The sequence below is a fragment of the Prunus mume genome, linkage group LG1, assembly GCF_029339155.1.
Source record: "Prunus mume cultivar Tortuosa linkage group LG1, ASM2933915v1, whole genome shotgun sequence".
Taxonomy (NCBI): domain Eukaryota; kingdom Viridiplantae; phylum Streptophyta; class Magnoliopsida; order Rosales; family Rosaceae; genus Prunus; species Prunus mume.
Window position 1 is genome coordinate 5,593,291 of NC_142698.1, and position 115,449 is coordinate 5,708,739.

Here is a 115,449-nt window from a genome sequence, read left to right on the forward strand (position 1 = left end):
GATTTGAGAAATCGCGATCTTCAGATGAGCTCAAGTTCTAGCTCAAACAAAACCCAATTTCTCCGATTCAATCACAGATTCACTCCCAGCTCAAGCAATCGAACCTGGCTCGCGATACCATGTTAGAATTCGCCGTTAGTATATGTATTTTCCGATTAGGAAGAGATGTATTTTCTGGAGATTTTAGCTAGAGAGAATGAAGAGAAAAATGAGGAAGGCACTGTTCTACTGAATTCTTACAATCTGCCGCTTACATAGTGTGACTGACGTAGAGAGAAATGTGATTCTCTTCTAACAGAATTACAACTATCACCCTATTAGGTGCTTACACGTGTCATACCAAATCTAAGCTAGAGAATCCACCTAGACTATGATCTAATGGTTCTCATTACATCATTTAAAATAGACAGAACAGAAAATAGAAAATTACTTCTGCTCTAAGAAATCAGGCAGAACAAAACAAATCAGTGAATCGAGAAATCAGTGAATCGAGAAATCAAAGAACAGATTATATTTCAACATGCTGAACCTGAATACCCAAAAAATAGTGTAATGGACCTAGATTCTTCATTGAGAATTTGGCACTGAGCTGGGAGATGAGAGCTTGGTAGGAGATAGAAGATGTGCCAGTGATGATTATGTCATCCACATAAACCAAAATAAACGTCAAATAATGGTCAGCCTTAACAAAGAGAGATGGGTCTGCCTTAGAAGAAATAAAGCCAATAGATAAAAGAGAGTGATACAATTCCTCATACCAGGCACGAGGGGCCTGTTTTAAGCCATATAGGGATTTGTTTAACTTATACACATATGAGGGGTTGAACAAAACCTGGAGGTTGTTGCATATAGACGTCCTCATGAAGGGTGCCATGAAGGAATGCATTGGACACGTCAAAACTGAGTTATGGGCCAATCATGTTGCATAACAAGGGATAGTATGAGTCGAATGGTTGTTGGTTTTGCCACAGGACTGAAGGTTTCAGTGAAATTCAAGCCCGGCTATTAGTGGAAACCTTTGGCAACAAGTCTAGTTTTAAATCTGTCAAGAGTGCCATCAACCTTGTATTTTACTCGAAATACCCATTTGCAACCAATAGCATTGTGAGTAGGACTTGGTGGGACAAGAGTCCACGTGTTTGTTGTGTGGAGAGCTGAGATTTCTTCTTGCATAGTTTGCAACCATTTGGAATTTTTGAGGCTTGAGCAAATGTGGTGGGGGTAAGAATTGTGGGAATGGAGGCAAGAGTAGTGGGAAATGGGTGGTTTGTGGTGAAAATCCGAGGCTTTGTAATGCCAGATTTTGAACGTGTTTGCATAGGATGAAGATTATGAGTGATAGAAGGTAATGAGGGAGGAGGGGAACGTACTGGGGTTGGGGGGGAAATGTTGAGTGGGATGGATAAAGAAAGATTAATGGGGAGAGTGATATTTGTGGAGGAGGAAGGGAAAAAGGGTGAAGGTAGGGAATTTGTGGTTGGGGATAAAGTTGGGGATGATATTGGAGGCATAAGGGGATTAGGTAGATGGGAGGTAGGAGGCGTGGGGTCTGTTTGTAAAGTAGGTTGGGGTAAAGGTAAAGTAGGGGTATAAAGAGGATATGAGGGAGTCAAAGATGGGGCAGCTGTGGGTGGTGATTGATGAAATGGAAATGAGTGTTTATCAAAAGTCACATGGCGAGAAGTATAAATTCATCTAGTCTTAACATCAAGACATCTATATCCCTTGTGTTGAGTGCCATGCCCAATGAAGCCACAAGGATGGCTGCGGAAAGCCAATTTGTGCTTTGAGTAAGGTCTTAACCAGGGATAACATATGCACCCATACGCTTTTAAAAATGTATAATCTGGGGGTACAATGAAATAATTGCTGTAGGGAAGAAATAAAGTGAAGAGCTCTATTCGGCATTCTATTAATTAGATAGACCGAGGTTTGAGCAATCTCAACCCAATAGTTTAATGGAAGATTAGATTGAGCAAACAAAGTTCTTGTGAGCTCAATGATGTGGCGATGTTTTCTCTCAGCTAAGCCATTTTTCTCAGGAGTGTGAGGGCAGCAAAACTGTTGGTTTATACCATTAGCAATGAGAAATTGTTGAAAGGCAATGTTGGTGAATTCACCACCATTGTCACATCTTAAAGTGCGAATTTTGTGGTCAAGTAACTTTTCAGCGTGTATTTTGAACTGTATAAAAGCAATGAGAGCAGCAGACTTGGTGAGTAAAGGATAAAGCCAGCAATATTTAGAATAGTCATCAATAAAAATGATGTAATAATGAAAACCACAAAAAAAAAAAATGGAGTAGGAGATGGTCTCCAAAGGTTTGTATGAATTAATTCCAGAGGAGAACGTGAAATACATGAGGTAGAGAGAAAGGAAGCTTAGTTTGCTTGCCCAACGGACAAGAATTACAAAAAGATAGATCCTTAAATTTGCCTAAAACTAGAAGATTGTTTTTGGAGATGATTTGTTGCAATATTTGAGTAGAAGGATGGCCAGTCCTTTGATGCCGAAGAGATGGAGAAGCAGTGATCATGAGACAGGAAGGTGATGTCTTGTGAGAAGAGAGGTGAATAGGATATAAGCCACCTTCAATATGGCCCCGAAAAGGATTTTGCCTGTGAGATTGTCTTTTACAAAACATGCAGAGGGAGTGAATATGAGATGACAGTTATTGTCATTAACAAACTTGTGAACAGAGAGAAGATTATGAGTGGCATGTGGTGTGTGCAGAATGTTTTTGTGAGAAAACTTAGAGGAAGGAGAATAGAGAATGGACTTACCAGAGTGGTGTATGTCAATAGTCTGCCCATTAGCCACTATTACCTTTTCAGAACCAGTATAATCAGATGGCATTGAGATTGTAGATAAGTCATGAGTGATGTGGTTTGTAGCTCTTGTATCAGCATACCATGTGGATGTATGGAAGGGATGACTTGAGGGATATGAGGTGTAAGAGGCAATAGGATTATGGGTTGTGGGAGAATAAGAGGTGGGACGAGGGGAAGGTGCATGACCTTGATATGAGTGGTTGTGACGATTGCGGCAAGTAATAGCGGTATGACCGGGTTTGTTGCAAATTTGGCATTTGATGCGAGAGTTGACATAATTGGAGGGGTGATATGGAGGGCGAAAAGAAGATGAGGATGAGGAGTTGTTGGAGGATTGGAAAGGTTTGTTGGAGTTTCTGTTGGTGGAGGAAGATGGGTGAGAGTTTGTGGTAAAGGAGAAAGCTTTGTTGTTGGTTTGGGAGGAGTTGTGAAATGCATGAGCTGAGGAGTCATTGTTGAGAGAGGCACGTTGGTCAAGAGCCATTTCCTCACTAAGTTAGGAGGCCATGGAGTTCTTCTGGGTCTACAGGGTCAGAAAAAACCCTAATGGGGGTAGCGAAGGCATCATACTCAGCAGGGAGGCCATTGAGAACATAAGCAATGAAATTTGTAGGGTTAAGAGGAGCACCAGCAGTGTGTTTGATAAGCTGAAGATAGTCTAGCATGGGTAGAGACCCTTTTTTGAGATTTTGAATACAAGCTTTGAGCTGTAAAAGGTGGGATCTTGTGATGGCAGCAAACCTCTATTCAAGAGTGAGCCAGAGGTCTCGAGAGGTAGATGAGTAGACTATATAGGGAAGGATGCTTTCAGAGAGTGAAGAGTGGATCCAGATCTTACAAGTCTGATCCTTTTTAAACCAGTGATGAAAATCGGGATTAACAATGGTGCGAATAGGGTTTTCAGGATTAGGGATGTATTGGGTTGGGCACGAGTCAGTACCATTGATGAGGCCAAGCAAATTAGAGGTCTGAAGAATAGGGAGGAAGAATTCTTTCCACAAAAGATAGTTGTCACGGGTTAGTTTAATAGGAAGAAGGCTGGAAACAGGGTGGTTAGAGATGGGTGGAGTGTAGGTGTGGAGGGCAAGGTCAGAAGTGGGATGATGAGAATCAGAGAAAGGGTTATTGAAGGGTGGGATTGCCATGGCAGTAGAGTAGAGAGGGCAACAGAAAAAAGGTACCGTGTGGTGTTAATGGCTCATGATACCATGATAGAATTCATACTGAGAAGGAAAAAGGTCTATAGGTATTGAGAAAAGCAATGTCTATATTTCTATTAATATTGATAATGGGTTACAATCAACGTATCTGACAATGAAAGGCTGCGGCTCTTGTCATTTACAATTGAGGTGAAAGGTGTATATATATACACAAGAGATATACAGAAAACCCTAGGGCAAGGACCCCTGAAGATGACTCAGCAGATAAGAACAAGGAATATGCTTGTCGTTGTGTTGCTTATACCTTTGTGACTATTGGAGCATAGCAGCTGTCATAGCATGGGTGTATTGACCATTTTCTGGTTTTTGCTCGGTGTGATGATCATTTTGATCAACCACAGAGTTATGGCTAATACCACACACATCAGAGCCATCCAACGGAAAATTACAAAACCATATACATTAGTTGATATAACTATGTCCTCTTTTTGCCAATTGATTAGCTACCATCTCTATAAGTAGGGGTCATTATTCAGTCCACGGATAGCGGATCGAAGTGGTTAGGCTCACTCTAAGGTTGGGCAGGGCTTGGGCTTAGGATTTGAAACCCTCGGCCGGCTCATATATGTCCTTCTTTGTTTAAGATTTAATTGTACACTCCATAACCTCATTTTATACTTAATCAAAATAATGTAATATGTATGATAAAGTAATAAACTTCTTATTTTGTTTAAACATTTTTACAAATTAAGTTAATTTTTTCAATGTTGTCTAAAATTTTGTAACAAACAAGCAATATATACTCTATATCTTTTAGTGCCCCTTTTCTGTCAAGTTCAAATTTAATGGTTCAATAAAGAATTGGAAAGCTTATGTTGGTTTTATTAATTCTAATGACACAAATTACTTCAATTTTCATGATAACAATCCTTGTTTGGGATAGAAGTAACACATTTTCTAAGATTCATTTTTAGGTATAGTATTTTTTTAAATATATTGGCTATTGATCTAAGTTTAGTAAAAGAGTTTGACAAATATTTTTGTTTTCTTATGTAATAGTCTATACTATTGTTTAAAATAAGACTCTTTATCTATTACTTTTGACAAAAAAATGTGTAACAAAAAGATTTAAAAGATTTGGTGCCCGTTTGGTATTGCTTATTTTCAGCAATAAGTGATTATTTTGAAATTTTTGAAAGCTCAACCTGTTTGGTAAAAGATAATAAAATCACTAATTTTGAATAATTGTTGTGAGAGAAAGCAATTAGGGAAAGTAGGTGATGAGTTGCTTTCATTTCTTGATTATGCCAGAATCAGTTTTGAAGAGGCGCTGTGTTTAATGAAACTTTCAAAATTGCAAATATAACCCCGTATTTTTTTTTACCAACCGCACTTCTAACAAAAAGTTAACCAAACACTGAACTACTTCATTTCATAGTTGATTTATCTCATAGCAAATCTGACAGTGATTATTTTTACAACACAATAATATCAAACTGGCCCTTAGAAAAAAAATATTTTCCTGTCCGTTTAGGCCCACCTCCATTAAGCCCGTCTAGACCCATTCATTTTTGAAACCTTGACCTTGTCCAAAAAATTTAAAAAGCCTATAAAATCCAGTTTGAACACAAAAATTTTGAGCCAGGCCACGAACCCTGTCTAAAGTATGATTAATGTGAACAATATGTTTGTCTTAAAAGAATACTAGGGGTGTTTTTGGCCGAAACGGATTGGAAACCATTGTTTCGAATTCCGTTTCGAAACTTTTCTGAATTACCTTTCAGTTCGGATTTCGATTCCAAAATTTCAGAATGTGCTAACTCTATTCCGATGTGAAATTTTCGCCATTATCGGAATTTTTGGAAGTTAATATTTTCATAATTTTCGGATAATAATTTCGGAAATCAATTTTTGAAATTTGTGAATCATGATTAAGCCAACCAAAAAGAAAAACAATTCCAAAAAAATTCCAATGTTTACATTCAAATGACATAATGTTCAAATTTGAACTAGTACACAATAAAAACAGAAAAATAAAAACTACAACATTTAATATAGATCCATAATACATTCAAATTCAACTCATCACTGGAAGTAAGCTAATCAATACATCCTAGTTCACAATACCATTGCTGAAATCACGAATATGCCAACCTGCAATTCCAAGGTTACAACTAATTACTCACTCAGTTTGAGGATATATATAATCTGAATTGTTATGCAAAAGAGTAATGAACAGTCATATGCTATGAACTGTTATGCATACTTCGGTAGGAAACATGGGCACACTAAGAGAAAAGTGGAAGGAACCCAAGAGTGCTAGTTTTGTTAGAAAATGCCTATCCTGAAACCTTTGACTGTACAAGAGTGATACAAGCTATATCTGCTACAGGTTATGAAAAATATATATAGAATGGAAGGAATACAAGTCAGGAACAAAGCAATCAACTGCAAGTCCTGACCTAACATGATGAATCTCATAGCATATAGATCTCTTGGTGTAATTATTAACTAGAAGTATCATACACTTGTGTGTGATGGGAAGTTCTATGATATTAGTTAGAGAGGGGTAATGTTACTGTAATAGTATTTAGGCTTATTTATTTCGTACCCCCTAAAACTTTGGTCAAATTTCACTTTACAACCCAATGTTAAATGGCCCACTTAACCCCCTTGACCATGGTTTCGTGTTCCCCTTTATCCCCCACTGTTATCTCCATTAATAACTCTATTAGTTTTGATGACGTGGCATGGCTATTTTAGTCTTTTTGCAACACGTGTTGATGTGTCATGTGAAGAGCCCACCTTTTTTTTTTCCCTTAAGTGGAATAAAAAAAAAATTTGTTTGAAAAAGTAGAATAAAATAATGTAATTCATTTTTTTTTCCTTTCTTTCTCTCTCTCCATATGGATCTATCTGGTTCTCTTTCATTTTCCCTCTCCCCTTTAGCGATTTCTCTAGCTCTCTTTCCTTTAATATCTGTCCTACACAATCTCTCATTCTGGTTCCACTCGTTGATGGTGATAATGGTGGTTCGACTATATTATGGTGGTGATGTGGATTGGGTTCGACTTGGTCTACGGTGGATGTTATGGTCCAAGTGATTGGGGTGGCAATGGGTTCGATTGGGTAGCAATTGTGGTGGTGACAATGGGGTTTGGCAAGGTCAGAGTTTATGGTGACAACAATGGTGTGATGGCAGAGGATTTGGCGCGGCTGGGGTTTTAATTGATGGTAAAGATATGTTTTATGAAAAAAAAAAAAATGGATATGTGAATTTCAATATTGAATATGAAACAGTGTTTTCAAAGGCATGAGCATTCGGCTGTTTCGCGAGTTGTGGGAAGGCGTAAGAAGGCGTTGCAAGGCATGTTGAAGCGTAGCGAAGCAAGGCGTGCAGATTTGGAAACCTCCAACCGAAGAATTTTGCTCATCGCAAACTTAGGAAGAACTCGCGAGGAAGACGACCTTTTTGTTTTTGTTTTTTAGGTTATTGAAACGACGTCGTTTTGATTGTAGCATTTAAAAACAATTTAAAATCGAAACGGCGTCACTTGGAGTGTGTTGGAAAAAAAAAACCAGAAGTTTCTACTTCCCCCCCTTACCTTTATTGTAATAAATTGAAGGCATATTCTTCTTGCCATTTCCAACTCCAGCCGGCGCTTTTCTACTTACCTCTTTTTTTTTTCCTTTTCTAAATTAATATATATATATTGTATAGTACATACTAAATATATTCTACCCTTATCAGATAATCTCCATCAATTTCAAGAATTCTCTTCATCTTTTGACTGCAAGTAAGTCATTTTATTTTTCTCTCTAATTCTTCGCAACAATTTCAAGTTCCGTATATTTTTTTTTCAATTTTTTTAAAAATATACTAGTTGTATTATTCCTACATTTTTCTTATTAAAATAAATTAATGTTCAAAAGGCTTACGCATCAACGCTAATGCTTACAATACGCCTCGCCTTTGAAAACATTGATATGAAATCACAGAATTATGTTTTCAAAGTTGGAGGCTTATCTTTGGGTGTCCAAAGACTCCCCTTCTCTCACACAAGCACCCTATAACAACCGACTCAAATCACCCAAAAACTCATCAAATTCAATTCCCATACTCAACAATAACAAAATCTTTCAGTTCTCCACACCCAAACCCAAAAACCCATAAACTCAATTCACCATAAACAACTCCCAAAAATAATGAAAAATATGATTTTGGCCCTTTTGATCTGCCTCTTGTTTGCTTTGTCAAATGGGTATGGAGGAACCAAGGTCGGAGGCAAGCGACAAATCGAAGATGTGAAGAACGAACAAGGAGGTTCAGGAGTCGGAGAGGTTTTCGATGGCCCAAGACAACTGGAGCCAGCGAAAGAGCCACCAGAGCAGCGTCAGTGAAGTGATTCAATTGTTGGAGGTGGTGGAGGTGCATAGGTGGATAGTTTTTGGGATCAAGTACTATCTCAAGGTCTCTGCCATGAAGGTGGTGAAGCTCGGAACAGAGAAAGAAAAAGGGCGAGATAAAGAGAGATAGGGAGGAGTTGTTGGGGGGTCGGGTATAGAGAAAGAACAAGGGAGAGAAGAGAGAAGGGGAGGGGAGAGAAGTAATAATTTTCTAAACTTTTTTTCTTCCTATTTGTTATATTTATTAAAATAAAATACTTTATTATTTGTTACACATGGCATACAAGAATGGGTCCTATTTGTGCCACATCAGCATTTTAACAGAACTTTTTAACAGAGTTAACAGTGGGGGGTAATGTGGAACACGAAACCACGATCAAGGGAGTTAAGTGGGTCATTTTAACTTTGGGGAGGTAAAGTGATATTTGATCGAAGTTTCAGGGGGTACTACAGTAAATAAGCCTAGTATTTATTTGAACAAAAATCAACACTCACACTCCAAATTAAAAAGCACACCATCTTCAATTCCTTGAAATAATTTGTCACTAGAAGAAGCTGCAAAAAAAAAAAAATGTATACAATGTTCCATCATCAAACGTGATAAAAGAAAGAAAACTATACTAATTTTATAGAATGTGAATGTTCCATCATCAAGCTCAACGAGATTTAGTTAGCCTTGATAAACAAAATGCTCTATCAACAAGAACAACGATACATCATTAGAGCCACGACACTATTCTAGAACAATCAAGCAAGAGCACATTAGACCAAATAAGAACTGCACAGTACTAATACCTCAATATCATTCCAGAGGAATCCAAGAAAACGCTAAGTTCATCTCATCCTTACACTTGTTACACTCTCATGATTCTTTGTAACAATTTTTATTCTAGATATTTCCTAACACTTTGTATATAAACATTATTGTACTGATCACACTCTTCATTCAATGAGAGAATCAATTCTTACAATGACAGCTTTTATTCTTCTATTTTGTCTTTGTCATTAAAAAATTTCAAGCCTTTCAAGAAAAATAAACAACAAAAATATGAATTAACAAGGGCACATGAAGAGAAAAGTGGCAGGAAATGCACCAGTGATTTTCCTTTAAAGATAATGGAAAACATAAAAAATACAAAAAAAAATTTACATATTTATACAAAACTAAACTAAAGAAATCCATGCCTTCATATTTAGTTCCGTTCATTCAAGTGATAGATTTTCCAACTCTTGGCTTACAACTGCAACAAGCATAAAATCAATACTATAATTAAAAAAAGCAATTTAAGAGCTGTATATAATTTGAAGTCAAATGTTACATACAAATTTCAATTTCCTTAAGCTCTTAAAGTTGTTCTTCAACACTCCCACACTCTTGTTTTGAATATCTTAACCCATCTTGGGTACACACCAAAGCCTCCACGCTCTTTGGTGTCAAGGAACTTCGAAATGGGTCAAGAACTATTCCAGTAGTACTAAAAGCAGATTTTGAAGCAACAAATGTCACAAGAATTGATAAAACATCTCGTACCATTATCGCAAGTGCATGGTAGGTTGCATACTTCCCTTTCCACCGAGCCAATACATCAAAGTTTGGAGATTCATCCTCAATTCTATCACTCAAGTATCTGTCTAGATCATTATTAGCATCTGCATGCTCCTTTCTTTTCAATTTACTTCAAAACATCCTTCTTGGATTGATTCCCACCTTGATTAGTCACAACACTCCCTGAATTTGTAAATTGATCATCTAAAGATGTGGCTTCCGACTTATAATGAAGATAAAGACGTGACATCATCTTTTGAATAGCATCTGCATGCTCCTTTCTTTTCAATTTACTCCTAAAGATCTCCTTCTTGGATCGATTCCCATCTTGATTAGCCACAACACTCTCTGAATTTGAAATTGATCATCTAAAGATGTGGCTTCCGACTTATAATGAAGAAAAGACGTGACATCATACTTTTGAATCTTTCAACCCAATCCTTGACTTTTTTATATTTTCCTCCTCACTTAGAAGAATATCACTATCCAAGTAACTTATATACCAAAATGTCACACAATCGAATTTATATCTAGGGTCTAGCACAATAGAAGCAATCAAAACTAGATTCAAAGCATCAATGTTACAATATTTTTCAAAATTTTCATTCCTTTTCTTAGCCATGTCACTAAGAAAAACATCATTGCTGCCCATTTGTTACAAGAGCATTGTTTCCCTCTTTTCGGCCGGGGCGACCAACGGAAGGAACTTTTGGTCCTTCTTCTTTTGAGTGCGGGGCATGCCACCACCAAGCCCCGACTTTGGGCTTGAATGGAATGTGAGTAGATGGATATGTTGCGTCCGAGATCTAACTTTAATCAAACGATTGTTCAGCCGAGTAAGGAACCTCCTCACGGCCTGGGTTCTTTCACTACCTCAGGGTCAAGGCTTTCTGTGAGGGACCAAATGATGTGGAGTGTGTAGAGATGAAGATTGAAGGTGAAACGTAATGAAAAGAACAACAAGTGCAAAAAGTAAAGGTACTTAAACTTAAATATAATTTAAAGACAAATGCGTAAAGTAAAGTGCAAAAAGATAAATAACGTAAAGATGAGAAATAAAGTGCGATAAAATGAATCAAAGCAATAAATAGAGCAAGAACGAAATAAAAACAATAAGAACGATATAGTAAAATGAACTTGAAATTAAACTTAATTGAAGTGCGATAACAATGAAAAGTAAAGCAATTGAAATAAACTTGAATTTAAATGACAAGAAAATATAAATTGAACGAGAATTTAAACTTACACTAAGAAAAGGAAGAACTCGCTACACTAGGTGCATGAAAAGTAAAATCCTAAGTCTAGGAAAAGAAAAGTGCGAGACGAAAAATAGGTTTGTTTGTCTGATGTTGTGTGTCGTCTGCCTTCATTTGGTGAAGTTTATATAGGGCATCCATCAGCCCATGGGCTGGCCATTGAATGGCCAAATGTCAACTCTTTTAAAAATCTTTCCTTTCAAAGCCCCCCTAAATCCGTGGGATTGCATTGAGTGAAATATTCTGACATGCTTGATTCTTCCTTGCTTTGGAACATTTGAAGTTATTATCGAACTCCTTGATTTGTTTCCTCGTAAGGCCTCCATCACATGCATATTGACCTCCGGAAATCTTGGGCTTGAATCCGTGGCTTGGGTCTTGACCTCCGAGATTTCATCTTGACATTTGGTGGAACCTTGTGCCCCTTGAGTTTTTAGAATTCTAGAGTTGGCTTACCATCCGTTGACCATCCGCAAAGATGGGTGGTATGGGAACTCCAAATATTTGGATGTTGGGCTTGACCCTATTTGGACTATATTTGAGTTCTCAAATATTTGAATATTGGGAATTCGGCGGACATACTCCTGCCAAACTTCAACTCCCTTGGCCCAACTTTCCTTGCCCAAGTGTTGAGAGGAGGACGCCAAGGTGAGTAAGGAGAAAATTTGCCTTAGCCCAGCTTTTTGTAAGAGGAGTGGCCTACCAAGGTATTCAAGGAGTGCCCGACCCAACTTTTTGAGAATGAAGCATTCGGCTACTTTTGTAAGGATATGCCTGGCTACTTTTGCAAGGATATGCCCGACCACTTTTGTAAAGAGAAGCGACCAGCCATATTTTTGAGAAGGCACCATGGCCTTTGAAGAAAACACCTCAGCCGTATTTTTGAGAAGGCACCATGGCCTTTGAAGAAAAGACCTCGACCACCTTTTTGAGTAAGCACTTCGGCTGCTAGGAATTCTTCGACCACTAGGAATTCTTGGCCGCTAGTAATTCTTTCGCAGCTAATAATTCTTCCTCCGCTAGGAAATCTCGTTCGCTAGGAATTCTTCGCCGGCTAGGAATTCTTCCTTGGCAAACTGGGTGAATTTTGACCACCCCCAAACAAACATATCTTTGGTTTGTGTCACCTCATCAAAGTAAGTGTTAAAGGTGATGTAATGAGAACCATATATACTCTTTGTTAGAAGATAAAAATCTTCCAAAAACGTATGCAAACTTCGAAATTTACTCTAATAAACTTCATTTATGGGACTCTCTCATCACACTCACTTCCACCCTTTTTTTTCAAACCCAGCTCACTCCCATCTTCTTTATTTTTATTTTTTCAGTTCACATTCACTTCTATAGAATGGATCATGCTCCAAAAGCCTATCAAATATTTTCTCAAACTCCATTGCTGCATTTATCATCAAATATGTTGAATTCCATCTTGTTTTAACATCTAAACACACAACCTTCTTGCAAGTTACACTCTCCTTCAAAGCACATTTTTTAAAATTTTGCAAACATGATGAACTACTCCTCACATACTTAACACTTCGACGAAGAGGCTTGATGGTTGTCTTCACCTCTTCGATTCCATCCCTCACAACCAAATTGATGACATGTGCAAAACACCTTACATGAAAGAACTCTCCACCTAATAACATCATATTTCTCTTGTTAAATCGTTTCTTTAAATTTGTAACACATGTATCATCATTCTTCGCATTATCAAGGGTGATCGTCATAACCTTTTCTATTCCCCACGCTAAGAGGCAATTTTCTATAGCCTTTGCAATAACCTCTCCTTTGTGTGGATGTGGAAGAACTTGAAAATTTATGATTTTCTTTCTAAGAACCCAATCTTTTTCCATAAAGTGAGCTGTCAAGGCCATATACCCAATATTTTGAACTGAAGTCCACAAATCTGTTATGATGCATATTCGTGCAGAAATCTCTTTGAAATAATCTTTTAACTTGCTTTTTCCCTCATGATGTATTTGTAAACAATTCTTTGTGATCTTGGTTCTGGAAACCATATGAAATTTTGGCTGTATAACTTCAAAAATATTCTAAAGCCTTCCTTTTCTATAAAGCTAAATGGGAGTTCACAAAGAATAATCATTTTTTGCAAGAAATCTCCTACATAGCTCCTGGTCAAACTTCGAGTTGCAAGTTTAACCTCCTATTATAGAAATTAATGTCTGTGCATTATCTTGTTTATCACGAGGAAACTTTTTACAAGTCATAGTATGAGACCATAGATTATTGGTGCCAATCTTAGAAGATGCAGTAATTCTAGCTTCACAAAACATACAAATTGCAATTCCTTTGTATTTCCCAATTTCCTCCTCCAAACTTTCTTAAAAAAATTCCATACCTCAGATTTTCCATGGTTTCTAGCTAAACCAGACTTCTTGGTAATTTTTTGCTTTTTTGGATTGCCACGAATGGTAGCTTGCTCAAGAATCTGGTCAGGAACTTGATTAGGAACCTAAGGGCTATGATCCACGTCCTGTGCCATTTTTAGATCTACAATAAACATATAAAATAATCAGGCAATCTATTCGGTGTAATAGAAAAAGATAGATGATAACAAAAAGCTTCCACTTAAAGGAAAACGCATGACATGTGTATTATTGTGGTTACAATGGTATAAGAATATGTATTGTTCATCTTTAATACCACAAATTATGCAATAAACACCGATAATGGCACACAAGCACTAAAGAATGACACATAAAATTAGAAGACCAAACCCTGTAAGACTTAAAATAAAATAATTTAAAACCCTATGTTAACACCCTTAAAACGAAAAAGAAATTGAACTAGCAAAGTAATGAAAGCACTTTTTTTTTCTTTTCAATATTCCTTTCTAATTGGGTAGACAAGTTAACAAATTCAATTACTCAATAATACATAAACAAGATCTTGAGAAAATAAAAAAGAAAACTTACGATAGAGATTTTGGTGTAGACTTGCAGTGGTAATGGTATTGCAAAGGGAAGGAGGTTAATAGAATTGACGAAAATGTTTGAAGTTCCATCTTGTTTTCTACTCTAGTGAAGAGAGAAGAGTCATTTGGTTTTCCAAGAAATGGAGTGAAATCTTTTTGCTACTTGTTGGGAAAGAATAGGAGAGGGCTTTGATATGGATGTAAAGTAAAAGACTCTCTCACCTTTTCTCAACAAAAAAAAAAAAAACTCTCTCCTTATAAGTAATATGCATGTAATGATATTAAACATTATAGCCGAAGAGGACTTAGTCATTACCAAACTGTAAGTTATTTATTTTCCTAGCTTTTGAAATTTTTTTGCAAATGGCTTGGATGGAATCATGACAACTTCGTTTTTGTATTGAATTATACTAGTTTTCAGTTAGGTGGGATACTTTTGGGTTTAAAGATCATAATTGGACAACTTCTTGTATATAAAAAATACCGTAAGTTCAAATAGGTAAATTTTTTGAATTTTGTTACATAAATTAGAAAGAATTTTGATTGCAAAATAGGTAAAAAGTAGAAAAGTATCATATTTCACGGAAAATTGATAATTCATTATATTTTAATGTTCTATTATAATTACTATTGCTTTCTTATAGGTATTTCATGCTTAACTTTCCTCATTATTACAACTTTCAGGGATTTTTCTTCTGGCATTCTTAGGTCCCAAATGGTTTATGGGAAAGGAGACTTGGGGATGAGAAATCAATTGTTTTCCCATGTTTGGCAAGTCCAGGCATGGGAAATCGTTGTCTAGCCCATGAGAAAGTAGGGGGGAAAGTGAAATCATCCTCCCAACTTGGGTTTTGTTTTCCCTTCTCATGGGAAAGTTTGGGAAAATAAGCCAATATTAAATAAACATTTTTCATGACCATTTTGTCCCCATTAATAATTTAGAATTACAATATATCATTAAATGCATTTTTTTTATTTGATTTAATATAAGTATTTCATATGGGTATAATTGAAAATTTATACGAACTTTGTTTTCCATTCCTACTTAAAACAAACATGGGAAAGAAAATAAAGTGATATCTCCCGGTTACTTTCCTAGCATTACCAAACATGGAAAATGAATCTTCCATTTCCCATCCCTTGAAAAATGACATGGGAAATGATTTCCCCTCAAATTCGTTCCGTGAACCAAGCGGGGCCTTAGAGGGTCTGATCAAAATAGCATTCTTAAAGGGCTAGCTCCTTCAAGTATCACTAAGCTGACCCACCTAATAGGCCTGCTTGGTTAAAGAGCCATTCCTTTTGGTTTTTTAGTGTTGGATTCTATTGATTTACTATAACTCTAATTTCAATGCATTGCTGTCTTTTGCTTGTGAAATGTAGGAACCTCAGCCACAATGGCTTTACTGGCGATATTCCAGCATTTCTTCCTACCTCCTTGTTGATCTCAGTGTAATTTTCTCTTTCAAATTCTGCGTTGATGGAAATTTCTGTTTGCGATTTAATAAATAGCTATCCAACTGCACTAATGAAATACTAACACACGCAATATTTGTTAACCGAAAAGATTATTATGAAATTTGCAAATAGCTTGCATTTCTTAGGTAGGCTCCTTTAAGGTCATTATATGATGCATTAGGAAGGCCTCCTGATGCAGACGCGAATGACCTAAATTTATTAGTTTCCTAATGTATTTGTTAGCTTCCTAGATTCTCTACTTTTCCCAATTCTAGTAAGATTTCTACTTTTCCAGATTTCCAGATTTCTAGTTTTTAAGTTTCCCATTTTATTTGGGTTAGGATTTCTTGCTCCACTACTGCTACTCTGCTTCATTGCCTCTACTTGTTGTCATGGCTCCCAACATCATCGTTGTCAAATTAGCTTAACAACATCAGGAATTCAAGGCGAAAATTTTGCGGATGTCACCAAATGGAAAATCAGGTCGCTAAATTGATGGCTGATCAAAAGACTGAATTTTTGTCCATGTCAACAGATATTGCCAAGTTACAAGCTTTTGTGATGCTACTCGTCAACCACATCTCAACCGCAACTCCTGAGCCATCCCCCATATCCCCTATTCTCTCTGGTTGTTCTCCACAGGCTAGTCTCCTTCCCAATCCGTCTATGGATTCCAAGTTCCAAGGCCACCTGGGCCTTCCATTATCTTCCGTGGGATTTGCGCCTAAACCCCATTATACCCAACATACGATGTGTTCTCCTTTGGTGGACTCTACTATCCCTCCCCTGCCGGCCCGACCACATGAACATAATTTTGTCCACCTAAACTTGGATTTTGAGATTGCCCATCATGCCAAGCCTACTGCTCCCAACATCGATGGTCGCTGAGATCCTACTCTCTTTGTTGATTGGATATTGGCTATGGAACATTATTGTGAATCGTATGATATGTACGATGTACAACGAATCCGATTTGCCAAACTCAAACTGGTAGGAGCCAGAAAGCAATCTGGAGGGCTACTGAGCATCATCTTCAACAACTCGGACAAACCCTTGTGATTTTATGAGACGAGATGAAATTGAAACTTCGAAAACAATGCCTTCCATCTTTTTATTGTCACCAATTATTAGATCAATTATGGACTCTTTCCCAGGGTACTTCAACAGTCCATGACTATTATTTCTTCTTTGTGGAGCACAAATTGCGTTCTACCATATAGGAAGAGCTCTCAGTTATAGTTTCTTAATTTCTTCATGGCCTCAGGGATGATCTCAAACACGAGGTAAGTAGGTCATGTCCGGATATGTTGGAGGACGCCTATCGCCAAGCCTTGGAAGTTGAGACATATTTGTCCCCACAACATTCAAAATATTCTGGTCAACTTGCAACTGCCAACCTAACTCATGCCACGACGAGTATGGAGATGGGGTTTTCAGGACCATCTAACCCTACAACACAGCCACCTAACAAAGGACTAGTTGTTTTCACTAATGCTCGCTTTGAATGTGTTGGCTGCGCAAATCTCATGGCCTGGTGCTCGGGCCGAGGATGTGTGTTAACACGTGACGCCCTTCTTTTGGATGCGGTGTGGTTGTGCATGGGCGTGCCAGCACAGTCTATCGTGCGTCGAGATGGTGATGAGGTTTGGGTCAAAGATGGTTTAAATGATGCGCTGTTTCGAGTTCGACCCCTGATCAAACGATTGTGGCCGAGAGAGGAACTGATCTCGGCCGTCAGGTTCACGGCCTAAGCTACAAGGCCGTTTAATAGTGGTGTTGGTGGCGGGTTTTAGGCGGTGCTCGGCGCGTTGCTCAGAGAGCGACGGTCGTATGATATATGGGGTGAATGAGATGACAACATAGGTGGTGCTCCGGTGCCTTGAAAATCAAGGGTCGTATGATATATTGATGAATGAATTTTCCTTACAATCTACCACTACTCATAGGAAAGCAAATAAATGTATTGAAAGTGCATTATAGGAAAATATAATTTGCTCAGTGGGAGGCTTTTGGTTTGGTGTTTGAACCCTTTGAATGTAGTCTTAAGCTTAGTATTTATAGGGGGAGTCCTGGAGGGACAATCGAGGCTGAAAAGATCTGCGGTGGAGCCTGATCCGGGTAAATTTCGCCACCGCCTGATCGTGGGTTCTGCCCCCTTGGCCGTGGGAATGCATTTAATGCCCTGGTCTGGTGGTTGGTGATCTAACCTCAAGTTGTAAGCATACTTGTGAGAGTACTTGTGCCTAACCACTCTGGTCTCTATTACTAAATCCTGACTTCAGTCACTTCCCCTCGTGCATTAAATGCTTCTTGCGACTAGTGGGCTTGCTGCGATAGTCAGAGGCATTACTTCATTAAATGGGGCGTGGGACCCTGAGGCCACGTGGCGATTTGATCGTAGTTCCTTCGGCCATGTCTTTTACGGCCCTTGATTTTGGCCCATAACACCGCGATCGCGAGGCCGAGAAGATTCTGACTTCGCAGCTTTTCTCTTGTTTTCAGGAGGGCGAAATGCCTAATGAAACGTGGCCGTTTCGGTTCATGAGTGGGTGCTAGGGCTGAGAGGAGGTCCCTTCGGTTAGTTTATGACCGTGATTTATTAGGCACAAACAGAATGTTTCCATTGCCATGCCAAAGGACGTATTGCCTCTCGTTGTTCGCAACGAATTTTAGCTATCAACACTCATGCTTGTGAGAATGTGGAGCCTCTCGACAATGTCTATGATCCAGACATTGACGATTGCTGACACTAGTCCCTTGTTATTCATACTAGCAGTCGGCGCCGTCGTTGTTAATTTACATTTTGTGGTTGTTTGCTCATCAAAGTTGAGTTCTTTTCGCATGGAGAGAATGATGCAGGACGCCTAGGACCTAAATTTATTAGTTTCCTAATGTATTTTTTAGTTTTTCCTAGATTCTCTAGTTTTCCTAATTCTAGTAGGATTTTTACTTTTCCAGATTTCTAGTTTTAAGTTTGCTATCTAATTTGGTTAGGATTTCTGCTTAAGTAAGGGATTTTTATCCTATTATGTCTTGGTTTTAGTTTGCTATAAATACCCCCATGTAATTCTTTAAAATTCATATTTGAATGTTGAGTAAACCTTTTACGAGAACTCTCTAATTTAGTCCTTTTGATCTATATTTCTTTTGCTCGATCTTCGATATTCATCGTTGTTCTACTATTTCTACCCTTTATCTTGTCTTTTCTATCTATATTTCTTCTCCTCGGTCTCTTATATTCTTCTATGTTCTATTGTTTAAGTGCTTAATTTAACATCTACACGTTGTACTACATCACCTCCACACGCCGTGGTGAATCCACATAAGGGCATGGGGGGTCAATTAACCCTTGCAAACATTGAATTGCCCATAGGAGGCCAAGAACTGGACCCCTGAAAATTTCCCATAAGGTGTTTGATAAAATGCCCCCAAGTGGAAGTAGCCACATCACACACATGCAGCAAGCAGACTTGCTGCGGATGTGCAAGATTGCAGCGTCCATTGCCTTTTCTTCTTCTTTTTTTCTTTCCCTACGTCAAAACGACGTCGTTCCACTTAATGGTTTTTTATTTTTTAAAAAAACCTGGCCAACGACACCATTTTGGCTTAGGTATTAAAAAATAAAAATAAAAAAATTAGGTAGTAGCTTTGCTGCCCGATAAAACATATTTGGGAGATGGGTTTTTAATGTTGAAGAATATGAGTCCCACATCGGAAACTTGACTAAATAAGCTCTACTACTAATAATACCAAGGCCTTTTGTGATAAAACTCCACCTACTGAGCTTTGTAGGTGGTAAGTTGGGACAATATCTGTGTTGTTAGTAGTGGGCTACTGGCCCGTCTCTCTGAATTTAACATGGTATCAGAGCGGGTTGATTGACTGGGTTTGAATTGGGCCTCTACACTTACCTAATATGTGGTGTTGACATGTTTGGCTTGAATGTTTACCCCTACCCTTTACCCAATTCGTGATGCTCACGTGTTGGGCTTGAATGATTGACTCCGATGTGGACTTGGCTCCACGTGTGAACCACTATGTGGTGGTCCCACGTGAAGGGGCGTGTCGAAGAATATGAGTCCCACATCTGAAACTTGACTAAATAAAATACAAAATATAATGAATAGTTCTACTACTTATAATACCGAGGCCTTTTGTGACAAAACCTCACACCTACTCGACTTTGTAGGTAGTTAAGTTGGGGACAATATCGGTGTTGTTAGTAGTGGGCCGTTGGCCCATCCCTCTAAATTTAACATTTAACACAATGCTCTCATTCAAACCCTAAATCCCCAACCCCAAGCTCTAGAGATAGAGAACTTAGTATGGTTCTATGAAAGAACACACCATCAAGTTTAAACTATCTGTTGTGTTCTACATCCAGTATTTTACAACTGTAGAGCTTACCTATGAAGTTGAGTTTTCCATTTTAGGAGCACATTACAAGTTGTTAGTCCAAAATCTTCATCAAATACTTTAAAATGAGTTTACGCTAGGACTCTGCAGATTTACAACTTATGATTTGGTGACCTTGTTCATGGTTTGAATATCATGAAGTTATGATGAGTTCTGAGTTTGATTAGAGACAAGTTCTATGTAGTATAGGTTTGATATATGAAAGAAAAAGTACCTTACTTATTTTCTAATATATGTATATTAATTATATGTTGCTACTTCAGGCGACTTGGTGGAAAAAGCTTATATCTGAAAGAAAAAGTACCATCAAATACTGGTTGCTTTGAAATAGCTTCCCTTTTGATCAAATATGTAAAGTTTGTGACCATATATAAAGCTTTTGATCGAATATATGGAGCGGAAATCATGGGTGTGTAGCTCAAGGTGGAAATCCAAAAAATAAAGAGCGAAAATCACGAAGACGAAAAGCCAGAAATTACGGGTGTGGATCTCGAAGAATGCGCGAAAAATCATAAACGAGTGTCATAATGGACTTCTATAAAAGGAAACAATGGGGGAAAAATCACAACTCAGAAACCCAAAATCCTAGCTCCGCTAATTTTCTTCCTTCCCATTTGCTCGAGGGCTAGGAAAAAATTGACCCCCGGAATAAAAATTCATGGATCCGCCATTGTCCACACATGGCTTACTGTATAAAATCTCTAGCATTACGTTGCATGAGCCATTGGCATTCAGCTTTGTAAACTGGCTTAATTCTTTCATCCAGCCGAGAGCTGGAGGAAAGTGTCATTCTCTTGCATAAAAATGTACCACGCTCAAATTGTGAAATATATACTAGGATTATACAAGTCGATATGTCAAGTTGTAGTTTTTATTGGCATTTCTCGTCTTTATACTTGCATGGGAACGCATACGCAATTTCTAAATATCCTATATTTAAGGCATATAGATTGAATTCTCAAGTCAGTCAGATTTGGAACTACCCATTGGAGTTAGTCTGATTTACTGGATATAGAATGATTGTAGGGTTATCTCTGTAGACGTCCCTGAACTTGGCCCCTTGGGTCTGTAAACTCTTTTTTAGGCAATTACATCCGTTAACTCGATAAATAGTTCCAATTGGGTCCTACCGTCCAACTCTGTCAATTTATCTAGCAAAGTGAGAGGGTAAAAGCGTCCTTTCGGGTTCTTCACCCATCATTGACCCCAACTCCACCTTCTTCATCCATCATCAACCCTAACAACCTCACCTCCATCTTCACAAGTTTACAATACAAATCCATATCAAACAGATTGTGATTGGTAGAAACCACATAGGATTTACTTGGCTCTATTTACAGATGCACAATAGGGGATTAATAATCAAATCTTAGAGCCAACCCGTTGTATAGGGTTCCAAACAAAGCAAAATTCCCTTTTGGGGTATTTCGAAGGTGTAACCTAGGCAACGAAAAAGGGGCTCGATACTTCAACTCGAATCACTTAGATACAAGCCTGGAACCTTAGTGAGTTTGAACGAATCACTTAGATACAATTCTCTCATATTCCACATTTACAAAAGGCTTATTTACTGTAGTGTCCCCTGAAACTTTGGTCAAATCTCACTTTACCCCTTGAAAGTTAAAATGACACAGAGTACCCCTCTGACCAAGGTTTGGTGGTTCACTTTGCCCCCCATTGTTATCTCCGTTAAAAATTCTGTTAAAAACGTTGATGTGGCACATATAGGACCCGGTATTTTGTTGAAATATATGTCATGTAAGTGCCATATGTGAAAAAAGGAAAAAAGAAAATTACATTACTTCTCTCCCCCTTTTCTCTTCTCTCCCCCTCTTTCTTTCTCTATACCCAACTCCTCCCCCCACCAACCCACTTTGGTAGCCATCACTGCCCCACCAGCTCCTCCCTTCCATCTAACCAGCTTCGCAGCCCAAAAATCCTCAAAACCACTCCTTCCCCAACCAAACCCACCACCAAAATCTTAACTTCCTGTTGAAATTTTCTTGCCTACTAAACAGAACCCAAAAACTCCAAATATTTTCTAAACCATAAAACAAAAACAAAATTTTATTTATAAACAAAAGGAGCACCCCAGCCTCTTGGTTTTGATTTCTTGAATGGTTGTGGGTATTATCCCTCCTGATTTGTATGATGTTTGAATGAGTTTGACTTTCGATTTGGGGCTGTGCTTTGCTGCTTAAAATTCAAGCTTAGAATTTATGTAATTAAAATTGTTGACGCAGAAAAATAGTTCGACACTTTTTTGCGCAACTTAGTGATGTTGGGCCTTCGATATGCTCTAGGCCTCGGTAGGGTGTGCAATCTGCAAGATAGCAAACGCTCGGTAAGACCTAGGGCACCGGTGTGGTACCGGCGGAAGGATCTCCGATGCTTAAGTAAGTACGGATTTAGTAAGGTTGAACTACAGATCAATAGGCGTATGCCGTAAGTTCCGATTACCTCCATTCTAAGGAATTGTGCTTCCTTTATAGACTTGGGGAGGTGTGCATGTTGTGTAGATTTTCGATGTGGGACTGTGGACATCAATTGTGAGCTTGCCACGTGTCTTAGAGAAGGAGGTTGCCTTAATTGTTGGATCGATAAACTGGGTGCCGAAGGCTACCATGACCAATTTCGTCTACGTGTCAAGTTCTCATTGGCTGTTTATTTTGGTACAAATAGGAGTCCCCCAAGTTCTCTTGTGAGAGTTCTTGGAAGGGGACTTGTAATTATCTTCGGCAGGTGAAATGCTATCCTACCGCTTCGGTAGTGGAGCCGATGGAAGGGCTCAATCTTAGTGCTTCGTGCTTTCCATCCGGAAGCCGATGCGTCGAGGGAGTCGAAGGTCGCGCCAAGTGACGCTTTGATGGGACTAGAGGGCGCTGCCTTCGTGCCTTGAGTGCCGCACCCCCATAAGACGAGCTACATGTGGCGAGAGCAATTATTAGGCGCGGCGACATCGAGCCATTTGGTTTTTCGAGGTGTACCGCTATGAACCCTCGCCTATAAATAAGGGTGACTCGAGAGGAATTCACTTTGCGTTTGTGAGAAGCGAGAGCTCTGTTGAGGCGATTTTCACGAGAGCTTCCAGCATTCAAAGCTATTTCCGACGAGGGTTAACGGTAATCCAGGTGATTTCCGACACAATGAAAGAAGAAAGGCGAATTCCATCAAGGCAATCGGTATCATAGTTCGTGGTCTTCCTTCCAGAGCTTGATTTAAGGTACCGTTTGGCACCCTCAATTTACTCTCTCCCTTAACTATTGTTAGTCCTTCCTTGGCTTGAACTACACAGACCATAGGGTTTCGTTTGGTAGTCTAGTCTCCATAGGTAGTGATGTGGTAGGCCAGCCTTTGGCATGAACCTTAGTTTCCTTTTCTTTGTTTCTGAGATGTCTGATAGCGAGTCAATTCCGAGCGTGAGCCCAATGAGTTCGATAGGGAGTCATCGGACGGTCTTTTTGACTCGATAACGAGGCGGTAGGCCTCGGTGCCGAGGATGGAAGTGACACCGATGTTGAGATACTCGGTGAAGGCCCCACCTGCTCGCACATGGCATCGGTAAGGGCTAATGACTGCACCGTACCGTTGTCCATTGTTTATAGCGACGGTTGTTATATTGATCTAGCCATGCCCGAGGAGACGAGCGCTGGCCGCTCTAAGACCTCCACTTCCGGCCGTGGAGAGTCAGCTGCGGAACCATCCTCTCGATCGAGGGTACGGTAGTCTTTCCCAACAATCCTAGGGTGCCGATGGGAGTCCGAAGAAGCACCTATTTGGCGTAGACTACCTGGAGCCCAACAAGATTACTAAGCAGGAGATCGATATCGCGCCGAGTATTTCATACCCGATTTGGTAAGGATGAGGATCCCAACGGCCATCGAATCTCTGAGTAAGCCGAAGGAGGGGGAAGTCGCTTTTTCACGGATGTACTTTGCAGGGGTCGCTACCACCGTAGCCTGCAGCTCAGAGGATCTTGGCACAAATCGGCTATGCTCCGTGCCAATTCAACCCCAACTTCTAGGTGGCGTTGATGGGAGTGGACACGCTTTCAGCATGGCCGGCGAAGGAGTGCCTTCGCATAAACAGCTTCTCCCATCTGCATAACGCCACCAAGTTGAAGTCCGCCGACCACCGGGCTGGGTCCAAGCTAATCGCTCACGAGGCTACCGAGCGCGGCCATTTTGTTAGTGCCGTGCCGACTTCGCAGAAGACGTGGAGGAATTGGCGGGTACTTTTGTCCGGCGATTGGGAGTCGCCACTGGGACACCCCGTCCGTTTCCACATTCCAACCACCTTCCAAATAGCCGGCAGGCTAACATACCATTCGGTTGCTCATTAGTGCATGGAAGTTTCTTAAGAAGTCTAATTCCGTTTCATTTTTGTGCAGGCAAGTTGAAGCAGCCGAGCGCCACCCAATCGAGATCCGACAAATCGATGATCATTTTTTGTGCAGATCAAAGTCCTCGCCAGTGGAGAGAGTGTACCCGTTCCTCTTCACCGCCAACCTTATCAAGGCCTAGCTCGTCAACCCGCCTAGAGTAAGTGTACTTCGTTTAGTTCATGGTAATATAACCTGTCGACGTCCTTACTGATCATCTCTTTTTGTGCAGTGAAAGAGGCGAGAATAGCTGCCGAGGCCAAGAGGATGAATGAGTCGTCCCAAGAGGCGACTCATGCTTGGCCTCCAAGGGAAGAAGAAGAAGAGCCGGTAGATGGAAGCGTACGGCATCCTCGGCAGGATGCCGACCCCGATGACCAAACCCGCCGACCGTCTTCGCTACCAACACCGCTCGGCGCAGTTGAGCGGCAAGAGCCATCCGACTTCGGCCGAGGTGTGCTGCCGAGGGCACCTCCTCAAGGCAGCGGCAAGCGCCCGATCACCGTCGATCCGGATGCCGAGCTTGCCCCAAACTGCGAGTGCAGATTGAGCCTTCTCGAGCCATCTTTGCTGCCGAGGACGACGATGTCCTGCCGACCGTCACCTTGGCTCGCCCATCGAAGACGGTTCAATTTGTGAACCATATGATCCTTGGTTCGCAAATGGAGCTGTCCGAGATTGAAGACTGCCAAGAAGCTCCTTCAGAAGTTTGAAACATTCCCTCTCTTTTATCGTTTGTCTTATGCTTGATATATTTGACGTCTTCCTTTATTTCAAGGCTTCAATGGGCATGTGGCTGTGCATCAAACAACCCATCAATGCCGCTGAAAAGGAGAAGAAGGGCTATGAAAACGGCAGCGGCTGAGGTGGGCAAGGCCATCCAAGCTCATGCAAATTTGGCAAAGGACATGCAGGCTGCCGAACGGCAGATCAAGCTTTATGAAGCCAAGTTCACTGAGATATCGGCAGCCCTAGAGTTGGCGCAACTAACGGCAAATGAGGCTCTGGAGGCGAAGGAGGCGGTCCAGTGTGGCTTTGGAAGAGTCGGAGCGGCAAAGGCTTCGAATCTTGAAGCTGCGCAGTCAGGAGGCGATCCATACCGTTATTCTACCGAGTTCTCTACCTTGCCGGACAAGGAGGTGGGCAGAGATGGTGGATCTAGTTTACCGATTCAAACGGTACAACCCCGGTGAACTTGAACTTTATTGCCGATCCTCCTCCTCTTCCTAAAGGTATGATCTGAAGAGATGATCGAGGACTACGAGGGGGAGGATGCCCCAGTAAGAGGCTCTGCCGTCGAGGATGCTACCAAGAAGCTCTGCGAAGCCGCTAGCGACAAGGAAGGCTTTGCTTAGTTAGCTTTGTAATTTATAGTATTTTTGTTTTTGTACCTGCAATAAGGCAGTGGTTCAGAACTCCTTGATGCCGAGGGCATCTTTTAATTTAAGTTCTTTCAATTTTCTAATTTGATTTCAAGTAGTTTTGCTTTGGTACACTACTTTTTAACTGTCTTTGTAGCCGAGGTTAGGAACGAGCAATCGGTAAGACGCTTAGGCACCCTGTTTTAAATGCCGAGGGCTAAATAATAGGTTTTAAGCAGTTTAAATGCCTAAGGCCAATAAAAGGCTAACTTCAAAGTGCAGTTTTAATAGGAAGGAAGCTGAAAAACTAATCAACTTAATTGCCGAAGGCTAAATGATTGATTTAACTGCCGAAGGCTAGTAAAAGCTCAAATTTTGAGTGAACCTTGAATCGGTAAGCTACTTAGGGCTTTATCATTTTACTGCCGAATGCTAGTAACAGAATAATTCTGAAGTTAACCTTTGATCAGTAGGAAAGCAGACCGTGGTACCTTAATTGCCGAAGGCTAATAAAAGGAATTTAGAATGTGGTATAATGCGACTGATGGTCTTTACCGTATCCTTTAAGCGAAAAGAAATTAATGAACACACCGAAGGTTGTAAATATAAAAGCCGAAGGCTTTTTCATTAACTGGTGCCAAGGGCGTGAGTATAATTTCTTTGAAATACATTTTCATCCTGCCGTAGGCTAGGTGACTTCATTTAAAATAATATTTCAAATGCTCTACGTTCCAAGGATGACCGAGGGTCTTTCCGTTGGAGTCTCTGAGATGATAAGTCACCGATCGTTGGATGCCAATGATCTCGTAAGGTCCTTCCCAGGAAGGTCCGAGGGTTCCTTCCATGGGGTTCTTAGTTGCCAAAGAGACTTTTCGCATGACCCAATTGTCGCCGATTCAGAAAGAGCGGGGTCGACCCTTGAGTCATAGTATCGAGAGATACGCTGTTTGTAGGATTCATTCCGAAGGTTGGCTTGCGCCGGCGTTCTTCGACCAGATCGAGGCTTAATGCAAGTGCCTCCATTTGCTTTCGGTGCAAAGGTTTCGCGTTTGGTAGGAGGACTCTCCGATCTCCACAGAACCACCGCTTCGAAGAAGGCAAGAGAGAAGGGGTTATCGATTGCCGTTCGGTTGTCGGATGGCCCTTACGAAGCTTCTCCGCCAGGCTCCTTTGGCCTTCTCAAGTTGCTATTCCAAAAGCTTATTGACTATTTTATTCATTGCTTCAACTTGGCCAGATTCGATTAGGGGTGAGTGGCAAAGCGAAGAACAGGTTGATCATGAGGCGAGTGCAAAACTACCTAAAGGCTTCCGAGTCGAATTGCCTACCATTATCGGTGATGATGGCATAGGAGATACTGAATCGGCAACAAATGTTCGTCCATATGAAATCTTCCATTCTGGCTGCCGTTATCGTTGCTAAGGGTTCGACTTCTACCCATTTGGTGAAGTAGTCCACGGCAACAACAACATATTTGACCTGACCCTTGCCTTGCGGCATCGGACCAATTAAGTCTAGTCCCCACTGGGCGAAAGGTCATGGGCTTACGATTGGTGAGAGAGGCTCGGCAGGGATGTGAGGGACACTACCGAACCGTTGGCATTTGTCGCCCTTCTTAACTAACACATTCGCATCTTGGTGTAAAGTCGGCCAAAATACCCCTGCAGGAAGACTTTGCGTGCCCGTGATCGGGACTGAATGGTCACCGCAGACTCTGTGTGGACTTCCCGGGACGTAGTCCCTTGTTCTTCGGTGAGGCATTTGATATGACGTGGTGTAGCCTCGCTGTACAGAACATTATTGATGACTGTGTATCTTATCGATCGTCTGTAGCTTCCGGGCTTGGGACTTATCGGTGCGTAGGAATGTACCAAAAAGAACTGCTTTGACGGGTTCCGTTCGTTAAGAAAGCATAAATTGAAGACATCCACGTGTCCTCATACCGTACGGCACATACTTCAGAAGTTGTCGTGCTTGGCTGGGACAATATCTCCACCGACACCTTCCTTCCGCTCTTGTCATTTATTGCCGAAGCCAAATATGAGAGTGCATCAGCGTGGCTGTTTTCTAACCTGGGGATCTGCCGAATCTAAATAGCTGGAACTTTTGTAGGAGTTGGTGAGCTGCCGATAGGTAGGCTGACATAGAGGCATCCTTGGCTGCGAAGTCTGCCATTATCACAGTTTACTATGAGCTGGGAATCACTATGAATGCTGATTTGTTTTGCGCTCATGCTCTTGGCTAGCCAAAGGCCGGCCAAGAGAGCCTCATACTCTGCCTCGTTGTTAGAGGTTCTGAAGTTGAATCGGAGGGCATATTTGACTTTGCCTCCGTCTGAGTAGTCAACACTAAGCCGCTCCACGGCCTTGTTGGTTTGCCGAGCCATCGACGTGCAGGATCCATACAGGAATGGAGGGATCAAAGCGTTCGACATTGAACTTTTGGTTCCAAAATGGCAGCGTTGGATCGATGGTTCGATGGTGCTTTGAAGGTGTGAGCTCGGAAATGAAGTCGACGATAGCTGACCCTTCTCGTGAGTCTTGGCTTGAATCTGTATGTTGAATTTTCGAGCTCGATCGCCCATTTGATCAATTGGCGGATGTTTCGGCTTTGTAGTACTATAGAAGGGGTTAATTAGTCGAACGGTGATCTCGTAAGCGCTTGGAAATATGGGCGGAGCCTTCGGGTTGAGACCACGAGGGCTAGTGCTAGCTGCTCCAAGGGAGGGTATCGAAGCTTTGCGCTCTGAAGTGCCTTGCTGACATAGAAGATCGGTAGCTCTGCCTTCTCTGGCTTCCGTATCAATACCGAGCTAACGGCAGTGATGGATACCAAAAGGTAGAGGAGGAGAACTTCTCCGGGGACTAGTTTCGATAATAGTGGTGCCTTGCTCATGTAGTTCTTCAAGTCTTGAAATGCTCGGTCGCATTCGGAAGTCCATGCGATATGATGTTTGCCCCCTTTCAAGGCTTTGAAGAATGGTCCACACCTATCGGTAGCCTTGGAAATGAAGCGCGTTAGGGTGGCGTCACGTCCGGTAAGGCTCTGAATATCCTTTTGTGTCTTCGGCTTTTCCATATCGATGATGGCTTTGATTTTCTCGGGATTGGCTTTGATTCCCTTTTGGCTGATCATGAATCCGAGAAATTTCTCAAGATACATCAAGGCGCACTTCGTTGGGTTAAGCCTCATTCGTAGTCTTTCAAAGATAATCTGTGAACATGAGGGCTAAGTTTTCAAGATGCCCTTTGCCGCTCAAATTTTCACCAACATGTCGCCGACATACACCTCCATAATACCGCCGATGTGTTTAGCAAAAACTGATTGACAAGCCGCTGATACGCTGCCCTGCGTTTTCAAGCCGAAAGGCATGACATTGTAATAAGATACAACCGCGGTCGGTGATGAATGCCATGTGCTTGCTATCGCGTGGTCCATGAAAATCTGGTTGTACCCTAAATAGGCGCCCATGAAGCTAAGCTCCGTGTCCAGCGGTTGTGTCAACGAGTTGGTCAATCCTCGCAATGAGAAGCTATCCTTCCAACAGGCCTTGTTCGGGTAGGTATAGTCTTGACACATTCGCTATCCGCCCTTGGCCTTCGAACCATAACCGAAGTTGGCAAGCCGCACAGGTACGAGCCTCCTGATAAAGCCGATGGATTTAAGCTTGTCAACTTCGCACGCATAGCCTCATACCGTTCGGTATCATACGAACGGGCGCTCGTCTAATCGGTTTGTAGACGGGAGATGCCGAGCTTGTGGCTGATGACGTCGGGTGATATGCCGGCATATCATGTAAGACCAGGCGAAAACCTCCTCATGATGCCGCATGAAGTCAATGAACTGCGTTCATGGTCGGGATTTAGTATGGTGCCAATCTTTACCCACCGATCGGGATGTTCCTCATTCAAGATCACCATTTCCAACTCCTCGACAGGTTGTGCTAACGGTGTCGGCGTTTCCTCCTCAGGTCGTCTATAGTCCCGCTACCATTTGGTACCTCTCTCACAGACATTGCTTCCATTGAAGGTTGGGGCTACCGATTTGAGGGTCGTCGTGATAGCAACTGCGGCGCCGAAATGATCCTGATAGCGCCAGATCTGTTCTTGGTTAGGGAATTTCATTAGCAACATGTGGGGAACAAGTGTGCTTTGACTATGGTGAGTGTCGTCCGTCCCACGATGACGTTGTATGCCGTTAGGCGTCGGGGCGATAAGGAATTAGTTGTAGGTCATCATTTTTCGAGGCAACGCCAAAAGCGATGGGCGATCGACATCGCTGACCGGGCCGGACTGCATCCCAAGAAAAACTAAGTATAGGTGTTATCTGCCGATTGACCATGATGTCGGCAATGCCCAATCCTCTGAAGGCATTGGCAAAAATTACATTTACCGAACTTCCAGGTGTCGATAGTACAGACCTACATCGTAATCGGCAATTTCGGCCCCGAATGATCATCGAGTCATCGTGGGGTAAATAATCCCTTCCTCCTCTTCTTCGCAAAAGGTGATGGGCTCCCAACCCACCTTCGAGACCTTGCGGTGCCGATCGGCCTCTATGCCGAAGACTTGAGGGTAGTGAGTGGCATGCACATATTATTTCACCGATCGGTTAGAGGGTCCTGCCAGTGGGGCCTCACGCTGATGGTGCCGATCATGTTGATCCGCCAATTTGCATTTGGGGCTGGTGCCTGCGGTGGTCCGGTGATGTATTTGTTCAGCTTTCCTTCCCGAATCGGGCATTCATCGATCTTCCTCGACTAATGCGCTTGGTGTTATGGCTGTTATCTTTGGTGGTATCGGCGAATTTGCCGGTATCCCAATTGTCCTGTCGATTAGGCTTCTTTAGCTTCGTGGATGGTCGATTCGCTCATCAAGACGGCCTCATATGTAGTATTCAACAGGTGAAGACCTCCGAGCACTGTGATTCGATAGTGGCGCTCAAAGGTCATTGGGACCGTATTTCCCTCGCCCCTTGTTTGAGCTTCCCGCCGATTATCACAGCTTGTCCTTTGCTTGTGACTGCCGAAGAGTCATCACCGCTGCGAGGGTATGATGATTCTTGCCTGTGATAGCCTTTGGTGCCGATTCCTCCCACCTTGCCAAAGGCCCGGACTTAGAGTTAAAATATTCGGCCTTGACGTGACCGCCGCTTCATCGATTCGTCATATGTGCGCCATTGCTATTGTACGAGATATTAAAAGTGAGAGGACCGAAGGCCACTCTTGAAGGTGCCGTAAGCTGCCCTATCGTCCGCTTCAGACACCTCGAGTATTCATGACTGAGCGCATGTGCCGTATTCCCAGAGGTTCGCCTTCTTTCTCTTGAATCGTGTACGATCGTCGGTGGAGTACAAACGGTCTGCGGATCATGAAGTGATTGAGAAAAATCTGCTTGATTCGTCAAACGAGTCTATCGTTCTGGTTCAAGATGGTAGAACCAGTTCAAAGCGACCGGTAAGGGAGGATGGGAACTACAGGCATTGCCCTCGTCGCTGAGGCCCTTGCATCCGATTGCCGATCGAAAAGAGTGAAGGTGCGTCAATGGGTCCTCCATGCCGGTGTACCTCCCTATCCTCGCCTGCATACTTCTTGATGCGCTCAGAAGGGTCCCGGCCGAAGTTTCTCCCAATCAAGTTCCTGGGACCGAGTTGATCGTTTTCATCTTCTGAATTCTTTGGAAGAGCAGACGGATAACGGGGTCTCGGCTTGGAACCTCCTTGGAACTATAGTCTTCGAAAGTTCTCCGCGGACTCGATGGTCTTGCCTTTGAATACTCCGTGGGAGTTTCCCAACGGTAGTTCAATTCGGTGCCTCTGGATAGGACATATTCGTTGTGGAGCCAGGACGTGCGGCTGTTTGGAAGGCGCAGGCATTGCCTTTGCCCCCTTCTTCCCTTCTTACGCCTCTTACCGAGTCTGCGGACTGCAGGAAGGTTCCGTAGCTTGGATATTCTGCATTTCCTGCTGATTAAGCAGCCGCTGGGTTTCGTCTACTTTGGACGAGATGAGGTTGTTATGCTCTTGGAGCTTAGCCATTTCCTTCCGAAGGGAAGTCATTTGAGCCGGAGGATTACCGAAGTCTGAATCGCCGGAGGATTACCAAAGGGAGTGCTAGGGGCAGCGCAGGGCTTGCTCCACGGCTGCAGCGGTAGCCCATCCTCCGATAAGAACATTGGTACTGAAGTGGTTGCCATGTGTTTTTTAGGAATGGTTCGGCACTTTCCCGCACAACTTAGTGATGTTGGGCCTTCGGTATGCTCTAGGCCTCGGTAGGGTGTGCAATCTGCAAGATATGGCAAACGCTTGGTAAGACCTAGGGCACCGGTGTGGTACCGGCCGAAGACTCTCCGATGCTTAAGTAAGTACGGATTTAGTAAGGTTGAACTACAGATCAATAGGCAGTATGCCGTAAGTTCTGATTACCTCCATTCTCGGGAATTGTGCTTCCTTTATAGACCTAGGGAGGTGTGCATGTTGTGTAAATTTTCGATGTGGGATTGTGGACATCAATTGTGAGCTTGCCACGTGTTCTAGAGAAGGAGGTTGCCTTAATTGTTGGATCGGTAAACTGGGTGCCGAAGGCTACCATGACCAATTTCGTCTACGTGTCAGGTTCTCATTGGCTGTTCATTTTGGTATAAACAAAATTTGAGGACAAGAATTTCTTTAATGGCATGTGCTTTGCTGCTTATCTTAACCATTGATGTTTTCCAAACAAAAGAAATCTTTACAACTAAACTATCAAATGAACATTTACTTGCTAAGCAATATTACAAATCCCTTTCGCCATCAACTCCTCCACCAACTTCTCCATCATCGCCTTCCCCAAACCCATTTGACCCGAGCTGCTGAAGCGAGGGGTTGACCACCACGTCCAATACGATCAGGTTGAAAACGCTGTCCCTTGTCGCCCTCGTAAACACCACATGCCTCTTCATCTTCTTGTACTCTATCCACAGTAGCGAGTTGGTGTGCTCCAGCGCCATTTGGAAGGAGTGATTTTGAGGGTTTTGGGGCAGCCAAGTTGGTTAGAGCGAGAGGAGGAGCTGGTGGGACAGTGATGGCTACCCTAAGTGGGTTGGTGGGGGAGGAGGTCGGGACTCAAGTGGAGATAGGAAGAGGGAGAGAGAATAGAGAAGTAATGTAATCTTTTTTTTCTATTTGTTAAAATTTTTAAATAAAATATTTTATTGTTTTTTTACATGTGGCACTTAGGTGACATATATTTCAACAACAAAAATGGGTCCTATTTGTGTCACATCAGCATTTTTAGCAGAATTTTGAACAGAGTCAACAGGTGGGGGCAAAGCGAACCACCAAACCTTAGTCAAGGGGGTACTGGGTCATTTTAACTTTCAGGGGGTAAAGTGAGATTTGACCAAAGTTTCAGGGAGCACTACAGTAAATAAGTCTTTTGTTGAGACCCAAACAAATACATGGTTGGGCTCGAATAAATTATCAGCCCAAAACGACGATCCATTAGGAAAAAGCGTAAAGCAGAGTGCACCGAAACCCACCACATGTGAATTACAGTTCACGTGCCACGCTAAATTAATAAATTCGCTCGGGATTGAGATAAAATATACCGGGTTTACAAGCCCATGCAAAAAATAAGCATCGCAGGACAATAAATTAAAACATGCCAAGCAATGTGCCATGCCAAGCACGAAATCATTATCGCACACCCAACCACGCTATGAGCCTAAGTAGGCCCAAGCCACTCAAAAAACCGGGGCTTGCTAGAGTGGGTTGTGGCATAGATGGTAATAAATCAACACGATGCCTATTGATGGGCCGAGAAATAGAAAGTCTCGGGTTGCTTGGGAGTCTCGGGTTGCTTGGGAACCTCGAGACTCAAGCTCATCTCTTAGGTCCAAATATGTGGGTAAGCATAAGAGAGAAAAGTAGCCTAATAGCCCAAGCAAAATAACCTAACCAAAAAATAACCCAACCAAAAAATAAGCCTAATCAAGAGGCCCAATGTTTAACAAAAAAGACCATTTGCTTAGGAAACCACCTTGGCCCATATAAAAATCCCAAAATAATCCACAAAAGCCTCAACTCTTTTGAAAAAAATTAAAGACACGTGAAGGAGGTTAGCAGACTCATTAAGCAAAGTTGCTGGAAGCAAGTTCCAAGCCAGAGACGCTCAAAGAACCAAGGAATCTTGGCTGCATCTTTCGAAGCACCCTTGGACCAGCATATATTTTCACTTCCTTTCCTTCATCAGTTTAGCCAAAGCAGGGGAAAGGAAAGAAGAAAAAACAATAGCCAAGAATGGAAGTGCCCACTACACAGATTGCGGGAAAGGGGATGTTGAGCTCCCAAATCTCACGAATTCGTGCAAATAGACAGAGGCAATTTTTGCCAAGATAGGGAAGTCAGAGAAGAGGAGGATAAATAAGGAAAAAGCTTAGCCAAAATGAATAGAAGCTATTAAGGTTTCTTGAAAAATGGTGATTTCCAGCAGCTATAAATTGAGGCTTCCCCTACCCAACAGAGGCAACTCAAATTCAGAGAGCAAGCTTTCTCCTAACTTGCAAAAAAACCTAACAACCTCGTGCACTGTTCACCTTCTTCTCCAATTTGTTTTTTGGCAGCTGCCAGAAGAACTCTGCCTTTCTTTTTCCTCTTTCCCCAGTCAAATTCCTCACAAAACATCTCATTCCTTACCTTAACACTTTCTTTTCTCATAAACCAAGCCTAATCTCTCTCTTAGTGCTAAACTTCTATTGGTTTTGCTCCCATGCCACATGCCACTCATGCTGAGCTAAAAAGACTATCTGTAAGCATGCCAAAACCATCTGTAAGTCACCATTATTCTGGTTCATGAAGATAGCCAAAATATTTCCTAAGGTTTTGCTGCCCTTTCGAGGTATTTTTGGGGCTTAATTTTCGAACCTAAACAAAGGGGACAGTCTCCTCGGTTTGCCATTTTACAATGGCCCATTAGCATGCGGGAAGAAAAGTCCCCTACATAAATTGGCGACTCTGCTGGGGATTAAGCCATTATCTTCATCAATGCTTCCAAGAAAGAAGACTGGAAGCAACAACATGACTTCCCAGGATGGGCCAAGCCATGCTGACTCAGAATCAAGGCAACATGCCTATTCTAGAAAAGAAGAACGTGCAAGTGAGGGAACTTTTACCCTCACAGACCTTGTTGCAGCCATTCATGCTATGGGAGAGACCCAGAGGGAGATGGCAGAGATGATAAAAGAACTAAAAAATTAGGCACCAAAGCCAAATGAAGAGAATGAGAAACACCCATAAGAGGAATCTGCTGCTGCCGGAAAGGAGTCTGAGCAAAAAAGACCATCTTTTGTCACTCAAGAGGACGTTGTTGCCATCTTTGGAAAAGGAGCTGAGTCGAAGTCAGGAAGATTGGAAGTATCTTCCTCAGCCACCGTACCCATCAAGCTTGCTCCAACAGCCATATCTTAAAGGCTATGAAGCACCAACCTTTGTCCTCTTTGACGGAAGGAAGGGGAGCCCGAATGAGCATGTTAATTGCTTCATTGATGCCTTGGGACCATATGCTGGTGATCATAATCTCCAACTTAGAGAATTTTCAAAGAGTCTCACCGATCGTGCTTACACATGGTATATGAGCGTTAGCACTGGGCTCTATTCACTCTTGGAAAAGCTTGGCAAGCAGGTATACTTATATATATATATATATAAGGGGAAACAAAAGAGAGCAAACAAATCGCAAGACTTCTTGTGAGGAGATGAAGCCCTTGGTGCTGCTTGCTTTGCTGCGGAGCTACTGAGCTGCATGAAAGGCTCAGCAAGGCAACTTCTCTTGAGATAGGAGGACCACTTGCTGCTATCTTGGGATGAACTTTTTGGTCCTTTTACAGCTTGCCTTTTCTCGACGCTGCAGCTTTCCTCGCTTCCGTTTCCCATGTGCAGGCACTTTTCCCGGTGCTATGAGAACCCGATTTCTCTAACTTCCTCTTTAGCTTCGAAAAATCACCAACAATCTCTCCGCTTTTGGAAGTAAAAGGCAGATTTCGTTTCTCACTCGAGGAAATTGCTTTCTCTTCCGACACTAAGTGAGCATGATGGACCATGGTGGGAAGTAATCGATCGCAATGGGCAGCGTGGAATCGGCTAAATGCAGCAAAGCAGCGATTCCAGTAGCTTTGGTAAGCTTTTGAGAGACCGCTAGCATGTCCTCTGTTGGCCAAAGCAAAGGAAAAAAGTCTGCCATCTCCCAGTACATGGTCCTCAATCCAAAAGATTCTATGCAGTGAAGAGGGCTCTCCGTGGATAGGACTGAGAGGCACACCTTGATTAAATCCAAACTGCCGTTTGACTCGGTACGGTGAATAATGCACGGAAATTTCAAGGTGATTGTCACTCAGTGTAGGCAAAGGAAGGCACATAGCGCTTAGCAACGCTTCCCTTCGTAATTGACGGCCTTGTACTATCATTATTGGGGCCCAACTAGATCATTGGAGTCAGCATAGAAGGGCATACATTTAAATCCCTCTAGTAGAACACAGTAAGGGCGGAAAATAAATCTTTCAACATCATCCAGCAGCTCTAAGAAATTATGGCCCTTCCTTTGCATCTGTCGTGACCATCTGCAAATCAAAGGGAGACCCTCCGGTACGTAGGAACCCTCATCAGAACCAACAAGTGACTTAGCCTTCAAATAGGGAAGTGGTGATAACTCTATCCCTTGAAGGCGCTCCCATAAAAAGACTTGCAGGAAACTAGAATTCATGAAAGTCTCCGCCATAGTTACAGCCACCCTTTCTCAAGAGTCGAACTGATCAAGCAGACGGTATAGGTGTCCCAGGAACATGGGGCTAGAGGAAGCACGCTGCCATGTGCTATCGCCAAAGCCAAAGGAAATACCTGCTCGTGCAAACAGTCTTGAGAAAAATCACAGAAAATGAATCTTCCAAGCCATAATGATATAAACGCTGCAAGGCAACACGACTCATTCCTATTAACATCTCCGAAGAATTGTACCCAATTGCTAAATCGCAGGGAAGTGCTAGGAGAAGTTGGAGCACCCTTCCGTAAAGTCTCAAGCTTTAGCTTATCTTCTGGGGTAACGCAATGTGGAAGGGGTCTTGACCGCCGCAAAGTAGGAGTAGGAAAATATTGGCTACATCATAAAACGTGGGAGCAAACTCTCCCCAAGAGCAGATGAAGGTGTGTGTCTCAGTACTCCATCGCCTAACCACGTGCCGGAGCATCTTGGCTTCAACGTGAATGTCGAAAGCTTTAGAAATAAAAATAGCATCCAACACCCCTGCCCGGCTCAGAATGTCACAAGTGGAAGGGTCCCTTAGTTCACGGTCAACCCACTCGGACCAACCTTTGCTGATGCCACACGGATATTGGAATAATAAAGGGACTGCTGGAAATAGGCCCCTCTCTATGCAGCATCTTGATATCGACGCAGGATCAATCACTTTGGAGTGTTTCCTGGCTCCCCATCAATGATTATATCGTCGTCAGTACTCTTAAGCAAAGGAGGAGGTCTCCCACTTTTCAATCTGTCATCTGTGGAATAGAGATGGTCCCTGAGGATGGATGATAGATTAATGGAGGTCATAATAACTCTTTTTGAAGCGATAAGTACCTGCACATAGAAATATGAAAATAGGCAAAATAGAATTAGCACACGTAAGATACATGTCAAGCATGGTTAGTTGAACTCATCCAAGCGAACATGCAATTTAAAATTCAAGCTCATGACAAGTGAAAGTCCCACTCCGTGATCAACAAGCATGACAAGCAAGTCTAGTCTCAAAATGAAGAAATAAATATTCTACCAGGCAGTACCAAACATGCACTCTGTCAGTTATTGTTTTCCACAAGCAACACATGCAAAAATCCACAATTGATCAGGCATGCGTTCTCAAGGAAAGAAAGCCTAGGCCAAGCACCAGTCTACACCTATTCTAAAGATACCCAAAGTTGGTAGAGTTATTTACCAAAAGGTTAAGACAAAAGTACCAAAAATCCAAATTAGAAGATTGAGAAATTCGAAGGTTCCAGCAGCAGAAGCGTCAAGAGTTTCAGCGCCTACCCCCACCTATGCCTGAAACATATGTACCTGCACAAAGATAGATAAAAGAAAAAGCACATCATGCTAAAATTAGCCTTTTTACATACAAAAGAGGAAGCCCGTGCAAGATAAAAGTGAAGAAAAGGGGGAAAAGGGAGAAAACCGAGCCAACAAAAAGCAGGGTACCTTTCCAGCAGCTTTGCAAAATTAACGAAGGAAGAAACTCAAACAATGGCACGGGCCCTTCCTTGCTAGTACCTAGTCCGTGCGCACTCTTGTTGCAGCGGTAACAAGATGGGTAAATATATATATATATATATAAATATAAATATATAATATATTTATATATAAAAAGGGGGATTTGGTATTTGGCTGCCAAAACGAAAAACAACATCCATGGGTATGAAGAACCCATCGAATTCTCCAATGCATCCAAGGGAAAACTAAGAAAAGGGCATACCTTGTCAAATCTTCCAAGGGATGACCTTGAGTGCACCAAGAAGAAAAGAAAATGGGAGATTTGAAAGAGAAATTGTTTGTCCGTCGCAAATCTCGCGGCCTGGTGCTCCGGGCCGAGGGGATGCGCGTCAACACGTGGCGTCCTTCTTTTGGATGCAGTGCGGTTGTGCGCGGGCGTGCCAGCATAGTCTACCGTGCGTCAAGATGATGATGAGGTTCTGGTAGAAGATGGTTTAAATGTTGCGCCTGTTTTGCATTCGACTCCTAATCAAACGATTGTGGCTGAGTGAGGAACGAATCTTGGCCATCAGGTTCACGGCCTGAGCTACAAGGCCATTTAGTGGTGGTGTTGGTGACGGGTTTTAGGTGGTGCTCGCACGTTGCTCGAGAGCGACGGTCGTATGATATATGGGGTGAGTGAGGCGATAATAGAGGTGGTGCTCCGGCGCCTTGAAAATCAAGGGTCGTATGATATATTGATGGATGGATTTTCCTTACAGTCTACCACTGCTCCTAAGAAAGCAAATAAAGGTATTGAAAGTGCATTACAAGAAAATATAATTTGCTCCGTGGGAGGCTTTTGGTTTTGGTGTTTGAACCCTTTGAACGTAGTCCTGAGCTTAGTATTTATAGGAGTCCTGGAGGGACATTCAAGGCTGACAAGACCTGCGTGGTGGAGCTGACGGGGCAAGTGGGTAGTTAAATCGGCATTTGGGATTGTGAAGTATGGTGGTCTGGGGTTGAGAAGCATGGTGGTGTGACCCCCACAAATCTCGGCAAATCTCACCATCGCCTTGATCGTGGGTTACGCCCTTAGCCTTGGGAACGCATTTAATGCCACTGGACTGGTGGTTGATGATCTGACCCTAAGTCGTAAGATTACTTGTGAGAATGTTTGCGCCTAACCACCCTGATTCCCATCACCAAATCCTAACTTCAGTCACTCCTCGTGCATTGAATGCTTCTTGTGACTAGTGGGTTTTGCTGCGAAGTCGAGGCATTACTTCATTAAATGGAGCGTGGGGCCATGAGGCCACGTGGCGATTCAACCACTTTTAGACCGTGTCTTTGCGGCCTTCGGCCTCGGTCTTCAAAGCTGCGGTCGCGAGGCGAGGATTCTCCCTTTGCAGCTTTCTTTTGCTCTTAGGAGGCGAAATGCTTGGCGGCAAACGCTAGGCGCCCGAAGGAAGTCCCTTCAATCGATTCATGACCGTGTTTTATTAGGCACAAACAGAAATCCATGACCCTTCCAAAGAACGATTTAACGGGCTCCTTTGGACAAAGGCGGGATGACGGGGTTGATTCGACTGGGTTTTCTTCTTGGCGGCTGGAGGAGGATGATTTTGGCTCGATTTTGCCCTCTCACTTGGTCTAAGTTTGTGGAGGAGCAAGGGAGAACGAAGGGAGGAAGACTGAAAAGATTTTGGTCTGCAGTGAGTGGAAAAAGAAGAAAATTCTAGGAGGTTTGTGTCTGCAGTGCGAGAAAAGAGAAACAAAGGAAGAAAAATAATAATAAAAGAAGAGGAAGGCAGTTGGCGTTGGGAAAGCGCAAATAACTGGGACCAATCATGACACGCCGTCATTTTGCACGCGGGAAAAGGAAGAGTTCTCCATAAACCCTTCTCCATAAATACCAATTTGATTTTTTGGGTTGTGTTTAATTATTCGGCCCATTCCAGCACCTGTTCATGGCCCTTATAATTAAGGAGGCTAATGTTGAGACCTAAAAAAATACATGGTTGGGCCCGAATAAATTCTCAGCCCAAAATGATGATCCATTAGGAAAAAGCGTAAAGCAGAGTGCACCGAAACCCACCACATGCGAATTAAAGTTCACGTGCCACGCTAAATAAATAAATTCGCTCGGGGTTGAGATAAAATACACCGGGTTTACAGGCCCATGCAAAAAATAAGCATCGCAGGACAATAAATTAAAACATGCCAAGCAATGTGCCATGCCAAGCACGAAATCATTATCGCACACTACGCTACAAGCCTAAGTGGGCCCAAGCCACTCAAAAAACCGAGGCTTGCTTGAGTGGGTTGTGGCATGGATGGTAATAAATCAACATGAGGCCCATTGATGGGCCGAGAAATGGAAAGTCTCGGGTTGCTTGGGAGCCTCGAGACTCAAGCCCATTTCTTAGGCCCAAACATGCGGGTAAGCACAAGAGAGAAAAGTAGCCCGATAGTCCAAGCAAAATAACCTAACCAAAAAATAACCCAACCAAAAAATAAGCCCAATCAAGAGGCCCAATGTTTAACAAAAAAAGCCCATTTGCTTAGGAAACCACCTTGGCCTATATAAAAATCCCAAAATAATCTACAAAAGCCTCAGCTCTTTTGAAAAAAATAGAAGACACGTGAAGGAAGTTAGCAGACTCATTAAGCAAAGCTGCTGGAAGCAAGTTCCAAGCCAGAGACGCTCAAAGAACCAAGGAATACTAGCTGCATCTGTCGAGGCACCCCTTCGACCAGTATATATTTTCACTTCTGTCCTTCATCAGATTTAGCCAAAGCAAGGGGAAGGAAAGAAGAAAAAACAGTAGCCAAGAATGGAAGTGCCTTGCACAGCTTTGGAAAAGGGGATGTTGAGCTCCCAAATCTCCTGAATTCGTGCAAATAGACAGAGGCAATTTTTGCCAAGATAGGGAAGTCAAAGAAGAGGAGGAGAAAGGAGGAAAAGGCTTATCCAAAATGAGTAGAAGCTATAAGGTTTCTTGAAAAATGGTGATTTCCAGTAGCTATAAATTGAGGCTTCCCCTACCCAACAGAGGCAACTCAAATTCAGAGAGCAAGCTTTCTCTCTAACTTGCAAAAAAACCTAACAACCTCGTGCACTATTCACCTTCTTCTCCAACTTGTTTTTCTGGCAACTGCCAGAAGAACTCTGCCTTTCTTTTTCCTCTTTCTCCAGTCAAATTCCTCACAAAACATCTCATTCCTTACCTTAACACTTTCTTTTCTCATAAACCAAGCCTAATCTCTCTCTTAGTGCTAAAATTCTGTTGGTTTTGCTCTCATGCCACATGCCACTCATGCTGAGCTAAAAAGACTATATGTAAGCATGCCAAAACCATCTGTAAGTCACCATTATTCTGGTTCATGAAGATAGCCAAAATATTTCCTAAGGTTTTGCTGTCCTTTCGAGGTATTTTTGGGGCTTAATTTTTGAACCTAAACAAAGGGGACAGTCTCCTCATGCCCTTTTACAGGCCTTGACCCATTAGCTGCAGGGAAAAAAGTCCCCTGCATAAATTGGCGACTCTGCTAGGGATTAAGCCATTATCTTCATCAATGCTTCCAAGAAAGCATTGAGTGTTTCTGGGTTGTGGCATGTTTGGCCTACATCTGGAGACGTGTCGATGAGAGTAGCCCGTTTGGCTTATGTCCGAAGACGTGTTGATGAGTGTGGCCCGTCTGGCCTACATCCGGAGACATATCAATGAGTGTGGCTTGTTTGGCCTACATCCAGAGACATGTCGATGAGAGTGGCCAGTTTAGCCTACGTCCAAAGACATGTCGATGGTGTGGCTGTTTGGCCTACGTGAGACGTGTCGATGAGAGTGGCTCGTTTGGCCTACGTTCTGAGACATGTCGATGAGTGTGGCTAGTTTGGCCTATATTCAGAGATGTGTCAATAAGAGTGGCCCGTTTGGCCTACGTCCGTATATGTGTCGATGAGAGTGGCCCGTTTGGCCTATGTCTGGAGACGTGTCCATGAGAATGGCTCGTTTGGCCTATGTCTGGAGACATGTCAATGAGTGTGGCCCATTTGGCATACGTCCGGAGATATGTCGATGAGAGTGCCCTTTTTGGCCGACGTTCAGAGACATGTCAATTACTCTTGTGAAGACTTCATTGGAAAGAAAAGCTTGAATCTGTATTGATGTTTGTGTGACTATATTGGTTTATTGAACAAAATATATTAGTTGCATGGGTACCATTAAAAGTAACTTATCTCCAATGGAGGTGAAGAAGGCTTGGCCGCCTACTTGGAGCTGAGCTGATAGGTGAGGAGCTTCATGGATAGTATGCCAGGATCTCTTTCCATGATTAGGTAGCTTATGATGGCTTAGGAGACGAAAGTCGCTTGCTTGATCTTTCTCTTCTGTTCCCTAGTGGTCAACTCGGGCTCTTAGAGTCGGCTAAGATAGCGTTGATCAGTATGACTTTTTCATGGAGGCTCATTGGCAGCTGCGTCACGATTGATTTCTTTGGATAGCCCCTTGCAATGTATTACAGGCAATGACTATCTCTGACCAGTTCTTCAAGGTGCTTTTTCCAACTGAAGCAGTCGTTTATGTAATGACCATGCTCTTCATGGAATGTGTAGTATCTATTGGTATCCTTCTTAGCTAGGTTTCCCTTTAAAGGTAATGGTTTCTTCAACCAAGGCATGCCCTTTACTTGGGCTAGGATCTGGTGTATCGAGATAGTGAACTTGGTGTAGCTCTCAGCTGCTGGAGCACCTCCCTAAGGCTGTGATCTGCACTTGCCTTCATTCGTGTCGTTCATCTTGCCGTTCCTTTGGCTTGCCTACTCAGCCTGTTGATCGGCTTGCTTAGCAGCCTTCTTCGCGGCGATCAATCATTGTCCCAATGTGGGTAGCCTATCTGTCGCAAAGACTTCTACTAGTGTTTGGAAGGGAAAGATGGTCAGCTCTCTATACAGCTCACACTCAATTGGCAAGCCCCTTTTAAAGGCCGATGATGCGATTCGATCATCACATCCAATGATGTTTGCCCTTTCTTCTTTGAACCTCTTGACGTAATCTCGAAGGGATTCATCGGACTTCTTGTGCAAGTTGGACAGGAGGTCAGGGTTCTTCTTGATCCTCCTGTAAGAAATGTATTCTTTGGTACATATGTAAGCTAGTTCCTTGAAGCTGCTGATCGATCTGGACAGTAGAGTGTGGAACTAATCATGGGCTGCTCCTCACAAGGTCATTGCAAACACCTTGCACATTAGCCCGCCATCAGCTTTGTAAAGGATCATGACACTTTTGAAGTGTTTTAGATGGCTTTCAGGATCTGAATCCCCTTTGAAATGCGTGAACAAAGGCGTTGAGAATCGTTTTAGCTGAGCAGCCTGCTTGATTTCGACGGTGAAAGGTGTAGAGTTTGCTTGGTTCACCTCCTTGCATAGAGCATCTTTGAAATTTCCACCAATCTTTAAGCTCGAAGTCTGTCATTTACGAGCTTCTCGACGTCTTCTACGCATATGGCTTGCCGATCACGTTGGTAACCTTCGTGATTATGGCAAGAAAGCTTGTCTTCCTCGTTGACTCGCAGAGGTCGACCTCCTTGGTTGCCCTACCTGTGAGGTAGATGAGTGGATTAAGCTTGTGAAGATTCCTCCACTAGTTGTCATCTCGAGTTGGTTCTCGAGTGAGTTGGTGAGTGTCGGTAGTTGTGTTCGTCACCCAATCACTCACGAACTCGTGCCCCCTGTGAGCCCAGTCTTGAATGAATACTTCTTTACAGGCCAAGCGATTGTGGATGTTGGGTCGTGTGCCCAACCTCTCATGCACATTGGTCCTTGGACCTAGTCTCGAACGAATCGTCAACCGGCTCAGAGTACGGCTTGCAGATGTCTACGTTTCGTCAACACGATCTTGTTCTCTCCCTACCGACTTGTCTCTGACTGACTACTCTGGGATCTCTCAAAATGCTCGCTGGTATGTTCTCGGATCCTTCTCTCCTCGTCATGGGCTCCAAGGTCAGGGCCTTGATTCAAGTTGATATGCCTGAATAGTTGGCCAATTAGATTATTTTGGTCGTCAACCCTCTGCGCGAGTTGATCAACCCGAGAATTAAGGCCCACCTAGCTGCGTAGGTCAGGTGGAGAGTTATGGATCGGGCCCAATGGCATATGGGCTAGGGCTCCATTAGATGCGCATACGGGTGCATATGCCAAGTACGGTTGCAAAGGAGGGAACGTACAGATTTGTTCCAAAATGGCTCCATCGTTTGGTCCTTGTGGTGGCAAGGTGGAGGAGGCCACGAGGCCATGGCTTGGTGCAGCCTCAAGTGGTGCGGCAATTCCAGTCGATGTATGTATGGTGTGAACCAGGCGACCAGAGCCGTGTGTAGTGGCCAGAGCCTTGTGTAAGAGAGAGAGAGAGAGAGAGAGAGAGAGAGAGAGAGAGCAGCTAGGAGGGAGTTTCTATCGTATTTTTTCAGCTTAGAATGGCTTACCTCATGCCTTGCAGCCTCGTATTTATAAAGCCTTGTAGGGTTAGGGTTTGGAGAAAAATAATCCTTGTTGGGAAAGGAATTATTTTTCTGATTTTAGGAGATTTAAATCAATTAGGGATTTAATGAGAATCAAATCCCTAATTCAAGGCAAGAATCTCCAGACAGAAGGAAATATTTGACCTATAGTTTTGCTAAAATTCGGTTCCCACAATTATATTCCCGAGTACCCTTATATCCTAATCTACTTTATTTTGGGTTGCTTTGAATGGTGGTGGTAGCCATGGTCATTGCCCCATGGGCAGGCGCCCACCCCCTCTCCTCTTCTAAAATTTGGTTTCAAATAAAAATACTAGAAAATCAAATTCTCACCAAATAAAAATATGAAAAATCGGTTTTAGTGCAAAATACGATTTAGGCTAAAAATGATGGCTCATTAAGTCAATATATACTTCATACTAAAATCCCATAAAATAAGGAATAAAATCCGACACAAATTATCTTGAGAAAATTATTATTCCGAAAAACTATTTTTCATACTTAGTCAATATTGCACTTCCGCTAAAAAAATTATGGGTCTGCCAGTGCTAGTGGGTGAACTATTATGTTTTGACCTACCTTAAAAGCGAAATAACGATTCTTTTAATGTACTTTACAGCTAAATCTTCTTTCAGCTATTCGCCATGACAACCTCGTGCCTCTTCTTGGTTATTGCTGCGAAAATGACCAAGAAATTCTAGTTTATCCATTTATGTCCAATGGCTCTCTACAAGATTGCCTCTATGGTGCTGGTCACCTCACTCTTTCTCTGGACTCGTACCTTTTGATATTCATTGTTACTACAAGCAAATAAATTAACAGGGGAAGCAGCAAAAAGAAAAATTCTGGACTGGCCAACTAGACTGTCAATTGCTCTTGGTGCTGCTGGAGGCAAGTTATATAGTATAGGGGAGCAAACTAATATTATATAATATGTATTTTTCATCTGTCTAACTGAGGTGGGTACATACATCCTTTATGATTTTTTGTTGTTGGTGTGATTGGAGTAAGTTGATTTTTCTTTTTCTTTTTCTATAGAATGGGAGCAAATTGATTTTTAATGCTTTTGTATGATGGTGGTGTGAAGATGGCAGGTTTCCTTCCTTTATTTCTTCCTATGTTTGTTGTTTTATTTATTTATTTGGTAGTTTGTAAAAAATGAGTGGAAGGGTTTGAAGTTTGAGGTGAGGTGGGTTGCTTCTTGCTATATCAACTTTCACATCATAGATAGATTGGTACTGGATTGCTTATGACCTTTTTGTCTTATGATTTGTGAGTCTTACCTTCCAAGGCAAACCCTCCATTATTTTGTTCTCTTTTTATTTAGTTTTTTTTTATTCTTTCATAATGTGCTCAATTTTTTATAGGACCTTTGCCTAGCATTTTCGTTTTATAGACAAAAAGGTGAATAGCACAATGTTTAGCTAATAAATAGCCTAATATCTATCTTTTCTGTTTTAACAATAAATATACTAATGATAGTGTTATTTTCCTTCTCAATATGTAATCTTTCACTATGTTCACCATTTGTTATTTTCCTTCTCAATATGTAATCGAGTTGGAAGTGTAAGATGACACTGCTTACATTAAGTTTTGAAGCGTGGCAATCTAGGAGTTTGAATAATAATTGCCTTAGTGGGCTAGGTGCAAAAAGCAAAAGTATTAACTGAATACATTGATTGCAACTAATTTTTTTCGTTAATTGTAGTTATTTTTTTAATTCTCACCATGGTAAATTCTTTGGAAGGAATGTATGTAAGGAGGAAACAAACGAAAAATACCATAAAATGACTTGAGCCAAAATATAAAATGAAATTGCAAGATGACGACCCTCATTCCACTGTTGCAATTATTATTTTTTATTATTTTTTATTTTTTTGTTGTGTTATTTTCAAGTTCTTGGACAAGCAATCTTATTGAGATGAATGACGCTTACAACATCATTTAGTCATTGACGCAAAAGACCACTTACAATGGGTTTGGGACAATTGATACATTTGAACTCATTTCTTTTTCTGGCCACATGATGCCTTTCAACTCCAAGCAGAGCCAAAAATAAATCAAAGGCCAAGTAAACATTATAATTCATCGTAATTCATCTTAGTTCATGCAGAAGCCGTGGCTAATAGTCCATTGTGCCTGAGCAGTGCCTCTGGTGAAGGTTCACGACCCCGGAATTCCACGAAAACCTGGAAACAAACAATCAAAACATTCAGAAAGAAACTTAGGAGGGTATTGAATATAAGATTAAAGAAATCTAAATCAGTATGCTCTTTAGGAGCACTTATAATTATTGACAGAAAAGAACGACAATGAATGGATCCAAAGCTTGGTTAAGCACTAGAACAATTATGGACAAAGCCATATATATATTATTTCATTACAAAGCAGAGATGGTGGAAACCAAAAAAAGCTTTTCCCACAAACAAATTGTGGGGAAAAAAATATAAGGAAATCATGAAAAGGTATGCATGCCGTAACGAATATAGTTTGTCTAACCTCTAGTGGTGCTTTCCCGCCTCCAAGAGCAAGGATGGTTTCTCTGAACTTGTGTCCAGTTTCTTTAACAGCCTGTTGCAAGATTAAACATCATGCGAATAGATCAAACTTGTAAAGAAGGCAGATGGCTTGACATGTTTGATGAGCCAAGTCCAATGTCATAGTATGTTCAAGCATGTAAAAAACCCATGAGGTGAGCAAAGCCGCACGACTTTGACGGGATATGATAAATATAAAAAATCAACAAGGAGCTACGGGAGATGATGCATAATCTATTCATGAATTATTACTCCCTGTTACACAATGTAAGTTGCAAAACTTGTCCAGTTCTTATGCACAGCTGTTTCCAGCTTACCTTGCTGTTATCCAATCCAGCATCCTCAAATGCAGAGAAAGCATCAGCAGACAACACCTCAGCCCACTGAAAAATAGAGTAATTTCCACTCAAAATAAAATTCCATAGGAAATGGACAACTAAAAATACAAAGCAAGGTCACAAATCACAGGGATATGATAAAATATTACAAATACTTTGATCAGTCAACAAACTCAAGCCAGGGACTGACTTGAAGACATCATTATAAGGTACTAGAGTATTTTCTCCTTTGTTTTTTAGGTTCAGAAAGTTGAACACAGGTTATCTTAAAAGAAAGAACAAGAAATACCTTGTAACTGTAGTACCCAGCTGCATATCCACCTAATATTCACAGAAAAAGCAATATACAGATAAACATTTAAAGTCAGATGGATTTAAAAATTAGAACACTGCTGAGAAGTTGAAAGTCAGAAAGTAGAAGCAAACCTGCAAATATATGTCTGAAACCACAAAGGAACCTGTCTTCTGGAAGTGGAGGGATCACTTGTGTTCGTTCACTAACCCTGCGATCAACATCGAAGATGGATTCTGATCCACCAGGTATGTAATCAGTGTGCAACTTCAGATCTACACTTGCAAATCTTATCTGAAATATGCAAATCAAAGACAAAATCTGTCATGTATATGAATACAGATGACTTCCTGAAACTATGGATAATACAAGCAAATTACTACAATAAAAAAACAAATATATGTAGTGAAAATCATTCAAAAATTAATATACAATGCAGTGCATAAATGCTATGAATCTTATCTACAAAAAAGAACTTCTAGTTGGCATTTTCTTATTTCACTTTAGAATTTGTATTCCCTTTATTAGGTTTTTCTCTGTATTTAAGTGTTCAGCTTTTATTTTATTTTTCTTACTTTTGCATGTAAATTGTTTATCAATAAATGCAATTCTTCATCTCTTCGATTGTCTCTTGACTATCTTAGTTTGGTTTTACCGAAATTTACAGGTACATTTTACTAAAAGTTGGAACATTCTATAGTAATAATAAAGTTGCACAAGAATGTCGGATTCAAACTTTTGACAAGATGTTTGTCATAAAGTCTTCAAGATGCCAGAATGCACAAAGTTGACATAACCTCAGTATAACACCACAAGAAAGACATTCTTCACGGAGAACAAACAATACTTCAGTATAGCACAATGATAAGCAAGACAAAACCCAGCAAAGAATCCAGATTTACATCCTCAATAAAAGTAAAACCAAGTAATATTTAAATCAATAGTTCAAGAATAGAACAATATAAAAAGCCAACACGATGTCTGGAAAAAGTAACACCCAGATACTGAACTGACCTGCCGAAGGCTTAGGGAGCCTGCACGGAAAGTCCTAGCCGCGAGAAGCTTTTTATATGTTTCTTCTGGAAGAGTCTCCCCAGTTTCATAATGTTTTGCAATGCTCATTAAAGTGTCTCTACAGCAATTCAAGAAATAAAACATTAATACTGTGACAAAGAACATAGGATCCTACTGTCACTTGATACAGCATGGAAGGGAAATCGGCTCCAGGTTTTAGGACAGAATTCCCACATATATAAAGTTAAAGGTAGGTAATTTGAGAAACAAGGGGCAAGTGCGTGATGAGATGATAGAGCAACTATACATTTCATACATGTATCCCTTTCCCATCTCCTTCTTTGACACAATCAGTATAAAGGTCTGTCATTTGAGAGGTAAATCTAGAAGATTAGAAGCATAATAGTTCAAAGGATTTTAGCAGACAAGATTACCTATGGTAACACCAGTTTTCCATGAACTGAGAGGGTAATTCAACAGCATCCCATTCTATTCCTCGAATACCAGCAACTAGACCCTCATCTTGTTTAGTCAGCATATGCTGAAGTGCATGACCAAATTCATGGAAGACAGTCTCTAACTACAAAAATAATCACTATTTTATAACTGTGTAAGACAAAAATATACAAAATTGTTGCATTCAGTGCCCCACCCAAAATTTCCCAGATTTTCTTTCTATAAAGAAATTCAGAGCCTTCTTAATAGTTGCTTATATCAACTTAAAAAAAAATACTCATTGACATTCTACAAGTAGAAGAATAGGACTTGTTACCAGCAATAGCACAAGCCTAGGCTTGGCAATACTTGAATGCATAGGCTTGGCAATACTTGCATGCATTCCTCAGACCAAGCCAGTCACAACATCAATAGGAAAAGTGTTTCTGAAAATATTATTTAAATTTGGGCATGTGTTGATTGGATACCAAGGCCTTCACATAAACCAATCAACACTTACTCATGCTGAACCAGAATTAATGAAGTCACTCCAACCACTAGATGGATGGACTCTGATCAGTGCATCTCAATCTGAAAGAGGGATCCATAATACATCCTTGGATCTATGAAACACACTTTCTGTAATCTATATCATCAAACTTTCATATAGCTCCAATACAGGAGGAAGTGAAATGATGGGCTTGATCTCCTCATCAAAAAATATGATGGGTCTCAGAAGTAGGCACATCCCTTTTCCATTCCCACTTAACCATCTCTGAACCCCTTAACTTTCGCTCCCCTTCTAATTACTCTAGCTTTTGGTCATGGCAAGTTAGCTAAAAATGAATGTGATTCAATTTACCTCACGGAAGGTCATAAGGCTGGGCTTGTTTCCCACTGGTGGTGTTTGATTGCACACCATGTGTGCCACAGGCAACCTCGCAGAGGCACCATCACGTGACAATACATGACTCCTAGCAAGAACTTCATGCATCCATGCACCTCCCTTTTTCTCTGATGGACGAGTATATGGATCGAAATAAAAGTATGCAATGGGACTCCCAGAAGAATCTTTGATGCGATAGAATCTAACATCATTGTTCCAAACCTGAGAGATGTGTGTATATATATGTATATGAGTACAGGATGAAAATTCATATCTTCATTAAATGAACCAAAATATAGCAATTCCAAAAAAGCATACATACCGGAGCTAGACCATCAGCCGGTTCAATATTAATTCCAAAAAGCATATTTGCTAGGTTAAACAGGCCATCCATGACCTTGGGCAAGGAGAAATATGGACGCAATTCTTCCTATAGAATACAAAGGCAGGAATATAAGTCTTGCGAACAAAAACGGCGGCCTTAAATTAATGGGAAAATGATAGCACACAAAAATTTAAAACAAGAAAGAAAGAGTTTGACAATCTCCAGTTATGTTTCATTAATATATGTTGTCACACAAAAGTGACACAAGATTTAATTAAGTGAATGAGAGTAGTAGGTACTAATTACACCATTTGATGTTACACATGTAATTCCAAACAGATGAAGATTAGAAGTTGCACACAACACACATACAAGCAGAGAGAGAGAGAGAGAGAGAGAGAGAGAGAAAAACCTCATTGATGTCAAATTTAGACTCACGAAGCCTCTCACTCCAAAAGCTGGTGTCCCAGTTATTCAAATCATCAGCTTCTGGAGCATCTTTACTTTTGGAGAAATTCTTAAGGTCTTCCATATCTACAAGGATATAAATAAATAAAAACGTCAGTATATTTTCTAACATAAAAGACTTTTTGCTGAATATAGTTTCATTAAAAATTATCTTCATTTTCCTCCTTTTTTTTTTTTTTTTTTTTTGAAAGCTAACATAGAATGATAAACTCTATTTAAAAATCATACAAATAACTTTCCACAAAGTAGGAGCTGTCAATAACCTACCTTGAACTGCAGCATTCCAGGAAGCACTTCGAAGCTTTTCTAGGAGCTCTTTTGCTTTTTCAACAGTAGCCATTTTGGTTGCCATGCTTACCTAATACATTATATCTCAGCAAGCCTATCATAAGAAAGTATGTTTAAAATGAATAGACGCACCTCAGCATAGTTATTGTAATTCAGAAGCTTGGCCTTTTCCAACCTAAGCTTCAAAATTGAGTCAATGATAGCAGTATTATCCAAATCTCCACTGGATGCACGAGTTACATAAGCACGGTATATTTCCTCACGCAAAGACCGGTTTCGAGCATGTTGCATAACAGAGAGAAAACTTGGGCCATCCAATGTAATTATCCAAGGCCCATTCTCAGCAATTGCATTTTCATGCCCCTGATTAGATACACAGATGCAACAGATGATACTAAGTAAGATAAATAACAAGTCTAAAGAAACCTCGTCAGGGTACAATTGGAATACCTTTGACAGCGCTGTTTGTGCTGCCATTCCCAGAGCAGTGGCTGGCAATCCTTCAATTTCATTCTTTTCAGTAACTAGCTTTTCAAAGTTCTTTGTGGCATCCAAAACATTCTCTTCAAATTTGTGAGACAGTCTTTTTAGTTCCTGCAAATAGAAAAGCCAAAATCAAGTAATGGTAACACCAAACTAAAATGAGAATATCATCATCGATACCTATTTGTTAGTCTTACTCGAATTAAATAGATATTAACTCATATCCAATATTTCCAAATTGAAGGGAAAGGCCCAAAAAAATTAAATAAATAAATAAACTACAAATAAAAAATACGAAGAAAAGGCAGCACAGAAGTTTTCTAATATAGATTAAGTCAAACTATTGCCTCCAACCCCCTCCTCCCCCTCCAAATATATAAGAAAGGGGTAATATCAATAAGCAAAGCTCATACAAGCCTACTTGAAACTATGTATCCAGGGAATAACATGGCATAAGTTAGCATGCGGCTGTAGTGCCGGTAGCAACTCATATAGTGATGCCAAAACCTGAGTTACCATAAGTGGATAACAACCTTCTTCCAAGATTAAAAAAAAAAAAAGGATCAAAGACACAACAGAGGATGACGTTCAAAAAGACTCCTACAGTACTAGCTTAATAAACTTATTAAAGCACACCTGTTCAATTTTGTTAAAATTGGCTCTTTTATCATCCTCTAGAGAAACACCACTCAAAACTGCCTCCTTTATTTGGCCTGCACAAGCACAATAAGAGAAATGTCAGATCAGACAAGCATAGACAAAAACGTAAAGGTAAAAGGAAAACCACACTTTGCATGGATAATGTTTAAGCAGATGATGTTAATTTTGTTAGCTTGTAAAATTGTAACTAAGCCTTCTACAAAACATGCATTGAGGAAATAACAAGTTTTGCACACGGCTCCCAGTCCTGTGTCCAGTTCAAGCACCAATTGCAAGCCATCCTTTTTCTAGTGTAAAATATAGCAAGGCTTGGTGGTACAGGTATAGTTCATCAAACATCACAATTACTTTAGAATAGAAAAACCAATGAAAAGGTCGTGAAACCCCGTATGCCTTGTAGATTCAACTTCTACATGGTACAATATGTAAGAATACTCACTTTCAACTACACGTTTGCGGGCCTCAGTCAGCGTCTGCCAATCAGGAGATTCTAGAATAGCTTTAAATGCACTGTAAATTGGTTTACTTTGCCCCAACCTAAGCTGAAACTTAACTTTCTCTGGCTGCAGAGCACCACCGAACAAGAACCCAAAGCAAAATCAAAACAAAGAAGCCAATTCATGGACCAAAAATGTAGTAATACTGAGAAGTTAGTTAGAGAGAGTTAAAAGGACAGCTTTCAGAGTCAAGCTAAGAAGCACGGACACGGATACGGATACGGTGATACGATACGACACGACACGGGGATACGGTAAATTTTTAAAAACTAGGATACGATACGTCATGGATACGGTTATTAAAAATATATATTAATAAATATATATAACCTAAAATATATTTTAAATAGATTATAAATTACAAATTATAAATGTAGTGTAGCATTTTGGGCTTTCTTTTCTGATTCTTTATTTTTTTAGGCATCTATAGCTTTTTTCACTCAAATATATCATTACCCAAAGCCCATTTTAATACTATTGTTTAAGACCCAAACCCATAAACAGATCTATGAAAAATATATATATATATTACAAATCCTGTTTTAGCAAACGACGTCGTCACTTGAGATCAGTCTGACATCTTCTTCTTCTCTCCCTCTCTGTCTCTCTGTCTATCTCCCCCTGCAGTCTGACATCTTCTTCTTCTCTCTCTCCCTCCCTCTCTACCTCCCTCCAGTCTGACCTCTTCTTCTTCTTCTTCCCCCTCCCTCCCTCCCTCCCTCCCTCTTCACACGCAGCACCCAGGGGCTCCTCAACGGCAAACTTCGCCGGGAGGTTCGTATCTGAAAAGTCAGATACTCGTGTCTGGAATGTCGGATACTCGTATCCATTAGTCAACTGACGTATCCATTGACTGCGATACGTATCCAATGCGTATCGGACCGTATCCGAAGCGTATCGTATCCAAACGAGTATCCGATACGGGATACGCCACTAAATTGGCGTATCCATGCTTCTTAGGAGTCAAGTCAATTCATCTCATATGGCCCTCTTTGAAATAAGGGGAATGCTAGCAACCTTCTCTCTAACTTTCTCTTTTGGATCTTCTTACTTTTCCTCATAACATGTGTCATTCTCCTTACATTTAAAACTATGTCATTAATGCATCATACAAAATCCATACCTGGACTTCTTCAATAGCAGAACGAAGCTCCGAGGAGTCCTTAACAGACTTGAGGTGGTTGACTAACCCCCAAACCACAGTTAATCGGTCAACGATCTTCTCCAGCGGCACGACCAGCTTCGGCCAGGTGGGCTCCACCGTACGCTCTAATTCCTCCAAATCACCCTTCTTTAAACCACACCATGGAAACCATCAAATACAAACCCAGAAAAAAACCAGAACCCAATTAGAAAAAACACAAAGAACCTAGAAACCAATACAAAACAAAACAAATAGCCAAAATACAGAAAAACTAAGAAAATCATAAAATCCCAGAAACTCAAATACGATAAAAATAAAAATAAATAGATGAATTTTTTTGAAACTGGAATGAAAATCGTACCAGTTTCTTCAAGAGAGCGCGAATCCCAGGTCGCACGTGCTTGGCATCGACAACATCGAAGGGAGGGAAGTCAAAGTCTTGGAGAAGAGGATTGGCTCCGAGAGCTTCGTCTAGAGAAGTAGAGGAGGCCATTGCAGTTGCAGATAGGAAAGAACAAGGGCGAGAAGAGAGTTAAGGATTGGTAGTGGAGGATTTGTGGAGACTGAGGCAGAAGGAGAAGGAAGAAGACCAGAGGGGACAATGCTAGAATATGGGTAGATGTTTAGGGGCAAAATGGAGGAAAGGAGTGCGCTTTAGGAGGAGAGGGCGGACTGAACGAGAGAGAATGACGCGAGTAGCCATGCATGTTGAATATAAGAAGAGAAGCCAACAGGGCTCTCTTTCGTACGTGGAGCTTTAAGATTTGCCTCATTACGGTTTTTAAATAAACCCAAAAGGACAAAATTAAAGTTTTGGACAATAATGCCCCTATTCATTTTTGGATTTCCTGGAATCCTTCTGCTTTTGCTAGCTGGATGAAACCAAAATGTTTTTTCTTTTCATACGTTGCTTCATACTGGCCGTATGGAGCCAAATGGTTTGGCTACTATTCTGTTGGATGATCTCTTCACGTGAAAATGGGGTTGATGATGCTTAGCTTCACATGGTCTTCATGCTTCCATCATGTTGTCTATATTGTGTAGTTCTTCTTCTCCTAAGCTATTCTAGTATATATTGTTGTTGTCTTCTGCTGAAATTTGTTCTGCTATTTGATTATAGATTTCATCAAAAACTTTTGCTCCTGTTGTGCTTATCCTGAATTCATATGTGTCATCTAGTCTCCTTGAAGTAGATTCTGAATAAATCTTGATAAATTTGGACTGGTGAAGGAGGGTCAGACGATCATCATTGAATAGTTGTTGTTCAGCTATAATCGCTCCTCTATATTTCTAAACGTCTTGCTTGGTAAGAATTCCTATTTTTGCTGATTTTGCCAGACTAAGTAGTTCATTAAAAGAAATAATAATTCTGTGTTGTGCTCTATCTGGTAAATGTTATCCTCAAATCATTCTGGGGGTATGCTGGTGAAATCTAATTTTACATTTTTCCAAAGAGGAAGATAAAAACTTATGACTTCTTTAAATTTTGAGGAGAATGAATCTAAATGATCACTACTTTCAACATAAAGTTGACATAAATAACCATATTATGCTAAAAATGTTGGAGTGATTGTGATTGTTTTTTGTTTATGCTCTAAATGCAGTTCTCTATATTCAACCATGTTAATACTAGCTAAGTGAATAATATAATGAGAACAGTTTTTGGTAATAATTTTGATGCCAGGTTGTGGATTATTTTTTAAATTGGAAAGAAAAGCTTGGATATATATTTGGAGAGATGTATTTTGCTCATACTCTAATCTAATTATATGACTCTTGACATCTTGTGGTAAAAATCTGTACCTTTCTCTAGCTAGAATTTGAAGAAAATAGGGATTCTTAGATTTGTGCTCAAGGGAAAATTCTCTATTATGTCAAGTAAGTTGGGCTCATTAGCCTCTTGTAGATTTTGACATCTTAAATTAATGATTCTAAATTTTTTTACTATTGTATCATATTCATTCTTTTGCTCTAGATGCTTTTCCTGCAAAAAAGAAAGTTGTTGTTTTGCTCTTTTATAATCATAATTATATGCTTAAGACTCTTGCTTAAGGGCTCTAATAAGTTTTTCATGCCCTCTTCTCATGCTTTCAGTATTAGTTCTAATATTCCAAAAATTGTCTAAAAGAACTTTTTGTTTATCTGCTAATGATGCTTGAGTACAATATTTTAAAGCAGGATTTCTAACTTCTTGTACTGAAATTCCATTATAAAAATAAGTATTTACTACTGATCGTGCTTGACTATTTATGCTTAATGGATTACCACCTTGTGATGGTATACCAATATTTTTGCTGCCAGATGATGACGGTCCAAAATACTGCATACTTGTTAATGAATAATATGGGATAAGATATCTGCTAAAGTATTATCCATACCTTTAATATGCTTAAATATCGGTCTAAATCCATTTCCTGTAATAGAATCAACAAAATTGACCCATCTCTCGGACTGCTTGTTTATTAGTAGTAATTTTATTATAATGAGAAACAATATTCTGACAATCTGTTCTAATAGTAAATATTTAATTATGTAAAAATAATGAAAATGCTTCAAGGGAATTAATTACTCCTAATATTTCTAAGTCAGTAGCCGGAAGTCTAGCCTATATATCATTAAATTTTCCTGATGCATATCTACAAACTTTTTCTTCATATTTTGGTTCTTCTTTGTATTTCTTCTAATACAATATTCCTGCCCATCCTATTGATGATGTGTCTATCTCAACTATTTTGTAATTATTGTCTAATGGTAATGATAAAGGTTTAAGTTGAGTTATATCTTGTTTGATGCTTTGAACTAATTTAATATCTTCACTATTAAAATATTTTTGACCCGTTTTACTGGTTTTACTATGCAATGCTGCAATTTTTCTTCCTAAATCAGAGATAAAACTTATAGAATAATTTAATAAGCCTAAAAATGCTTGTAATTGTTTTTTATCCTCTAATTTATTTGGAAATTCTAACACTTTTTTAGCTATCTGCTCCTGTAATTGTATAGTTCCTGACTTAATATACATACCTAAGAATTCTATATCTTGTTTTTCAAGTTCTACTTTATTCCTACTTGTGACTATACCATTGTCGATAAATTCTTTTAAAATAATTTCTAAGTGTTTTCTATGTTCATTTTTATTTTTACTAGGAACTAGTATATCATCTACATATACACTACAAAAATTATCATACTTCTTAAAGATTTGGTCCATCTTTCTTTGGAAGATCGATGGTGCATTTTTTAATCCAAATGGCATTACAAGCCATTCAAAATGTCCTTCTGGACAAGTAAATGTTGTCCATTGGATTGATTCTTCTGCTAATCTAATTTGCCAAAATCCTTATTTACAATCGAACTTACTAAAATATTTACTTTCTTGAATTTTATTCATAAGTTCATCCTTATTTGGTAGTTTATAACTATCTTCATAAGTATTATCATTTAATCTCCTATAATTATACACTATTCTAGCTTTACCTCTCTTAAGTTCTGAATGTTTTCTAACTACAAAGGCTGCTAATCTATGCCTAGATTTTGAAGGTCTAATTACTTTTAAGTTTAAAAGTTCTTTTATCTGCTGTTCAAATTCTTGCTTATCTAACAAGTTACAAGGCATATCTGCTGTTTTAATTGTTAGGTCTAGATTAATAATGTCTAATTTTGCTAATATATTATTCTTATTCCAATTTCCAATGTAATTGGGGATCTCCTATAATTCTAGTTTGTTCAGCTAATTGTAACAATTCTTCTAAATTTTTTGGTCTATCTATTTGCATAATTTCTAAAGGTTCTACTTTTCCTATAATTGGATACTCATGATCAAATATTATATCATCATATTCTAGATCATTTTGTTCATCTATTTTTTCTTTACTTATTTCTTCTAATTCTTCCATGTTATATCTAAAATTTTGTTCTTCTATGTTAATACTATTATAAGATTCTAATATATTACTTTGATCTATTGTGGTTATTCCTTTCTTAAAAAATGTAATGTCTAGAGGTGTATATAAAAATACTACTTGTAAACTTTTTAAGAAATTTAATCCTAAGATAAAGGGATATGATCCTACTGGGGATATAAAGGTTAAGGGTAAATTAAATTGTTGTCTTTCTATCATAATTGGTATATTGTTAATATAGTGTGTTAAGTATACAGGTCTTGTATCAAATTGTATAATTCTTACTGGTCTAGCTAATTTTTGCCTAAATTGTTTTGGCACTAACTCTTCTTTTATTACATTTTATATGCTTCCTATATCTATCATGGCTGTTGTTTGAATTTTATTTTCTTTTCATAATTCTAACTCACAATTAATTGTTATTAATGAACTAGTCTTTTGTTTTTCTATACTAGGGCGGTTATTCTTTTGATTATTGTTATCTATTTCAACTATATTTATTTCTATTGGTCTATTATCGAAACAAGGTTTACAATAAACTATTGTCTTAGTCTAATATTTTTCTACCACTATTTTCTTACATTGATTACATTCTTGACGCCATCTTAAATTAACATATTTTAAATTCTTCATGCTCCGCTTGTTCTTCAAACATACACATATATTCATCTAATTCACTATCGGAATTACTAGAGTAATCTGATTCTGATTCTAAGTCTAAGGCATTAACACTATAAATGCTTTCATTATCGCTTAGGTTATCATCTAGACTATAAATTGATTCTAAGTCCTCATCATCTTCTAATTGAAATTGCTCAATTAATTGTATTTTTTCTCTAGGTTGTTTTCCTAATTTGGGACACTTAGGTCTAATATGTCCTACTTCACCACAAAGATAACATTTACATGTACTTTTATTAGGTATTTTATACTTTCTAATCCATGGTTTATTTGTTCTTTTTCTAAATTGTTTAAGCATATATTTTCTTCTTCTAAAATTTTTTGAAGGTTGAATTCTAACATTTTTATGTTGTTGTTTATAAGGTCTATATTTTCTATAAGTTTTTCTATATGGCTTTTTCTGCTTAAATTTTCTATAACATCCATATTGTTTAGGTATATCTATATTTTTACAACTCATGTAAAATTGTTTTCTAATTTGTCTTTTTGCTTTTATTTGACTACATTTTGATCGTAATATATCATATACATGTTGTATTCTTGCTCCTATGGATACATCTAGTTTCCTAGGGTGTTTCTACCATTCATTCCAAATTCTTTTTCCTATTGGTCCTTTAATTTTTGTCATGTAAGTATCTAACAGATTAAGACAATCAATTCTACATGTTCTTCCTAAATACTTGAAAAAGTCTTAAGTATATTCACTAATATATTGTAAATCACAAATTTGTAGTTGTCCTAAATTTCTTATGGCTCTAATTTGTTCTTGTTCATTTCTACCATCTAATCTGTTATGATCTAAAAATTCATATTTAGTTAATTTAACAAAAGCATCTATATTAAACATTTCTTTTGCTGCTTGATATTCTCTTGGATTTTTAGTTTTCCATGCTTGAAAATAATCAAAAACCATTCCATCTAAAGTATGCTCAAAGTAATCTAACATGTGTTTATTATTACTAAAATCTAACATTAATGTTGCATGTACACAACCTTTTTCCCATCTTTCTATAGTTTTTTCCCAATCCTGTGGGTCTACGTGATCTAAATTTAATATATTTCTTGCTAAACTAATTTGTTCAATTCCTTTATAAGGGATTCTATTTTTTCTTATTTCAAATGCTTCTTGTTGGAAAGCATTTCTACCGGTTTCTTCATTATTTTCTCTATATGGTTCATTAGTTTGCCTAAGATTTTGTTGATGTGTTCTACTTGCAGGGGCTACAAATGGTCTAGGTGAACTATACTTATCTTTTATTGGCATGCATTCTTTCTACTTCAATTAACATATTTTGATATTCTTTTTCTCCTAAAATATGTTCTAATCCTATATTCTTTCATTTCTTTATATGATAATCTATGTAATCCTAAATCATAAGTTTTGTGTTTTTCTATATATTCTTCTTCATCTAAATTATCTATGTCATCTATGAGTTTATCGACCATATTATCAAAATTAGACTCAATCATGTTTATTTCTAAATTATCAAATGCCATATGTATTTCTTCTTCTAAATCTTCTATGTCATTTATTTGTTTATAATTAGTAAATCTTACTACTGCTTCACCTATACAATTTTCAAAAATTTGTGCTTTATCAGGTTGTTTATTTTTTGTTACTTGTAGGTTGGGTAAAATCCATTCTGTTCCTTCTAAAAAACTATTATCTACCGGTTTTGCCTCTATCATATTAACATGTTTACTACCAAAAGTTTGTACTAAATTTTGAAATTCTACATTAAATTTGTAATTATAACTATTTGAAAATTTTCCTACATACATAAGACTGATTTTTAAATTTTTGTACTCACATTTCATATTATAATTTTTTGTTCTTATGCTAATTTTTATATGCTTACTAAATTCTCTAATATTCATGACATAATTGGGAATACATCCTATGACTGCTAAGTTTGTGCTCAGATCTACTTCTACTATGGTTATAGCTGCTTGCTGATGGTTATTCCATCTGTCATCATATATGTATACTAGTGCTTTAGTTCCTACTTGTGCTCTAGTGAGTCTAGCTATTCCTATCATAATTGTTCCTATATGAATTTGTTGATAGTGTGATTTTTTAAGGTGTTCTATTGTTGTGTTACTAAGTAAATTAAGAGTTACTTCTTTATCTATACAGCTTACTTAATATTGACTGATGCTACTTACAATACTATGCCTATTTTCAAATCTTCCTAATTGATATAAATTATATTTATTTTTCTGAGATTTTTCAAAGCCTTTTCTAAGAAATTCTTGTGCTTCTTGTTCATTAGGGTATCTATCTTCTGTTATAACTATTTCTTTTCCTTTTCTTCTAAAGAGTTCCATTTAGTATTATCAAATGGATTTATTCTATCTTTTCTTCTATGAGGATTATTTCCTAAGGTTAAATTTTCTAATTTGTCAACTAAGTCTTTGGGTAGTGTAGAAGTCGTATTGTGTACTACTTGATTAATTTATGTCATTTGTTCTTCTAATTAATCTACTTTTTTAGCTAAATTTAAAATTAATTGGATAATTAAATTATTTTGTCTAATAGGAATATTAGTACTTACTACAGATGTTGTAAAGTCTATAAGACCTACTGGTTCCTTATCTAGTTGACCAACTTCTTCTAATGCTTTGATATATTTATTATTAATTTTAGAATATGTCATGAAACTAAAAGTCTATCTAACTATGTAACTTCTCTACTTGTTCAGTTAATGTTTTTTTGCACTAATTTTATTTTTTGCACTTCTAATTTTAATTGCTCAATAATTTTTTTTATTTTTTTATTTTTGAGAAATTCTAGGATTGCATTCATAATTCAGCCAAAAAAGTCATTAGCCAAAAGGGGCCAAAACAAACTAACCACAAAGGGTGATTACAATAACGGAGCGGTCGAACAACAAAATTAAGACAATCTAGTGCGCCTCCACTAACGATCATGCAGGATCGAATAAACTCTAGCATAGGCATCCCAACCAAGATTGCAAACTCAGAATAATAAAAAATAGACAAAGCTTAAAAAACCAAGCCATAACAATACAAATAAAACTCTCACAAAGGAGAGATAAAAAGCTCTCCCAAAGGAGAGGTGAAAAGCTCTCACAAAAGGAGAGATGAAAACTCACAGAGAACCTACAGAGTCTCTGTGACTTATTCCGAACATAAAGAAACATCAAAAAAGATGGTGGTAGAGATCCGACGTCAAAACGCAGGTAGAGATCCAACGCTGAGACGCAATCGCCTATGATGGTTGGAGGAAAATCAGAACAAATCACAATCGCCTATGAGAGAAAACCATTTGTCTCTGGAGAAGAGAGGGAGGAAGAGAAAGAGGGGAGAGGAGAGGAAGAACAAGGGCCTCCTCCCCCCTCAAAGTGAAAACGGCTCAATAATTTCTAATGACTGGAGTTTTATTTGTTTTGGTTTACTATCTATAAGATCTATGAGTTCTTTTATTTCTTTCTTACTAAGAAATCTTTGGATATTCCTGTTTACACCATAATTAACCAAGCGTGATTGAACACCAAGGTAGACATGTCTTCCTCCCTGCCAAAGGGAGATGCTCTTCCGAAGGGACAACCACCTGCCGAAGCTCAACTGCCAAACCTAAAACACAGGAGACACGTGTCATCATCACAGCAACTTGCACAAAGTCCCACATCGGAACTTTGTGCAAACCTCCTACTTTTACTTCCCTATAAATGGGAACAGTAACCAAGAAAAAGGGTAACTTCTCTCTCTTACTATTACTGCTACTTTGCAATAGTCACTCACCCTAGCTGACTCAGGCATCGGAGAGCCTTCGGCCGGCACCACACCGGTGTCCGAAGCTTAACGATTGCTTCTCCTATGTTTGTCTTTGCAGGCTAGCCCTCTACCGAAGGCCCAGGCCCTTCTCTTGCTAAGGACAACCCCCTATCTCTAAGTTGACCCTCTCGAAAAAGAGCATCAACAGTTTGGCGCCGTCTGTGGGAAACCAATACTTAAAACCCATTTTTCTCTACCAGCCCAGCTGGCTCCTTCACCTATCCGGCCCCGTCGCCTCTTCTTCACTCCACACTCAGCCATGCCTAACGAGGATAGCCGCGATGCCCAGCGCAGTATCCCTCAGGAAGGTACCTCTCGAGAGGGACCATCGCAGAGGTCAACCTCCGGGCCGAGGTGGAACTCCTCCGCGCCAAGATATCGTCAAGATGTCCGAGAAATGTGACCATCTTCACTCCGGGAATGTTGAACTGGAACACGACTACTGCATCCTGAAGCAAAACTGGGAACGGAACCAGGCCTGGGCTCCCAGTACAGCCTTACCGAGGCACAGCGCACACAGCCAAACCAGTGAGCATTCCCACCATGGCCCCCAATCCAGCCTAGGCCCAGCAAGGGTAAGGACCCCCTCCATCCGGAGACGACCAAGTCGCGCCTTCTCCGTATCTCCCCGCCGAGGAACCGGCCTCATGAACCAACGAAGGTCTACAGGATTGCAGAGACCGTATCCTGGACCGTCAGACGGGACCCCTTCTTATCCCCGTCAATCTCCAAGACCCAAAGGTCACACACCTAGGCCCACCACCAAAACCAATCCATGTGCCTACTGGAGAGGGTATGGGGGACTCGGATGATTGGGAGCATGATTACTCAGAAGAGCGCGAGCCTTATCACACCGAGGAGTTCGATGGACTGACCCTTATCTAGCTCCTGGCCACACACACACGGACCTCCAGCAACCGAGACTCTCCCTCATGCCGACTGACAATGAGACTTCTCTTTGAGAAGGTCCGACGCTGGAGAATGAGCAGCAGCGCAACCACCTACCCCTCTGGGCAAAGCCACGACTGGGCCCTTTACCGAAGCGCATCCTTAATTTCCACCAGGAGAAGGAAATCCAGCCCCTCCGCCGCCTTCTACACTGCACGGAGGATCCCTCACCCACATACATTCTTTCCACCGCCATGGGATGCAAGGGCTTAACGGACGAGGGCATGTGCCTCCTCTTCCCATCTACCCTCGGTGGTGCGGCCACGAATTGGTTCTCTGAGCTAAGCCCCGCACCATCAATACGTTTGTGATGAAGCGGGCTTTCTGGACCATTTCATGATCGGTGATCGCCTCTACTCTGCGGACGACACTGTACATGCTTAGCGGTGAGGATGAGCCTCTTCGAGGAGTATCGCGAGTTCACCACGAAACGCCCGCTGCCCGAGACCGATGATCGTGCCGTCTTGGTGCTTTCAAGAGTGGCCTCCGAGAGTCTAACTTTCGATACCTTGTCCACAAGCAACCCTTGGAACACGTGTCTTGAATTAATGAAGCAGGCCGCGGTGCACGCCAAGGTGAGTATTTCAACTCAAAGCGTGGCCCGGCCACCCGGCACATCATCCTTTCACGATCCCCAACCCGCTTCAAGACCCACCTCAGCCCGCCTCAACATTCTACTCCCGCCCCAAGTACCGTGGTACCCGGCACTAAGCGGAAGGATAACTACCAGATACCTTCAACAATAGCAGGCAGGCGGACATAACAACCACCACTCCAGGGTTAACCCGCGGGGCAGGCGATCGGGCTCCACTTCCCTTCTCACCCAAGCCCGGTTCGAGGTCTTCACCACCCTGAACACCACCTACGAAAATGTCCTGGTGCACGAGGCACCTATAATACCCAAGCCTCCCGGAGACCAGGCAGCAAGCCCATGCCCAACACGGGTGTCTTCTGTCGCTTTCATCAGTTCGGTGGACACGACACCGAATCTTGTGTTGCCTTGCGCAACATCATCGAAGGACTTATTCGCGATGGGAAACTGGATAAGTACGTGAGCAATCTCCCACCCCCACCTAACCCTCACCAACGTCAGATCAACATGATCTCAACTATCAGTGGTGGTCCCACCCTGGCTGGAACCTCCAACAACTCCATCAAACATTATGTCCGCTCCACCTATGCGCACTGGTCTTGGCCAGAGTAGGGACGCTTGCGAAGACGCACAAATCAGGTGGGCTCCCATTACCTTCGTGAGGAGGAAGAGCGCGATGTTATCCTCCCCCACGATAACCCAATCATTATCCGCTCCGACATTTCTAACTTTGATGTGGGCGTATCACGTGGACACTTTGGCGGTTCGGTCGGTGTGATGTTTCTTGAGGCCTTCAACGAGCTCGGTCCCATCTCACTGCTCGACCGAAGCATCACACCCCTAGTGAGCTTCTCTGGTGAGGTGGTCCAGCCCATTGGAAGCATTCATCTCCCATTTCTATCGGATTGGCACCCCAGTGAGGACAATCACCACTCCCTTCCTCATTATCGACTGCCCCACACCTACAATGTCATCCTCGGCCGCCCCGCCATGGCCCAAATGAAGGTCTTCATCTCCACCCATATGCTGCTGCTCAAGTTTCCTACACCTCATGGCACAGCACGGTGCGTGGAGACCAACTTGCGCCCGGCTGCTACGCCGGCGAAGGGTTCACCACCCGCCAACATCGGGTGAGGCCCTCATGATAACCCGAGCTCCAACACGGTTCAAGGCGGCACCGAGCGGCCGAGGACCCTAGGAGGAATCTGTTACCCCACAGGCCGAACACTGGAAGATCTTGAGTGGTTACTCTTAATGAAAACATCCGGACCGACAGTCGGGATTAGCACCTCTCTCTCACAGGAGCTTCGTTACGATCTTGTCGCCTTCGCCGCTTAATGCGAGGTCTTCGGCGGTCGTACAATGGCATGCCGGCATATCACCTAAGATCATATCCCACCGGCAAGATTAATCTGCGTTCGACCCGTTCGGCGAGCGTCGTGCTTATGACCCGAGCGATACGAGGCCATGAGGGCAGAGGTGGACAAGCTAACTAGCATTGGATTTATCAAGGAGGTGGACTATCCCACCTGGCTGGCCAATGTGGTGATGGTCCGAAAGGGTACGAAGGGCTGGCGCATGTGTGTAGACTACACCAACCTCAATCGAGCCTGCCGAAGGATAGCTTCCCCTACCCGCATCGACCGGTTAGTTGATGCCACGGGCCACGCCCTTCTCAGCTTCATGGATGCTTACTCGGGGTACAACCAGATTTTCATGCATCCTGAGGACCAGGCACATACCTCCTTCATCACGGATCGTGGCCTTTACTGCTATAAGGTCATGCCCTTCGGCCTCAAGAATGCCGGGGCCACATATCAGCGTCTGGTGAACGGCATCTTCGCTCCCCTGATTGGCAACACCATGGAGGTTTATGTCGATGACATGCTCGTCAAGAGTCGCACTACTGACCAGCACATCCCCAACCTCTCAGCCATGTTCACCATTCTGAAGCAGTATAGGATGAGGCTCAACCCCACCAAGTGTGCATTTGGGGTGGCTTCAGGCAAATTCCTTGGCTTCATGATCAGCCAGAGGGGTATTGAGGCCAATCCAGAAAAGATCAAGGCCATATTAGACATGGCCATACCCAAGACGATCAAGGACATCCAGAGCCTTACCGGGCAAGTCGCAGCCCTGACGATTCATCTCCAAAGCCACTGATCGCTGCGCCCCCTTCTTCAAGGCACTTAAGGGTAGCAAGCGGAGTATTACCTGGACCGCTGAGTGCGACAAAGCTTTCAGAGCTGAAGGCGTATATGGGCCGAGCCCTTTATTGTCAACACGAACACGGAGACACCTCATGATCTATCTCTCCGTCTCGGCTCGGTCAGTTCTGTGCTCATCGGACTAAGAACGGTCCGAGCACCCGATGCATTACGTCGCCAAAGCGTTACAAGATGCCGAGGTTCGCGGACATCGAGAAATTGGCATTCGCCTGTAGTCTCGGCTCGGCGCCTCGCCGTACTTTCGTGCTCATACCATTCATGTCTTAACCAATCAACCACTTCGGCAAGTATTGCAGAAGCCGGAGACTTTGGGAGACTAGTCAAGTGGGCCATTGAGCTTGGCGAATTCGATATCCACTACAAACCCCGCCACCACGAAGGGCGGCATGGTGACTTTATATCCGAATTCACCGAACCCATGCCGTGGCGAGTCCATAGATTACGATGGAGCCCACTCCTACCGAGCCCGGTCCACGTCGCTAGCAACGGCGCCTAGACATAACACAGCCCTTATGGACTTTGTATGTGGATGGTTCTTCCAACGCCCGGGATGCGGAGTCGGCCTTGTTCTCATCTCTCCGACAAAGTTGTCCTGGAGTACGCCCTTCGCTTCCAATTCCACGCCTCCAACAATGAGGCCGAATACGAAGCACTCTTAGCTGGCCTCCGGTTAGCCAAGGAGATGGGCGCTAGGCAAATTCAGATTTTCAGCGACTCACAGCTCGTTGTCCACCAAGTCAACCAGGACTTCACTGCCAAGGACATGTTTATGGCAGCCTACCTCCAACATACCCGCCATTTGCTTGCAACCTTCAACGCTTATTTCATAAACCAGGTACCACGCTCGGAGAATAGCCATGCCGATGCCCTAGCTAGACTAGCCTCAGCCATAGAACAAGGTCTTGGCCGTAATATCCACATGGAAATCTTAGATCAGCCAAGCACACGGACACCACTCATCTGTGCCATCGACCACAGCCCAACATGGATGGACCCCATCCTCCAATTTTTGCAGAACCGGACGCTACCCGCGACCCTGCTGAGGCGCGGCGTGTTCGCTATCGCTCCGCCCGATACGATCATTAATGGCGCCTGTATAGCGCGGATTCAGCACCCTACCTTCGATGCGACCCCAGAGGAAGGCCACTATGTCCTCCGGGAAATTCACGAAGGCATCTGTGGCGTCATTCAGGCGCCCGCTCCCTTGCGCATAAGGCCATTAGGCAAGGATACTTCTGGCCCTCACTTCACACCGATGCCCAAGCCTTCACCCAGAAGTGCGACAAGTGTCGCGGTTTGCCAATATCCCGCAACTCCCAGCTGAACCTTTAACAGCCATGGTCAGTCCTTGGCCATTCGCCCAGTGGGGACTTGACCTCATTGGACCTATGCCCGAGGGCAAAGGCTAGGTCAAGTACGCAGTCGTGGCAGATCAATCACGCTTGATTAAGACAATCAATTCTACATGTTCTTCCTAAATACTTGAAAAAGTCTTAAGTATATTCACTAATATATTGTAAATCACAAATTTGTAGTTGTCCTAAATTTCTTATGGCTCTAATTTGTTCTTGTTCATTTCTACCATCTAATCTGTTATGATCTAAAAATTCATATTTAGTTAATTTAACAAAAGCATCTATATTAAATATTTCTTTTGCTGCTTGATATTCTCTTGGATTTTTAGTTTTCCATGCTTGAAAATAATCAAAAACCATTCCATCTAAAGTATGCTCAAAGTAATCTAACATGTGTTTATTATTACTAAAATCTAACATTAATGTTGCATGTACACAACCTTTTTCCCATCTTTCTATAGTTTTTTCCCAATCCTGTGGGTCTACGTGATCTAAATTTAATATATTTCTTGCTAAACTAATTTGTTCAATTCCTTTATAAGGGATTCTATTTTTTCTTATTTCAAATGCTTCTTGTTGGAAAGCATTTCTACCGGTTTCTTCATTATTTTCTCTATATGGTTCATTAGTTTGCCTAAGATTTTGTTGATGTGTTCTACTTGCAGGGGCTACAAATGGTCCAGTGAACTATACTTATCTTCTATTGGCATGCATTCTACTTCAATTAACATATTTTGATATTCTTTTTCTCCTAAAATATGTTCTAATCCTATATTTAAAATTAAATCTTTCATTTCTTTATATGATAATCTATGTAATCCTAAATCATAAGTTTTGTGTTTTTCTATATATTCTTCTTCATCTAAATTATCTATGTCATCTATGAGTTTATCGACCATATTATCAAAATTAGACTCAATCATGTTTATTTCTAAATTATCAAATGCCATATGTATTTCTTCTTCTAAATCTTCTATGTCATTTATTTGTTTATAATTAGTAAATCTTACTACTGCTTCACCTATACAATTTTCAAAAATTTGTGCTTTATCAGGTTGTTTATTTTTTGTTACTTGTAGGTTGGGTAAAATCCATTCTGTTCCTTCTAAAAAACTATTATCTACCGGTTTTGCCTCTATCATATTAACATGTTTACTACCAAAAGTTTGTACTAAATTTTGAAATTCTACATTAAATTTGTAATTATAACTATTTGAAAATTTTCCTACATACATAAGACTGATTTTTAAATTTTTGTACTCACATTTCATATTATAATTTTTTGTTCTTATGCTAATTTTTATATGCTTACTAAATTCTCTAATATTCATGACATAATTGGGAATACATCCTATGACTGCTAAGTTTGTGCTCAGATCTACTTCTACTATGGTTATAGCTGCTTGCTGATGGTTATCCCATCTGTCATCATATATGTATACTAGTGCTTTAGTTCCTACTTGTGCTCTAGTGAGTCTAGCTATTCCTATCATAATTGTTCCTATATGAATTTGTTGATAGTGTGATTTTTTAAGGTGTTCTATTGTTGTGTTACTAAGTAAATTAAGAGTTACTTCTTTATCTATACAGCTTACTTAATATTGACTGATGCTACTTACAATACTATGCCTATTTTCAAATCTTCCTAATTGATATAAATTATATTTATTTTTCTGAGATTTTTCAAAGCCTTTTCTAAGAAATTCTTGTGCTTCTTGTTCATTAGGGTATCTATCTTCTGTTATAACTATTTCTTTTCCTTTTCTTCTAAAGAGTTCCATTTAGTATTATCAAATGGATTTATTCTATCTTTTCTTCTATGAGGATTATTTCCTAAGGTTAAATTTTCTAATTTGTCAACTAAGTCTTTGGGTAGTGTAGAAGTCGTATTGTGTACTACTTGATTAATTTATGTCATTTGTTCTTCTAATTAATCTACTTTTTTAGCTAAATTTAAAATTAATTGGATAATTAAATTATTTTGTCTAATAGGAATATTAGTACTTACTACAGATGTTGTAAAGTCTATAAGACCTACTGGTTCCTTATCTAGTTGACCAACTTCTTCTAATGCTTTGATATATTTATTATTAATTTTAGAATATGTCATGAAACTAAAAGTCTATCTAACTATGTAACTTCTCTACTTGTTCAGTTAATGTTTTTTTGCACTAATTTTATTTTTTGCACTTCTAATTTTAATTGCTCAATAATTTTTTTTATTTTTTTATTTTTGAGAAATTCTAGGATTGCATTCATAATTCAGCCAAAAAAGTCATTAGCCAAAAGGGGCCAAAACAAACTAACCACAAAGGGTGATTACAATAACGGAGCGGTCGAACAACAAAATTAAGACAATCTAGTGCGCCTCCACTAACGATCATGCAGGATCGAATAAACTCTAGCATAGGCATCCCAACCAAGATTGCAAACTCAGAATAATCAAAAATAGACAAAGCTTGAAAAAACCAAGCCATAACAATACAAATAAAACTCTCACAAAGGAGAGATAAAAAGCTCTCCCAAAGGAGAGGTGAAAAGCTCTCACAAAAGGAGAGATGAAAACTCACAGAGAACCTACAGAGTCTCTGTGACTTATTCCGAACATAAAGAAACATCAAAAAAGATGGTGGTAGAGATCCGACGTCAAAACGCAGGTAGAGATCCAACGCTGAGACGCAATCGCCTATGATGGTTGGAGGAAAATCAGAACAAATCACAATCGCCTATGAGAGAAAACCATTTGTCTCTGAAGAAGAGAGGGAGGAAGAGAAAGAGGGGAGAGGAGAGGAAAAACAAGGGCCTCCTCCCCCCTCAAAGTGAAAACGGCTCAATAATTTCTAATGACTGGAGTTTTATTTGTTTTGGTTTACTATCTATAAGATCTATGAGTTCTTTTATTTCTTTCTTACTAAGAAATCTTTGGATATTCCTATTATTATTTTCTAATTGAGATGTTATATAGTCTAAGTTTTGTCGAATTGTTTTTAAGGAATTTTTATGAAGATATTCTAATAACTGTTGAATTATCCTATTAATTTTGTTATGTTCAAATTTTACACTTTCTGCTTGACTAATTAAAAGGTCAATAATACTATTTTCTAAGGGACTGTTACTGCTATGCAATATATATTTGTGTTCTTTTTGTGAAAAATAACAAACTAATGTGTTATTATCTAAAGTTATTTTTTTCTTTTATTGTTCATTGATTTCTAAATTAAGGTATTCTATCATATAATTAAAATTTATCTAAGTCTACCTTTTTCTTTTAAGATGCCTAAATGCTCCTGGAAAGCTTCTATGGATTCTTTACGAACTTATAAATGATATTGATTTCTTGTTATACTATTTTGTACTTCTAGTTTTCTTCAAGGATAATTATCTACTTTTGATGATTTTATAAATTCTTCTAGATTCCTAATTTTGTTTTGGTATTCTGTTTTTTGTTTCTTTAAGTCTTGTAACCTTTCTTTTATTCTAATAGGTTCACCAATGGCCAAACATGCAAAGGGTTTATTGTTCTTAATTGGTGATTCTTGTAATTAACAAAATTTTAATAGGTTGTAAAACGTTGGTTTCCGTTGTTTTGATTGACTTTTATCCTCAAAGTACTTTACTCGTATAATTATATTATTAAGGTACTAAACTAAAGCTCTGATACCATTTTTGAAGCGGGTCCCAGTCAAGGTTTTCTAAAAGCCAAAATAACAACCAGTTACTATGCCTAGAACATGAAACTAGAACATGGAATTGCGAAGATGCCAACTTAAAGGGCTATGGAGCAGAACTCAAAAGTTCCCTGACAGACATCCAATTATTGTTATGGCAAATATCAAATATGACTAAGTGCTCAAACAAAGTATTGATCGTTAGTTTAGCAAAATAATAACATAATTATGAAAAGTGTGTCCATGTTTTGGACAAGAAGTCTACTAAGAAACCCAAAATAAAAAAGAAAAAGACTTACTTAATTGCTTATGTTGCTGGATTATTGTTATTACCGAGTATTAACAATAGTCAGAGATATTAATAGTGGTCGACGGTATTAACAGTGGTCGGAGTAAGTAAGTATAATATGTGGATAAGAGAAAGTATATGAACAAATAGAGTTTTATTGATTGAAAACTGAAGGAGGAAGTACTGAGATTTTTTCTTCTCTGATGTTGTACTTTTTTCTTCGGATTTACAAACTATATATACCATTTTCACCGACCTCTATTCTTTTGCTAAGGATGAGAGGAGAAGCCTCCTTATATGATATCCTCTCTGAACTCTCTTATACCTTTCATATGCACTTCACATGTACACTCTATACAATCCAACGAATTCACATGACGATTTCAGATTCACATGCACAAACAAACAAAGTCTTAAAAATATGGGCTGCTACACTGTTGTTCTGCATCGCTTGCTGGCACTGTTCACTGCTGTTGCTGAAAAAGATAAGGACTTTAAATGTTGCTTTCATCTTTTGTGGAGGAGAGACACCTAGGGCTTGCATGTCTTTGTCATTTAAGATAAGGGGCTTTCATGCCAATTTGAAAATGTTTTGGGTATTTTTGAAAGCTGCTTGTTTCTTTTGGGTTTCTCACTAAATTTCACTTTTCTATATCCTTCATTTTGTGCACTTGAGGTTTAAGATATGCTTCATTTTGTTTTTTTACGTGGAAAAATGGCACACCATAATTAAAAACTAATGGAAGTTGCATCGTAAATTCAGATTCTGATTGAAAAGTTTTTAATTGGGCACACTTTAATTAGAATGGGAATTGTGTCAATGGTCCATAGTTTAGTGGTAAGAGCTTATGAATACGGTGTTGGACTAACCAAGAAAAGAAATTGATGAATCTTTTATGTTTGAAACAAGAGGAACCTCCCAGAGTTGCATTATATATTCTATACTCATTTTAACTGCTAGTAGCTAAACCAACATTTCAGATTTATTCTTTGAAATTGTTATTGTTCAAATGTATATGATATGTGTTTTTGCTTTTCATAGTTTAGGCAGTCTCATTGGAAATATAACTGAACTAAGGATCTTTTGACTTGCATTATACACTTTTAAGATTCATAAATTTAAAAATATAGACGTGAGTTAGGCCATTTAACCAAGACACTTTTGATAATGTTAAAATGAAGTTAACGAAACAGTTCATTATCTGTAAAACTTGTGTACTTTAGTTGATTATCATCTTTTGGGTGTGAGATCACCTCATGGTGATAGTGTTTTTTTTTTTTTTGGGTGGGGGGGGGGTGTGGAGAAGATTAAATCAACGCAAGTTTATTGCATTACAAAGTTTCAACTAATACATCTATATACATTCACCAGGATCCGAATCAAGGTTTGCTGAATTTAAATATAGTACAGCTCTAACTTCATCTTGACATACGATCCTTCTACTTTCTCAACCAAGAAAAGTCCGTTGATGACTGCTTACCGTGCCTGTTCCACAAAGATAAATTAAAACACAAGACATGCCTGTGGATTTGCTTCAATTAAAGTGCAAAGTTGTGCCTCAATGTTTCAAGTTAGTTGCTTGAATTAAAGCACAAAGCGTAATCTGCAAATATATATGACTTGAATAGTATTATAAGGTAATCTCATACTTTTTGGGCCAAAATTCTGCATGCCAGCCCATTTGGTTAAATGGCCTATAATAACAAAAACTGATTGGGCTTTGTATCTATTGGAATTGGGAATCAACCCAAAATGCTAAAATGGCCCAGACCATTTTTTTGGGCAGGTTACAAATATTACCATGGTCAAAAAATTAATTACAATTATTAGCAATTAAATTTGACACACCAAACTTTGGTTCAAAGGCTCAGCTTCTAAACTCTCACCATCTGATCTCAAACCCCGAAGTACAAGTCAACAGATTCTTTTTCTTGAAAGATCTTTTCTCAAAAAAAACCCACATGACTTTCTGACTTTGAAAAGTCAAAATTCTCAACTAAGGCAATTAATGAAAACCTTCTCCATTTTAAAAACCAGGAAAAGAAGATCAAATCCCCTTTCTATGTGCAAAAAAGCTCTGCACCAAAGCAAGTTATATTTGCAAGAGATAAGTAGGAAGTAGGATAGTTGTTCACCAGAAAAAGCAAATGGACCATCATGGCGGGTTGTGTTTTTGCAAAAGAATAAATAGAGAACAAGAGAGTTGGTTTCTTTTAGAAAAAGCAAAAAGACCATCATAGGAACTAACTATTGATTGTTCTTTTTCTGCTAGATTAATAACTTCTCTGTGTTAGAAAGGGAAAATTTCTTTTTATGCCCCTAGATATTAAAAACCTCATTCAAATTCTCTATAAATATAAGAAGGGGTGAACAAGGTGAAGACTGCCAAAAAATCAACCAAGACACAAACTCTCAAAGTCATATTGACAAATTCAAAACAAGATCAGTTGAACTCAAAAGCCTTCATATTCTAAAGCAACCAAACTCTTTGATCCGCAAAAGATAGATCAGCCAGAACTCAAGTCACCAACTTTAGTTCGATTCAAAGAAACAATTTCACAAAGCGAGATTTCTCTAATTACAAATTTGATTTAGCACAAGCCAAGTCAAAGCAGAATCTGGGTTTTTACAATATGAAAACCTCAACTAATTTACAAAAAGGTATTGATCGAAAGCGAACAAGTACTATAGTATAGCTTCACTCGGTAATCATTAATCCACCATACGGCCCCGTCCTGCATCAAGAGGCCTCAATTCTCGCCCATCCGACAAGCCTTCTAGGGCTTGAAATAGATTGAAGCTCTGCCAAGTTCAAACATTGGTATCGATTTCCAATGAAACCTCGGTTGAAGGGGTGACGATACAATCCAGCATAAACATATCCAGTCTAGCCCACCTTAGAGGCAGCTATCCAGCCGAAATCAAGTCCAACATTTTGTTGTTTTTCTCGAACTTGGCAGTCCTCTTTTAAGATCTATAATAGGCGTTCTGCATAAACAGCTTTGCTCTCTTTTAAATATTTATTCGTCAGAACTACCAGTTTTGTACTGTGAAAAATTGTGAAGTCCTCACCAGTCTGAGGCAAGAAAAGAACTTACTTGAGAGATATTCATCATCCAAATTCACAATTACTTGTTTAGAATCAGTAACTTGGGGCGCAAGTTACCTATTTTTTAGAAGTCTGCTAGGGTTTTAACCACTAGCAGTGGCACACTCATACACAAAAGAAAGTTGATTTGTTAACCATGAATGATTCTCAAGTTAAGGGGGAACTTTACCCAACAATCACAGGATTAAATCAAAACGGGTGAACACATACCTAACACAACATGATTTGTTCTTCAGTTCTTGTACTTCAAGGATTCCTTCTCAAACCCAATTGTGGGAAATTGCTTAGCATACTCCTCGACGTCATGGCAGAGCTTTGCAATTACAGATTGGAAGTGAGAGGCGGCAATGCGGCCACAAAGTCCTTCAACTTTGTTCCTGGTATCCAGAAATGAAGGCAATGCGCAGTTCCACATTAGCCCATCCAAACACCGGGATTATCAACAGCCAACTATTAGATACCACTTGTATATGAATGACAACTGGACAAACAAAGGCTTGGTGAGAATGAAATTTATGATATCAAATAGTTTAGGAACTTTGGGCTTCCCCCTTGATCTTCACCGCCAACTTCATAGCAGCATAAAAAAAATCTGCAACTTTAGCAAAATCCTCCTTAACAAATCCCCTAGAAGTAAAAGTCGAGGTTCCGAAGTTTCAGAAAAATCACCAAGTAAGGTTACTGAAATTTTGTGAAAGAAAAAGAGTGTAAGAAGAACCAAAATTATCAGAAGCCTTTACCAATCCTGATGCCGCTAGGAACCATGGTAGACATATCTCTAGGAACAGTGTTCTTGTTGGCTGCAATGTGAACAGCTTCTAACACCTTTTCGACCCTGGAGCCGTCAATACCTCGGAAAATGAGGTTTTAACAAACAGACAGTGCTGTCACTGCCTCTTTCATGATAGAAAAACTATATGGTACACTATTACATGGAGTCAACAACTCAGATTGGTAGTTTCAAAATTTCTCTAACTATAAAGCACAACTAAGTGGTAGACTTAGATGATTGCACAAACAAATTTTTGAAACCCAGAAGCTTCACCAAAACTAAATGGTTCTCAGTTCCGCCAAAGACAAGTTCGTAGCCCTTCTCAACAAAAGACGACATTTTTTTTTTCTTTCCAATTTTTAGCTATTAGAATGCTGGAAGTAAATTATAGACCTATGTCCTAACAAGAGAACATTATATAAAGCAAAATTCTAGCTTAGGTGAACAAAAGGAAATGAATGAAGCTGTTATCTCTCTCTGAAGCTATATACACATACAGAAATTCTCCTATGTGGACATCCAAACGTTATTATTATGTGGATGTCATGTTTTATACTACCCCTCCCTGCTTTCTTGCCTGTTTACAATAGCACCCGCATGATAAAAACGTGTGGATATCTGGATAAGAGAATAACTGTATATATATATATATATATATATATATTTAAGATCTTGTCTCAAAAACAAAGATTCTTTTATGTGCAAAATCTTGAGCAATTGCTGAGAACTTGCTCTTCATAAGCTTTGTACTCTGGTGTAGTAGCCTACATTTAAACAAGAATCAGAAAATATGTCCAATAAGATTTCAACAGAACTTAGAAAGTAAAATTCTCAAGTATCATTGGTAATTTGATGAAAGAACTGGGGGAAGGAGAGTGTGAGGGTAAAAGGGTAAAGTCTGAATTGGCCATAGATGTTAAAGGCCAAGAGAGTTAATACTTCCTTAAAATTGCTTTGGATGTACTGGCCATAAACCATGCATATATATCTTACATCGGACCATTTGCAAATAGGAACTTCCACATTTTTTTTCTAATTCAGTGGTCACAGAAAGGTAAAGCAAGTACTTCAAACAAAATTTGCAGTTTGACTCCAGTATGTGTCAGTTCCAAAAGACAATATAAGGTATTTCAGTTTCTGATCTGTATAGATAAATCTGTCTTGGCCACCTGAGTTCCATAAGATATTTGCATGGGTGGTGAGCTGAGACGCAACTCAAGATGCATAAGAAACCCCTATTCTCAACATAAACGATAACTACTACAGGTCATTTATTGCCATAAATAATTAAGGGAAATAGCTCTAAATGCCACCATTTTTATAATTTTTTATGAAAAATACCACCTCTTCCTAATTTTTTTGCAACTTGTTGATGCTCTTTTTGGGAGGTCAACTTAGATACTTGTGGAATGGTGAATGATGGTTGAAGATGAGGACCTTCAACATGTGTGTGAAGATTTGGACAACCAATAAATATACGATATACGTGGTTCACCCTTAATGAATGAGCTACGTCCACGGAGAAGGATGTTCTCATTATGATAATATTTGTTTACATTTGTACAAGGGGTTGGACCCAAATATAAAGATAACAAGTGAGAAGCTCGGCCCAGTCTTGGGATCCAGAAGAGAGAGTCCAAGGCCCAAGGGTCTAGATCCAAGACCCTTTTCTAAGTGAAGAGTAGTCTTCTTTTATAGGTAAGGGGGAATCTTCACTTCTTGTAGTTTTCCGATGTGGGACTCCTCTTAAACTATTTGATATAGAGTTGTGACTTGTGGTAATGCTTCTTTGACTAAGGTGATGACCTCTCAAAGCATGGCACGCAGATAATCTAGTCTAGCTAGTTGCTCGATCAGTTATAGTACTAACAGTAGTCCTCCAAGTTCGCGAGTAAGAAGGTGCTTCTTGATTGGGGACTTGTAATTTTAAGTGCATTGGCCAAGCAACACCACAGTTCGTCTTCCGAGCTGTATAGTGCACTACCTATAGTCCCCCAAGTCCCCGAGTAAGAAGGACATTGGAGGGAGGGAACTTGCAACAAAGAGCCAAGTGGTTTGCAAGTCCCCATTTTGTTATGCAAAGGTGCCGAAGGGCATCATAGTACACCGAAGGGCGGGAGTGCCAAAGGAAATGTGGCTAGGCATGGGGGTACTGAAGGTGAAGGGATGCTGAATGCACAAAGCTTGCATGTCGCAAGGCAATGTGGCTAGGCACGGGGGTGTCGAAGGCGAAGGGATGTTGAATGCACAAAGCTTGCATGTCGCAAGGCAATGTGGCTAGGCAAGGGGGTGCTTTGAAGGCGAAGGGATGTCGAATGCACAAAGCTTGCATGTTGCAAGGCAATGTGGCTAGGCACTAGGGTGCCGAAGGCAAAGGGATTCTGAAGGCACAAAGCTTGCATGTCACAAGACGATGTGGCTAGGCACGGGGGTGCTTTGAAGGCGAAGGGATGCCGAATGCACAAAGCTTGCATGTCGCAAGGTAATGTGGCTAAGCATGAGGGTGCCGAAGGCAAAGGGATGCTGAAAGCACAAAGCTTGCATATCGCAAGGCAATATGGCTAGGCAAAAGGATGCCGAAGGCAAAGGGATGCTGAAGGCACAAAGCTTGCATGTCACAAGGAAATATGGCTGGCACAGGGGTGCCGAAGGCGACACAAAGCTTGCATGTCGCAAGACGATGTGGCTAGGCATGGGGGTGCCGAAGACAACACAAAACTTGCATGTGCCAAGGTGATGTGCTTAGGCACGGGGGTACCAAAGATAAAGCTTGCATGTCGCAAGAGAAGGTGCCGAAGGGCAAGGGGTGCCAAAAGGCAAGGGGTGTCGAAGACATTTGCATGTTGTAAGGAAATTGCCAAAGACATTTGACTTGCATTTCACAAGATAAAATGTCGAGGGGCACGGGGTGCCGAAGGCAAATGGGGTTGCCAAAGGCACGAGCGTGTTGAAGGGAAGAAATGCATATGTCTATTTTTTATTATTATTTTAAGAAATAATAATAATAGCTTTTTTGGGGGGGAAGGGGGTACCTAGACCATTTGCAAGGCTTTGAAAGGAGAGAAAGTCAAGGAGCCTTGGTATGGCCCTTGTCGTTCGGCAAGGGTGTCGTGGCGTTAAATCTATGGGCCTACAAGCTTGTGTATGGAGCTGGGCTTTAGGAGTTTGCTTTGGGGGTAAGCCTTAATTGGGCTTCGGTAAGGACAATTTGGAGCTGGCCCTTTCATCCTGCGGCTAGGGTTCTTTGGGGGGGGTGAATTCCTCTTCATTTAAAACCTGTCATTCAGCAGGGGCCAAGTCAGTAGGAAGCTGTGGTCCAGTTGGCACATCTATGACCAATTTTTTCGTCGAGGATCCAAAGCTTTCGACAAAGGAGCTAAAGCTAGGCCTTCGGTAGAGAGGGCTAGAGGTAGAGCTGGAGTTGGTCCTGCTTCGGTAGCCTCGGTGCGATTGGGCGCGAGGAGGTCATTCGGTGGGTTTCAGATTTCGTGTCTTCATGGAGTGAGGTTCGAGTTATTGCACAACCCTTGCCGTTCGACAAAGGTGTTCTGAGAGAGATTTTTGAAGCCTCCTTGTTCCTTTGGCACATGAGCTGGGTTCGTCGAGGCGAGGCTGGTTCGGCGGCAATCTCGAGTTCTCAAGTTCGGCAAGCTTGGCTGCTAGTTATTTGTGCACCCAAAAAGATTTAGGCAAGTGGTCTTGGAGTTGGGTTTTAGGCAGCTCACACTTCGGCGGGGCTGTTTTGGCAGATCCGAGTTGTTGGTCTGTAGCATTTAGTTAGGCAAATTTGAGCTGGGCCTTCGGCAGGGCAGGGCTAAAAAAGATCCTTCTCGAGCAGGGCTTCTGTCTTCGACAAAGAAGGTTTGAAGCAGATTTTGTGCTCCACAGCCCTTGCCTTTCGGCAAGGGTTATTTGGAAAAATTTTGAGGCCTCTTCATAGACCTTGGCTTTGGCAAGGAGTGAGGCTTGGAGCTGGATTTTGTCATTCGACAGGTAGAGTTTTGTGACTTTTTATTTTCGTGCATTTGCCTTCTGCACAGCCCTTGCCGTTTGGCAAGGATGGGTGAAGGATTTGTGTGGACTGCAGCAGCGATCTAGGGATCTGGTCCTTCACCGGGGATCGAGTACTAGCATTGAGAAAGGGAGTGGAGTACGGGGTAGCTTCGGTAGGGTCAGCGTCGTGATTTCGTGGTGGCTGGATCCTTTGAAGGTTCGGCAAGGGAGGATTTGCTGAGAGGTTTTTCGTGGGCAAGTCCCCAGTTTAGCACAGCACTTGCCTTTCGGCAAGAGTGCTTGGAAGAGGTTTTTTTTTTTTTTTTTTTGGCCAATCTTCTAGGTCAGCAGGGGTGTCCTTGGAGTCGGATCCTGGGGTTTTCTTTGGCTGCCGAACGATTGGGTGTCTTGAGTGATTCATAGACACGGTGTACTCAGCCAGAGGCTATGATTCTGTACAAGTGCATGGATTTGGATAACCATGAGAGGTTTTATTGCTCTAGTGGGTGATGACTTTCCATAAAAAATTCAGTTGAGTTGAGTTGGTGCTTAACAACATGATGTCGATCCCTTGACTCATTGCCCATTGCATGGGTATTCCATTGAATTGCTAAATAGCAACTGACAGGTGTTGAACAACACCTAAGCCATAGCTTCTATTAATGAGTTATTAAATATTGCCTGCTTGCAACTATGTTGAAATAATACAATATAAGAATAAGAATCTTATCTCATGGTGGGGATGCACTTGGGCATCCGTTAGATTGGAACCGATTTATGCTCCGTTTGCCATGCAACGTGACAATCATGGAAGCCATGCAAAGCAGGGTGCCGAACGGTAAGGGCTCAAATGAATTACATGGGCTTCCCATTAGACTTGAAATGGAGGTATTACCGAACGGCAGTTTTGAATTTTGTTGAGATGGTGGTGTCACTCTTGACTTGGGTCTTTGGGTGCCTTGAAGGAATAACTGACGTGGATGCCGATCAGTAATTGTCATCCTCGATATGCATGTTGAGCTTGGATGCCGTTTGGTTCCCTTTGAAAGATTTCCCAAAATCTGAGGGGTATGACAGTAGCATTTTCCAAGTGACAAGTGTAGGATGAAAAAAAGATGGTAGCAGTCAGAACCTTCCAAATGACAAATAAAAGGGCAAGTCCCCTAGTGGGTCGGTGGGGAATGGCTACCGAATGGTAGTCATGCAGTTTTGTCTTTGTTCCCTTTTATTTGCCGATTATTCACATTACATTTGGCTCTTGGATTTAACAATAGAATAATGGGCTTGTACCATATATATCGGCATATGGGAATAAAATAAGGACACAAGCTAAGAAATGCAAATCTTATCTTTTGGGAACCCACTCATCAATATTTACCAAAGGTGCCGAACGGTAAGGCATGTGAAGAAAAGCTAGGGTGGTCCACATATTTCCTCTTCTTTTGAACTATATTGCAAAGATTAATCTTCTGCATGCTACTCCCTTGGCACTCACGGTTGAGGGTATTGTCAAATGGCAAGTTAGTTTATGCTGATTGTAGGGGTGCCGAAAGGCATTGGAGAAGGGAGAACAGAAGCTTTTGTATCATTTCCCACAGACGGCAGCAAACTGTTTATGCTCTTTTTGGGGTCAACTTAGAGAAATGGGGTTGTCTTCAGCAGTGGAGAAGGTGAGGACCTTCAATAAGGGAAGAACCTACATAAGACAAAGTAGGAGAAGCAATCATTAAGCTTCGGACACCGATGTAGTGCTGGCCGAAGGCTCTCCGATGCTTAAGTCAGTGAAGATGGTAAAATTGGCAGAGTAACAGCAAAAGTGATAGAGAAGTTACCCTTTTTACTTAGGTACTGTTCCCTATTTATAGGGAAGTGAAAGTGGGAGGTTTGCATAAAGTTTCGATGTGTGACTTTGTGCAAGTCGCTGTGGTGGTGACACATGTCTTGGAGATTAGGTTTGGCAGTCGGGACCTTTGGCAGGTATCCGGCACCTCGGAAGAGTGTCTTCCTTTGACAAGGGAGAAGGCGTGTCTACCTAGGTGCTAGTCGTTTTGAGGCTAGATATGCTCGGTTGATTATGGTGTAATCGACTATTGAATCCCATCTTTCTTGGTACCATAATCAACCGAGCATATCCAGCCTCAAAACGACTAGCACCAAGGTAGACACGTCTTCTCCCTTGCTGAAGGAAGACACTCTTTAGAGGTGCCGGATACCGCCGAAGGTACCGATTGCCAAGCTCTCAACTGCCGAACCTAATCTCCAAGACACATGTCACCACCACATCGACTCGCACAAAGTCCCACATCGAAACTTTGTACAAACCTCCCACTTTCACTTCCCTATAAATAGGGAACAGTACCCAAGTAAAAAGGGGTAACTTATTTATCACTGTTATTATTACTCTGCCAATTTTACCATTCTTAGCTGACTTAAGCATTGGAGAGCCTTTGACCGACACCACACCGGTGTCCGAAGCTTAACGATTGCTTCTCCTACTTTGTCTTCTGCAGGCTCTTCCCTTACTCAAGGTTCTCACCTTCTCCACTGCTGAAGACAACCCCCTTTTCTCTAAGTTCACCTCCCGAAAAGAGCATCAACACAACTATCACTTATAAATATATATTTATTGTCCACTTATTGCACACATATCACTTTTCTATGAAATTTAGTTCTCTCTCTCTCTCTCTCTCTCTCTCTCTCTCTCTCTCCATCTAGCTAACTACGCATCTTCTCATGAAGAAAAAGATCAAGAACAACCTACAGAACCCACAGCTTTGCCCTCAAAACCCAGTTCTTCTTCTTCCTCTCTGTTTTCTTCTCTACCCAAATCCAAACCCCAATTTCGTCTCTCTTTGAATCCCTTCTGCAACCTAAACAAACCCAAACAAAACCATCTTTTCTGAATATGACAGCATGTGTTGGCATTAGGTGGCCATTGTTTGAGCATTTTGGTCCAATTTTGGGGGGTTTTGAAGTCTGGGTTTACATGTCCTCTTCAAGAACAGCAATCGTATTGTGCTTTTATTACGGTTGTATTGTAGTCGTATTGCTTTTGTATTGCTATGGTATTGTTGTTATACTGATTTTTTTTTTGTGTTTTATTGATATGTTACTGTAATTTAATAGGAATATATGTTGATATCATTTTTCTTTATCTGCTTGTGATTTGAGTAGGAGTTGAGATTATTCTTGGCTGAAGTATTATTTACGATCTCTCTCTTTCTGTCTCTCTCTGCTCTTTGTATTTTTCTCAACATTTATGTGTTAATTTAATGTCTGGTATTGTTTTGGAACCATAATCATTGTCAATCTCATTGTTTCTTTAAAAGATTGTTGTGAAATTGTTACTTCATTTTCTTCTTTCCTTTGTTTTAAGATATTTTTGTTTGGAGAAAAAAAACTCTGTTTTTGTAATCTAAAAGACTAGATACTCATGGTGAGTGTTTTCTGATCAACAAGATCTAGACTTTATGAATGTCAGTTTACTACTTTTGCACTTAAACTTTGGCTGTCTAAAATTTGAAAAGTCTTGTATGCCCGCAATGTATCTATGTCACACATCTTGGGTAAGAGGTATTCTTCAATAGTGATAGTTTGCTCTGTTGTACGTATTCAAACTGCCTCAAAATGTTTTCATTAGTGTCTTGAGTTCAATACCAACAAAAGTTTTTAAATGACAAGAAATTATGAAAAGCTTATACATAACAGACATATAGTTGAACATAGCTAGAGTGTATATGTAGAAGATGTCATTGTGCTTCAAATTAGAAAATTTGTGGGGTGAAAACACAATGGTTGACATGTCATTCTGCATTTGATGAAAATAATTGATGACTTTGTATGGAAGTGTACTCATTAAATATCTTAGATTCTATCAATGAATGAAATATTTGCCTTCGAGAGCTTCATGTTTTTCTGTTTGTTTATCTTATATTCTATAAATGAATGAAATATTTTGGTAGATTGGAGAGACTAGTCAGCTAGTGGATTTTGGATCATGACTTTTGAATGGGGACTAGGCTTGAGCAGCTGCAAGAGTAAAAGGGATGATACTTCATGTAAATTCAACAATTAAATAGGAGATTAGCTGACAGGACCCGCCTCAGAATTTTCCCTAAAACCGAGGCGGACCCCGTCTTGGTGCCGACATCACACTGATGCCGGGCCTACTACTAAAAATCCAAGACATCCTACCAAAATTTTGGCAGAGTCTACCCTGTAAAATGCTCATACCCAACAATATTCAGCCTGCACAATTTACATAATAGATATATTCCAACTGCCAGCATGCTTTTAACATACAACAATCCAACATAAAATGGCCTCCGGCCTCAAGTAGCAACCTAACATGGGCGATAACAGAGCATCTACAGAATTTGTTTACAGCAAGCAGGTTGAGTAGAGCGAATTTACACAGACCCTAACAACGATGAAAAGTTTGGAGCTCACAACCACTCGAACGCCTTCCAAAAGCAACTCTTGGGGCGCAAAACAGAAATATGTGAGTGGACAAAAATAAAGTTTGCACTTTAAATCAACATAATAACCCCACCATGTAAAAATAATGCTCTAGCATGCAGTTTCACAATTCAGAAACCAAAACTCAAAACGCATTATCCCAAAGTCCAATATATCTCCACATCTCAAATCCACAACTCATTTTCCAAAGATATGCAACTCTCATCAACCCGTAAACACTCATATATAAATAAATATATATATATATATAACTAGGACTATAATATAATATATACTTCTCTCCATACTAATGTACCGGGGAAACAATCCAACCGGGGATTGTTAGGTGGTAAGCGGATTTCGAACACTAACCGGCGTCCGGGGATGAGTAGTCCAACAGGGGGACGGAACTCCATAGCTCACACGCCGGCACTGCCAACGACACGTGTAGCTCACAAATCACATAACAAGTCCTACGCGCGCAGACAGTATCATCACCCCACCGCGCCAATGGCGTGTGTGATGATGCTTAAGCAATATACATACTCTTCCCATCGCCGCGCCAGCAGCGCGTATGGAAAGTGTCTCACACACCGCGCCAGCGACATGTGTGAGACCCGCAATCTCATGGCCTTCCCACCCCACCGGCACTGCCAACGACGTGTGTGGGAAGCCTAGTAACTAGGGAATGGTACTCACCTAACATACTCATACATCTCACAACTATCCCTCTAACTCATATCTTTCCACAATCTCACCACAACAACCTCTCATACTCTATACATAGACAATATAGATAGTCAATCCCAAAATCCATATCAACATATTCATCATACTCAAATACATATATCCATACTCAAAATATATTGCGAATACTTATAAGAATATTCAAATCCATCAACCCAATAATTATTAAATCAAAATCACCATTTAAAATATATGCACAAGTCTTTTATCAATAAAACCATGCATATGCTTAAAACAAAGTCCACTCACAAATAATCCCAAGCTGCCCGGCCCCGAGAGGGTCTGCCTCATGAATGGTCGATCAAGTACCTATTTGAGATACTGAACCCTTGATTAATATAACGCACTTCCAAAATAGAATTTCACAAAAGGAAATACTTAAATCCCAAGTTCGGTGCGCGTCGTCCAAAGGAATATCCTAAGGTCCGATTCAGGCTTGGGAATCACTTCCCAAACATACGGTTATCGCGATTTCTCAAACTTCAAATTATTGAATCGGAACATCCGGGGCTCAGATTCACGATCCGCAAATTCCTATAGGTTTCTAAGAGTACCTAGATCGACATACGTCAGTTTGGAAATGATCCAACAGTTAGAACTTATCGAACCCGAATAACGCACAATATGCGAAATCCGTTCGACAGTCAAACGACATCCAAATTGAGATCCGCAAAATCTTACGCACTCGTGACAACCTAAGGATCTTATCAAGATAAAAAGCAACTTCACCAGCCTTGCCCACGCACCGCCACGCGCGGCGTGGGTGTGTAGAGAAATTTCCGGCGACGGAAAATCTCCAAATCACGAGCCACCCTTCCAATCCTAGATACTACTCGACGAATAGAGCATCTTTTTCAACTACGGCCAAGTCCAATTCGGACGGCAAGTGGCCGGAATTTCACATTGAAAACCGGCCAAAACCTAACTTCCAAATTCGTGAATCTAAACTGTAAATCGATCAATTCCTATGCAACAGCCAGCTAGAACACAGAAAATGGATGAGAAACCTCACCTTACCCGTCGAAATGGTGGCTGGAGGAGAGAGATCGAGCGGCTGGAAGTTCTGTCACTCAGCGACTTTTCGCATTTTCCGGCGGATTGCGGCGGTTCCGGCTGTCTTGGCTGGGAAGAGAGAGGAGAAGGTGGTGGTTCTAATGGAACCGGTCTCGAGGGCTGAGGTGGCGGACGTGGCGATTATGAGGTTTTTCGATTCGGTGAGCAGTGAAACACGGGGAGGGGGAAATCGCGAGAGGAAGGAGGCGGGAGAGAGAGAGAGAGAGAGTGAGGTGAAAATGAAAAATCTGATTTTTACCAAACTCTTCGAAATATTTACGGTTCCGCCATCGAACTTATTTTGATCGCCAAAACTTCATTAAATCTCCGATTCAAGCCTACCGCATGTCTATGGTTTCGTCTTAGTACCACCTACGCAACCAAACCACTCGTGGTCCCAAAATCTTCCCGGATAAGAAATTGACCAAAATTACCCTTAACCCAAGAGTAAATTAATAATTTCTCTTAATTTAATTAAAATAGGAAATAATTGGAGTCGGGATGTTACAAGATTTTTGTTTTCAATTTGTTAATTCTTGAGATACTTGGTCATTTTTTAAGATTACGTGAAATAAAAAACTTGTATTGAATATTATTGTATAGGAGACCATGTAATTATTTTGATACCATTAAATGAAATTTTAATTCAATTTACTTGAAAACTTTGGGATCTTGAGCAAGATACGGCAGTCATGTATACGACAGTTTTGAAACGTAAAAGACGATAATGTAAGAATGGTTATCACGTACCTGTCAATGAAAGAGATAAGGATACTTGGCCCGCATCTGCTCTTCGGGTTCCCAAGTAGCTTCTTCAACAGTTTGGCTTCTCCACAAGACTTTCACTACCGGGATAGATCTAGAACGCAACCTTTGTTCTTTCCTATCCAAGATCTGTACTGGTTGTTCCTCATACGACAAATCTTCTTCTAACTCCACAGGTTGATATTCTAATACATGAGAAGGATCTGGCATGTATTTTGGAGCATGGATACATGGAATACATCATGAACTCGAGATAGTTCTGGGGGTAAGGCAAGTCTATAAGCAACAGGTCCAATTCGCTCTGTGATTTCATAGGGTCCAATGTAACGAGGGCTTAACTTCCCACGTTTCCCAAATCTCATCACACCCTTCCAAGGAGATAACTTCAGGAACACCCAATCCCCAACTGCAAACTCAAGATCCTTGGACCTGTTATCTGCATAACTCTTCTGTCGGTCTTGTGCAGTTTTCAACTTCTCTTTTATCATCTTCACCTTCTCATTTGTTACCCGGATACTATCCACTTTTTCTAGTTTCTTGTCACCCACTTCGTTCCAACAAATAGGAGTCCTGCACTGCCTCCCATACAACACCTTATAAGGAGCCATCCCAATACTCGAATGATAGCTGTTATTATAAGCAAACTCCACAAGGGCGAGGTGAACATCTCATGCATCCTTAAACTGTAACACACAAGACCTCAACATGTCCTCCAGAGTCTGGATAGTTCTTTCCGATTGTCCATCGGTTTGTGGGTGAAAAGCGGTACTGAACTGCAATCTAGTACCCATAGCTTCTTGTAAACACCTCCAGAATCGAGAAGTGAACCTAGGATCCCTATCCGATACAATAGACACAGGTGCTCCATGTAATCTGACAATCTCATCCACAAAAAGTTTTGCCAACCTTGTCAAAGAATAGGTCTCCTTGATGGGTAGGAAATGAGCAGACTTGGTGAGTCTATCTATTATCACCCAAATTCCATCATGACCCTTTGAAGTACGTGGAAGCTTGAAAACAAAATCCATGGCAATACGCTCCCACTTCCATTCAGGAATCTGAAGTGGTTGCATGAGTCCCGATGGCTTCTGTCATTCCGCCTTCACTTGTTGACATATCAAGCATCTGCTCACATACTTGGCAATGTCTCCCTTCATATGCGGCCATGAATAATATGCCCGTAGCGTCCGATACATCTTCGTGCTACCCGGATGCATAGTGTAAGGGGAACAGTGAGCTTCCTCCATGATTTCTCTTTTCAACTCAACATTCTTACTAGGTACACATAGACGAGCTCCTTTTACCAAGGCTCCGTCTCCCCTTATGGCATAATCCTTCCGTGTTCCATTTCCTACTTCTCCCCTTATCCTACAGAGTGTAGGATCTTCCAACTGGCCTGCAATTACTCGTTCCACCATAATGGGTCTCACATGCAAGCTAGCAAGGATTCCACCTTGTTGAGTCATCTCCATTTCTACTCCATCTTTCCGTAGTTCGACTAACAACGGAAGATAGGCCGCCTAATATGGGCTAAGTTCGCAGTAGTCTTCCTACTCAATGCATCTGCAACGACATTAGCTCGGCTTGGGTGATACTCAATCGTACAATCATAGTCATTGATCAATTCCAGCCAACGCCGTTGTCTCATATTCAGCTCCTTCTGGGTAAAGAAATACTTGAGGCTCTTGTGATCCGTGAAAATCCGACATGTCTCACCATACAAGTAATGTCGCCAAATCTTCAAAGCAAACACTACTGCAGCAAGTTCCAAATCATGGACTGGATAATTTCGCTCATGCTTTTTGAGTTGCCTCGAGGCATAAGCAATCACCTGGTCATGTTGCATCAGAACACATCCCAATCCTTGCAATGATGCATCACTATAGATCACAAAGCCCCCTGAGTTATCAGGAAGAGCCAAAACAGGTGCGGTGGTTAACCTCTTCTTCAACTCCTGAATACTCCGTTCGCACTCTTCCGTCCACTCGAATGCAACGTCCTTCCTCGTCAACCACGTGAGAGGTGTTGCTATCGAAGAGAACCCTTCCACAAATCGACGATAGTAACCTGCTAACCCCAGAAAACTCCGTACTTCCGTCACACTTGTGGGTTGTACCCAATTCACAATAGCTTCAACCTTCTGTGGGTCCACATAAATCCCTTCCGTTGAGATTACATGTCCAAGGAACACCACTCTATCCAGCCAAAACTGACACTTGCTAAATTTGGCATACAGTTGCTTCCTCCTTAAAGTCCTTACCAACCTTAGATGCTTCTTATGCCTTTCCAAAGTCTTAGAATAAACCAAGATATCATCTATGAACACAATCACAAAGTGATCCAAATATGGTCGGAACACTCTGTTCATGAGATCCATAAATGCTGCTGGAGCATTCGTCAATCCGAACGGCATTACCAGAAATTCATAATGACCATACCGCATTCTGAATGCGGTCTTGGGGACATCCTCCTCTCTAATCCTCAACTGATGGTATCCTGACCTCAGATCAATCTTAGAGAAATACTTGGCATCTTTTAACTGATCAAACAAATCATTAATCCGCGGCAAAGGATACCGGTTACGTACTGTCACCTTATTCAACTGCCGGTAATCAATACATAACCTCATGGTCCCATCCTTCTTCCTCACAAACAACACCGGTGCACCCCATGGGGAAACACTAGGTCGGATGAAACCCATATCCACTAATTCCTGCAACTGAATCTTCAGCTCCCGGAGTTCAGCTGGTGCCATCCTATAAGGAGTTAGATAGATAGGATTGGTGCCTGGAAGAAGTTCAATAGTGAACTCAATTTTCCTTTCAGGAGCTAACCCAGGAAGATCATCTGGAAAGACATCAGGGAACTCACTGACAACGGGAATATCTTCCAGATTCAATGTGATCTCTCGAGTGTCGATGATATGAGCTAGAAATCCTTCACACCCTTTCTTGAGTAACCTCTTAGCTGTAATAGCAGAGATAAGGCAAGTAGGGAGGATTCTACGTTCTCCCCGGAAAATCACTTTAGGCTGTCCTGGACTCCGGAGTGTCACTTCCTTCCGGAAACAATCCACGGACGCATGATGCTTCTCTAGCCAATCCATCCCCAAAATAATGTCCAAATCCTCCAATTCTAAAGGGATCAAATTGGCTTCCAACCACGTATCGTCAACTTGAACATAACATTCTCTGAATACCCGATCCGCATACATGACTTCCCCTGTGGGTAGAGAAATACTAAAACTTCCTGTCATGTGTGTCGGTCTCACACTGACATAAGGTACGAAGTTGTGTGCTACGAAAGAATGTGTAGCCCCCGGGTCAATTAAAACACGAGTAAGATAACCAAAAATAGGGATCATACTAGTAATCACGTCCGGAGTGGCTGTGCCTCCTTTGGGTCATAGAGAACACCTTAGCACGAGTGGTAGAACGCCGAGCTGACCCCTTAATTTCTGCCACTTCTTCCCGAGAAGATGGCGGTGCCACACTCTTTGGAAGATCCCGCTGCGGAGGAAGTAGCACCACTCGACTCGATCTTGACCCAAATTACCTTGCCCTGCTGGGCTCCGATCCTCACCGGTGTATCACTGGGTAGATCGTGGGCAAATCCTCTTAGTATGCCACTGTCCACAAAAGTAGGATATTGAGCCGTTGCTCGAGGCTTGGTTTACCCTTGAATGGAACTAGGGCAATCCTTCGCAAAGTGCCCCACCTGCCCGTAGCATGTCAACCCGATGCTGGAGGGAGTCCTAGGCGTGCTAGATGCAGGCTTGCTCTGAATCTCGAGTCCATCTTTGGATGAGAACCGGATCTCCCACTACAGGCTGGATCCTCGTCCACGGACCATCCACCACTAGCGAGCTGGAACTAGATCCTCCTCTCTTGGATGGGCCTGACTTGGGCCACCCAATCCTTGCGCATCTCTGCGGCGTCTTCCTGTACCCAAAGCACATGTCCTAGATACTCATCGGCCGCTGAGCCAAAGCTCTCATGTTGGGATAAGTCTTGGCGGTGACCACGGTCTGAATCTCCCACCACAAACCGCCTTCAAAGCGTCGCACCGATCCTCTTCAAGGTAGCCACTAATGCGGTGCAAACCTTGATTCGACCACCGACATTGATCCACCTTGAATCTGAATTCGACTTTTTAGCATATCGATAGGAAGGTGGATAAAATTGATCGGAGAAGACTCTTTGGAATTCCTCCCAGGTAATAGCAGCTGGATTCTCATAACCCCTTTTTGCAGCTTTCCACCAATGATAAGCATTCCCTTTAAGCAGAAAGGTAGCCAAACGGACTCTATCTCCATCTGGGCACTCCAGTACCTCAAAGATTCGCTCCACATCGGTAATCCAACACTCGGCCTCTGCTGAGTCTGCAGGCCACCCATGAACTCTTTTGCCCCGAATTCCTTCACCCTTTTGATTTCAGAACTTTCTGCACTACGCCTCCCCCACAAAGCGGTAGTCATCGTGCGGGTAAATTGGCTCAGCACATGGCGCAAATCCAAGGCATTATCCCGGCGGTGGAGATGGTGGAGGAGATGGAACTAGTGGTGAAAGAGGTGGTGACGGAGATGGTGGTGGAGGATTTGGCCCCCATCTCTGACCACGACCTCGCGTTCTTGGTCGGCGAGTTACCATGGTTCTACACAAAGAAACCATAAAATCATTAGATCAACAATGCAGCAAAAGTGCAAATGTCGAAGGAAAATGAACCTAATGCTCTGATACCAAGCTGACAGGACCCGCCTGAATTTTTCCTGAAACCGAGGCGGACCCGTCTTGGTGCCGACATCACACTGATGCCAGGCCCACTACTAAAAATCCAAGACATCCTACCAAAATTTTGGCAGAGTCTCCCCTATAAAATGCTCATACCCAACAATATTCAGCCTGCACAATTTACATAATAGATATATTCCAACTGCCAGCATGCTTTTAACATACAACAATCCAACATAAAATGGCCTCCGGCCTCAAGTAGCAACCTAACATGGGCGATAACAGAGCATCTACAGAATTTGTTTACAGCAAACAATTGAGTAGAAGGAATTTACACAGACCTTAACAACTGATGAAAAGTTTGGAGCTACAGCTCAACGCTTCCAAAAGCAACTCTGCTTGGGGGCGCAAAACAGAAATATGTGAGTGGACAAAAATAAAGTTTGCACTTTAAATCAACAAAATAACCCCACCATGTAAAAATAATGCGCTAGCATGCAGTTTCACAATTCAGAAACCAAAACTCAAAACACATTATCCCAAAGTCCAATATATCTCCACATCTCAAATCCACAACTCATTTTCCAAAGATATGCAACTCTCATCAACCCGTAAACACTCATATATATATATATATATATATATAACTAGGACTATAATATAATATATACTTCTCTCCATACTAATGTACCGGGGAAACAATCCAACCGGGGGATTGTTAGCTGTACGCAGGATTTCGAACACTAACTGCGTCCGGGGATGAGTAGTCCAACCGGGGGACGGAACTCCATAGCTCACACGCCGGCACTGCCAACGACACGTGTAGCTCACAAATCTCATAACAAGTCCTACGCGCGCAGACAGTATCATCACCCCACCGGCACTGCGAACGACGTGTGTGATGATACTTAAGCAATATACATACTCTTCCCATACGCCGGCACGCCAACGACGCGTATGGAAAGTGTCTCACACACCGCACTGCCAGCGACATGTGTGAGACCCGCAATCTCATGACCTTCCCACCCCACCGACACTGCCAACGACGTGTGTGGGAAGCCTAGTAACTAGGGAATGGTACTCACCTAACATACTCATACATCTCACAACCATCCCTCTAACTCATATCTTTCCACAATCTCACCACAACAACCTCTCATACTCTATACATAGACAATATAGATAGTCAATCCCAAAATCCATATCAATATATTCATCATACTCAAATACATATATCCATACTCAAAATATATTGCAAATACTTATAAAAATATTCAAATCCATCAACCCAATAATTATTAAATCAAAATCACCATTTAAAATATATGCACAAGTCTTTTACCAATAAAACCATGCATATGCCTAAAACAAAGTCCACTCACAAATAATCCCAAGCTGCCCGGCCCCGAGAGGGTCCTGCTGCTGCGAATGGTCGACAAGTACCTATTTCGAGATACGAACCCTTGATTAATATAACGCACTTCCAAAATAGAATTTCACAAAAGGAAATACTTAAATCCCCAAGTTCCCGGTCGCGTACATCCAAAGGAATATCCTAAGGTCCGGTTACAGGCTTGGGAATCGCTTTCCAAACATACGGTTATCGCGATTCCCCAAACTTCAAATTATTGAATCGGAACATCCGGGGCTCCGATTCACAATCCGCGAATTCCTATAGGTTTCTAAGAGTACCTAGATCGACATACTTCAGTTTGGAAATGATCCAACGGTTAGAACTTATCGAACCCGGATAACGCACAATATGCGAAATCCGTTCGATAGTCAAACGACATCCAAATTGAGATCCGCAAAATCCTACGCACTCGTGACAACCTAAGGATCTCATCAAGATAAAAAGCAACTTCACCAGCCTTGCCCACGCGCCGCCACACGCGCCGGCAGCGCGTGGGTGTGTAGAGAAATTTTCGGCGACGGAAAATCTCCAAATCACGAGCCACCCTTCCAATTCTAGATACTACTCGACGAATGGAGCATCTTTTTCGACTACGGCCAAGTCCAATTCGGACGGCAAGTGGCCGGAATTTCACATTGAAAACCGGCCAAAACCTAACTTCCAAATTCGTGAATCTAAACTGTAAATCGATCAATTCCTATGCAACAGCCAGGCTAGAACACAGAAAATGGATGAGAAACCTCACCTTACCCGTCGGAAATGGTGGCTGGAGGAGAGAGATCGAGCGGTGGAAGTTCTGTCACTCCGCGACTTTTCGCATTTTTGGCGGATTGCGGCGGTTCCTGTGGCGGGAAGAGAGAGGAGAAGGTGGTGGTTCTAATGGAACCGGTCTCGAGGGTGAGGTGGCGGACGTGGCGGTTATGAGGTTTTCCGATTCGGTGAGCAGTGAAACACGGGGTTGGGGGAAATCGCAGAGGAAGGAGACGCGGGAGAGAGAGAGAGAGAGAGAGAGAGTGAGGTGAAAATGAAAAATCTGATTTTTACCAAACTCTTCGAAATATTTACGGTTCCGCCATCGAACTTATTTTGATCGCCAAAACTTCATTAAATCTCCGATTCAAGCCTACCGCCTGTCTATGGTTTCGTCTTAGTACCACCTACGCAACCAAACCACTCGTGGTCCCAAAATCTTCCCGGATAAGAAATTGACCAAAATTACCCTTAACCCAAGAGTAAATTAATAATTTCTCTTAATTTAATTAAAATAGGAAATAATTGGAGTCGGGGTGTTACAAGATTTTTGTTTTCAATTTGTTAATTCTTGAGATACTTGGTCATTTTTTAAGATTACGTGAAATAAAAAACTTGTATTGAATATTATTGTATAGGAGACCATGTAATTATTTTGATACCATTAAATGAAATTTTAATTCAATTTACTTGAAAACTTTGGGATCTTGAGCAAGATACGGCAATCATGTATACGACAGTTTTGAAACATAAAAGACGATGATGTAAGAATGGTTATCCGTAGTTGCTTCCACTCCATTATAATGTCATGTAGATTATAAAGTGGCAATAGAAAAGCAATACAAAAGCAATATGAAAGCAATAAATAAGCAATAAAGCGGCAATAGACAACCAATGCAAAAGCTATAAAATGGCAATAAACAAGTACCGTATGGATGTCTTTGTACTCTCTTTCCCATATTATATATTGTTCTAATTGTTGAACTATTACAATATTAAGTTGCTAAAAGAACTCCTTCTCTACACATTACATTATGCACAAAATGGTCTCCAATGCCAGTGTATCACTTGCACATCAGTATCTGCACAAACCAGCTAAAACACATTGTGTAATTGTTAACCTCAAATTTGTTCTTCACAGGGAAATGAGTTGGGTGCAGCTTTTTCCTTGTGCAATTTGAAAAGAAAAATAGAGAGAAACATAAATTGTCAAGACAAAACTATAGCAAATTATAATTTGGTCAAGTACTCACCATCAAGAAACAATATGCTTTCAATGAATAAATAACATATTAATTTTCAACCAACACTACTGCACAACTCATCTCAGAAACATGATTGAGATTTGACAAACATACAGGTAGAAGATCCAATCCATTAAAACACTCACATGCAAAAAACGAACCTAAATTATACGCCAACTCAAGCTACAAAAACCCAACTTGTTGAGCACCAGTCAACAAGTTTTATAGGCAAATTGAAATCAAGTAGAAATTACTTCAGCAGTAACACCTTCATTTTTTCAACCAAAGATGCCAGCTTCCTTTCAATATCAAAAAGCACATTCAATTAGTCCCAAGATGTGGGACATAGATACCTAGTCTTTTAGATTACAAAAACAAAGTTCTTTTTCTCCAAACAAAAATATCTTAAAACAAAGGAAAGAAGAAAATGAAGTAACAATTTCACAGCAATCTTTTAAAGAAACAATGAGATTGACAATGATTATGGTTCCAAAACAATGCTAGACATTAAATTAACACATAAATGTTGAGAAAAATACAAAGAGCAGAGAGAGACAGAAAGAGAGAGATCGTAAATAATACTTCAGCCAAGAATAATCTCAACTCTTACTCAAATCACAAGCAGATAAAGAAAAATGATATCAACATATATTTCTATTAAATTACAGTAACATATCAATAAAACACTAAAAAAAAATCAATATAACAGCAATACCATAGCAATACAACTACAATACAACCATAATAAAATCACAATACGATTGCTGTTCTTGAAGAGGGCATGTAAACCCAGACTTCAAAACCCCCCAAAATTGGACCATAATGCTCAAATGGCCACCTAATGCCAACACATGCTGTCATATTCAGAAAAGATGGTTTTGTTTGGGTTTGTTTAGGTTGCAGAAGGGATTCGAAGAGAGAAAATTGGGGTTTGGATTTGGGTAGAAAAGAAAACAAAGAGGAAGAGGAAGAACTGGGTTTTTAGGGCAAAGCTGTGGGTTTTGTAGGTTGTTCTTGATCTTCTTCTTCGTGAGAAGATACGTAGTTAGTTCAATTTAACATCAAAACATACATATTTGCAACAATTCATTTTTTGAAGAAGTTGTTCCTGAAGAGGGCATGTAAACCCACACTTCAAAACCCCCCAAAATTGGACCAAAATGCTCAAACAATGGCCATCTAATGCCAACACATGCTGTCATATTCAGAAAAGATGGTTTTGTTTGGGTTTGTTTAGGTTGTAGAAGGGATTTGGAGAGAGACGAAATTGGGGTTTGTATTTGGGTAGAGAAGAAAATAGAGAGGAAGAGGAAGAATTGGGTTTTCAGGGCAAAGCTGTGGGTTCTGTAGGTTGTTCTTGATCTTCTTCTTCGTGAGAAGATGCGTAGTTAGCTAGATGGAGAGAGAGAGAGAGAGAGAGAGAGAGAACTAAATTTCAGAGAAAAGTGATATGTGTGCAATAAGTGGACAATAAATATATATTTATAGGTGATAGTTGCAAAAAAAATTGGGAAGAGGTGGTATTTTTCAGAAAAAATTATAAAAAAAAGGTGGCATTTAGAGCTATTTCCCAATAATTAAATATACCGCATTAACAATAGAATTAACTTCTACAAAGAAAATAAAAATTAAATTCCTGGTTATCATAATCAGCATGTACACCTGTTTCAATGCAACTGCCAAACCAGCAATTGTGTGGTTGTGCGGGCAACCTTGAAGGCCAGGAAAGACAGCTTCATTGATTTTGTCTTCGTAGTCATACAGCACCTTCAAGAAAGTATAAACATTGGGTGAGCTTAGTAAACTGCAGCTTAAAAGGTAAAAAAAAATAAGTTCGAACTATGATCTTTGAAAACTCACCTCTTTCCCTTGTTTGTTAATCTCTTTTTCCCCCTTCCTGAAGAAAATCATGGCTCCACAAGGGCCACGAAGCGACTTGTGCGTTGTGGTGGTCACTACCTCTGCATACTCGAAAGGTGATGGGATGACACCGGCTGCAACCAATCCACTGATGTGTGCCATATCTGGCAACAATATTGCTTTCTGTTTGTTGCATACCTGTCGAGTACAAAGGTAATTTTGGACTTTTCCTCCATCACATCAAGTCAAATTCCAAATTCCAAATTCCAAATGAAATTGTAAGTCTAGTTTTAGTTTTCTCAAAAAAAGATGAGTAAAGGTTTTCTTAAGAGTTTTTTTTTCTTCTTATAATTCAAATCCAAACAAGTTTACCTTGCGAATATGTGCATAGTCATACAGACGTGCAAAAGCACTAGCACCAGCAACTATTAAATTCGGCCGGAATAGCGTGGCACTTTTTTCCAACTGCAAATCATGGTTATTCTTGTCAGATGAAGCTTCTATAAATTTAAACATGTAGTTTCTATATGACAAGCAGGAATAATAAGAATAAGAGAGATTTAATCTTGGTAACCTTTCAACAAAATGTTGTGGTTTAAATCATCCATCACAGTATTTCAGTAATAAGTTTTTGATAATGTCTTTTCTGGTCTTTTGTAATGTATTAAAAGATGACAGTTTACTAATCCTACATTCTACAGCTTGAACTAATAGGTTTGTGATGGCTTGAGGCTCAACTTTCTTCAAAGTCAATAGATGTTACAAGAACAGTGGTATTGCTCTAAGTGCAGCTATTTCAAGTTTCTAGAGAAAAATGAATCTGCAGATGTTACAAAACAATAGACGACATTTTTCAAGTACACAGCAGAAACCGCTCAGCAGAAGTTGTAATTACCTGATAGCCATGAGAAAGATGCCCACCATGAGGAAGATCGAGTGATTCTATCATGAGGTTTTAACAATGCAGTGTAAACCTGGAAATTAGCTGGAGACCCTGGTAACATAAGAAGATGCACATTGACTGCAACATAAGAAAATGACCCTGGTAACATTATATTAGATATTGCTAAACACTACTATTCAGGGATTTGATTGACCTGATTTATGCTCAACTTACATTATATTAGATATTGCTAACCCTACCCCATCTATCTCTTTTATGGTAATTCTTCCTGTTTTTTGCTCTCTGCCTCTTTTCTTATGGCTACACAATCCTCCTCCTCTTCCTTTTCCTCTTCCTCTTTTTCAATTGTCACTTCAACCTTTAGTCTGTAGAATATTTCTAGTCTTGTTTCTGTAAAATTGGACAGAAATAACTATTTAGTTTGACACACTTAGCATAGGCAATTGTATACCAGCAAAAAACACAAGGAATCAAATCTTCAACCCCAAGCAAGCACCCATCTCCACTTACTACCTACATCATAATATTCTCCAGCTTTTAGTGACTTCTGGCAACTGATACGTTCAGTGGCTCCAGGAAGGTGATTAGAATGCCAAGTTCTTTCACACAGTTGCTAAAAATAGTCATATAGAAGATACGTGATAGGAAAGCTGAGGGCTAAGATACAATTGGTCTTCCAAGACATTCCAGGCCTATAATTTTCTATTAAAATCATCCTGACTCATATAGTAGGTGTTTGGAAACTGCTCTGTGAATATGAAATTTAGGTCCTGGTGAATGTTGAGATGCATACTGCACGTATGCTTACTTTTAGACATTGTAACAAATAGCTGGAGGCAGTTCATGAGTCATGCCCATATGAATTTACCTCCCCATTTTGCTGGATCCAACCGAAATGCTTCCAAAGCACTCTTCTGGCATAAGGATTCTGCCATGTCAATGACCCTGAGAATATGAAGAGTTATTTCTTAATTAGTTTGTAACCCAAAATAAAGCATAAAGAGTTTGACTATGTTACACCCTTCTTTCAGTCACATATTTTTGTATTTTAAGCAAAGGGAATAGTTGGGAAGATTTCACATACTCAGTTCCTTCAAATTATCTAGCACCAGGGTATCCTTCACTGTTTTTTTCCCCATCACGGACTGACCCAGCTGCTTGCCTCACAGACAGCGATGTGAAGTTCTCTGAGGATATCAGCTCTAGCCCGTTCAGAAATACAACAAAGAATTCTAATAAGACATGAAGTTAAACAACAGACCAATACTTTGATATCATGCTAAAGATAAATTTTTTCCATCATTTGAATTCTCACCAAGAAATGGAAAGAGAGAAACGTTTCTCAATTATGGCCTAGATGGGTTTAGCTCTCAACATAGACTACTAAAAGAACGCACTATTCACAAGAATAATTGTTCACTGAAAAATATGCACCAAACTACACCATTGTCCATTCTAACAAGTGTACTTCATACCGAAGTCTTGATTTTGATGACAGAATAAGAGCATACCTTCCATTGCCTGGTTTTCTCGTGCTCAATGATGTCTGCAATTTTGGGTTCCACTGCCTCCAGTGGAGCATTCAGTTTCTTAGGCAACTGTAAGATATAAAGTTCATGGTTTACTATTTAGAAACAAACCACATCAACACACAAAAACACAGAGAAAAAACCAAGTCAGATTAAAAACTGGTTGTAATGGGAACTTACTGTGACACCGGGCTTCTCCTTGTCATAGACAGCTTCACTGGGCAAAGATGACTGTAAAGTGAATACTAAGGTGGTAAAATTATCATGCATTCAATGACAGCAAAGAACCCAACAACACAAAACAAGAGAAAAGGTAGAAAGTACCATGTAATAATGAGAGGTGGTATTGAAGAGAGGGCGAATGGGCTTGTCCCCGGAAGAGGAAAGCCAGCGAAGCGCCAATGCCATTGCCATGTGTTACGTGCTTGGTACATGGCTCGTGTGATTGGGCGATTAGATATAGGGAGTGGGTATGTAGCCTTCTTCTTACGGCCTCCTATGGTTGCAGCAATAGCTAGAAAGCTCAGTTGGGATAGGAATTAGATGAAAAGGGTTGCTTCGAGGGAACCCAAAACCTCCAAGTTAGATAAGCTAACAGTAGGAATATTATCTGCTATCTCATTAATGAAAAGCCATTCGAATTTATACATAGACCAGACTCTTTAAAGCATAAAAATAGAAAATACTTTCTCACGACATCTCTCCACTATGAGAGTGACTAACTAGACTCCTACAATTACTCAACTAAAGTTTAAAAGACATGCAACTCTATAAGTATTCAATAACTAAAGACACGTAGCCACTACTTTAAGCAATTCCACTAAGCATGTGACACCATGCTGAGTTTTCTCTCACTCTTTGGCTTCTACTCAGCCTGAAGATGAGATGGACCCTTTTGCTAATGAAGACATGCTAGAAAATTTCCATCCGGAGCTTTATGGTGGGCCTCAGTAATATTCTATCTGATAAAAGACAATTTGTAAATTTGTAATTTTATGCTTTCCTGTAGTTTTGCTTTACTCTTTATCTAGTTAAAGCAAGATTCTCCTGCTTTAACTCAGCTTTCACTTTTGTAAAAGTTTGCTTTTTCTTTTTTGGCTGTTTGCAGGAAAGTTCAGCAAGAATCCTCAAAGTGAAGATGCCACTCTACTATAGACTACTTTGTGACTTCTTGTCTTTATTTGACACGACAACAGCCTCGAGGCTTTAAAAAGAGGATCTCTCCTCAGTTGCACATCCATCGAAAAAATTATCGCCTCCAGAAATAAACTTTGTACTTTTGAGTGTTTGAGTGTTTTTATATTCCAAGTGTTGCTTCTGCGAAGCTTCTATTAAGCACTACTACCCTTCGCTTTTATGTAAGTTTATTAAATATTAATGTTATCATTTATATCGTTTTTAATTTCGTTATATTCTTATTCCTGGTTTTGGCTTTGTATGTTTGAATTTATGATAATTATTTAGTTTATTCTCTACGTCCCTACACTACCTTCCGCATATAAACTAAAGCTAAAAATTGATTAAAATTTTGCTCTTAAGAGGAGGCCGGGCCAGAACCTGGTAAAACTAGGATTGATTTGGCACCCTCTAGATCCAACCTAGAACCACACAGATCGAGCACCTCCTTTGATAGAGCTTTCTGAAGCATCAATTTCTACGATTTTAAAGGCTTCTGGGTTGGCTAAAGCTAAACAAGGAAGTTCTTTGACTTTAACTTTCAGTCTCCTAACAGCTTTAGTGTGTTCATCAGACCAAGGAACTGGGTTCTTTTTCAACCTTTGATATAATAATTTTAAGTTTTGAGCTAGATCTTTATAAAAATCCTTTATATAATTGAGACTTCCTAAAAATCTTTGTAACTGATGCTTGTCCCTAATTTCATCAAAGAACTTATCAGCAAAGGATATTGCTCGATCAATCGGAACTATTAGTCCCTTATTAATATTATGTCCCAAAAAACGAACTTTTGAAGAAAATAGTTTCATTTTCTTTGCCAATACTACTAATCTTGCATGTTTCACAACTTTTAAGAAAATATTCAAATGTTTAAAGTGCTGTTCCAAAGAATTAGAATAGACTAAAACATCATCAATATAAACAATGGTAAAAGTAGTGTAAGGATTAAATATATCATTCATAATATTTTGAAATTCAAAAGGGCATTTTTCAATCCAAAAGGTAGAACATTCCATTCGTAATGTCCAAAGGGGACATTAAAAGCTGTTTTGTACCTGTCTTTTTCGGCGATCTGGATTTGCCAATATCCTGATTTCATGTCAAATTTTGAAAAGATGACTGCCTTATTTAGCCTATCCAAAAGATCCTTCTTATTAGGTATCGGATATCTAACCCATTTCAAGGCTTTATTTAGAGGTTTGTAATTTATGACCAATCTGGGTACTCCTCTTTCTAATTCAGCTGCATTTTCAACATAAAAAGCGGAACAGCTTCAAGGAGATGAGCTTTTCCTTATTAATTTCTTATTTAATAAATCTTGTATTTTAGATTTACAAATTTCCATTAGCCTAGTATTCATTTGAGTTGGCTTGGCTTTGGTTGGGATTTTCTTTTCATCAAAATCAGGCTCATAGGGTAATTCAATTATGTGCCTCTTTCTATTCCAGAAGGCATTGGGTATTTCAGCACAAACTTGACTTTCGAACATCTTTTGGATTTCATCAATTTTTTCTTTTATCTTGCTATTTTGTAGCTGCTCTTCTATTCTCTTATGCTGCATTTCTTTTTTCAAATGGTATAAATAGTTTTCTTTCCTTTTTATTTTTTCTTCAATTTCATTAACATACTTATGCTTTGGTGGTTGAGAAAACCTAAAGATTATAGGTTGACCTTCTACCTCAGCTCTAATTCCTTCTTCAGAAATAGAAAAAGGATAAAGCATATTAATGAATGGTGTTCCTAATATAAGGGACTGGTTTAAACCTTTCACCAAAACAAAAGGAGTTTCAAAACAAATACCCTAATTGAGCACAGTAGCGTTAGACAATTTAAATTGAATTCCCATTTTTTGGCTATTAACGGCTGTATGGAGAACCTGGGTAGTTTTCTTAAAATACCTAGTGGGTACTACTCCCTCATTTATACAGTTAAGATCGGCTCCTACATCTTTTAGCCCTTCAACTGTAAATGTATAGGTTCTATCAATCACAACAGTTATCATCGCATACCATTTCTGAGCTATCACTTTATCTATGCTATTAACGAATTTCATGGTATTAACCTGCTCTTCTTGTAGGGATTCTTTTCTCACAGGTTCTATTTTTTCTTGAAATTTTTCCATTAGATTTTCAAATTCTAATTGCTCTGATTTTTCTTCTGTATCTTTTTCCAAAAAGGGCGATAAAGTTCTAGAACTCTAACCCTATTTTTTAACTCTCTAAGTTCTTATTTCACATCATGAACTTCGCACTGAAGATCATTGAGAGTAGGTTCTTTCTTGTGAATTTTGTCATTCATCATGTTTACTATAGTTTTAAAGCTATAGTTTTCAACTGGTTGTCTCACATTAGTTACAGTCAAGGTCTTAAATATCGATAGTTTCGGAAATATCGGTGGTTCAAAAACACAGAAATATCGATGGAAATATTGGGAAAATATCGATATCGATAAAAATTGGATAAAAACCACAGAAATTGTGATAAATACATGAAATTTTTTAATGAAACTTTAGAAGAAGTTTATTTAGTCAATCATCTATTATTTTGACACAAAAAATTGGAAGGAAATGCATTGCATAGTGGGTTTGAGTGATTTAAGTTGATTATATTGCGAGCTGACAAACTCCGTGACTTAGAAAATATGGAGTAACTAATGAAGAGAATTAAACACCCCATAGTAATTTATTTATCATTTTTTAGTATAATATTTTACACTTTATAAATTGCATGGTAAGATACATGTGTAACCTTATTTCACATTATTCATTGGACATGATACACGTTCTTATATTTATTATTTATCAAAAATTGAAAAATAATTAAACCAACTTGACTTTTCATGAAAATTAGGCACTTTACCATACTTAAAAAATAATAGTGAAGATTGAAAATTAACTAAGAACATAAATAAATTTATCAAAGGAAGAATTAAGTAGTAAACAAAGAAAATAATTATAGAGATTTAAGTAATGAAGCAACAATTTGAAGGGGAATTTAGTAATGTAAATACTTATAATGAATAATAAAATAATCAATAACATTAAATGGATTAAATAGAAAAGAAATAAATTATATTAAGTAATTAAGTAACTGATCAACAATATAAAACAATAAGTAATTATGTTAATTTCTATTTTGAGAAATAGCTCGCATGTATTATAAATACATATTCCATAGCTTATTATCACAAAGTGATGACTGGCGTGATGGTTAAGTGGCTGCATCCCCTTAGAATGGGGAAGGGGTTCGAACCCGAACCCCTGCATACTTGAAGTGAGTTTTCTTTAATTTTTGAAAGTTCATATCGCGATATTATCTATAATATCGCAATATTTTGACTATTTAAAGCTGCCAATTGAACGAAAATATCGAGGAAATTATCGATAAATTGACGATATATAGCTGGAAATGTGCTAAAATATCGTTGCCCCAAAAAAACCATAATTTCGAAATTATCGATTTTTTTTACTGTGGTTACAGCTGGCTGTGGGTTACTTGGTCTTGCTTTAGCTAGTGAGATATAACTTTCTAGCGCTTCTTTCTTTTTATCTGGATCCTCTATTTTGTCAATTAAGTCTATTATCATACTTTCTTCTTTGGTTAAAACACATATTTTGAGATCATTGAATTGACATGCGCACTCATTTTCACTATCTGAACTAGTTTCAGTATCATATTCAAATAATTCTTCATTTTCTAGCTGAGCTAGTTCGTTATCACTATCTTGCTTAGAATTAGAGGAATTAAGCATTATTTGGCAAAGTTGCTGCTTAGGTTCTTTGCTAATGCTTAAGTTATTGATTTTGTCCTTCATTTTACATTCAGACTTATAGTGTCCGACTTTTCCACATTTGTAGCATGTTGGGACCGCACCTTTCTTTCCTTTACTAGCATTCTTACTAGTTTCCCATGCGTATTTCTTTTTCTTAAAGGTCCCATACAGTTTCTTAGGCTCAGACTTAGACTCGCATTTTCCTTCTTTATATATAAATTTATCCAATTATATCCCTTTCATATTGATCATTATTTAAGCTGTTTCTTATATGCTACATTCGTCCATTATTTTTATTCAACAAAAGAATATCTATCTAAACTTATTTGGTTACCTAGACAAAACTAATCTATATTAAAGAAAAATCTAACACGGGAAATTCTAAAAATCATAGTTCCCCAAATTGAAAGATGGTAGTCAATTTAAGCAAACATAACCTCAACTAGCCTATTACTAGCTTGTGTAGGTGTTTTTATCAAGCATATTAAGAAGTAGATCACCAAACACTAAAGCCGAACTTCATTTTCGCCTTCCTTGGGTACCTTTTCCACATTGTATCGGACCAAACACTAAAGTAATTAAATAGGGAGCTGCACTCTCATTTTATCCACTTACACTCCATTTGTTAAAAATTGTATGTTCTCACTTCTCTTTTGTTCACTTACACTCCCTTTTATGTTATAGTAATAAGTATTTAAAAAAACAAAAGGGATTGTAAGCTGACAAAAGGGGAGTGGGAAAATCATCACCTATTAAATAAGGCATATATAATTATTAATTACAAATATTAAACTACAAAATATATATTCAAATAAATAAAATTAAAAATATATTTAAATAGTATAGCAGCTCGGCGATACTATTTAAATATATTAATATTAAAGAGTACCGTCAAAGCTCTATGCTTTAAATATTCGAATACATTCAAAGAATCTAGCCACGCGGCTATACCATATAAATATTTGAATATATTTAATAGTATAGCCATTAAATATTCGATTATATTCAAAGAGTATGGTTACGTGACTATACTATTTAAATATTCAAATATTTTCAAAGAGTATAGCTGCGCCGCTGTACGCTTTATATTTATTTACTTTTCCTTCTTTGTGTATAAACTTCTCTAATTATATCCCTTTTATATTGATCATTATTTAAGCTGTTTCTTACTTGCTACATTCGTCCATTATTTTTATTCAACAAAAGAGTATCTAATCTAAACTTTTTCGGTTACCTAGACATAACTAATCTATATTAAAGAAAAATCTAAAACGGGAAATTCTACAAATCATACTCCACCAAATTGAAGGATGATAGTCGTATCTAAGCAAACTCAACCTCAACTAGCCTATTACTTGTTTGTATAGCTAACCAAACTCATCCATATAGTGGCTTTTCTCTACCAGGTATGATATAAAACCCAAAAACTTCTTTTATTTCTTCATTACATCTGTTGAATTCTCAGAAAATTTGGACTTTGTGGATGTCGTTTTGATCGGCTGCGAATGGATAAATACTGTGATAAGCTTTATATATATTTCTGGATTGCATACCCGGTAGTATGGTGGGCAAATTTATGTGGCCGGCCAGAAGTAGGGTAGAAGTACGCATAGGATGAAATTGTCATGTACAAAAAGATTAGGACAAGATAAACTTCAGATGTCCGGCAAACATCCTCATTGCAGTCCAAGTCCAAGTTGTAATATGACCATGAGTTTTCCTCTACTTCACGACTCAGTGACTCACCAAGGCCCAAGAAAAGCTTTATTATGGTTAGTCTTTCTCTAATCAAATCTTTTATAAAAGTCTCCACATTTATCTCATCTATCTCATTAAGGGCCACCTTTTTTTTCGCTACGTGCACCAATTTTTCCTACATGAAATGGGTTATGTAGACTAATGTTTTTTTTTCTTTCACAGAACTCCTAAAATAGAATGTCATGCACTCAAACTTTGTTCCAAACAACATCAAAGATAGCGGCCCTTGCAAGGTCGGGCCAGATAACATGTGCTCGTAAGCTGTTCGACGAAATGCCCCACAGAGACTCGGTTGCTTGGAATGCAATACTTACTAGCTATACCCACCTTGGTTTTCACCAAGAAGCCCTCTCTCTTTTCCACCAAATGAGAATCTCTGACACTGGGCCTGATCACTTCACCCTCACTGCAACTCTAAGCGCGTGTGCTAGCGCATGCAATCTTCGGTGTGGAACCAAAGTTCATGCTTTAGTAACTGTTTTGGGTTACCAGTCTTACTTACCGGTTAATAATTCGCTTATTGATATGTATGGGAAGTGTTTGGATCCCTCTAGTGCTAGGAGAGTGTTTGAAGAGATGAAACTAAGGAATGAAGTAACTTGGTGTTCTTTTTTGTTTGCGCAAACAAACTCTAGTCAGTTTGATGTTGCGCGTCATGTGTTTTCTATGATGCCGAGAAGGGTGGAGATAGCTTGGAATATTATGATTGTGGGTTATGCACGGTATGGGGAAGTGGAGTCTTGTTTGGATTTGTTGAAAGGGATGAAAGAGAGTTTGTGTCAGCCGGATCAGTGGACTTTCAGTGCTCTGATGAATGCTTGCGCTGAAGCATTAGAATTTTGGCATGGTTGCATGGTGCATGCTCTTATCATTAAAAGTGGTTGGAGTTCTGCTGCGGAGGTAAAGAACTCAGTTTTAAGTTTCTATGCTGAACTAGGCTTCCATGGCAGTGCAGTAAAGATTTTTGAGTCCACTGGAATCCTAACACAAGTATCCTGGAATGCCATGATCGATGCCTACATGAAACAGGGGAATACCCACGAAGCGCTTCTTGTATTTCAGCGAGCCCCTGAAAAGAATATTGTCTCATGGACATCTATCATCTCAGGGTATGCAGGAAATGGACATGGGGACGAAGCTGCCAAATTCTTTGTGGATATGGTAAGAAGCGGTGTCCAACCAGATGATTTCACATTCGGAGCTGTCCTTTATGCATGTTCAAGCTTGGCAGTACTTGGACATGGTAAAATGGTCCATGGTATCATACTTCATTATGGCTTCCATGCTTATGTCTTTATTGGGAATGGCTTAGTTAACATGTATGCTAAATGTGGGGATTTACAAGGGTCAGTCTGTGCGTTCAGTGATATTTTACAGAAGGATCTGGTATCTTGGAATGCTATGTTGTTTGCATTTGGGTTGCATGGGCAAGCTATCCAAGCTCTACAGGTTTTTAAAGAGATGGTAGATAATGGAGTAAAACCAGATAATGTGACCTTCATTGGCCTGTTGATGACTTGCAGCCATAACGGGCTTATAGAGGAAAGTCGCGTGCTTTTTGAAACCATGGGGTCAGTTTATGGGATTTCTCCTGAAATGGAGCATGTGGCATGCATGGTGGATATGCTTGGCAGAAGCGGTTACTTAGCAGAAGCAAAAGAGCTGGTTGATAAATATTCAGAAGTAGGTAGTGCTGAGACCAGCTCATGTGAAGCTCTACTTGGTGCTTGCTCTGCACAGGGGGATGTAGGGTTTGGAAGAAAATTGGGCGAAAGTCTGAAGATATTAGAACCGCATAAAGAGACGAGCTATGTGTTGCTGTCTAATTTGTATTGCGCAAGTGGGCAATGGAAGGAAGCAGAAATGGTTAGGGAGATGATGGTTGATCAAGGGGTGAAGAAAATGCCTGGTTGTAGTTGGATAGAAGTGAGAAACAAGGTAACAGCTTTTGTAGCTGGGAAGCATTCTAATCCATGTATGAATGAGTTATGTAATATATTACATTTCATTAATTTTGAAATGAGGAATCCATGCTTTGGTGACATTGATAATTGAAAGAATTTTACATATCTCAAAAGGTTCTTCATACTATTGAAGATGGATAAATTTTGAGAAAGAGATGACGTCAAATTTGAATTGTTTAGGGATTTTAGTTTTTAGTATTAAATGGATGACATCCATACGTGGGATGAAAATGTCCAGTCCAAAAATACAGTAAAACTAATATTGGGCGGTTTTCATATAGGCCAAACCTAGATGAACCAAAATAATTGTCATTTGTTTCGGCTTTGTTTCAAATTAATGTAAAAACTGAACCAAGCTGCCCGTAATAACGCATTCCAATTTCAATTCCAATTCTTGAACTTCCATGTATTTGCTTATACATAAATAATAAGAAATCATATATAGATATCCGTAACCCAATATCCTCTGAACCAATAGTTGATCCGATTCCAATTCCTTAATTCTCATATTCAAGAGTTCCTTAATTCACGACTTTTTCGTTTCTAGTAAATAAATATCCCCTTTTAAGTTAATTTGAATTGGAGTAGATAAAAGATGGATTTTATTTTAAGTTACTATTTATTGGACAGGAATTAGATCTCTTTTCCTTTTCTTTTTCCTGACAGATACTGAAAAATATCTACATTTTTCAAAAGGTGAAAAACATACCTATATGTGTCAGAAGTGTGCTTTTTCTACTAGATGCACCTGCTAAAGTGTTAAATGCACCTCAGTTTACCCTAATTGGAAATTTTGTGCAACTTATATGGTAATTTTGTAAATTTCACACTCACCAAGTTTGTGGGAGTTTTAGCTATTTGGGATAAGAATATCTGTCTCTATGAAAAAGTTGATAATCTAACTAAAAACTTGCACGCCAATTATTGAATCATATATATATCAAGGATTGGATGTACACGTACGAGGCTGTATCAAATCCTTTTGTGTGTTTTTTTTTTTTTTTTTGGGTGCACGAATACCTGCATTAATATTGCATCTACATGTATGTTTCTGTCTTTTTTACCCCCAAAAAAAAAAAAAAAAAGTTATGCAAATCATTAATATGCTAAAAAAAATTCATCTAAGCAGCAGCCAGTTGATTTATTGATTCACTTGATATTAAAATATGTTCTGATTTTCAGGAAGAAGGAACTTTGTCTCCAACTAACTTGTTACTTAACAAATCCACTGATGCTTGTACTCTCTCCAGTGATGAGCTTCTGGGAGACAGGCAGGCCAAGATCAAAGGGTCCCAAGGAGTCAGTCTGTACAAAAGCAAGCAGTAAAATCAAAAAATGAGCCATTTGCCATTTGCCATTTTGCAAAGTTGTCCAAAAAATACTAATAATCACACGTGAACAAGAAATTCAAATATACCCATTTGATGCCTGACAGCCCAAGGCTTCTTTCGTCGTTGTTCACACGTGAACAAGCCACGAGATCTGTATCCGATTCTTGACAGGCACGGTCTTGCGGTAGCCCAGCCACACTGTTAACCTGCTGCAATAGACATCAAACTACAAGCTGTTTACTTGAACACCTTCAAAGCGCCTAAAAACAGCCTTATCACATGATCTTACACAAGAGAATATGAAAATCAAGCATTCTACTGATGTTATAGCCCTATTGTAATCAACTCTAATTTAGAAAGGTCTGGCAAACAGGTTATTAATACATCAACAGATAAGATGTACACAGAAGAGACCCTGGAGATTTTGAAGTCTTAGCCACATATAAATGTAAACGATGCAAGACATCTCTTCCACCATGGAGAAATTTGATATTTCAACCATGATAGGAGCCAATTGATTTTAAAACATGAATCCAACTTAAGCAACGTACCACTCAATTGCAATAACATAATGAAATGTATGAATAGAATTCAGCAAACCTTGGTTGCATTAGGGAACTTGAATACTTTGGAACCAGCATTCTGACTGAAACCTCCACAACTTCCACCAAATCCCAGAACATCCTTTCCCGACGAAGAGAACTTTTGAAAAGGAAATGCATGACAAGTTTCTTCAGCATCCAAAATAGATAAGCATGAGTCATGAGTGGATGGCCCTGGACCTCGAGGGCTATTTATTCGGGTGGCAACAAAACCTTGGTGTGAATCAGAAATTGGATGAGTTGGTGGCAAGCCTGCATTGCTCGCAGTTGATTGTGCATCAATTCGGTTGAGCTTTCCCTGTAAGGATGCTTCAGAGAGGAGGCCACCAATGCTTATAGATGTACAATCAGCCCACAATGCATACGATTTTGAATCACTCTTTAGTTCAGTGGGATGAAAGCCTTCATCTTTCCCAATTTGTTTTTCATCACTGTTATTGCACTTCGCCTGTAAAGATGCTTCAGAAAGTAGGCCTTCAATGCTTACACTGTCAACAAAAAGTGGCGACTGAGCGTGGTTGCCATCCATCCTCTGACTATCACCCTAATTACAATAAGAGAACAAATTTCAGAAGATCATTAAAATTCGAGAAAGAAAAATGTTGCAAAAATCTCTAAATAAAACTCACATTATTGTAGCAACTTAAGTGCAAAACAAATATTCCAAGTCCAAAATGCTCAACAGAACAAATTTTCCATGTCTGCTTTTAGATTTGAAAAAAAAGGATTGAATAATTATCAAAACTTGTATTCTAAATCCAACATTTAGTCATGTCTATATATTGGCTTCCCAGCTTAAATGCAAATTCACTTGAAATTCATTATCACCAGAAATGAATATTTAAGAAAAATTCAAACTCACCTTAGTAATTTTTAAAAGCTTACCCCATAAAATGTGTGTGCATACATGTGAAAAAAGAACAACCAAACAAACAGTGAAATAAGCAACATTTTACCTTAAGATGAACAGCTCCAGTAGAAATTTTCTCGCTATCTGGATTTATTGTTTCACTTGCATTGATTGATCTGAAATCTTTTCTTGGTAACCCAGTGTGTTTCCCTACTTTATCATATGAATTCTCTGTGGCAGCCCTGGAATATCTCTGCGCTCCTTCAGATTGTAAGTCTACCTTGTCAATAGCTGATGTAGAAGGTTCAGCAGCGGTTTTAGGTTCAGTAGAGAACCAGCCATACCTCAAGAAACATATCAAGTCAGATAAATAAATTAAATTGTGTACTCCCTTCAAGTAAGAGAAATGAATAAGCCTTATACCTTAAGCGAAAAACTTCAGGGCTTCCAATAGCTGCATAGATAGCTCCTGCACTAATGTCACCATCATTCATTGTCCATCTTCTGTTACTAGACATACTGTCCTGTATCTTATATGGGAATAGAGCTGGCTCACCAAGAGCAACACTTGAACTGCCCCACTTTCCATTAAGGTGCTTTAGCACAGAAGAAATCTTCTTCCGTGCTCTAAGAATGAGTTCTAAATATGGATGATGTCCATCCTAAAATGAAATGAAATAAAACAAACTTAGAAATTAAAGTGACAAAATGTTATGATGCAAATATATAATGCTGTTCTAAATTTTCAAAGTTTCATGATTTATGAACAACCTTTTCCAATCCTATGCGGGTGCCTTCATTTACAGGGAAAAGCTGCAACTTGATCTTTGAATGAGGGAGAAGTGTTTGCCCTTGACAAAAATCAATAACAGGCAGCCTCTTTGTTGTTTCTGAAGATTGCACACCTCTGTCAGGAAGCTCCAGACACATACCATCAGCTGCACTGTAAGGTGATAAACACTCATCTTTTTCAACCAAGAAATTGCCACCTTTCCCTAAGAAAGATAAGATGAAATTAACTAAAAGGAATGCTCAAGAAAACTGCAAGTGAAAGTTCAATACGCATAACAGCACAAGAAAATGAACAGGCTAATCAAGTCGAAGGAGATTTGTATAGATTTATTTGTAAGTGGAATGGTATGTGGAAAATCTTCTAGATGAAAGAAATACAAAAATTTATAGTTCAAGTACCCAGATGAGATATCCTACCTGTTGCTTTGTGGCTGTGCCGAGTAGTTCTCCTTGTAGATTTCTGTTCTCTCATGCTACTTCCTATACCTCCCCTGCACTCTATAGGAACCTTGATCACCTTCTTGTTTGCTTGTCTAGAAGCTTTCATGCTGTTTTGGCTTTACTGTACCGTTAGCCAACTGTCACACACACTTCGTCCTTCTCACTAGTGAAACAAGAATGCAGTATGTCAGGCTTCAACAACATTGGATATTAAGAATGAGCTAATTTACTTAAGGAACACAATAATGGCTTGCTTAAAATTTGTTTGGAACCATGGTGAGAGGCCAATAAATAGTTGATTGGTGTGACTAAGCACAAGAACAGATAATGGCTACATTGCCCTTTCTCACAGATATTACCCTCAATGTTTCCTACTAGTTTCTACCCAAAACATAGTTTTTGTAAGAAACACAAAACATCCACATACCCACAACCTGCGCAAAAACAAAACCTAAGACACAAAATAACAGCCAACTAAAATTTTGCACCACACAAATCTTTGCTCTCTGAGATCCAACTGTTCCAAATCGACAATCCGACTTTGAAAATTTTAGAATTCTCCAAATTAAACGAAAAACCTCACTAAGCCTCAAGACCCCAAAAAAAACTAAACTAAATGGGTTTTTTCCTCTTACTCTTCGAGAATTTGAGATTTAATCTTTGAAGCTCAAGAACTAAGCTGATAATAACAAACATCATATTTAAACAAAAAATTTCAAGATTTACCAGCTATAACCCAAGTCACAAATTTTAATCTTCCGTATACACTACCTGAACTCATTGACTTATTCTTCTTCCTTTGTTTTTGGTGTAAATATATTCTCTATATGGTCTTGAACAACCAATGATCAGAAATCAGTCATTTGATTCAACCTCCGGTGAGCCTGGGTTGAAGGACATGAATTGCATGTATGTATTTATGAGTATATATAATTATATATTCACTGATTCCGGTAATTCTAGGAACTAGGGTTTCGAGCATCACCCATATAAACAAAATGAAGATAATTTTAACGATTTAGAATGAAATATTGTGCTCTAAAATCTCACAATCCAATCCAAATCATAAACAAAAATCAATTGAATCTATAAATAAATATATAGCTCTTGGGCCGATTTATTTCACCAAAATTCAGGGAAGAGAGAAGAACTACAGAGTAGGCAAAGTAAAATTTCAACAACTTGATTGAATTTCTAGACATTACAACCCAAAATGTAAAGGGATATGAACGCCTGCTGCGTACCTTAATCCAAACTGAATCCAAGCATTGAGAAGGAGAGAGAGAGAGCGAAAGATTCAGAGTAAAATGTTTGGCGGGAATGAGACTGCGATATTTTAAAGCTCTTTTTGAGTTTGAGTCGGTCCCGCCTGAAAGCACAAACTATTTTGGGTTTATTTTCCTTTTTCGTCAACATCAATTTTGACCCGTATTTCGGCTAATTTGGAATTTGGATTATCTTCTGGGTTGTTAGGCCTCGTTTGTGATTAAGGCCAGTTTAGTATTAGAGTGCTGCTATTTCCACCCACATGTCCTATTTTAAAGATAAATTTAACCATATTGTAAAATGACTTAAAGGGAATTAAGGAAAAAAAAAATAGAGAAAGAAAAAAGACGTTGACTTTTCAAGTTCTCACGAACGAACCCTATCGTTTGACAGAAAGAAAAAAAACACAAGAAAGCTACGACTCCTTGCTCATGATGCCTCTTATGACTTTTCAGTGCTCAGAACTTAATTCGCAAATAATTTTCTTCTCCTTTCTATTCATTCAATCAAATTGTTTATGAAGAAGAAAACAACAAGAGAATCAACGTTGAAGAGAACAATTTTGGCAAAAAAGTAAGGAAATCCTATTTGAACATAATTTATAAGATATTTACGATTACTTAAAGCATTGGGAGATGAGTATTTTTTGAACTCTAATTTTTTTTCTTAAACAAATTAAAATTTTGAAAACTTGAGGATGAATCAACAATTCTATGATTTGGGCTTTGTTGATTACACAAAGAACGTTCCTTACAAAACTAGTTTGGATGAGAATATTTTTGAGGCATGAGAAGGTGAAGAAGGCTTTTGGGGTTAATGAGTCGTTGGTTTTTTAGGAATGCAGTGATTTGGTGGGGGGATATTTTGCATGAAGATGTGATGAAGAGTGTGAAATACATGGTGAAAATATTTGATGAAGAAGGACAAGTCTTGTTGTACCAGGGGAAGTTTGATTTGAGAGATGGTGTGGTTTTCATTGAGGCAAAGAGAGATTTATAGTAAACATGACAGACGGAGAGAGATAAAGCGTGAGAGATGAAAAATAAGATACAACAAAAATGAAAGAGATGTGTGGGCCATCAGAGAGAGAGAAGACGTGAGCATAGAGAATAAAAGGAGAGAGGAAATGAGGTAATAATTAAAAGGGTATTTTAGGAATATTGGTGGGTGGAAAAATAGGATTGTGTTTTTTAAAAGTTATATGGTGGGTGGGAAGATAAGGTGGGTGGGAAAATAGGACAGGTGAGTGGAAATAGCAGACTCTTGGTATTATTGTCTGTAAAAGTAATCGTTGTCAAATTTGTTGTGAAAAAAAAATTAGTTGTGAAAGAAAGCAGTTTAGCATTTGGTAAACTTTTTGTCAAAAGTGATGTTGGTACAATAATTAGTTTATGAGTATTTGGTAAATTTTTGTGTTAAAGTGTTGTGAGTTGTGTATAATGACTAAAAGGGGCATTATATTGTAATGGCTTTTCTATCCAAGTGTTTGGTAAAAACAAAAATACTTTCACTTTTCTATCCAAGGAGTGTGCTTCAATTGATTCAACCAGAAAAAAAATGGAAGAAGAATAGAAGAGAAGGAGAAGAGTGCTCTGTGGCGTCGGAAGGAGAAGACACACGAAGAGGAGAGCGTGAAATCATTTTGGGGTATTTTCATAATTTTATAATTTTTATTAAACCTAACACCTCCTCAAATTTGATTACTGCATAATCAGAAATTGAAAGCAACTCATTAGTTGCTTTCCTTTATTACTTTCTCCCATAACAATTTTTAACAATAAGTGATTTTCTCATAGGTTACCAAACAGGCTGAATTTCCCAAATTTTTTTAAAAATCACTTAAACAAATAATTAATGCACTAAGACTTTCATGAAATGGGAATAGCAGTATTTTGCTATTTTCGGCCAATAATGCTATGATACGAGTGATAACACATCCATGTGGCATAACATTATTAGCTAAAAATAGCAAAACAGTGCTACCACACTGCAACTAAGTTTTATTAATATACTTAAAAAGTTTAATTTTTTATTTCTATTTTTGCAATTGTATTTTTTAGATGCTCATTTTTTTATCACACAACTAACAAAGTTTCTTTTTTTTTTTCTCGTGACTTACGAAGTTTCTTTTTTGTTCTTGCAATTGTATTTTGCTAGGTGTCCGTCTCAACAATTTCTTTCTTTTAAATGTACATATTAAATGTAAAATAACTAACATGTATAAAATTACTTAAACACCCCTTCCACGTCATCAAATTTGATGTATGATGAAATATGGGTCAATTATGTATGAAAAATTAATTAAAATAAAATGACTCAAAGTTGGAAGGAAATCATGCAAGAGAGGAAAATTCCAACTAAATGTCAATTATGGCGTCAAGAAAAGAAGGAAGGCATATCGTTGGGATTTTCCTAATAGATAACTTATTCTTCAAAATAAAAAATTAAACATAAATACAAATCTTCATAGAATCATAACTTCCTCAATCAATTAGAAAATCTCAACAATACGCGCTCCTTCTTTTCCTAGCACCATAATTGGAATTTAATTGGAATTTTCCTCTCTTGTACTATTTCCTTCCAACTTTGAGCTACTTTATTTTAATTAACTTTTCGCACCATAATGGACTCATATTTCATCCTACATCAAAATTTGACACACTTCTGGATGGAGCTAACGGCAGGGGGCAATGTGGAACATAAAACCTTGGTGAAAGAGACAAAGTAGGTCACTTTAACTTTCAGAAGGCAACGTGGGATTTGACCATGGTAACAATATATATGTAACTTCCTTTAATTTTGATTTTTCCTTTTAAATGTATCATGTAATTACTATGTGAGTGTTTGACCAACAAAAA

At 39.8% G+C, this 115,449-nt stretch overlaps 3 protein-coding genes, 1 long non-coding RNA gene and 1 pseudogene across 7 annotated transcripts; 1 reads left to right on the forward strand and 4 right to left on the reverse strand.

The window, feature by feature from the left end:
• Positions 1-2,297: 2,297 nt before the first annotated feature.
• Positions 2,298-4,617, reverse strand: LOC148920828 (uncharacterized). The gene is made up of 2 exons (XR_016122331.1): positions 2,784-4,617; positions 2,298-2,630 (listed from the first exon to the last, which is right to left on the reverse strand). It is a non-coding gene; the product is annotated as an uncharacterized LOC148920828 (long non-coding RNA).
• Positions 4,618-46,379: 41,762 nt separating this feature from the next.
• Positions 46,380-54,633, reverse strand: LOC103331459 (organellar oligopeptidase A, chloroplastic/mitochondrial-like). The gene is made up of 17 exons (XM_016793757.2): positions 54,212-54,633; positions 53,830-53,997; positions 52,649-52,772; positions 52,186-52,262; positions 51,517-51,660; positions 51,199-51,429; positions 51,046-51,136; positions 50,723-50,844; positions 50,308-50,415; positions 49,962-50,207; positions 49,099-49,244; positions 48,665-48,782; positions 47,785-47,944; positions 47,648-47,679; positions 47,338-47,403; positions 46,983-47,054; positions 46,380-46,672 (listed from the first exon to the last, which is right to left on the reverse strand). Exons 1-17 carry the CDS (start codon positions 54,341-54,343, stop codon positions 46,589-46,591), a joined length of 2,121 nt encoding a protein of 706 aa, XP_016649243.2. The 5' UTR covers positions 54,344-54,633; the 3' UTR covers positions 46,380-46,588.
• Positions 54,634-74,624: 19,991 nt separating this feature from the next.
• On the reverse strand, positions 74,625-99,405 carry LOC103331469 (serine hydroxymethyltransferase 2, mitochondrial-like; annotated as a pseudogene). The gene is made up of 14 exons (XR_016123272.1): positions 98,965-99,405; positions 98,821-98,871; positions 98,623-98,709; positions 98,196-98,320; positions 97,980-98,056; positions 97,080-97,228; positions 96,580-96,772; positions 96,208-96,405; positions 96,010-96,114; positions 75,895-75,957; positions 75,454-75,529; positions 75,166-75,272; positions 74,960-75,074; positions 74,625-74,798 (listed from the first exon to the last, which is right to left on the reverse strand). The product of XR_016123272.1 is annotated as a serine hydroxymethyltransferase 2, mitochondrial-like (transcript).
• Positions 99,406-105,052: 5,647 nt separating this feature from the next.
• On the forward strand, positions 105,053-107,414 carry LOC103331671 (Tetratricopeptide repeat (TPR)-like superfamily protein). Its single transcript, XM_008234313.3, has 2 exons — positions 105,053-105,359; positions 105,508-107,414. The coding sequence occupies exon 2, from the start codon at positions 105,523-105,525 to the stop codon at positions 107,398-107,400; it is 1,878 nt and encodes a 625-aa protein (XP_008232535.2). The 5' UTR covers positions 105,053-105,359; positions 105,508-105,522; the 3' UTR covers positions 107,401-107,414.
• A 999-nt stretch (positions 107,415-108,413) lies between these two features.
• On the reverse strand, positions 108,414-112,708 carry LOC103331678 (TSL-kinase interacting-like protein). 3 transcript variants are annotated; one of them, XM_089044278.1, is made up of 9 exons: positions 112,570-112,594; positions 112,097-112,209; positions 111,302-111,488; positions 110,864-111,087; positions 110,516-110,754; positions 110,199-110,436; positions 109,241-109,786; positions 108,727-108,849; positions 108,414-108,614 (listed from the first exon to the last, which is right to left on the reverse strand). In XM_089044278.1, exons 3-9 carry the CDS (start codon positions 111,429-111,431, stop codon positions 108,522-108,524), a joined length of 1,593 nt encoding a protein of 530 aa, XP_088900404.1. In that variant the 5' UTR covers positions 111,432-111,488; positions 112,097-112,209; positions 112,570-112,594; the 3' UTR covers positions 108,414-108,521. The 3 variants fall into 3 exon arrangements, with proteins under 3 accessions (XP_088900404.1, XP_088900405.1, XP_008232546.3); XM_089044279.1 differs by lacking the exon at positions 112,097-112,209 and having other exon boundaries at positions 108,727-108,846; positions 112,570-112,708; XM_008234324.3 differs by lacking the exon at positions 112,097-112,209 and having other exon boundaries at positions 112,570-112,708.
• Between the last annotated feature and the right edge of the window lie 2,741 nt (positions 112,709-115,449).

Coding starts and splice junctions, on each gene's coding strand:
- LOC103331678 (XM_008234324.3), bottom strand. CDS start 111,431: ATGAAAGCTTCTAGACAAGCAAACAAGAAGGTGATCAAGGTTCCTATA. Junction 110,755..110,863: donor CCCGCATAGGATTGGAAAAG/GTTGTTCATAAA, acceptor ATTTCATTTTAG/GATGGACATCATCCATATTT. Junction 108,850..109,240: donor AGTTCCCTAATGCAACCAAG/GTTTGCTGAATT, acceptor TGTCTATTGCAG/CAGGTTAACAGTGTGGCTGG.
- LOC103331459 (XM_016793757.2), bottom strand. CDS start 54,343: ATGGCCTCCTCTACTTCTCTAGACGAAGCTCTCGGAGCCAATCCTCTT. Junction 51,430..51,516: donor CACAAACAGCGCTGTCAAAG/GTATTCCAATTG, acceptor GTATCTAATCAG/GGGCATGAAAATGCAATTGC. Junction 50,416..50,722: donor CTAAATTTGACATCAATGAG/GTTTTTCTCTCT, acceptor TGTATTCTATAG/GAAGAATTGCGTCCATATTT.
- LOC103331671 (XM_008234313.3), top strand. CDS start 105,523: ATGTCATGCACTCAAACTTTGTTCCAAACAACATCAAAGATAGCGGCC.